General features: G+C 49.4%; 3 protein-coding genes and 1 pseudogene across 3 annotated transcripts; 3 read left to right on the top strand and 1 right to left on the bottom strand.

Annotated features, from left to right (window-relative positions):
• Positions 1-1,418: 1,418 nt before the first annotated feature.
• Positions 1,419-43,725, top strand: LOC136515918 (NADH--cytochrome b5 reductase 1-like; annotated as a pseudogene).
• Positions 43,726-100,521: 56,796 nt separating this feature from the next.
• Positions 100,522-105,880, top strand: LOC136518898 (type I inositol polyphosphate 5-phosphatase 10-like). The gene is made up of 12 exons (XM_066512594.1): positions 100,522-101,090; positions 101,525-101,608; positions 101,783-101,858; positions 102,256-102,315; positions 102,436-102,505; positions 102,582-102,686; positions 103,244-103,871; positions 103,953-104,146; positions 104,262-104,370; positions 104,504-104,652; positions 105,084-105,292; positions 105,437-105,880. Exons 2-11 carry the CDS (start codon positions 101,579-101,581, stop codon positions 105,289-105,291), a joined length of 1,629 nt encoding a protein of 542 aa, XP_066368691.1. The 5' UTR covers positions 100,522-101,090; positions 101,525-101,578; the 3' UTR covers position 105,292; positions 105,437-105,880.
• Positions 105,881-128,946: 23,066 nt separating this feature from the next.
• On the top strand, positions 128,947-132,932 carry LOC136518899 (probable prolyl 4-hydroxylase 4). The gene is made up of 7 exons (XM_066512595.1): positions 128,947-129,310; positions 129,430-129,487; positions 129,595-129,699; positions 131,011-131,068; positions 131,670-131,845; positions 132,007-132,064; positions 132,166-132,932. Exons 1-7 carry the CDS (start codon positions 129,135-129,137, stop codon positions 132,459-132,461), a joined length of 927 nt encoding a protein of 308 aa, XP_066368692.1. The 5' UTR covers positions 128,947-129,134; the 3' UTR covers positions 132,462-132,932.
• Positions 132,933-134,940: 2,008 nt separating this feature from the next.
• LOC136518483 (non-specific lipid transfer protein GPI-anchored 2-like) lies at positions 134,941-136,660 on the bottom strand. The gene is made up of 3 exons (XM_066512142.1): positions 136,149-136,660; positions 135,897-136,001; positions 134,941-135,318 (listed from the first exon to the last, which is right to left on the bottom strand). The coding sequence occupies exons 1-3, from the start codon at positions 136,546-136,548 to the stop codon at positions 135,188-135,190; spliced, it is 636 nt and encodes a 211-aa protein (XP_066368239.1). The 5' UTR covers positions 136,549-136,660; the 3' UTR covers positions 134,941-135,187.
• Positions 136,661-144,179: the final 7,519 nt, after the last annotated feature.

A 144,179-nucleotide genomic window follows, 5' to 3' on the forward strand; every position in this document is an offset into this window, starting at 1 on the left:
AATTGATCTATCCCCTTAGTGGGGTGCCCTACCCTTCCTTTTATAGACCAAGAGGGGAGCAGGGGTTACAGATGGGAGAAAGAGGAAAAAACCAAAGGTAGACAAGGCCCTTCGAAGGTGTTAGGTCTTCCTTTTCTCTTGAGCCTGCCCTACTGTCATGGCAGACCACGCTAGGGATAGCATGCTTTGCTGATCCTTATAGGGCTATGCTCTGGCTTCATTTTAGCGAGTGGTCATGTCCCATCCTCCACCGGTGGACGGTGCGGTGTGTCAGGGTGTCAAGCCCTGACTCTACGGGGAGTAGACGAGGAAGTGACTATTCACCTGTTACTATTGATGACGTGAGTTCTCTCTTGGACTATAGTGGTTGTCTTATGTCTATGTTAGTATTTGCGCCCGAGGGGTGATGGCGGCGCCTACAACACTAGTAGGACAAAAGTCGGCGCCACAACACTGTTCGGGCTCTATTAGGTCGATAAGGGCTTAAAGCGCCTGTCCCATCGTATCCTGATGGTACCTCCTACAGGCGTGTAGGGCATGGTCCTCGGTACTACGGTTGACTCGAATGTCCTGTTGTATCCTGTGCTCATCATTATGAAGGAGCAGGGTGCAGTCGTCGGGCAAGGTGGAGCCAACCGTTAGTCGTCGGGCGAGGCAAAGCCTACCCTCAGACGTCGGGTGAGGCGGAGCCAGCCCTCAGCCGTCGGGTGAGGCGGAGCTAGCCCTCAGCCGTCGGATGAGGCGGGGCCAATCTTCAGTCTTCTGGGCCAGAAGTGTAGTTACGTTCTTGTCTGTTTAGGAGCATCAACGTTTGATGGTTATTAGTTTTACCTCATTGGGTATCCCAGTATTAAGTCCCTGACAAAAACCTTTTGGAGTTCAATTAGAAGTTGATGAAGCTGAGGATCATAGCCACAAGATCCCACCTGTTACCTGGTTGTCCCAGGTAGGAAAGGATTGGGATAGCTTTCTCTACAAGCATGCACTCGAATGGCAACATCAAGCACTTCCAGTAGATGTGGAGGAGCACCTTGCTAGCTTTGAGGAAATGGTTGGAGAGACAGAAGAAAACAAGTGGTTCAGTTTGGCTCAGTTCAAGTCTGCCTGGCAGATGTAATGTTTGATGGGGTGTGTTTCTCTTTTGTGCTTGATGTTGAGGTGGGTACTTTGTTATTCTGGATGAATGTTGTAAACGTTTGTGGTCTTGGTTAATGCTAAGGCTGGGGCAAGGCCCTTAAACTCTAAAAGAAATAGCGGCGGCGGCGTGGGCTCGGTCGGGACTCGGGACAGAGAGAGAAAAAGAAAAAAGGCTACCGAGGCCGCGTCCAACGCCAGCCCAGTGGGACAGGCATCATTTGCAGCCGGGCCAGTACGTGTTGGCAGCGGGCCGGTTGACGAGACGGGAATGGCCGCAGCCCATGAGTCATACTGTCGGCCCAGCACCGTCTAATCAGGAAGCGAACCGGTTGTCCCGTGCCTACCCACACCTCTGCCGTGCACCTATCACTGTCTCCGCTCAGCGTCACCGGTCAGTCAGTCATCTCAGGCACCACCGGACCAGACCAAACCCCGCCCACGAATCTAAAGCCAAACCAACAATCCACGGGAGGGGAAGGGCAGGGGGCACAGAGTTCCTGCAAGGGCAGAGGCTAGGAGACCATGGTGGCCAGTCGCGGTCACCAGTCGCCTGCCGGCGCCGCCTACCTCTTCCTCCGCAGTAGGAAGCCTAGGGGTGAGCCCTTTGCCCTTCCCGTTATGAATAACCCATGCGTGTCCGGAACCCTTGCTATGGCTAGTCACTCGTCTCTCTCTCTCGTGTGGTCACTACTCATTAGTATGTATCTCTGGCTCTGAATCTTGTCGTGCTAGGTGTCCTGCTAAGCTCAAAGAATTCGTGATTGTGCTCTGGTCCATTGATTCATCTTTCTTTCATGCTAATTGGATTTAGTTGTGTTGATTGATGCCTCTGAAACACTAGTGTCAGTAAAACTACATGATTCCAAAGCTGAACATTCAGAGATAAGTTCCTTGCTAGGCCAAGGCCATCTAGTTGACATGCTTCTTTGGATTCTGAAACATTTGAGAACTGACCCTATTTATCCTTACAACCGTGGTTATTTTCTTGCTACTTGGTACTTTGTTTGTGTATATGCGTATACCGTTCTACTTATTTTAAGTGAGCTTAGTCTCATTTTTTCTTGTAGCTCATTTGTGTTGGTTGTGTTGTAATCTGTTCTATAGGCCGCCTGGACCCCAAGAACTTCAAGGAGTTTAAACTTGTTGAGAAGAGGCAACTGAGTCATAATGTTGCCAAGTTCAAGTTTGCGCTTCCAACACCTACTTCTGCATTGGGTCTTCCAATTGGACAACATATAAGCTGCAGGATTGGGCTCTTTGTTACCACTTTTGAAAGTGGGTTTCCAAGGTACAGCCGATAGTTTTGAATTTCCTTTAATCTTACTGTGTTTATCCCTAATTGTTCCCGAGGATAGGATGCTGCTGGCTGAGGAAGTGATCAAGCCTTATACTCCAACTACTCTGGACTCTGATCTTGGATCATTTGAGCTTGTTATAAAGGTAAATTTTCAATAAGAGGATCTTTTTTTTTCATTTCCTAATTATTCTGTCGGTGCAGAAAGTGACCAACAAGTAAATATTTATAGTTTTGCCGTGCGTTGTGATCGGAGGTGGCCTAGCACTCAATGACACAGGATTTATACTGGTTCAGAAAACGTGCCCTACGTCCAATTCGAGTCGGTTGGTGACTTTATTCTTGAGTCTAGGTGCTCGAAGTTTACAGTGGTTACAAACGAGAAGAAGAAAGATGGGGGTACAAGAGGTCAGTCGGAAGGGCCGAGAGTGACGGGAGCCCCGCTATGAGCTAAGTGTTCAAGCGTGTGCTTGTGGTTCGAACCTGGCAGTTCTGTGGTTGTAAACTAGTGAACTTGATCGATCCGAATGGATCTGACTGAGCTTAATGAATGCGGCAGAACCGCCTAATTTAATGCCTCACAAGAGTACTTGTCTTCTAGTAGACACTAAGCACTCAAGGGAAAACACTAAATTACTTGGTTCCATCGGGCACACCCTAGGGAAGAACTCGAAAATCCACATTTTTGCCATTAGGATCACAAATGAGAGAATAAAACTTACATCATTCGTAACCATTTCTTACATCACTTTTAATACAACATCAGGGTATAATATTTATTAATGTAATAGCGGAATGAAATCATGTTATCAGAGTTATAAACAATTTAATTGAACAACGGAATAGAAACAAGTGAATAGAGTTACAGCGGAATTAAACATCTATTAATGACATGATGAAGTATTGATATATAGACTACGACAACAGATTATGAAACTTTCATTTATAAAAGTATTTGGTGAGAGTTATAAATAACAACTATGATTGCAGCGTAAAGGAAATCCTCTCTAAGCCCACCAGGAGGAATCCACACACAAAGATCAGCTCAAGCCTCCACCTGTTACCTGCAACAGGGGGGATAAAACCCTGAGTACTCAATTGTACTCAGCAAGACTTACCTGACAGGAGAAAAGAAAAGACTCCAAAAATATACAAGGCTATCTAGCTTGTGGGTTTATTGCATTTGCAGGAAGCATTACTAAGTGTCGGGTTCATAAACCCAGGGTCCCCCGGGGACCGGCTTCCACGCCAGGGCTCGGCCTAGGAGGACAACCTTTTTTCCTCTAGACCAGCCCAAGAGTCTAAATTCAACAGACCGGAGCACTCGCTTCAGGCCCTGGCCATCTTCGGCCCATCTTTCTGATCAGAGCACTAGCTCAGGCTCAGGCCAACTCCGAACGGCCTCTCCGATCAGAGCGCTAGCGTCAGGCCCCAGCCACCTTCGCACGATCTCCACTCAGAAAACTTGACCCGAGGACTGCCTCCGACTCCGACCCCATGCCTCCGACCGGGGTTCATAGATAACCCAGCCCATCGCTATTCTCCGACTGGTGCGCTAGAGCCGACTAGGGCCATCCGACCGGGGACACCCGCTCGGATGGAACCAGAAGGCATACAAAGGAAGGCAAAACAAGGCTCACAAGTCAAACCATGGCACCAGGGACCATACCCTGTGACACAGTACTTTACAACTGCTCTACCACAAATAGTATTATAGGCGCCGGTCAAAAAACACCCGTACGGTGAGACCCCCATGTGCCTCTGGGCATCAATAGTATTATGGGTGCCGGAATTCACCATACCTGGTGAGTGTGGTAGGGCCATACCTCTAGTCGGCAAGACAACATTTTTGCAGGTACCGACGTCCTCCAATCCTGAAGAAAGCAGCTCAACCTCCCACATGTACCTGATATTTTGTAGTGACATCAACAGTATTGCGGGCGCTCACCATTATCCCATCCCCATCGGCGTGGGCAACAAGGCTTAGAAACGTCTGTACTCACTCTCCCTCTCACTTGTAAAGCCATCCCCTTCTTCTATAAAGGGGATGCGCTCCCTCCAAACACAGGTAGTTCACCCAAGTCGACCTCTTCAAGTTCAAGTTTAGGGTTGGACACTTCGTTCATAGCATAGCTCCTGTCGATCTCGGCCCTTCCGACCGGACTGACCGGACACCCCATCTCTCTCTCTCTCGTTTGTAACCCCACTATAGACTTCGAGCACCTAGGCTCAGGAATAAAGTCACCAACCGACCCACACTGGACGTAGGGCACGTTGCCTAAACCAGTATAAATCATGTGTCATTGAGTGCTAGGCCACATCCGATCACAACGTACAGCAAAACTACAAATATCTACTAGTTGGTCACTTTCTGTACCGACAGTTGGCGCCATCTGTGGGGAAGACGTTGTATGTTCAACACTTTTTTGGTAATCGGATGGCCCATTTCTCCACCACCCCCACCATGGCAGGTTCGGGCGATACGATTCGCTTCGGCTCGATGGAATTTCCCGCACTCTCGCCCACCGGGATGCGGGTTCCAACCGTCTTCGAGCCTTCCCTAGCCTTCTGCTTCGGAAGCCTAGACTTTGCCACTGACCGGCTCGGCGTACTCCACCTCCATGAGGAGACTCGTGACCCGACACCCGTCGAAGAGACATCCTCCATCGACTCCGGGACATGCGACTCCAACGGCTCGGCATCTGCGCTTCATTCTGAGCAAACTCTCAGCTCAAACCCCACTGTGAGTAATATACATGCTGTTATTTACTTACTACGTTCTATCTTCCGCCAAATACCTGGTGGGTTACCGTTGTCCCCATCGTAGCCGCCATACGGCCAGTCCCCCTATGGCCTCGTGTCTCCCACGGAGGCGTACGCCCGGGGGCTCCAGCGGATGCCGGCGCCGCCCCCTCTCACATTTGAACTCGTGGGGATGGCGGACTATGGTCCCAGCTGTCTCGACTTCATGGACGATGACATCGGGAGTGACGACTCCAGCATCAGCGACGTGGCACCAAGCCACCGTCCATCCCGTGAGTGCGCTATGACGGACGCTCTGGAATGGCCGCCAGGGGTAATGGAATCTGCATGAACTCACACCCCTCCAGGCCCTCATGCAGAGATCCTCGAGCCCACGTGTGAGCACAAGGAGGATCTTCAATGACAGTGGCCGCATCAGCCACCAACTACACCAGCGCGCTAGGCGCGCCACGCTACGCCCCGCACGCATAGACCGGCGAACGGCGCCCGGGGTCACGCTCGTCGGGTCCAGCGCAACACCCCGAATAGGGAAACTGATGCCTCGTAGTTCGCTCAGGCCAGCCAGAACATTGCCGCCGCGATAATGCTCCTGTGCAGGTTGTCCGAGCCAAACGACCCTCATGAACATGCGATCCACCGGAACCTCCGGGCACTAGTGGAGACCGCCGCCGTTCAATAAGCAGAGAGCTCCGTATTGCGACGCCGAGTCGCGACCTCGCTCTCCATCTGGGGAACAGAGATGCAACAGATGGGGCACTACGTCCTATCACCACCACAACCACCAAGTATGGCACAGGAAGCCGCAACGGCTCCTCGTCTTGACTTAACAACCACTCCGTGCCGACTGCCCGTCTACGCACGCCTCGGACCGAACCGAGGCACGCGCGGCATCGACCGAAGTCCCAGCCTTTATAGCCCGGGGCCACCAACCTTTGCCCAACACATCCAGCAAGCATCGTTCCCACCGCACTTCAACGGAGGCCACGGCAAAGGAAAGGCCAAGCGCCAGGATCAAAACGAGCGCCCCTCCACTCAGAGGGGAAAAAAGAATAGAAAGAATTGCTGCCAATCGGCCAACTCTGCGTTGGTCGCCATGGCTGACCATGCGGGGGTGCCGTCCCAGCAGGGCCCCTCTGGCCACTTCCACGAGCTCATGGAAAGCCCATCCACCAACCATAACTATCTCGTCAACCATCTCTACAAGGACTGCTAGCTCCTCAGGCGCCTGCTAAGGTAGGCTAGCATGCCAAGGAAAGAAAAAAGGCGAACAGGCTACAACCGAAGAAGGGGGCACAGCGGGCAAGGATCCAGACGACTAAAGGACGAAATGATCCGACCTAACGCCTATCGAATGAAGGACAGCAACGGTGACGATGCTCTCACCAAGCACCTTGGAACAGCTATGCCATTTTTTTCTTTTCTTAAGTTTCAGTCTTACCTTTGTTTACTTAGCAAACGCTCCTAGAAGAGCACCCCGAGCTGAACACCTTTTCGGCTCAGGGCGCTCGGGGGGCTCCACTAAGGGGCTCTACTACCCCTCTGTTTTGTTTTTATTTTGAGTACACTTTTACTTTCATATGGAGAAACTCCTTCCTACCCGAACAAAAGGGCAGTTCGTTCCTTTGATTTACCTTACGTAGCTTTGCTTTAAAACATTCCGACTGATCGCACCCCACCTTTCCCTACGGTTACGAGTAGCTGAGCCTTGCGGGCCATGCCTTGGGCTCACAAGGTTGCAGCCTATGGGACAAATGGGCAGGTACGAGAAAGAAACAAGTAAAAAACAAAATTAGGCTGAGGGAGAACTAAGGAACGAAAGGGAACAAGCTTCCCCGAACGGAGCAACTCCATTACAAAAACAAAAAACCGATTGCAGTCATTAAAACACACCACGAACGTCTTACACGGGGGCTCCCCCATGAACTTAAAACTTTTTATGTTTACGAATAACTTATATTCTACAAGCTATTAAACCGACCCCGCGGCATCTGCTGGCGGCGTGACCGATGAAGGCGTAGCTGCTCACCCCCTGGCGGCACGACGTTCGGCTCGACCGAGGCTGAGGTGACATTTCCCCCTGAACCAGGCTCCGGGCTATCCGCAGGCTCGGAAGCATTCTCTCCACGCATGCTTCGGGCCATGTCTTAACGACGAACGTCCATCACCCACTCGGCGGAGACTTGCTCTAACATCAACCATGCGTGCGGCAGCAAGCTCACCCCGATGGATTGGATGTCCACCATGCTCAGACCTTCAGCATACCCACTGTAGATAGTGTCGAAGTCTAGGTTCGGGTGGTGCGTCACCACTGAGGTCAGCACCCCCGACGCTCCATAAAACAGCCCACTCCTGACGAGGTCCTTGATCGCGTCCAGGACCTCCACTAGCTGGACCGCAGGCACGCTGGTACTTGGCGCCGACCCAAAGATTTCCGAGATGACGAGCTAGGCAACGTTGTGGATCTCGTCAAGATCCCCTTCGAGAGCACGTCGCTCTTCACGGGACTTGGCCAGCTCCTCAGCGTTCTAGCTGAAGCTCGCCTTGGACGTCTCCAGGTCTCGCTCCTGCGCCTTCACCTTTTCACCCAGCTCTAGAGGAAGGGCAACAAACTTAGAAACAGGCTGAGGGAAAATCAACACCATGAGAAAACAAAAGGGTATGCACCGATGCGAGAGGCCTCAAGGGTGGAGAAATCCTCTGCCTGCCGAGCCACCTGCTCGCGTAGCCGGGCACTTGCGTCTTCCATCCCCATCACCTGGCTCTAGAGCGCGAGCACTTCTTGATCTGCCTCCGACTGGGCCCTCTGCTCCACCTCCAGGGCCTTCTGTGCCCTCTCCAAGGCAGCCCGCTCCGGCTTAAGGGCTGCCAAGGCCTCTTGAAGCGTCGCCTCAGTATTGGCCAGGGACGTCCGTAGCCCCGCCTCAATCTCCTCATGGTGGGCCTTCGCTGCCTCGAGCCCTTGCTCGGGAGCAGTGCCCGCTCCTCCGCACGCTGCCCCTCCGCCCGCGCCGCGGCTACCTCGGTCGTCCAGACTTGGGACTCACGGCAAGCGGACTCCGCCCGGCTCTCTAGCTCGGCCATCCGGGCGTGTTCCATCCAGAGGAAGTATGACTTGCTGGACGACACCTTCCTTATTTCCTGTGAAGAACAAGCATGCTAAAAACAACCAACGAAAAGATTCAAAGGTCAAGGATAAGTACCAGAAACTCACCTCTGCGGCGAGCTGCAGGTCGACCTCAACCAGCTGCCGAGCAAACTGAGCCTACTTCCGGGCACTATCAAGCTTCGCGGATAGCTTGGTGAGTTCGGACACTGCGGCATGCCCTTGCCCCCCAAAAATGTCCTAGAGCTGGCGCACCCGGGAATCTCGGAGGACGAACCTCGCCTTCGACGGGTCCTCGGGGAAGGGCCACTCCAGGTCACCCTCCGATGAACCACCGGAGGGCATAGCCTCTGGTCGGACCACCACCAGCTCCCGCGGTGACACCACCGGTTCTGCCACGGTATCCGCCTCGTCGTCAGACAGGATTTCCACCACCATGTTCACATGGGACGCCGCCGGGCGTCCCAACTCCGTCCCGGCCACGCTTCCCTCCAGCGCCTTCGGCTTCGATGGTAAGGATAGGTCGTGCAGCCCTCCACCCGACGAGATAGGGAGTTCGCTCTCCCTCATCTCCTCCACTGCGACCGCCGAAGAAGGGGCCACGAGCGTCACCTCCTCCATCGGCACCGGGATCGCTGCCAACACCGACGCCGCCGCTGCCACCTTATCAGCAACCCCCCGGGGGGCAACACCCCCAGGAGGGGAGGCCTTGCTACCGCCACTCCGCTGCCACCTTTGCTTGTCGCCACACGCTGTAGTGTGGGCCTCCAAACCTCCTGCATGGGGGTCGAGGCGATGCTCAACCCCAGCATCCCCTGGCTGCTGACAAAAATCGCGGGTAAGCCACACTCCAAAAAGACTTGACCAGCAAGAATCAAAGAAGCAACTAAAGGAAACATACTGGGTGGCGAGTGGCACGACCCGGAAGGCAGACTCCGACGACCATGGACCTATGGGCCAAGGACTGCTCCTTGGCTACGACCCGCGCCCCCTCGCTTCGAACAGGGTCGAAGTCATCCCGACTGGCTCCTGCCTGGCCTGCGGGTCGCTGCGACCTCCGGCTTGGGACTCCCCGACCTGAGCAGCGGGCGGGGCGTCCTCCGACTGCAAGTCACGTATCGACCGGGTGCTAGTCTGCCCCTTAGACTGCCTGGATTGCTCGACTACAGCCACGATAGGCAAGGCCTCCTTCGACTACAAGTCCATCGTTGGCACCGGTTCCGTCGCCGCATGAGCGCCCGTCCGCTCCTCGGACCTCCCGGCTCGCTCAGCCACGCCCGCCATAGACGACGATGGGACTAACGCCGCCGCCATGGGGTGCGGTGACCGCGGCCACTTCACCGCTCGCTCACCAACGACGTTCGCACTTGCTTCATGCTTCCTCGACGCAGGAACCGCCGCACGCTGCGCGGCCTCCTGCTCACCACCAGCGGACGTCACCGCAGGGCCGCAACGCTCCACCGAGGTCACAATGACCTCCCGACTCTCCTCCTCATTGGAGAAGACCATGTCATCCAAATTCGTAGGAGGATCATCCAACGCGAGTTTCGACTCGACATTGCTCCTACATTCCCTGACCCTCATGTGCCGGATGACCTCCTTCTTCTTCTCTTCCTTTCGCCGAACCTCCTCAATTCTTTTCTTCTTCCGAGCGTCTGCCGCCTCCTTCTGAGCGGCTTGCTGGGCCTAGCCCTCCGGTCTCTTGGGAAGGTGCGGCCGGGACTTGTACTTTCTGAGCCCCTACGGAACGTACAACCCCCAATCGAGAAATATTAAAAGCAGAGAAAAATGTGGAGATTAGAGAAGGGAACAAACCAGGTGGGACACGATCGAAGAGTTGAAAGGTATGGGCCTCCCTTCGACCCTCTCCTTGGGCCTTAGTTGCAGCACCTGGCCAATGCGACTCCAGACCTCATCGTCCAGAAGATCCTCTAACGACGTACGGTCTGGGTCCGAAAGGCCATCGTACATCCACATCAGCCGCACCCTCTCCGCCAACGGCACGACCCGGTGGTGGTACAGGGTGTGAAACACCCGCACCCCATTGAGATCGCTCTTCACGAGCTTCCAGAGCTCTACCTCGATGACTCCCACCTTGTGCTTCTCCTTTTTGGCGTAGCCCCATGACCAACTTTCTTTTTTCTCCGGCCTCCTACCGGTGAACACCAGGAATGGCGCTGCCACCGGATTCCTGATGTAGAACCACTCCCCAAGCCACCCCCGATTGGAGTCGTAGGGGAGGTACCCAGGATACGAGTTTCCCATGCCTGGCTTCCTCTATAGGGCAAATCCTCCCACCGGCGTGATCTCAGCCGAGTCCCCCACTGTCAAGGCTCTTGGGGGGAAGAGCCACCGAAAGAAATCCATGTGCGGCTCCATCCCAAGAAAAGCCTCGCAGACAGTAACGTAACCGGTGAGGTGCAGCACCCTCGTCAGATTGAGATGCTGCAGCTCTAGGCCCCACTCGTTGAGAAGCCCATGTAGGAACCAGTGCGCAGGGTATCCCAAACCGTGCTCATGGAAGGTAAGGAATAAAACCACCTCGTTGGAACGAGGTTGCGGGAACTCCTCCTTTCTGGGGACCCTCCAGTGCGCCACCTCCTACGGCGGTAGAAACCCCTTCTGGATGAAGGCCTCCAACATCGACTTCCTCACGGTGGACGACTCCTAGTCTGATATCCTCACTCCGGATTGCAAAAAGAATCAGTAAGTTCTTCTTTTCTGCTCTCACCCTCTCCCTTCTCTTTCCTAGAGACCGCCACGGCTCTTAGGAACGCTCACGGCAAGAAAAGAAGGAGGGCGACAGAAGAAGAAGAACATGCAAAAGAATGGAGCAAAAACCTCTCCCTGCTCCTACTTAAAAGAAAAGGGACGGCGGTTAGGGAAGGGCACGCCAATCGGGGAAGGCAGAATGGCAGAGCGAGAATTTGTCTCTCTTTCCCATTTAATGCAAATGGGACGCCCCCTGACCAACGGGATGTGCCCAGCGTGATGAAACGGCTCCTGATCAGGCGGGATGTGACCGGGACATGGCCCACCACTACCGCTCGATCAACCACTACCGCGCGTCGGGCACGAAAACCGAAGCGCCACCGCACGCGGATGACTCCCCGTCTCCCTAGGCCAGACCTAGAGAGATCCAACAGTGAAATCCCCGCCGAAAGCGATCAACCAGCCTCCTAAGTCAATCGATTCACTCAGGATAAACACCTGAGATATAGGTCCTGGTCGGACTTTTCCGACTGAAGCTATCCGAACCCCGTCTCTCAGGTCACCAAGGTGAGCATGTGTTCATTAATACAAATAGTTCACACAAGGGCTAACCCACGATTGACAAGCGTAGGTCCTGGTCGGACGTCTCCGACTGGAGCTCTTCGAACCCCATCACTCTAGTCATCAAGGCTAGACCTAGAGAGATCCAACAGCGAGATCTCCACCAAGAGAGATCAACCGGCCTCTTGTGTCGATCGATTCACTCAGGATAAGCACCGGGACACAGGTAGGAAGCGAAGGGACACCCCATGTGGGCCACGTCGACTCCGTCACGAGCAACGAGCGTGGGTCCTGGTTAGACATTTCTGACTGAAGCTCTCCGAGCCCTGTCACTCAAAACTATCAAAGGTACACACTATAAAACCCCCTCTATTTCTTTATAACCATTTCATACATCCATACGCGCATTTCTTACCATACGCCTGAACCCCCCGGATGGTTAGGGCATGAACCACCTGAGGGCTTAGGAACTAAGCATCGCACATGCAGCGAAATGCATCAGAACGTTCCGTGATTGCGTCACGAAGCGGTGGTTGCCTCATTCAATATGAGCAACCAAAACAGAGCCAGGGGAGAAAACCGCAGATGAGCCCCGTGTGGCCCTCGCTCGGTCCGGCAGACTAGGTTATCTCAACCTTCTCGTTCGATCCTGAACCTCTCGCCAAGCCCATAGAATCTCCATTGAGGGGAGGCCAAAAAGCCACCTAGGTTGGTCTCCAGAACGACCTAGGCATCTGTCGGGTTATAGGTAAAGGAGTAGTGGAATGTCACAAGAGGGCTATGCCGACCCCGTCATAAACGACGGACCCAGATTTCACTCTATCACACCTGTTAACAACTCAACGAGCTAGTCTTCGAGCCCGAGCGATTGGGATAATCGATGAAACTCAGCCCCTCTGGTTGTGAGGAACCGAGGATGGGGTAAACGCACATAAACTCACATCGACCCCTATGAAGGCTCGACAGGGCTCGGGGGCTTAAAAACCAATGCCAGGGACCGTGACTCCCAAACTCATGTAACGGCTTTAGACAGTTTCACTACGCTCTAAAGAAACCCTAGGACCGCGACCCCAAACTCGCGTCGATAGGATCGGCGACATTCGGCTACGGCTCCTAGGACCGTGACTCCTAAACTCACGTAACGGCTTCCTAAACTAACTAATCTAACTCTCTCGATCCACGGCGCGCATCGACGCCTGGTTCCATTCGTGGCTCCGCCTCGCTCGATCCCACAGCGCGCATCGACGCCAAAGATCAGTGAGCTCTGTCGCATCCGAACTAAGCTGTCCCCATCCACGACACGCGCCGACACCATGGTCCGTTCACAAAATCCAACTCACCCGATCCCAAGGCGCACATCGACACCTAAGATCGGTGAGTTCTACTTTTTTTATCCTATCCTCCGCACCTCACCGCCTCGGCTACGCAATGACGCCTTGGTTAAAAACATGCATACACGCCTGCTAAGACAACACCCCCAGTGGGTTCGGCCCGAACCGCCTGGGGCTCGGGGGCTACACCCACAGGTGCGCTCGTGCATACCCACTGACAAAACAGAAAAACATCCCCCATTGACAAACTTAGAAACACCCCCCAGCCGATTCGGCATGAACCGCCCGGGGGCTCGAGGGCTACACCCGCGGGTGTGCTCGCGCGCACCCACCGGCAAGACAAAAATCCTCTGGACGACTCTATCCGAATCGCCCGGGGGCTCGGGGGCTCCTGTCGGGTTCATAAACCTAGGGTCCCCCGGGGACCGGCTTCCACGCCAGGGCTTGGCCTAGGAGGACGGCCTTTTTTCCTCTGTACCAGCCTGAGTGATGAGGACATCACTTCTTCAGAGGTACCCACTGATCCTCCAACCGTCATGCAAGGTCCAGTGACCCGGGCTCGGAAGCGACAACTCAATTCAGAGGTTAGCTCGTTCTTAAGTGATACTTTTAATACTTTTGAGAATAGACTACTACCTAATAATGTTATCTTTCTTAGGAACATTGGAGAGGGTCATGAAGGATTTAGAGGAAGTGGTGGAGGTGATGATGACCAGCAAGGACGTCCAACACATGCCGGAGGCCTAGTCCAACAAGAATTCGAGTCTGCCTCGGCCTTCATGACTAGTCTACCTTAAACTGGTCACCCAGGACGCATCCAGACTCTATTTTCAATGATCCACATATGGATGGAAAGCTAATTTGATAAGGAAGCCAATCCAAGTCGTTTCACATCAAAACCTCTTTGGAATCAATGGGAATCGTCAAAACAAATCCGTGTCTAGAATCTACCAGGGTGCTGCGACACCTTCTTTTAGTCTGTTGGATCGTGTATCATGTTTGGGCCTATTAGGGGGCGTGTCCAGGGTAGATGATGACCCTAAGACCTTTATAATCATACGCCACCATCGTCATTAGGTTTTGGGTTTTGCTTAGATTATTCTGTCAAGAACAGTTTCGCTGTTCATCGGTTTGTGAGACTCCAACTCGAGAGATTAATCATTCATCTGCAATTTGGTCGCTTTCTTTCTTGTTCTTGCTTGTGTTCTTCATTGCGCAGGTGAGGATTAGCCTTCTTGGTGAGGTCAACTAGATCCATGTCTTGGTTGATAACCTAAGGAGTTGTGGTGCTAAGATTACAGGGTTTGATCTTTCGATCTAAAGCCGGATCGGTGTGTCATTCTTCGCCACAACGATAGATACCTCTACCTGATGGAAGATCGGGATCTCCATTTCCATTAAGTGGTAATTAGAGCTAAGGTATACCATCAGGTTTTCTTTTATTCCCTAGTTTTGAGTGTTTCGCATTCATACCATAGTCCAGTGCCATACTCGTTTTTCCTATCCTAGAACCTTCCGCGCCATAGCCTTTGCATATTTCAGTTTTAGAGTCCATCGTGTTGAGTTTGTGTCCTGGTCGAGGTCTTGTTGCTGGTTAGGTCATGTTAGAGTCTAGTTCGTGTGTTTTCCCCCATCGTTTCCATCAAATCTTTGCTGTTGTGACCAGTTTTGCGCACATTGTTCCCATTTTGTCCTCTAATTTGGAGCCAATTCTTAAAACTGGTTTAGTTTTCGCATACGAACTCCGATTTCGACGTTCCATATATCAAAATCGATCAGAAAATTTTTTTGGATCCGTCCATCCCCTACTTTATCGGGGTTCAAAAATTTTAAATTGGTCAAAAAGTGGTCACAAGATCCTCTTTTCGTGGTCACAAGGTTTTTGTCGATTTTGAGCAAGTTTTCTGAAAATTTCACAGGCCACGTCTTTCACTTATTTCAGCTCATATTTTCTGTGGTTAATTCTTTTATGCTCCTAAGTAAAGGAAAAATATAAAAAAAAATAAAATAAAAAAGTCAAAATTTCCCAAAAAAAACAACGACAGCAAAAAAAAGAAAAAAGGAGAGGGGCAAAAGAGGAACAATATTTAGAGGAGTACATAGAGAAGACCAAAGTGAGCTGTGTTAGCGTGTGCTGTCTGGTTCCTTGTTTGTGTTGCTGTTTCCATCCACCATAATTGTTTTTCATACACCTATCACCTTGCTATCCACCATACTTTTGTCACACACCTGGTACTTAGAATATTTTAGACCAGCAACGAGAACAAGTACTTTGGACTATAATTCAATATTATTTTCTGTTACTGACTTGTGTGTCAGATATACATATTACTCTTTGTGTGCCTTCCAAGCTCCACAAACTCTTTAGATCAGTACAGACAAAGGGCCTTACAATCTCGGTACCACTGTCTCACAGGTATCACAAACCAGCCGCCGGTTACACCGCTCACTGCTTGTGGTGGTAAGAACTTTGTAAGAGCTTGGTAAGATGCTTTCATTTGCTGTGAAAAGTGACACCACTGCAACCACGTAGTCATTTGGTAGGGATAACTTTCACCTATTTGTTCCTATTTTTGTGTTTTCAAAGGCAGGAGGTGAACAGACTGGAGATAACAATCCTAAGGGTTTCAGCGAGTGTGTCAGCCAAGAGCAACTACAAACTATTGTAGAGGATGCCCAAAAAAGGATGAATGAGGCCATCAGGAAGGCCGTCACTGACGCACTCATTGAACTCAACATTGGCAATAGCATGGAGAGATTGGCCAAGCGAGTTTCCACGCTAACCGACAAGGTTACTGAGTTGGAAACCTTTATGGCGGGCAACAATGACGTCTCCGGTAGCAACACCGATGGTCAAGACACGGTGTATGATGCCAACGGGAACATGGGTCGAGCAGCCTTCTGACAAGAGAGATTACGACAACGTCTACGCTGCAACACGATAGGTATGGGTGGTGTCCACCACCACCACCGTCAAGGTAATAATCACCGTGTGCCCGAAGATCCTTATGCTAAGATTAAGTTCACAATACCATCTTTTTTGGGTCATTATGATGCTTGAGGGATATCTTGATTGGGAGATGACGGTAGAACAAAAGTTTAATGCCCACCTTGTACCTTGAGCAGCATAGAGTTAGACAAGCTACTAGTGAGTTTAAGGATTTTGCCATTATTTGGTGGAATGCGCTAGCTGCACAGAATGCTTTACCTAGGTATGTGGGAAGAACTTAAGGTAGCTATGCGTGATCATTTTGTTCCTCCTTCTTATCATAGAGACTTGCGTAAGAGATTGATGCGTTTAGAACAAGGAGATAAATCTGTACATGATTACTATGGTGAGCTCCAAAAGGGACTGATGCGCTTGTAGTATTGTGGAGGGAAACGAAGATGCCATTTGTTCGTTTTTATTCGGGTTTGAGGCAGTGAGATTCAGGACATTGTTGATTATAAAGAATTTAACACTATCAACCAGTTATTTTAGTTTGCTATGCTTGTAGAAAAGGAATTGTAGGGGCGTGAACAGCAGGGCAAGAGCAAGGTCAGCACCAGCACATACACGCCACGTTTGGCACCATCTTCGAGGCTAACCAAGCCAACCACTTTTCGGGTGCCTCCACTAGTGAGCAAGCGACCAGCAGCCTCTGGAGTTTCCGCTACACCTAAGGCACCTCCCACACGACCTTCATATTCAGGTAAAAATTCTTTGCAGGTGCCCACTAAGAGTTCCTCATCTGTTGCATCGACGGGACGCACTTTGGGTATTCAGTGCCACTGCTGCCATGGCATTGGCCATGTGCAGAAGGACTGCCCAAGTCAGTAGGCATATATTGCTACAGAAGATGGTTACATCAGCACCTCTGACATTGAGGATGAAGAAGACCAAGATGCAGATGAGGATGACGGCGAAGTCCTTGGTGACGAGGCCACGACGTCCTATAGGAGCATCATTGTACAGCGGGTGCTTAGCTCACAAGTCCAGCAACCTGAGAAGCTACAACACCATAACTTGTTCCAGATTTTCTTCGTCATCAGCGACCGTCGAGCACGTGTCATTATTGATGGAGGTAGTTGCAACAATTTGGTGAGTTTTGATTTGGTCAAGAAGCTTGGCTTGACCATATGCCCACACCCATGTCCATACCATATCCAGTGGCTAAATGATTCTGGTAAAGCAAAGATAACACAAACTTGCAGAGTTTCATTTTCCATTGGTTCTTATGCTGATTCTGTTGATTGTGATGTGGTACCTATGCAAGCTTGTTCACTCTTATTGGGTCATCCTTGGGAACATGATAATGATGCTACACACCATGGTAGAAGTAATAAATACACTTTTGTGCATAAAGGAAAGAAAATTACTTTGGTACCTTTGACCCCTACTCAAATTGTACAAGCTGATAGAGAACGCGCTGCTAGTTTGAATGATGTTCAATCTGAAAATCAGCAAGCTGCTAATTCTATTTTTCCCACCTAAAAAGGATAAGTCTACATCTATTTCTAAGCCTGAGGGGATTAAATTGAAGGGTGGTGTTATGCTTGCAATAAAATGTGACTTTGCTGAAATTTCTGATGATGATATTTGCTATGCTTTGGTATGCAAACGAGCTATGTTTTCGCTTGATGATATTATTAGCTCGGTACCTCCTGCTGTCACTAACCTTTTGCAGGAGTATGAGGACATTTTTCCAGCTGAGATACCCCTGGGGCTGCCACCTATGAGAGGAATAGAGTATCAAATTGATTTGATTCAGGGAGCAACCTTGCCCAACCGTGCTGCCTATCAAACCAATCCCGAGGAGACTAAGGAAATTCAGCAGCAAGTCCAAGACCTTTTGGACCGCGGGTATGTACGTGAAAGCCTTAGTCCTTGTGCTATTCCTATACTTTCGGTTCCTAAGAAAGATGGATCTTAGGCGTATGTGTGTTGATTGTAGAGCCATCAATAATATTACTATTTGGTATCGTCATCCTATTCCTAGGCTTGATGACATGCTTGATGAGTTGTGTGGTTCTATAATTTTCACTAAGATTGACTTGCGAAGTGGCTACCACCAGATTAGAATAAAACTTGAAGATGAATGGAAAACTACGTTTAAAACCAAATTCGGGTTGTATGAGTGGTTAGTTATGCCTTTTGGTTTGACAAATGCACATAGCACTTTCATGCGCTTAATGAATGAGGTTTTAAGAGTTTTTATTGGTCATTTTGTGGTAGTTTACTTTGATGATATATTGATTTATAACAAGTCTTTTGATGAACATATGGATCACTTACGTGCTGTTTTTAATGCTTTACGTGATGCACGTTTATTTGGTAACCTTGAGAAGTGCATCTTTTGCACGGATCGAGTTTCTTTTCTTGGCTATGTTGTAACTCCACAGGGAATTGAGGTGGACGAGATAAAAATTGAAGCCATAAAGAGCTGGCCGGTTCCCTAAACCGTCACACAGGTGAGGAGTTTTCTTGGTCTTGCAGGATTCTACCGCCGCTTCGTCAAACATTTTAGCACCATTGCTGCCCCGTTGCATGAGTTGACGAAGAAAGGAGTGGTGTTCCATTAGGATGTGATGCTAGTGGAGTCCTTTGACACTTTGAAAGACAAGCTTACACACGCACCATTGCTGCAACTTCCAAACTTTGGTAAGACTTTTGAGCTAGAATGTGATGCTAGTGGAGTTGGCATTGGAAGTGTTTTGATGCAAGATGGTAAACCCATTGCTTACTTTAGTAAAAAATTGCATGTCCCTGTTCTTAATTATTCCACGTATAATAAGGAATTGTATGCACTTGTTCATTCTTTAGAGACGTACCCGCTGATCCTCCAACCGTCATGCAAGGTCCAATGACCCGGGCTCGAAAGCGACAACTCAATTCAGAGGTTAGCTCGTTCGTAAGCGATACTTTTCATACTTTTGAGAATAGACTACTACCTAATGATGTTATATTGCTTAGGAACATTGGAGAGGGTCATAAAGGATTTAGAGGAAGTGGTGGAGGTGATGATGACCAGCAAGGACATCCAACACAAGCCGGAGGCCCAGTCCAAGAAGAATTCGAGTCTGCCTCGGCCTCCAGGACCAGTCTGCCTTAAACTGGTCACCCAGGACGCATCCGGACTCCGTTTTCAATGATCCACATATGGATGGAAAGCTAATTTGATAAGGAAGCCAATACATGTGGTTTCACATCAAAATATTTTCAGAATCAACAGGAACCGTCGAAACAAGTTTGCATCCAGAATCTGCCAGGGTGCTGCGACACCTTCTTTTGGTCCGTTGGACCGTGTATCATGTTTGGGCCCATTAGGGGGCGCGTCCAGGGTAGGCGATGACCCTAAGACTTTTATAATCATATGCCACTGCTGTCATTAGGTTTTGGGTTTTGCTTAGATTATTCTGTTAAGAACAGTTACGCCGTTCATCGGTTTGTGAGACCCCAACTTGAGAGACTAATCATTCATCTGCAATTTGGTTGCTTTCTTTCTTGTTCTTGCTTGTGTTCTTCATTACGTAGGCAGAGATTAGCCTTCTTGGCGAGGTCAACTAGATCCATGTCTTGGTTGATAACCAGAGGAGTTGTGGTGCTAAGATTGCAGGGTTCGATCTTTCGATTTGAAGCCGGATCGGTGTGTCATTCTCTGCCACAACGATAGATACCTCTACCTAATGGAAGATCAGGATCCCTATTTCCATTACCGAGAGTCTAAATTCAATAGACCGGAGCACTCACTTCAAGCCCTGGCCGCCTTCGGCCCATCTTTCTGACCGGAGCACTAGCTCTGGCTCAGGCTAGCTCCGAACGACCTCTCCGACCGGAGCGCTAGCGTCACGCCCCAGCCACCTTCGCACGGTCTCCACTCAAAAAACCTAACCCGAGGACTACCTCTGACTCCAACCCCGTGCCTTCGACCGGGGTTCATAGATAACCCTGCCCATCGCTATTCTCCGATTAGCGCGCCAGAGCCGACTGGGGCCATCCGACCGGGGACGCCCACTCAGATGGAACCAGAAGGCGTACAAAGGAAGGCAAAACGAGGCTCGCAAGTCAAACCACGGCACCAAGGACCATACCCTACGGCACAGTACTTTACAACCGTCCTACCATAAACAATATTGTAGGCACCGATCAAAAACACCCGTACGGTGAGACCCCCCATGTGCCTCTAGGCATCAATAATATTGTGGGCGCCGGAATTCACCATACCAGGTGAGTGTGGTAGGGCCATACCTCCAGTCGGCAAGACAACATTTTTGCAGGTACCGACGTCCTCCAATCCTAAAGAAAGCAGCTCAACCTCCCACATGTACCTGACATTTTGCAGTGACATCAATAGTATTGCGGGCACCCACCATTATCCCATCCCCATTGGTGTGGGCAACAAGGCTTAGAAACGTCAGTACTCACTCTCCCTCTGACTTGTAAAGCCATCCCCTTCTTCTATAAAAGGGGTTGCGCTCTCTCCAAACACAGGCAGTTCACCCAAGTCGACCTCTTCAAGTTCAAGTTTAGGGTTGGACACTTCGTTCATAGCATATCTCATGTCGATCTTGGCCCTTCCGACCAGACCGACCGGACATCCCATCTCTCTCTCTCGTTTGTAACCCCACTACAGACTTCGAGCACCTAGGCTCGGCAATAAAGTCACCGACCAACCCACACTGGACGTAGGGCACGTTGCCTGAACTAGTATAAATCCTGTGTCATTGAGTGCTAGGCCACCTCCGATCACAACGTACAGCAAAACTATAAATATTTACTAGTTGGTCACTTTCTGTACCGACATTAAGCGTGCATCCTTATGTTCAATTTTTATTAATAGCCGCATTGGTTCATTAACTAACCATTCTATGTAAGCACCTGTGCTACTTTCAAGTAGGTGGTAAGCAATTAGATTTCCTTTGTCCATCTTCAATCTTTCATCTTTTAGTTCTTACTACGATGCTAAACCATAGACAAGCCGTACCGGATCGCCCGGTGATTCACGAATCAATGCCCCCAGCTGGGTACCCCGAATACACACGCCCCACTTGTACCCTAGGCACAAGCAGGCCCAACCCATCACTCTCCTGTCCCGAGTGTCTAGGTCCCCGTCTAAACTAGGATTCCAAGCCCCCGCCCCTGTGTCTCGGACTCAGTACGGTGCAAGGACCTCCTCCACTAAAATAAAACCCTAACAGCCAGTCCAGAAAGAGCCGGATCCACGACAATAGAGCAACAAGTCTTCCAAGCACCCATACACAAGTATGTGCTTGGGATAATAAGTCCGTGACCTGCCTAGAGTCTTATGCAACGAACGGTCCTTAATCGACCAGACAGGGAAAGCAGTGTAACCAAGCCATGCCCCGCATCCACAACGACACAACCTCTTACACCCACCAATACCCAAACCATATCCCTGCCCGGTCACCATTTATCACTTCCACCATTTATATTTTCCAAGTGATAATAATACAGTAATATATTTCCTATCTCTCGCGAGTGACAAACAATCACTTGACTTCTACCGGAGTCCTGTAGCATAGCATTCTACACGATCCTGTCATACTAGTAAGACTCATAGGATAAAGATATATATGCAAGTGGGTTTCATTCAACTCCTTAAAACTTAATGCACAAATATAATTTAAACTGCAGAAAAGTAGGGGCTATGCACCGGGGCTTGCCTGGGTAAGATATATTAAAAAGTTAGTATCTGCATCTTCAGATCATCCACCATCAACTGGATAGAAAGCCCATCGCATCATCTCCTAGAGAGAAGTCCATTACACCATCTTCGGATTCCCAATCATCCTTCTATCGATCCATTGATCCATCATCATACCAATATGATATGCATGCAATGAAATGCAAAGATGCAATTAATCAACGACAGTCGAAACGCTTAGAAATCCGATCACGCCTCACAAGCTAACGAGATAGCTCTAACGCTGGTCTACGTATTCATGTTGTCAAACAAGACATTATTTTCCAACAATTGTTTTAGTTATACAAACCAAATGTGTTTCTATATTTCATTTATTTGATTTACTATATTCGAAATAAGACATCATTATCTACTTAGCAAACCAGTTATTCTAGAACCACAAAAATTACAGTGAGTACATAATATTGCTAGGAGCCTACTATAAAGATTTTAGATCCAACACTATTACCAATTTGCCCTAACAATTCCTACAAGTTTATATTTTTATAATGTTAAGTACCGTAAATTAATTATATAGCTTCCAAGAATATTATCGCACTATATGAACAAAATATACTAACATGCAGATCATGATTTTAGGAACCCAACAAAACTGGTTTCATAATTTTTGGACAACTATACAAATTTGTATTGATTGTACAAGTTCACTTTATAAACTAAATTAGAAATTGCTCCATAAATCGAAAAGGGCCGGTGCAACTAAATTGGCCCAGCCGCCAGAGCAGCCCAGGCGGGACGCGGCCTGCGTGGCCCAGGCGCTGGTAGTGGCGCGGATAGCCCACAGGCACAAGCGACCAGCGGCGCAAGGCAGCCCAGTGGCAGGCTGGACTAGGCGGGCAGGTGGCGTGGCGCAATTGCAAAATGGCCCTGTACTTAGCAAAAAGGACCCCATATAAAACTTGTGCTTGGACTTATACCCACGCCTCATCCTCAAAAACAGAGGCCGATGGGAAACACCGGCCAGCGGTGAACCTGTGCAGCGACGGGGGCGCTTCGGTGGCGAGGAGCAGGTGCGGTGGCGGCGTCAGAGCAGGTGGCCCAGCACGAACGGACCGGCGAGGCGCTGGCGTGCAAAACTGGGACGATGACTCCTGCGTGGTGAACCGAAAAGTGGGCGCGGCCATGGCGCTGTGGCACGACAACGTGGCTTGGGCACGCTGCGGCTGCAGGACCCATGCGACTAAGGAGCTTATGCGCGCAAACGAGGGGCAGGGCATGGTGGTGGAGCACGGGCGCCAACGCGTGGGGAAAGCAGAGGAGGGAGCGGCAGTGAGGTGCTGTGGCCGGATGAGCAGCGCATCGAGGGCGTCATGGCGGAGCGGCAAAGGGGCGTGGGTGCACTCGCTCGTGGGGACAGCCAGCACCGGTGGGGTGAGGGCTCGGCATAGAGTGGAGGTGGCGGACTGGAGCAGAGGCGCTAGTGGCGTGGGTGCGCCTACGCTTGTGATGGCCAGGCAGCGGCGTGGCTTGCGCCGTAACGCCGAAGCCAGCAGTGAAGGCGAGCTGGAGAAAAGTAGGGTTGGGTCGCGGCTCTCGCGCGGTGATGGTACGCAGCCATGATGGTGCTGCGGCCCAGTCCAGCGTGGGACCACGGTGATGCTAAAGGTTAGGGCGGCTGCTGGCGCACGACAACGGGACGAGTAGTGTGCGCTCGCGGGGAAGGAAGAAGGAGGGGCGGCTATGGCAGACTGGAGCCATGGCGGTGCGTTGTGGGATGCGGCTCGATAGCGTAGAGCCGAGGGCGCGGGCTCGCTCGGATGCGAGGAGGAGCTAGACATCGTGTGGGTCCACACGGCCCTGGCCAGTGCGGATGACGGCGAGGCGCAGGAGCAGGCGCTGAAGCGGGCGACGGGCAGCGTGGACAGCAGCGGACCAAGGAACCTGCGTACGCTCGCGACGGGAAAAGAAAAGCAACGGCGGGCGCTGCGATGCTTCGGAGCTAAGCTCTGGAAGGGTGAAAAGGGGAAGCAGAGACACACAGGGGCAGACGGTGACATCTCGACAAGATCATAATTTTGATGGGCAAGGGGGCAGTGGCTACTGGGCGTAGCGTGGGCTTTAGCTGCGCGACTGCGCGTGCATAGAAGGTGAAAGGACATGACAAGGGCAGCAGACAGCAAGGACGCGGGCAGGGCATGGGCTGCCGGGGCGTCCCTGTGCGCTGTGTGCCACAGTGAGTAGCATCATGTCACACCAGTACAACAAGTTCGTGTGCAGTGCAGGGAGAGGACAGATAGAGAGAGGAGAGAGTGCACAGGCAGGTGCACTACCCGGTACGAATATTGCTGATCAAGTTAGTAGGGATGGGGGAAAGACGACAATTCACAACGCAAAGTTGATGCTCAGAGCCGGATCCCATTTTCTCATCGATGACGTTGCCACATCGCTCACTGGAGCCATTAAATCGACATGTGCTTCTGTCGGTCGTAGCGTGTGTGTATATATATATATATACATATATATATATACATATATATATATATACGGTTTATTTGTAACGTGAAAATTCCAGCAAAGCGCGAATTTAAATTTGATTCAAAAGCTATATATATGTATATCGTTCTATTTATTAATGGATTCTATTTTTATTTATAAAAGTTACTTTTCATGCTTAATCTAATAGAACAAGCCATTCGCTATCGATTGGCCAGAATTGTCGTTCGACATTCCTGAACATCTTTACGCACTACGTAATTTAACTTGGACGTTGATTTGAGTCCACGAAACTAAGTCTCACAAGATTCGCTTATCGCCTCAAGTACGTTTTAAGTTAAAAACCTGAGAATTCGTTTTGAAAATTTTTCTTCGGCCTAAATCATGGTGCTAAACAAGTTCGTAACACCAGGGGTGTTACAACCAACCCCCCTTAAAAAGAATCTCATCCTGAGATTCGAAGCAAGAACCAGAAGGGGAAAACACGATTACATTTCGTAGATCACGGATTACACGAAAGATTACACGACTTCAAATACTAAACCACCCAAGGATCTAGGGATACATGGTTAAGAGCAACTTGGTACAACCGAGACCTACTCCAGAAGTCGAGATAGACGAGGACAATGGAGAAACAACAAGAAGATGATTATCCAAAACATGGCATAGCACCATATGGTCCAGAAATAGGACTCCCAGAACTCAAACATCGTGAACCCTAAGAACAACTAACCAAAGGGAACTTGAACTTCTGTGAATAACAAAACCCTTTCTTCTCCTCAGATTACACCATCACCTTAGACCGACGAGTCTAACTCCATGAGTGACGACTGGATCTCGTAGCTCTACTCTAAATGCGAGGGAATGGGATGAAGAAGAAGAAGAGCAAGGACCAAGGGTATTTATAGGGGTGAACAGAGGTGGGGAGCAACACACTAGAGGTGGGTGCAGCGGGGATGGGATACACAGGCGGTACGTGCTGTGGGGATAAGGTCGAAGACATGGTGCGCTTCCTACGTGAGCGACGGAGGGGGGGATAAAGGAGAGTAGAGGGGTCTGCTCGATGAGGCAGGCGTGCAGGCGACCGTGTCACCAAAAGAAGAAAGAAAAAGGAGAGAGAAGGGGGTCTAGTACGAGAGACAAGGCATGAGAGTCGAGAGCCGATCGGATGCTAAGGAAAAGAAAAAATGCACAATGCACAAGGACGGCGAGTGAGGCACGATGCTGCGGCCACACAAAAACGGGGTGCTAAGGGCCCGATACAGACAATGTTTGCAGGGCACGTAGCGAAATGACCCAGCATGCGTAGCGTGGTCAACTAAAAACAGGGCTTGGGACATGACGTCCACTCAGGCTTTTCAATTACTCCCGACTATCCAATGGTAATTTTCCTTTAGTACTCTTCTTTTTCTTTCCTTCACTCGACCACATCCGTCTTTCATGTAGACTGAGACCATGTCATACTTTCTTCCTCCAAAACCATCTCCTTTTTGTTTATTAGAGAGAACACTTCTGCATCAACCCGTTGTGGATTTCTCATTTGAACACCCGAATATTTCCAAGGAGAAAATTTTAAAACAAAATGGTACGGCGGTGTAACTTGGTACAGGTACTTGGTCGACAACCTCGATACCAGCGTGTGTCGAGCAGCGCCACATGTGGCAGCTGTTCCACAGGGAGCCCTCGGTTTCGTCGTGGCACCATAAGCTTTTAACCAAGCAACTACTACCAGCTTACACGCCACGAAGGCAGTGGGTTCATAGACCACTGAATAAGGGGAGTATTGTAAGGAAAAATTCAAACAACAAAGGTTCCCTTCACAACAAGGGACAAGGAATTCAAATCCAATGGTGGATTTGTTTTAAAGGGATTCAAATGTTCTGTTGGGACATCCACAATTAGTCGATATAGTGTCCAATGTTCTCCAATCACGACTGGTTTGCTGATATCTGAATGGCAACCTCTCTTGTAAAACACTTAACATCGCCCTTGAAAACCTTAAACACGTCTAACGGGACTTAAAATAGATGGATGTAATAAACATAGCAAAATAAGAAAATGCATGTTCCAATGATCTTATACGGGTACAACGTATAGACATTCAAGCTCCCATTCATGACATAGCATTCACCTACGGTCGGGCGATCTCAACACTACGAATGACAACAACAGCAAGAGTACACTACGAAGGACAGCGACGAAAAGCACTACTACTATGGGTACATCATCCCAAGGCAACTAATTTACATCTTCTTGTGGCAATGGCTGAGTGAGAGGAACCAAGGGCTCTTCTTCTAACACTTCCAAGGGTGGAGATGCTGGCGGTGCAGCAACACTAGTTCTCTGTGGCAGAACCACCCGAAATAGCACACTTACGGAGGTGCTCGTCTTCCACCAGACACTAAGCACCTCGAAAGCAAGCTACAGCGGGCGGTATCCATCGGGCACACCCCAAGGGAGAACCCGAAAGATCCACATTTTTCCCACGGATCCAATAATGAGAATGAGTTACAATACTTATCCATTTCATACATTAGAGTTTCTTAAAAGTACATTATTACAATACCAAATATCAGAGTGCGGAATGATAAACAGCAGAATTTAAAAATAACCATCTAGCGATAGGGACGAGGATCCATCTGAGCCCACCAGAAGAATCCTCCACACAAGGTACTTCTCATGCATCACCTACAACAGGGGTAAATAAACCCTGAGTACACAATGTACTCGCAAGACTTATCCGACTAGTGGGAATAATTTCTCGACTCCAAGGAATATGATAAGCTATATGGCTTGCTGGTTTTCTTTAGCAGAAAGCAATACTAATAGTGTGTCCTTATTTATGTATTATTATTATCAGCCGTATTAAGTTATCATCTAGCCAGTCTATATAAGCACATATTCTACTTTCAAGCAAGAGTTGAGCAATCAATTCCATTTCTTCTCCTTTCAACTTTTAGTTCTTACTATGGTGCTAAACCGCAGACAAGCCGTACCGGATTTCCTAGCGATTCGCGAATCAATGTGCCCAGCTGGGTGCCCCGAAGACACACGCCCCACTTGTACCCCAGGTACAAGCAGGACTAACCCATCACTCTCCTATCCTAGGTGTCCAGGTCCTCGTCCAAACTTGGACTCCAAGCCCCCACATCCTGAGTCTCGGACTCAGTGTGGTGCAAGGACCTCCACCACCTCCTCTTCCCATCAGTCGGTCCGGAAAGAGCCAGATCCGTGATAAGAGAGCAACAAGTCTTCCCTGCGCCCATACCCAAGTATGTGCTCGGGATAATAGATCTGTGACTTGCCTAGACCCATATGCAACGACCGGTCCTTAATTGACACAGATAGGGAAAAAGTGTAACCGAGCTATGCCCTATTGGTCGCAGGACACAACCCTTTACACCCACCAGAACCCAACCATATCCCTGCCTAGTCACCATTTACCTTTACCATTTTATCATGTGTGATCATATTTTATCACCTATTTGCGAGTAACGGCAAGTTACTCACGCTACCGATATCTTGAGCATAGCAGCTACTCGACCTGTACTAGTAGGACTCATAGGTAGATATATTTATGCATGTAGTTTCCATAAAATACCTGTAACATAAATGCACATCATAGATATATATCCAGTTATTATTCAAAGTAAGGGTTATGCACCGAGGCTTGCCTTCAGCGGGCACGGTGTCAGCAAAGTCAGTGACGGGCGGCTCCGGAACGTCCTCCTACACGAGGATCTCCTCCTCATACTCTTTGACAACTTCGTCGTACTCCTGCTCGCCGAAGGTCACGATCTCCAGTGGCGTGTTCTCTATATGCATGCAGTGATGATGATGCAATGCTTAGTAATACAACAACAACTCTTAAAATAAGAATACATCTACCAAGCTACTAAGCTAACTCTAATGACCAATACGCAAAGTTACCTATTATTCCCACTAAACATGTAAGAAACATTTCATGTATTATCTTAGCAACTAAAGGCATCCTTATTGTTAATATCAATTTACTATATAATAGAACAAGGTGCACTAGCTACCATGCATCACAAAAATTCATTCTCTAAATAACCATAATAATAACAAGCATATTGCAACAATTAGAGTAACCCTAAAGATACCACAGAACTGTATGAACTAAATACACTAGCAGGTAGATCATGAATTTAGGAATCTAACAAAATTTATTTCACAAAAAATAAATAAATTCAATTGAGCTCTAGAGTTGAACAAAATGATATTATTGGAGGAGGCTAATTAGCTTGATTAACCAACTGATCTATTCGCACCTTTGCGTGTTCTTGGAAATGGTAGAACACGAAGCAGTAAATTGGATGTGAGATGCTGGTTACTTGATTTGAGAGAAGTGAGTGATCAGCGGAGCGGAACAGCTCGGCGGCTCGGTGTGTCCTTTTAAAGGCAGGAGACACGGGGATGGAGAAGCAAACGGTTCAGTATCGAGCCTAGGTAGGCTAGAAGCACAAAATGAGTTGGCAGGGTTGACCTCTGGCCGTGCCGTGTGCGGTGGTGTGAACAGTGTTTTTCTACGGGCTACAACACCATAACCAGGGATCAACTACAGTGATGTACGGTGCACTGTTTTAGACTGTCGCTCACAAATTCTAAAGGCTAGATGTGTGTGTGCGTGCTGTACCTGCGACTGTGAGCTTGGACTTGGAGGAGGGGGGTTCATGTGTTGCTGGGTATTTATAGATACATGAGGTGAGCCGGTGAGTCAGCTTGGTGTGGCTACGTGTGGAAAATTCTGAGCAAATCCCACAGGATCGATCATGTGTTCATGTTTGGCATATGCTGTGGATGAGGATGACAACCAGGCCTACTGCCAGCGACTTAGATATACATGCATGTTCAAAGTCCATGGCAGATAGCAGAGAAGCAGCTGAAACTTGGAACGAGTCTTGTCTCCCACTTTATTTACTTGTATGTGTCCAGTTGCAACAGCCCAGAGAGATTCCTAGGGAGCTGTACGTATGTGAAAATTACAATAATGATAGAGATGCGAGGTGGAGTCATTGACGGTTGGATCCGAGTGCAGTGCACAAGACGTTGTGAGGCTGACCGTCGTCCCAAAAAAATGACCAAAGCTCCCGCTACAGCTGAAGACGTGCTCGACGAGCTTGACTATTTTTTCTGCATCCATGACGAGCTTGATGGCACCTACCATGCCGTCGGCGTGCACGATGGGGCCGTGGATGAACAGTGTTCCTGTAATGAACAGTGTTTTCTGCGCTGCTACAGTACTAATGCGCTGAAAATCTGTGCTGCTGCAGTGCTGACGTGAGGAAAGGGTGCGTGCACTGATAATTTAGCAAGATGATTAGCAAGCGAAGTAAAGACGGGGTAATTAGAACAACAAGAGATGACAGTAGCGCATCGCGAGATTGATGGAGATATAAATCTTGTCAAGTGGTATGCTAATAATTAGTGAATGACAATAATTTATCATTTGACTTTGTGGCTATGGAGCTCTCACGTGGAGAGAGATGACGCTGGAAGTACAACTTGGACTTCACGACGCTTGTTGGACAGTGATGACCTAGGTGGATCCTAGTGAATGTTATTTGGGTACATTAGTGGGGGTCAAGAATAATGGATGACACACAAATTTCTACGAGCTGCTGCGGTCGGTCATCTTCGTTTGCTGAAGAGCGCGTGCAACACGCTAGAGGCTGCTGCCTAACTCGCCATTCATGACACGGCGAAGTAATGACACTGTGGCGAAACATGCTAGTGAAGGGTACTGCAAACGTGCTACGCGGGCTTACTCTACGAGTGTGCTGAGGCGTGCTCCAGGGGATCAAGAAGGAGATGAAATAGCGAGAGATGGAGTTGGATCAGGATGATAATAGTCAGTTGAGTTGTGCTGGAGAGTATTTGGACAAGGAATAAATTAGAGCTCAATTCGAGAATTAGTGCAATAAAATTTAATTTATCATTTACCACATGCAATAATACATAAACATGATGCTCATGATATGGTTTAGTGTTTTGATTAAGGTGTAACACCAAGGGTGTTACATTCTCCTTCTTTCAGGTGGGTGGAAAGGGATCCCTTCCAAGATTGGGGCATCCGGCCTTTCAGCAGCCAACGTCCTCCGCTCAGCCTTGGTGACAAGATAGGCCACCCGTAGATGATGGACATGTCAATCTTCAGCCTCCTTCAGGGCTTCCTGCATGGCAGCCTCCTAGCTCTCAGCAGCTACAGCGCTGGCATGCGCTTTGGCGAGCTGCATCTGGTTGAAGATCTCGGCTTCACCGGCGCGCCGAAGGCACGCCCCTAGTTCCAAGGCTTGACGGTCGTACTACTCATCCATAGCGAGCAGGTACGTGGTCAAGTGCACCATGATGGGACTGTCCTCCTACACATCCCGCCCTTACAAAGCCTCCATGCGAGCCCTCCATGCCCGCTGGTTCTTGTCCAAAGGAGGAAAGAACCTCATGGGGATACGGGCAATGGGCTCTTCATAGATCTGGCAGAGGTACCACAAGGCTTTGTGGGCCACAACCTAGTAGGTGTTGACGAAGCGAAACCCGGTTGCGGTCACACTCCAAGCTTCAGTGATGTTGGGGAACTCTTCACTCTTTCGATGTAGACGGTAACCTCACACCGCTCGGTGCCATGCTCCTCATACTCACGGCCCTCATACTCGGGACGATCTTTGACTCCAAGCTTTTGCAGGGTGGCATGCATGATTCTAGGAAAACCCTCAACGTTCAGGCAGTAGGTACTGACCTAGGCTCCTGCCATCTCTGGCGGTGGTTGCAAGGAAGGCTAAGCGAAAAGCTAGCTGAAAGAAAAAGCTAAGCGAGCTAAAGTGCACCGAGTGGTGATACCAATGGCTAAGTCAGGCTCTGCTTATAAAGGCGGAACATTCAATGGTCCTGGCGTAGTTCACCAAGTTCCCGCGTGAGATTACTATGATGGATCCACCAAATTCCGCGTGTTCGAGGCGAGCGACGTTCGAGGCCATTACTGACTAGTACGACTGCAGGGCAAGGGTCCAACAAGAGCACAAAAAAGGGGTACGTGGAGACGTGGGTCAAGACCGATGTGAACCACGGGCGAACGTGAAATACGAAGCCACAGTGCAAACCTAACTTTGAATGCACCTCTAGATGGCGTATCTACCAGCAATATGAGCTCTACAATGCACAAATGGGATATGCATGAATGCACGTCCTATACGTCCTTTCACTGTTGCCAACATATAGGGCAACCGTTCTTAGATTTTTGGCACCTCGTTCTCTCCCTGTAGCTAGTCGATCCTATCAAACTATGCTCGAGTCAGTGTACCTATAGAAAACTTGATTAAGCCTACCTAAGTTAGCAAAGTGCCATCTATACTGCATACATAACCATAGTAATAGGCTACTTATATAACTTCGCGTACAAACATCCTAACTTTTTGCAACAATGGGTTGTCAAATTTTAGTTTAGAAAAGGTTTTCGAAGCCTTATTTCCTCATTTGCGCTCTGATACCACCTGTGGCAAAACCACCTAATTTAATGCCTCATAGGAGTGCTTGTCTTCCAGTAGACACTAAGCACTCCTGTGAGGCAATAAATTAGGCGGTTCTGCCATAATGAAATTCGATGAACTAATTCTTTTAGGAGAGAGCGGCAGAGTGCATCCCCTTTTATTGATGAAGGAGATGGCCTTACAAGTAAGAGGGAGAAAGTACGTATGCTTCTAAGCCTTGTTGCCCACGCCGGTGGGTACAGGATGATGGTAGGCGCCCACAACACTATTGGATGTCAGATGCATGTGGGAGGTTGTGTTGTTTTCCTTCGGGTATGGCAAATGTCGGCGCCTACCAGACTATTGATACCTGGAGGTTTGTAAGGGGTTTTACCATGTTCGCCTGGTACAGTAAAGGCCAGCGCCCACAACACTATCGGTTGGAGACGCGGGTCGGAGTTAGAAATAGTGCTGTTGGCCAGGCCTTCCTGTCGGAGAGGCCATTCAGAGGTGGGCTAGAGACCAAAGCGAGCGCTCCAGTCAGAGAGGTGGGCCAGAGGCGGAAAACGGACGCCATTCCTCCTTGGCTAGACCTTTCTGATCGGTGACTGGATCACCCTTCCGGCCTATAGTTTAGATACCTGGGCTAGCCGATGAGTTGCGCGTTGTATGCTTGGGCTAAGCCTTTGTTGAGAAGCCGGTCCGCGAGGGACCCTAGCTTTATGAACCCGATAGGAGCCCCTGAGCCCTCGAGCGATTCAGGTAGAATCATTTGGGGGATTTTTGTCTTGACTGTGGGTGCACGCGATGCGCACTCGTGGGTGTAGCTTTGAGCCCCCATGCGATTTGGGCAGAATCGTCTGGGGGGTTTTCGTGCTACCAGCGGGGAGAGGTTTTTGTTTCATCGGTGGGTGCGTGTGAGCGCACCTGCGGGTGTAGCCCCGAGGCCCCCGGGCAATTCAGGTAGAATCGTTTGGGGTGTTTGTCAGTGGGCGTGTGTGCATGTTTTTTTAGTCGACATGGAGTCGTCAACCAAGGCATCATTGCGTAGCCAAGACGTTTAGTTTTGGGATCAGGTGAGACGGAGCTCGTGGATCCTGACATCGGTGCGCACCGTCGGATCGGGTGAGACAGAGCTCGTGGATCCTGGCGTTGGTGCGTGCCTTGGGATTGGGCGAGGCAGTTAGTTTAGAGATCGGATGAGATGGAGCTCGTAGGTCCTAGCATCGGTGCATGCCATGGAATTGGGCGAGTCAGAGTCATGGATCCTGGCCTCGATGTAGCCCACGCAGCCGAGGCAGTTAGTTAGTTTAGGGATCGGGCGGGCCGAAGCCCACGGATCCTGATGGGGCGAGTTCGGGGTCACTGACCCTGGCCTCGGTGCAGCCTGCGTAGCCGAGGCAGTTAGTTAGTTTTAGGGATTGGACGAGCCAGAGCTCGTGGATCCTGATGGGGTGAGTTTGGGGTCACAGACCCAGGCATTTGGTGTGCAGTCGAGCCATAGACGAGGGATGGGGCAAGTTCGGGGTAGCAGACCCAGGCATTTGGTGTGCAGTCGAAGCATAGCCGATGGATGGGGCGAGTTCAGGGTCACAGACCCAGGTGTTTTGGTGTCTTGAGCCCCCAAGCCCTATTGGGCCTTGTTAGGGGTTGGTTTGAGTTATGTGTGTTACTCCATGCTCGGTTTCTCACAACCAGAGGGGCTAAGCTTTGTCGCTTGCCTGGATCGCTCGGGCTTGAGTGACGCGCTTGGTGAGCTAGCTAACGGGTATGATCGAGTGGAATCTGGGTCCGTCGTTCATGACAGGGTCAGCATAGCCCTCTTGTGACATTCCACCTGCAACCTGGCAGATGCCTAGGTCATTTCGGAGACCGACCCAGGTGGCCTACTGGCCTCCCCTCGATGGAGATTCTGTGGGCTTGGCGAGAGGTTTAGGATCAAATGAGAAGGTTGAGATGACCCTATCTACTTTGGGGTAGACTGGGCGAGGGCCGCACGGGGCTCATCTGTGTTGTCTCCCCTGACTCTGTTTGATGTGGGGTGGCCTTCGAACCTCGGTCGGTCGTTGCTCATGTTGAATGAGGCAACTGCCGCTTCGTGACGCAACCCGAAGCGTTGTGATGCATTTTGCTGCACGTGCGATGCTTTGTTCTCGAGCCCCTAGGAAGTTTAGGGCCTAAATCGTCTGGGGGCATAGGCGTATGGAATGAATGCACGTATGGATGTATGAAATGATTATAAGGAAATAACGGGGGTCGGTAGTGTTACCTTGATGACTCGAGTGACGAGGTTTGAAGAGCTCCAATCAGAAATGTCCGACCGAGACCCGTGCTCATTGTTTGTGATGGAGTCGACATGGCCTACATGGGGCGTCCCTTTGCTCCTTACCTGTCTCTCTATGTTATTCTGAGCTGTTCGATCGACTTAGAAAGCCTAATGGTCTCTCCTGGTGGAGATCCTGTTTTGGGTTTTTCCAAGTCCCACCTGGGGATGCGGAGAGCTACCTATGTGCGGTGCGCTTTGGTTCTTGTGCCCGACGTGTGGTAGTGGTGGGCCATACTCAGGCCATGTCCTATCTGATCAGGCGTCGTTCCGTCTAGCAGGGCACGTCCCATCATATCCCATCTACATTAAATGGGAAAGGGAGAGGGTTTTTGCTTCGTCATTTTGACTTTTCCCGATCGGCGCGCCTTCCCCAACTGTTGTGCCCTTTTCCTTAAGTAGGAGAAGGGAGAAGGTTTTCGCCCCGTTCCTTTGCCTATTCCCCATCTGCCGCCTCCTCTCATTTTCCTTCTTGCCGAGAGCGTCTTTAAGAGTCATGGCGGTTCCTAGGAAAGAAAAGGGGAGAGCAAGGGAGAGGACAAAACTCACAAATCCTTTTGTGAACCTATAGCAAAATGTCAGACTAGAGGTCATCCACTGTGAGGGAGTCGGTGCTGAAGGCCTTCGCCGTGAAGGGGTTTCTGTCGCCGAAGGAGGTGGCGCACTGGAGGGCTCCCAGGAGGGAGGAGTTCCCGTAACCTCGGCCTGGCAAGGTGGTTTCTTTTCTTGTCTTCCATGAGCGTGGGTTAGGATACCTCGCGCATTGGTTACTGCGCGGGCTCTTCAGCAAGTGGGGTCTAGAGCTACAGCACCTCAATCCGATGGGGGTGCTGCATATCATTGGCTTTGTCACCTTCTATGAGGCCTTCCTCGAGATAGAGCCGCACGCGGACTTCTTCCGGCGGCTTTTCTCTGGGTGAGCTTTGCCAGTGGGGAATCCGCCCGAGGTCACGCCAGTGGGGGGCTTCACCCTGTAGGGAAAATTGATCACGAGGGCTCGTATCCCACGTACATTTCCTACGACTCCAACCGAGGGTGGCATGGGGAGTGGTTTTGTATCAAGAACCTGGTGGAGGCACCGTTCCTGGCGTTCACCGGTGGGAGGCTAGAGAAGCGGGATAGTTGGTCATGGGGTCCTTCTCATCGGGAGAAGAAGAAGGTGGAGATCATCGAGGAGGAGCTCCAGAACTCATGCAGTGCGGCCTTGATGGGGCACGGGTGTTCCACACCCTCTACCGCCATTGGGTTGCTCCATTGGTGGAGAGGGCACAACTGATGTGGAGGTACGGCAGCCCGTCGGACCCTGATTGTGCGTCATCGGAGGAGCTACCGAATGATGAGGTCTGGAGTCACCTCGATCGGGTGCTGCAGCTAAGCCCAAAGAGAGGGTCGATGGAAAGCCCAGGCCTCTCAATGCCTCGGTGGTGTCCAAACTGGTACGCTCCTCTCACTTTACTCCGTGTTCTTTTTCCCTTTTGCCTTCCTGCTTTTTTATTTTGAATCGCCTATTTTGTAGGGACTTGATGCTTATAGGTCCCGTCTGCACCTTCCGAAGGGGCCAGAGGGCGCGGCCCGGCAAGCTACCCAGAAGGAGGCGGCGGATGCCAGGAAGAAGAAGAAAGCCGAGGTGGCTCGACGGAATTATAAGGAGGAGGAGATCGCCCAGTGCGTGATGGCGAGGAAAATAGGAGCGACGTCGAGTCCGAGCTTGAGTCAGAGGATCCCACAGAGGTGGATGACATGGTTTTTTCCAAGGAGGAGGAAACCCAGGAGGTCGTTGTGACCTAGGTAGAGCATCGCGACCCTACGGCGACGTCTGCTGGTGATGAGCAGGAGGCGGATAGGCGCGCCGAGGTTCCCGTGCTGAGGAAGCATGCTGCGAGCGCGGACGCCGTCGGCAAATGGGAGACGAAGTGAACACGGTCACCGCACCCCTCGGTGGCATTGCCAGTCTCGTCCTCACCTGCTGCGGGTGTGGCCGAGCAGGCCAGGCGGTCAGAGGAGCGAGCTTGCGCCCGTGCATCATCGGAACCAGTGCCAGCCCGTGACTCGCAGCGGGAGGATGCCCCGCCTGCTGCTTCGGTCAGCGCGTCCCAAGCCAAAGGTTGCGGTGACCCGCTGGCCGGGCAGGAGCCAGTTGGGACAACTCCGCCCCCGACTGAAGTGAGGGGGCACTGGTCATAGCCTGGGAGTGGTCCTCGCTCTATGGGCCCACCGGCGCCGGGTCTTGGCTTCAGAGTCGTGTCGGTTACCTCCCAGTATGTTTTTCTTTGTTTATTTTCAATCTTGCTGTTGAGTCTTCTCTCTTTTTTTGGAGTATGACTGACCTGTACTCTTTGTCAGTGGCTGGATGATGACGGGGTTGAGCATCGCCCCAACTCCCGTGCAGGATGTTTGGAGGCCCACCCTGCAGCGTGGCACGACGAGCGGCAGGGGGAATAGGGTGGTGGCGGCGAGCTCTTCCCTTCTGGGGGTGGTGCTCCCCAGGTCGCTTGCTAGTATAGTGGCTACGACAACGATAGTGCTGATGGCAATCCTGGTGGTGATGGCAAAGGCTTCGTCGGTGGTGACCCTCACGTCCCCTCCACCAGCTGCGGCGGAAGAGGAGAAGGAGACTGAGACCCCTGCCTCACTGAGCGGAGGGCTGCACGGCTCACCCTCGTGGTCAGAGCTAAAGGCGCCGAGGGGAGACGCGGCTAGAACAGAGTCAGAACGCTCGTCAGCGTCCCACGCAACTGAGGTGGTGGAGATCTCATTCGACGATGAAGCGGATGACGTGGTTGAGCTGTCGGTGTCGTCGCGGGAGTTGGCGATGGTTCGGTCAGAGGCTGGGCCCTTTGGTGGGCTGTCGGAGGGTGATCTAGAGTGGCCCTGCCCCAATGACCCACCAAAGGTGTGGTTTGTCCTTCGAGATTCCTAGGAGTGTCAGCTCTAGGACATCCTTGGGGGGAAAGGACTCGCCATGGAGTCCGATCTCACCAAGCTGTCGGTGAAGCTCGAGGACACCGAGGAGCGGGTTAAGTCCGCCAAGCGGTTGGTCAAGGTCGACCTGTAGCTCACCGCAGAGGTGAGTTTCCCGTGTTGGTCCTTGATCTCTTAGTCTCTTGTTGGTTGCCTCAGCATTGTTTTTTGTTTTCGTAGGGTCTGAAGGAGATGTCATCCCATAAGTCTCATTTCCTTTGGATGGAGCATGCCCAGATGGCCGAGCTTGAGCATCAGTTGGAGTCCACCCATCATGAGTCCTAGGACCGGGCGACCGAGGTGGCTGCGGTGCAGGCGAAGGAGCAGCGTGTGGTAGAGTGGGCAACTACCGCCGAGCGGGGGCTTGAGGCAGCGAAGGCCCACCAGATGGAGACCGAGGTGGGGCTGCGGAAGTCCCTGGCGGGCACTGAGGCGGCGCTCCAAAAATCCCTGGAGACCCTTGAGTCGTAGCGGAATGCCTTGGAGTCGGCGCGAAAGGCCCTAGAGTCAGAGCAAAAGGCCTGGTCGGAGGTAGACTAGGAAGTGCTCACGCTTCGAGGTCGGGTGATGGGGACAGAGGAGGTGAGTGCCCGGCTGCGCGAGCAGGTGGCTAGGCAGGTAGAGGAATTCTCCACCCTTGAGAACTTCCACCTCGGTACGTATCTTTTCTGTTTTTCGTCATGTTGGTTTCTTCCTTCAGCTTGTTTCTGAGCTTGTCGCCCTTCTTGCAGAGCTGGGCGGAAAGGTGAAGTCATTGGAGTGGGACCTAGAGACGGTCAAGGCAACTTTTGGCCTAGCATGTAGAGGCGCTGGCCAAGTCCCTTGAAGAGCGACGTACTCTCGAGGGGGAACTTGACCAGATCCGCAATGTTGCCCAGCTTGTCATCTCGGAGGTCTTTGGGTTGGCTGCCAAGTACCAGTGCACCCACCATCCAGCTGGTGGAGGTCCTAGATGAGGTCCGGGCCCTCTTCACACACTGGGCTGTTCTATGGAGCGTCAAGGGGTGTTTACTTCGGTGGTGACGTTCCATCCAAACCTGGACTTCACCACTATCTGCAGCGGGTATGTCGATGGCTTGAGCACGAAGGACATCCAATCACTCGGGGAGAGCTTGCTACTGCACGCAAGGTTGGTGGCAGAGCAAGTCTCTACGCAGTGGGTGATGGATGCCCGTCATGAGGACATGGCCAGAAGCGTGCGTCAGGGGGACGTCGCCCAGCCTGTGGATGGCATGGAGCCTAGGTTGGAAGTGGACATCGCCCCGCCTTCAACCGAGCCAAATGTCGTTCCACCGGAGAGTGAGCAGCCCACGCCTTCGTCGGTCGCACCAACAGCAGATGCCGTCGAGCCGCCCCAATAGCTTGCAAAGTATAAGTAGTTTAGTAGATGTAAAAAGTTTAAGTTTGTGGGGGAGCCTCCGTGTAAACGTTCTTGTGTACTCAATGACTACAATTGGTTTCGTTTTTTGTGATGGAGTCACTCCGTTTGGGGAAGCTTGTCCCTTTTGTTCCTTAGTTTTACCTTAGCATAATTTTGGTTTTTATTCTTTCTTTTTCGTACTTGCCTGTTCGTCCTGTAGGCTGCAACCTTAGAAGCTCGGGACGTGGCCTGCGAGGTTAGCTGTTCATAACCGTAGGTAGAGGCAGGGTGCGATCGGTCGGAATACTTTAAAGTAAAGCTACGTAAGACAATTTAAAGGAACGAACTACCCTTTTGTTCGGGTAGAAAGGAGTTTCATCATCTGATAGTAAATGAAAAAGAGAGGTAGTAGTGCACCCTCGTGGAGACCCTGAGTGATCCGAGCCAAAAAGTGTTCTGGTCGGGGTGCTCTTATAGGAGCAAACGCTAAGTAAACAATGGTAAGACTGAATTTTAGGGGAAGAAACAACATAACTGTTCCAAGCGTTGGTGAGAATGTCGTCGTTGTTGTCCTTTAGTCGGTAGGCGTCTGGTTGGATCACCTTGACCTTCAGTCGTCCGGATCCTTTCCTACTACGCCCCCTTTCTAGGCCGCTGCATCTTCGCCTTTTTCTTCCTTCGGCCCGCCAGCCTGTCGTAGAAGGCGCTTGAGGAGCTCGTAGTCCTTGTAGAGGTGTTTGATGGGGTAGGCGTGGTTGGTGCACGGGCTCTCCATGAGCTCGTGGAAGTGGCCCGGAAGGTCCTGCTGGGGCTGCTTGCCCATGTGATCAGTCGTGGCAACTAACGCAGAGTTGGTCGGTCGGCGGCGATCTTTTATGTTCTTTTTTCCCCTCTGTGTGGAGGGGCCCTCGTCCTGATCCTGGCGCTTTGCCTTGCCTTTGCCTCAGCCTCCGTTGGAGTGCTGCGGGAGCGGCGCTCGCTGGATGCGTTGGACAAAGGCCTGTGGTCCTGGGTCATCTAGGCTGGGACTTCGGTTGCTGCTGTGAGCGTCTTGGTTTGGCCCAAGCTGCTCATGTATAGGCGGTTAGTTCAGAGCAGTCGCCAAGTCAAGACGAGGCGGAGATGCGGCTTTCTATGCCACGCTTGGCGGCTGTAGCGGTGAGTGGGTGGAGCGATTCGTCTGGTGCGTCCCCACTCCCCTGGTGGGGAGAGAGGCCGCGAGTCATTGTCGCGATGTGGAGCTCTCCACCTATTGAACGGCGGCAATCTCCACTAGTGCCCAGTGGTTCCGGTGGATCGTCTGTTCCTGGGGGGTCGTTTGGCTCAGGAAGGCCGCGTAGAAGCATTGCCGCAGCGGCGATGTTCTGATTGGCCCGAGCGAACTATGGGGGATCGTTCCCCCTATCCATGGTGTTGCGCTAGACCCAACGGGCATGACCCCGGGCGTCGCTCTCCGGTTTATGTGCACGGAGCGTAGTGTGGGGCGTCGAGCGTGCCGGCGTAGTCGGCGGCTGGTTCAGCCGCTGTTGTCGTAGCTCCTCGCCGTGCTCCCGTGTGAGCGCGGGGGTCTTCGCCCGAGGGTCCGGAGGGGCGTGAGTCTATGAGGACTCTGCTTCCGCCGATGGCTGTCTCGGAGCGTCCGCCATAGCGCACTCCTTGGACGGACGGTGGCTAGGCGCTACGTCATCGATGCTAGAGCCGTCACTCTCAACATCGTCATCCATGAGGTCAAGGAAACAAGTGGGAGCATAGCTCGCCATCCCCACGAATTCGGACGTGAGAGGGGGCGGCGTCGACATCCTTCGGAGCCCCCGGGCATACGCATCCACGGGAGACACGAGGCCGTAGGGGAACCGGTCGCATGGCGGTCGCGGCGGGGGCAACTGGGTCCCTTCGGATAATTAGCGGAAAATAGAGAATAGTAAGTAAATAACAGTATGTGCATTACTCACAGCGGGGTTTGAACAGAGAGTTTGCTCGGAATGAAGCACAAATGCCTCGGCGTTGAAATCGTCGTGCATCCCGAAGCCGATGGAGGGTGCCCCTCCGATGGGTGCCGGAACAAGTGCCTCCTCGCGGAGGTGTAGTACGCCGAGCCGGTTGGCGATGAAGTCCAGGTTGCCAAAGAGGAAGGACTGGGACGGCTCAGAGACGGGTGGAACCCACGTCCCAACAGGTGGGAGTGCAGGAAACTCCAGTGAGCCAAAGCGAGTCGTATCGCTTGAGCCCACCATGGCGAAGGTGGCGGAAAAGTGGGCCATCCGATGACCAAAAAGTGTTGAACGTACAACGTCTTCCCCACGGACGGCAGCCAACTGTCAGGTGCAGAAAGTGACCAACAAGTAAATATTTGTAGTTTTGTCGTACAGTTGTGATCGGAGGTGGCCTAGCACTCAATGACACAGGGTTTATACTGGTTCAGGCAACGTGCCCTACGTCCAGTTCGAGTCGGTCGGTGACTTTATTCCTGAGCTCAGGTGCTCGAAGTTTGCAGTGGGGTTACAAACGAGAAGAAGAAAGATGGGGGTACAAGAGGTCTGGTCGGACTCCGGTCGGAAGGGCCCCGAGTGACGGGAGCCCCGCTATGAGCTAAGTGTTCAAGCGTGTGCTTGTGGTTCGAACCTGGCGGTTCTGTGGTTGTGAACTAGTGAACTTGATCGATCCGAATGAATCTGACTGAGCTTAATGAACTTGGATGAACTGATTCTTTTAGGGAGAGAGCGCATTTCCTTTTATAGATGAAGGGGATGGCCTTACAAGTGAGAGAGAGAAAGTACGTATGTTTCTAAGCCTTGTTGCCCACGCCGACGGGTACAAGATGATGGTAGGCGCCCACAACACTGTTGGATGTCAGATGCACGTGGGAGGTTGTGTTGTTTTCTTCGGGTATGGCAGACGTCGGCGACTGTCACACTGTTGATACCTGGAGGTTTGTAAGGGGTTTTACCATGTTCGCCTGGTACGGTAAAGGACGGCGCCCACAACACTGTCGATGCCCAAAGGCACGTGGGGGCCTTACCGTATGGGAGTTAATGGCGCCCACAATACTGTAGGGGAAAATGTCGGCGCCTACAACATTGCTTGGGCTCTGTTGTGCCAGGAAGGTTGCAGAGTACTGTTTCTGCAGGTGTACAGAGTATGGTCCCCAGTGTTGCAATTTGACTTGTGCGCCATGCCTTACTTTCTTCGTCTGTTTCCTGGTCCTTACAGAGCGGGCGTCCCCGGTCGGTTAGGCCTAGTCGGCTCTGATCGCGTCAGTCGGAGAAAAGCAGTGAGCATGGGTTTGGCGCATCCCCGGTCGGAGACGCGGGTCGGAGTCGGTAGTAGTGCTTTGGCTAGGCCTTCCGGTTGGAGAGGCCGTCCGGAGGTGAGCTGGAGACCTGAAGCGAGCGCTCCGGTCGGAGAGGTGGGCCGGAGACGGAAAACGGGCGCCATTCCTCCTCGGCCAGACCTTCCGGTCGGTGACTGGATCACCCTTCCACCCTGTCAGTTTAGATACCTGGGTCCGACCCACGAGCTGCGCGTTGTCTGCTTAGGCCGAGTCTTTGTTGGGAAGCCGGTCCGCGAGGGGACCCCGGGTTTACGAACCCGACTACATTCATCTTATCCTCAGTTGTGTTGTTATGCATCTTTGGTCATCAATGCAACTATTTGTGCACTGTTGTGATTGACCACTTATTTTTCTTTCTTTCCCATCATGAAGATGTATCTCCAAGGAAGAATGTCTCATCATTTCCGTGAGATGAAAGTTGGTGATTATCTGTCTGTGAAGGGACCTAAGGTATACCTGTATCACATTGTATTTGTACGTAGATTTTGCATGTTCCATGTCCGAACTAACACACTATACATGCTCAATTTGGTCCTTTCTCATGATACATATTTTGGTCTTGATTTTTGTTTTGTCTATAATACTGAGTTACTGAGTATTATTAGGCATCACACTTGTCATTCTGTGGTTGTACACAAAGATAAATAAAAATGGCCCAAATACCTTGTTACCTTCATTTTTGCTACATTGGAAAGAGGCGTTCATTTGTTTTGTGAGAGTGATAGCATTTATTTTAGCAAAGGCAACAAATGAACAAAATGGCAAAAAGATACCTAGAAGTTTTACATTTTGAATGAAGTTGAGAAGGCTAAAACAACATCTATTTTGAATCATAGGGTGTATTTTGTTAATGAAAATATAGATATGCTCAATATTGAAGTTAAATAAATGCTTCTCTAACCTAGGGCTGTTTCAAGTACCTACCTGGACAAGTGAGAGCATTTGGAATGATAGCCGGAGGATCAGGCATTACTCCAATGTTCCAAGTAATAAGACATGGTCCTAAGTTATCTATTGTGGCATAAAAGTTGAGATATTTTTTTAGTATTCAGCAGCGCTTTTTTTCTGTCTTACTATAGGTCACAGGGGCAATTCTTGAGAACCCAAAAGACAATACGAAAGTACACCTAATCTATGCAAATGTCGCATATGAGGATATTGTTCTGAAGGTATGCCTTTTATGCTGACAGACTCCATTGACTCTTTTTCGAGAACGCATCCGTTGACGCACGTTTCATTAAGAGGATAAGACTCCATCGACTCTTAGCCTGATAGCAGTTATATATCTGTATGTAGAATGGTCTGGTTCAATTGATGATGCCTATTTGGTGATACACAGTACACTGATATCATTACTCTCCATCTGTCTAGCTTATATTACGAATAGAAAACTAGTAGGGCTGGTTTCTCAGATATGGAAATAATCTGGTTTTTGCACATAATTTACGGATCATATCATGAAGAACAGAAACATGTCACAGAATACCAGGCAATTTGTAATTTGCTACTAGAATTCTATATATGCCCTCTTGCAAGAATTCCTCTATAAAACATGTGTAAGCAGCACTCTTTTGTCTAGAAATAATTATGGATTTGTTCCTCCACAGTAGAACTCGGAACTCTTGTCTACAGTTCTTGTATATAGACACCTGTTTGTTTGCTAAACTAAACCATCGCAATCGAAGGAAATTTTCTGTTTGACATGCATTTGTGCCACTGATTGGGCTATTATACAGTACAGTATCGTTTTTGTGCGCTTACATTTTGCTTGATGCAGGAAGAGCTTGACAGTATGGCCAAAAACTATATCCCGATCGTTTCAAGATCTACTATGTCTTGAATCAGGTTTATTTCTATTCTATGAATTAGTAGTTTGGCCAGTCACCTGTCATTAGTGGATACCCTATGTTTCGCTCGTCTGTGTCTTACTAAATAGGCATTGTTTCCGTGCAGCCTCCTGAAGTCTGGGACGGTGGTGTCGGGTTCGTGTCAAAGGAAATGATCCAGACTCATTGCCCAGCGCCTGCTGCTGACATCCAGGTAAGGTTTCCAGTTACTGAAAGCACTTGCTGGAACTTGGAAGCCATCAGTTTTGCTCGGTGAAGTCAGACACTAGGGGGGTTTCCGTTTTCAGGTATTGCGATGTGGCCCTCCTCCCATGAACAAAGCCATGGCTGCGCACCTGGACGATCTCGGCTACACGAAGGAGATGCAGTTCCAGTTCTGAGCATTCTCTCTACCAATACCAAAATAAACGGCGATGGAACAAGTTTCGTTGCCTCTTTGAGTAGACGAAGCCTGATCCTGTCGTCAAATAGCTCCAAACAGACGAAGTTTGCCGTTCAGAGCATCGTACCTGGATGAAAGGAGTACCGAGTACCTAACCTAATTTGTATTGGTGTCGGGACATTGTACCACGCCATTTTTCGTGTCGTCGCAATCGCTACTCCAGTGAAGACATGTTTTTTTTTTTTGTGGCATCGCCATTTTTGCCTCGTATCTGCAATGTTACCAGTGGTTACAGTGCACCCTCTCCCAACACAATCGTTTGTCACTCCGAGCCGGCACACCGGTGCCAACTTGTATCATTCTGACGCGTCATACAAATACAAAAACTGTGCATGTGCAGATGTGCTATCTCTGTTCTTGCAGAGCAATGGACGCGTGCGCATACATACGGCCATACGGGTAGGCTTGGTAGCAAACAGGTGAGCAGGTGGTGTGTTGGTTGCAGCTCCTGCCCTATGAGGCCGAAACACGAACAGCACAGCGATGTCAAGCCGCTCGTTTACACGCCAGGTGCAGGCCAGTGACACCAAGGCGTTCGTCGTCTTCTTCTGAGCTCCTGCTACAATGGTTCATGGCGTGTCCGTACATGTACGTGCGATTGCTTCGTGCTCAGGGGACAGCAGACAGGAGAGCGCGTGCGTTCTGCCTGCAAGGGCAGGGATGTGAACAACTGACAAAGACGATCGAACACACGGTCCGATAAGGACATGGGAAGTCGTCAAATCGAAAAGTTGTAACTAGAAAAATCTATGTTTTTTTTTCAAAAAAAAAAACTATGTTTTGCTTTTGTCGCAAGAGGGCTCCTGGGCCTGTGGGCCATGGCAAATTCCTTTGGTCGTGTGTTTTCGTTGGGAGGGGCACTGATTACTGAGCCTGGGCCATGTATAATAGTAGCTTAGCGGTTAAGCTTTCACTGATGTACTAGGCACCCATAATATTACCACCAAACGCACTCGAGTGAGTGTGCAATTTAGTGTAGGGACCAGAATTTTAAAGTTATATAAGGTGAAAAAGACGCATCGGTATGTTTTATTATGATTTTTTACTTAGCCTACAATTTGCTTCCAAAAGGTAAAAAATATATAATAAAACATGTAATAAGCTTCCAAAATGTCATTCTCCTTACGATTTTTCTTTTTTTTTTTGACATCACTATGTAATAAGCTTCCAAAAGGTCATTTTCCCTACAAAGTTGTAATAAGCTTCCAAAAGGTTAAAAAAAAGTTCTACCAGAATTTTAAAGTTGGGCAGCTCCAAAGTTGATTTTTAAGCTAGCTCTAAGCATTTATCTCATATTTTAATAGAAAGAGATATAAAAGTTAGTTCTTAATCAAGGGCTAAACTCTTGCACATATTTAAAGTTATGTGAGAGTGTCATGTGAAACTATCTATGTTAAAAATTATGTGCTGAAAGTTAGCATTATTGAAGAAGTTGGCTTGGAGCTAGTACCTAGCTCGAACCATTACGAGTGCCCTGAGGTGAGAAATACGCATCGGTTGATGTAAAAGATAGAGTTACAACTTTGACATCAACCATGCAATAAGCTTCCAAAAGGTCATTCTCCCTCCCTCTCAATCCGGTAGAAATTATGTACGAGTTTCCAAAACGGCTTTCCCCATGCATGAAGCAACAAGGAGTTTTTGTTTGCTTGTAATTTTGTAGAGAAGCCATATGGTGGACGATCACGCCTCCCATGGAAGATCGGGCTCACTGTCACCACCGTTTTTAAATGGGCATCATGCAATGCATGGCCCCCCACTAATCGGCCGAGTGGTCGTGGTCGTGGTCGTGGTCTCGCCTCTAATGATGGCAACGATGATGGCATCCTTTCAGCTAGCTCCGACCCTCGTACCCGAATCATATATTTCGCAGCTAGCTTGCGTTTGGACCATTGCGCTTCACACACAGATCTGCACTACGACCTAAATGCGCTACAACACCATATCCTGCGCATTCAATTTAATCATCATCGAGTAGGGAAGGCGTTTTCTTTTCTTTTCTTCTATCTTCTTTTTGTTTCCTCTTAAAAAGAACTTGAGTAACCATTCTAGTAACAACCACTTTTAGTGGCTGGCTCAGTGGAGAGACGTGCACACTCATTGTTGAAAATTTGTCTTTAAGGTCATATGTGTCACCGTTGTATACAAATGAGGTATATGTGTTTAAGGTCAATCTCAATGAAAAGTTTCATTTTCATTAAATGGGGAGTTTTAAAAGTAAGTTTAATGATATTTTTTTGCTGAGGAAGTAAGTTTGATGATACAACACTAAAGTTATAATCGATGATTGAGAAAAGGTTTTATTTAGATTAAACTACCCTTTCCACTTAGGGAGTGTTTGAATCTCTTCATTTTGGAGGAATTGGAATCTATTTAAAGGATTAGGCTATTTACCTTGGAATTTGAGATTTCACAACTTTTTCAAAGTTCACGTATAAGGCTATCTCAAATTCATAAGGTGGAAGATGAAAATTGATTCTATAGATCAACATTTTATGTTTCTACTTTACAACTTATAGCACGCTTTTCTACTCGCTTTCTGTCGGGTATCGATATTAGGGATACCCAAAGCAAGGAAGTTAGCGCCCACGCTGACTTTTCTGGATGGCTCGAGACGCATTAAAAGATCTCGCCCGACCCCAAGGCCGCGGGCTCCGTCTCGCCCGACCTCGAGGCCGCGGGCTCTGTCTCGCTCGACCTCGAGGCCACGGGCTCCGTCTCGTCCGACCCCAAGGACGCGGGTTCCGTCTCGCCCAAGGCCGCGAGCTCCGTCTCGCCGAACCTCGAGGCCGCGGGCTCCGTCTTGCCCGACCTCGAGGCCGCGGGCTCCGTCTCGCCCAACCCCTTGGGTGTGGGCTCCGTCTCGCCCGACCCCAAGGACGCGGTTTCCGTCTCGCCCAAGGTCGCGGGCTTCGTCTCGCCCGACCTCAAGGACGCGGGTTCCGTCTCGTCCGACGGGGACCCATACCGCCGCCAACCACTCCAGGTCCAAGCGTATGGACCTGGGTCAAAACTCTGACGCTAGGGAAGAGGCTGGCACGTCTCGATGTAATACATGGCCATGACGGGCCATACCTGGGGATTCACATCAAGAACAGTATCGGGCGTGCCGGTGCTGTTCTGCCTAATCCTCGTACGGACGCTGACAGGCACGTCAGTTTACCACGACGTCCGCTGGGACAGAGTGAAACGCCATGACCGGCAGATGACGCCTGCGCATTGCGCCAGTGATGAACAGGGCCACGACATAGAGCCATCCCTATTGACATCTACAGGATCGGCGGGACTAACATGAAGGAGAAGAAGGACCTGGCAACCCTGGAAGCCTTCTTCTCTCTCTCGTTCTTCTCCTTTTCCTCCTCTGTAAACCCGCGCTTTCCCTTCATCTATAAAAGGGGAAGCAGGGCGCCCCATGAAAGGGGGGATCTGGACACAAAAGCATGACACGAGCACACGGCTGAGCGACAAGCGGGCTCTCAACACCAGTTCACAACTTCCACCAGAGACTTGGGATCCTCTTCCTCTCTCGCCTGTTTGTAACCCCACTGCAAACCAAGTGCCGATAACACGAGCAGCAGCGAACTGGACGTAGGGACATTCTGTCCGAACCAGTATAAACCCTTGTGTCCTCCGAGCACACCATCCGAGCTAGACACGTAAATACAAATTTACTCGTCGGTGGTCCGAAAACACCGACAGTTGGCGCGCCAGGTAGGGGCTTTTTGGGCGTCTCGACGTCCACATTAGGCCTCGGATGGCTAGTCACGGCGTCAGCTGGGTCCCGGGCGCACACGTGCGCTTTGGGAACCTAGACTTCATCGTTACGACAGAGGGAGAGGTGGCGTAGGTTCGCACCACCGTCCAGCCTCTCCACTCTGCCGGCCTCGACGCGATCGCCGAGGTGCTTTAGGAGTTGCAGCTGCACGCACCGGTGGCCCGTGACCCCAGAAGCGATCAGCTCCTTGGCTTCGATTATGGGAGGCTAGAGCGCCAGCTCGGCGCCTTCCTAGGACCCCGACCATCTCGGGAGGACCTGTGTCGCCTCACCTTCTCGTTCGCCAACGTCATGATGCAGCTTGTCGAAGGAGAGCCGCTCTCCTCGGAATACCTCATTTGGAGCGCCCGATAGTGCTCCCATTTAGTCTACGTACGCCCTCATCCCCTACGAACGACGAGTTCATGGGAATGACCTTGTGGTGCAGCACACGCCCCCATCACCTATGAACGATGAGTTTGTGGGGATGATCGAATACGTCGTAGAATGTTTCCATGACCTTCTTGCAGGACAATCGGAGTCGCCCTCTGACTCTGACTATAGCAGGGGGAGCCATCACCCCTCGCGAGAATGTTTCATGGCAGGTACCCCTGAGGGATACATCAAAAGCATCCACAAGGGAGGGGCTACCCCAACAGACGACCTTGATGATGAGGTCGAGGGGGATGCAGGGGCCTCACCTCGCCTGCGGGTAGAGCAGCTGAGGGCGCGGAACCAAGAGCTCGAAGAAGCATGACTCCAGCTCGAGCAGGAATGCACGGAGCTCGAGGGAGAGTTTGAGCGCCACGGAGATGGTGGGCGTGTGCGCGCCATGGCCCACGACATGAACCAAAGGATCATCGAGGACGACGAAGCCCTCCCACACTTCACCCAGGCAAGCCAGAACATCGTTGTCGCGGTGGCCTTGCTCCGAGGGCTTTCGGAGCCCACTACACCCGAGGATCGTTGGGCCCATCGCGAAATTCGCATGCTACTCGAGCGTGCGGTGGCGTAGCAGGCCGAGAGCTCGTTGTCCTGACGACACGAGCTAAACGCCAGCCAACGTGCGCCCTTAGAGTGACCCGACAAGGATGTGTCTGTCCACCAAGCGCCGCGAGACGGTAGGCCGTGCGCCACGACCCTGGTGCATGAGCGTCGCGGCCTCCACCGTGACACTACAACACCCTCGATGCCCACAGGCGTGCCCGTGGCGATGAGAGGGAGGAGGCTAGCCATGGCTACCACCCTCGTCGTGGTGGACACTACGACAGCGATGAGGACCGAAGCCCGAGCCCCGACTTGCTGGGACCACAGGCCATTGGCCAACACATCCTCAACGCCGTCTTCTCACTGCGGTACTGACCACCGACCAACATCCTGAAATACTCTAGGGAAACAAACCCCAGACTGTGGCTCGAGGATTATCGGCTTGCTTGCCAAGCCAGTGGAGCGAACAGTGACAATTTCATTATCCGCAACCTTCCATTGTTCCAAAGTTAGGCGGACCTAAAAAGATCTTCGTGGGAAACTTACAGGGCACATACATGCGTCCTAGGAAGCCATGGGATCTCAAAAACTGCTGACAGAAGTCCAAGGAAACTCTTTATGGGTACATCTGGCGCTTCTCCCGGCAGTGAAACGAGATGCTCGACGTTGCCGATGCCGATGTCATAGGAGCTTTCCTGTCCAGGACCACCTGTGAGTCCCTGGTTCACAAGCTAGGACGTAAGGGCCCACGAACCACCAAGGAACTCCTCGACATCGCCACCAGCCACACCTCGAACAAGGAGGCGGCCAGGGCAATTTTTGACCGCCCCAAGGGCAAGGCAAAGCGGGACGAGGACGCCGGCGAAGGCGCCTCCAACAACCCAACAAGAAGAAGAACAAGCAGCGGTGTGAGGGCTCGCTCATGGCCACTGCCGACCGTAAGGGGGTCAGAAGCCCACCGAGGGTACCCCGAACCACTTTGAGAAGCTGCTCGAAGGGCCATGCCCGAACCATGCTTTCCTCATCAATCACCTATACAAGGATTGCGTCCTCATGAAGCGGTTCTTGTCTAGAGGCTCCAATAATAGGGAGCATAGGAAGGAGCCCAAGCCAGCCGTAGATGATGCCGAGGGGAAGGACGGCAGATTTTCGATGCTAGATGGCTGCCTCATGATCTTTGGAGGGTCGGCGGCCTATGACTCCAAGTGCCACCAAAAGCTTGTGCACCGCGAGGTCTATATGGCCGAGCAAGCCGTGCCTTCCTTCCTTCGATGGTCGGAGTCCGCCATAACCTTTGATCGGCCCGACCACCCGAAAAGTGTCCTACAACCGGGAAGATACCCGCTCGTGGTCGACTCGATCATCGGCGCAAAGTGGCTCACCAAGGTGCTGATGGATGGAGGCAGCGGCCTCAACAACATGTATGCTGAAATGCTCGACACCATGGGCATCGACCGATCGCGCATCCGGCCGACTGGGGCGCCTTTCCTCGGCATCGTGCCTGGAAAGCAGGCCGTGCCACTTGGGCAGATCGATCTGCCCTTTACCTTCAGGAATCTGACCAATTATAGGATAGAGACCCTTACCTTCGAGGTGGCCGGGTTCCACAGGACATACCATGCCATCCTAGGATGTCCATGCTACGCGAAGTTCATGGCCGTCTCCAACTATACCTATCTAAAGTTGAAGATGCTAGATCCATGAGGGGTCATCACCATCGGCACCTCCTTCCAGCGTGCCTACGAGTGCGAGGTCGAGTGCTGCAAACACGCCACGACAATTGTCGCCTCCAAAGAGCTTGCGGCCATGAGGGAGGAGGTCATCGAAGAAGCGCCCAACCCCAAGCGGTCACCTAGGTCTTTTGATCCTATAGAGGGCGCCAAGGAGGTCCTCATAGACCCCAGCGGCTCCAAGGGCAAAGTGGTGCGCAATAGCACCATTCTTTTCTCCAAATAGGAAAGCGCGCTCGCCGACTTCGTCCGTGCCAACAGAGACATCTTTGCATGGAGACCCTCGGACATGCCAGGCATTCTGAGAGAAGTCGCTAAGCACGCCTTGAAAATTAGGTCAGGCTCCAAGCAGGTGAAGCAGCGCCTACATCGCTTCGACGAGGAGAAACACAGAGCCATCGACGAGGAGATTGTGAAGCTTTTGGTGGCGGGGTTCATCATGGATGTATACCACCCTAAGTGGTTAGCCAATCCCGTTCTTGTACAAAAAAGAGTGGGAAATGGAGAATGTGTGTTGACTACATGGGTCTCAACAAAGCATGTCTAAAGGATCGGTTTCCTTTGCCATGCATAGACCAAGTAGTCGACTCGACCTCAGGGTGTGAAACCCTTTGCTTCCTTGATGTGTACTCTAGGTACCATCAAATGACGATGAAAGAGTCCAACCAGCTCACGACATCTTTCATCACCCCATTTGGATCGTTTTGCTACATCACAATGCTGTTCAGCCTGAAGAACGCGGGGGCTACTTACCAACGCTGCATGCTCAAGTGTTTCGGGGATCTCATCGGGCAGACCGTTGAGGCCTACATCGACGACATCATGGTCAAATCCAAATCGACTGACCAGGTCATAGCCGACCTAGAGCAGATCTTCACAAAACTCTGAGTGTCGGGTTCATAAACCTAGGGTCCCCAATGGGCCCACTTCCTAGTAAAAGCTCAGCCCAGCAGACGGCATTATAACAAATGCGAAACTCCTAGGCCGGCCTAGATACCTAACCATAGGTCAGAAGAGCGATCCAGTCTCCGACCGGAAGACCTAGCCAAGGAGGGGACAACACTTGCTTTTGACAACGACCCGCTTTTTCGATCAGGAATACACCGAACCTCTACCTATAGCTCTTCTCTGACTGGCGTGGTCGGAGCCAACTAGGAATGATCGACCTGGGACACCCGCTCGGTGAGGACCCAACAATCAGGTGGAGCAGATAAGACAAGGCGCTCAAGTCAACCGTAATACCGAGGACCGTACCCTACACACCTACAGGACAGTACCACCATGCCATGCCAGAAGGGTGCTTTTCAACCTTCTAGACATGTCAGAACATGAACAGTGTTATGGGCCCCAACATTTGTCCTATAGTATGATAGGCACTGACATTTGCCATACCAGAAGAACACGATGAAACCTGCCACATGCATCTAGGCGTCAACATTATTGTGGGCGCCGACAAACTATCTTATACCCGATGGCGTGGGCAACAAGACTAGGAAGCACACACTCTCTTTCTCTCTCTCTCTCTTAACTTGTAAGGCCATCACCTATAAAAGGGGATGCGCTCTCTCCTAAAAGGAGGACGGTCACTCTGACTCTCTCTCTCTCTCTCTGCTAAGCTTTAGACATTCTAAGCACTCGAACAGTCGCACAGCTCTAGAACTCTAAAGCTACATAGAGCATACGTTCCAGTACTTAGCGCATGTTGGAGCTCTTGTCACTCTTGGCCCTTCAGTTCAGAGCCCGATTGGACCTTTAACACCCCCTTCTTATTCCCACTCATTTGTAACCCCACAGCAAACTTCGAGCACCTGGGCTCAGGAATAAAGTCATCGACCGACTGAAAGTGGATGTAGGGCACATTGCCTGAACCAGTATAAACCCTATGTCATTGAGTGATAGGCCACATCCAATCATAACGTACGGCAAAACTACAAATATTTACTTATTGGTCACTTTTTGCACTGACAGTTGGCGACGTCCGTGGGGAGGACACTGTACGTTCATGCTTTTTGTCATCGGATGGCCCACCTTTCCACCATCTTTGTCATGATGGGCTCAAGTGATACGATTCGCTTTGGCTCGCTAGAGTTTCCCATGCTCCCACTTGTTGGGATGTGGGCTCCTCCCATCTTCGAAAGCCTGGACTTCATCGCTGACCAGCTCAGCATGCTTTGCCTTCACGAGGAGGCACTTGTCATGGCGCCCGTCGGAGGAGGAGCGCCCTCCGTCGACTCTGGGCCACCCGACGACTTCAATGACGAGACACCTGCGCTTCGCTCCGAGCCCACGCTGGGCTCAAACCCCACTGTGAGTAACATACATATTGTTCTTTACTCGCTATTTAATATCTTCCGCCGACTCTCTAAAGGGACCCCGTTATCCCCACCACAACCGCCATGTGACTGGTTCCCCTACGGCCTCACGTCCCTCACAGACACGTACGTGTAGGGCTCCGAAAGATGCTAACGCCACCCCCTCTCACATCCGAATTCATGGGGATGGTGGGCTATGCTCCCACCTCTTTCCACGACCTCGTGGAGGACGAGGTTGAAAGTGACGGCTCCAGCATCGGTGACGTCGTGGCACCTAGCCACCCTCTGTCCTGAGAGTGCGCTATGGCAGACACTCTGGGATAGCCATCGGTGGTAGCAAAGTCCCTATAGACTCACACCCCTCTAGACCCATTTGTGGAGGCCCTCGCTCGTGCGTAGGAGCACGGTGAAGAGTTGCGACAAAGGCGGCAGAGCCAACTACCACCTGCGCTGGCATGCTTGGCATAGCATGCTACGCCACGCGCGCATAACCCGATGAGCGGTGCCCGGGGTCGCGCCCGTTAGGTCCAGTGCAACATCATGGATGGAGGAAACGATCCCCCATAGTTCGCTTGGGCTGGGCAGACAATCGCCTCTGCGGCAATGCTTCTGCGCGGCCTTCTCGAGCCTGTCGACCCCTAGGAACAGGCGATCCATCAGAACCTCTGGGCGCTGGTGGAAACCACCGCCATTCAACAGGCAAAGAGCTCTGCATTGTGACACCAGCTCGGGGCCTCTTCCCCTACCAGAGGAATGGGGGTGCACCAGTCAAATCGCTCCATCCGCTCACCACTATAGTCGTTGAGCATGGAACAGGGGGACACAACTGAACCACAGCCTGACCCGGTGCCCGCTCCACACCGACACCTATGCATGAATGGCTCAGGCCAAACCATGACGATCGCAGCATCATCAACAATCGGTGTCAAGCCCGGCGTGATGATGACATCCATTAAGGGGCGGTAAGAGCAGGTGGCATGGGCCTCGGCCAGACCTTCAAGGGGAGCAGGGAAACACACCCCAGGCATGGTCGCTGACTAGATGACCAGAGTCCCAGCTCGGACGGCCCAGGACCACGGGCCTTTGGCCGTCGCATCCAGAAAGCTCCATTCCCATAGCGCTTCCGACCACCTACCAACATCACCAAATACACCGGGGAAATGAATTCCGGTATATGGCTAGAAGACTTTTGGCTCGTTTGCCGAGCCAGAGGAGTGGATGATGACCACTTCATCATTCAATACCTCCCCATCTGCATGGGGGAGCATGTTCGAGCATGGCTCAAATTCCTCCTACCTGACAACATCCGTGACTGGGCGGATCTCAAGAGGATCTTCATCAGGAATTTCAGGGGACGTATGTCCACCCTGAGAATTCCTAGGACCTCAAGAGCTGCTAGTAGGAGCCCGATGAGTCCCTGCAGGATTACATCCATAGGTTCTCAAAATTATGCAACTCCCTTCCTGATGTCATTAATACGGATGTCATCAGCGCGTTCCTCTCTGGGACAACCTATGAGTCCTTGATCCATAAGCTCGGCTATCTGAAGCCCTGTGCCACCCGCTACCTGCTCAACATCACCACAAACCACACCTCTGGTGAGGAGGCAGTCAGAGCAGTATTCAGTGGAGGCTAGGACAAGGGAAAGGCCAAGTGCGAGGACCAAGATGAGGGCCCCTCCACGCAAAGGGGCAAAAAGAACAAGAAGGATCGGCACCGATCGGCCAACCCCTCTTTGGTCGATGCGGTTGATCGTGCGGGCAAGCAGCCCCAGCAGGGTTGGCCTGACCACCTCGACAAGCTCATGGAGAGCCCATGCACCAACCATGCCTACCCCATCAAGCACCTCTACAAGGACTACGAACTCCTCAAGTGCTTTCTACGGTAGGCCAGTGTGCTGAAGGAAGGAAAGGGTAGGGAGGCAATAGCCAAGAAAGGAGGCACGGCAGGCGAGGATGATGACGGTTTTCCTGACCCCGAGGAATGCCTCATGATCTTTGGGGATCTGATGCCATCTACTCCAAGCGCCAGCACAAGGTGCGCTACAGAGAGGCATGCGTCGCTGAAACGGCCGTCCCCTCTTTCCTTAGTAGGTCAGAATCTCTCATCACTTTTGATCAGAGGGACCATCCTTCCCATGTCGCCAGACCGGGTCGCTACCCGCTCATCATCGACCCCATTGTCCAGAAGAAGCGCCTCACCAAGGTGCTGATGGATGGAGGTAGTGGCCTCAACATTCTCTACGTCGCCACCCTCGACCCCATGCGCATCCCCCTATCGGAGCTCCGCCCAGTAAGCTCTCCCTTCTATGGCATGATCCTGGGGACGCAGGCATACCCGCTTGGGCAGATCGACCTGCCCGTCATGTTTGGCGACCGAGCCAACTTCCGCTCGGAGGTCCTCACCTTCGAGGTTGTGGACTTCCCAGGGTCCTACCACGCCATCTTAGGGTGGCCATGCTATGCCAAGTTCATGGTGGTCCCAAACTACACCTACCACAAGTTGAAGATGCTGGGACCAAACGACATCATCACTGTGGGTAGCACCTTTTCGCATGCCTACACGTGCGACCGCGAGCATTACGAGCTCTCCACTGTAGTCATCAACTCAGCCGAGCTCCCTCAGCTCAGAAATTCGTCGACTCCAGCAGTCCTAGACTGCAACAAGCCAATCTCCTTGACTGCCTTCCACCCACTTGAGGAAACTAAGGTGGTGGGGATCGACCCCACCGACCCAACCAAGACAGTGCAGATTGGGGCCAAGCTCCCGGCCAAATAGGAATGCGAGCTTGCCGACTTTCTATGCGCTAATCATGATGTCTTCGCATGGAAACCTTCTGACATGCTAGGCATACCATGGGAGGTCGCCGAGCATGCATTATGCCTCGTCTTAGGCTCAAAGCCTGCCAAGCAATGCCTACATCGCTTTGACGATGAGAGGCGCAGGGCCAAAGGCGAGGATGTCGCCAAACTCCGAGTAGCGGGATTCATCAAGGAGGTATACCACTCTAATTGGCTAGCCAATCCTATTCTTGTTAAAAAGAAGACCAGGAAATGGAGAATGTGCATTGATTATACTAGCCTTAACAAAGCATGTCCAAAGGACTATTTTCCTTTGCCACGAATAGACCAAATAGTCGACTCCACCTCAAGATGTGAAATCCTCTCCTTTCTAGATGCCTACTCAGGCTATCACCAGATCATGATGAAAGAGTTTGACTAGCTCGCAACTTCATTCATCACCCTGTACGGTTCGTACTACTATGTAACCATGCCTTTCGATCTGAAGAATGCTGGCGCCACCTATCAATAGTGCATGCAGCAATGCTTCACTGACCAAATCGACCTGCTCGACCAACCTAATCAAGTCGAGTGGCCAAAACCAACAATCGCCATCTATGTAGATGACATAGTGGTCAAAACGGCTCAAGCTTGCGACCTAATCGCAAACTTGGCCGCAACGTTCGCAAACCTCCAAAGGTTCAACATCAAATTGAATCCCAAAAAATGTGTTTTCGAGGTTTTGAAGGGGAAGCTGCTTGGATACATCGTGGCCAAACATGGCATCAAGGCCAACCCTGAAAAAATCATGGCCATCTCCAACATGGGCCCTATATGCAACATCAAGGGCATACAGAGGCTCACCGGCTGTTTGGCCGCCCTGAGCTGATTCATCTCCTGGCTAGGCGAGCGGAGGATGCCTCTCTACAAACTTCTAAAAAAGACAGACATGTTCATCTGGATCAAGGAAGCACAACAGGCTTTGGAGAGCCTCAATGCATCACTGGCATCGGCCCCAATCCTCATCGCTCCCGAATGGGGAGAACCCCTCCTCCTCTATATCGTGGCAAGCAACCACGTCGTGAGCGCCGCCCTAGTCATTGAAAGGGAGGAGCCATGACACCACCTAAAGGTCCAACGACCCATATACTTCATTGGAGAGGTACTCACCAATGCTAAGGTTCAGTACCCCTAGGTGCAGAAACTTCTATACGCCGTGCTGATGGCGACCCAGAATCTCCTGCACTACTTCAACGACCACGAAGTCATGGTCATCACTTCATTCCTACTAGGAGACATCATCCACAACCATGACACTGTGGGATGGATCTCTAAGTGGGTGCTCAAGCTAATGGGCCACGACATTAGGTATATCCCTCACACCGCTATTAAGTCTCAGGCTCTCGTAGACTTTATCGCCGAATGGATGGAGGTCCAACTCCCGACCCTAGACGTCACCCACAAGTACTGGACGATGTACTTCAATGGGTCCATGATGGCGTCCAGCTCGGGGGCTAAAGTGGTTCTGATCTCCCCGGATGGGAGCAGGCTCCGCTACACGATCCACCTCCATTTTTTGGCCTCAAACAATGACATGGAATATGAGGCCCTAATCAATAGACTGCACATCGCCATTGAGCTCGACGCTACATGGTTGTACATCCGCGGTGACTTGGAATTGGTCGTCGACCAAGTCATGAAGGAATCCTCTTGAAAAAGCCCCCTCATGGTAGCATACTACCAAGAGGTGCGCATGCTCGAGGAAAAATTCTAGGGGATCGAACTACATCATGTCCCCTAAAAGGACAACGATGTCGCCGATTTTCTCACAAAACTGGCTGCCAAGCGGCTTTCGTCTCTAGATGGGGTCTTCATCAACGACCTTCACGAGCCATCTGCCCACATCCTGGAAGGTCCGATCCATACACACTCCGATGCCAATCTAGCACTCAAGGGCTCCGACCTTGGTGCCTCCATGACGACATCGCCCGTCGACATCACCGTGGTAGCACTCGATCAAGCTAACTAGAGATCACCACTACTCACCTACCTCCTTGAGGACATTCTCCCACCAAAAAGGACTAAAGCATGATGAATTGCTCGATGCGCCAAGACATTCGTCGCATTTGGTAACAAACTTTACAAGCAAATTCCATCAGGAGTACTCATGAAGTGCATCCCTACCGACCAAGGGAAACAACTCCTCCTTGAGGTCTATACTAGAATCTGTGGGCATCACGTGGCCCCGAGGTCGCTGGTCAGAAAAGCCTTTCATCAAGGTTTTTACTAGCCCACTGCGCTACGAGATGTAGAGGAGGTTGTCCATAGGTGTGAGGGATGCTAGTTCTACGCTCGGCAAACTCATTTGTCGGCGTAGGAGCTTCAAACCATCCCCATCACCTAGCCATTCATGGTCTGGGGCCTCGACATGGTCGGACCCCTCAAAAAGGGCCCAGGTGGCTTCACTCACCTACTCATAGCGGTGGACAAATTCACCATGTGGATAGAGGCCAAGCCCATCACCAACATTTGCTCGGAAGAGGCAGTCAAGTTCTTCCTTGACATCATCTATCATTTTGGTGTTCCTAACTATATCATCACTGACCAAGAAACTAACTTCACTAGGAAGAAGTTCCTAGACTTCTATGATGGATACGGCATCAGGATTGACTGGGCCTCGGTTGGACATCCACGTACTAATGGTTAGGTTGAACGAGCCAATGGCATGGTCCTCTAGGGACTTAAGCCATGAATCTTCGACCGACTCAATAGGTATGTCGGGCGATGGGTTATAGAGGTCCTAGCGACCCTCTAGGGCCTGAGAATGACCCCGAACCAATCCACAAGGTTCACATCTTTCTTCCTAGCCTACGGAGCTGAAGCAGTCTTGCCCTCCAACCTCGACCACGGTGCCCCAAGAGTGAAGGCCTTCGACCAAGACCGAGCTACGGAGGCTCAGCAGGACACGGTTGACCTACTCGAGGAGGCTCGTGAGATGACCATCATCCGCTCCGCTTGCTACCAGTAAACTCTCTGTAGGTACCATGAAAGAAAAATTAGAGGGAGGATCCTCAAGGTCAGAGACCTCATGCTCCGAAGAACCCAATCAACCAAGGGGAAACATAAACTCTCTCCACCATGGGAAGGACCCTATATGGTGACTGAGGTGATCTGACCAGGCACCTACCGACTGAAGGACAACAATGGCAATGTTCTCACCAACACATGGAACATCAAACAGTTACGTTGTTTCTTCCCTTAAAACTCGATCTTACCATTTTCTTTCATTCAAACGTTTGCTCCTACAAGCACCCTAGCCCGAACACTCTTGACCTGGGTCGCTATGGGGCTCCACGAGGGTGCGATATGACCCCTCTTTTTTTACTATCATAGAGTAATACTTTTCACCCAAATGAAAGGGTAGTCCATTCCTTTAATTACCCTATGTAACTTATGTTTTAAAATCCCGACCGATCACACCCCGCCATGACCGACGGTTATGAGCAGCTGAGCCTCGCGGGCCACACCCAGGTTCTTAAGGTTGTAGCCTATGGGTCAAATGGGTAGGTGCAAAAAAGAAAGGATAAAAAACAAAGCTATGCTAGGGTGAAAACAAAGACGGATGGGACAAGCTTCCCCTTATGAGTGATTCCATCACAAAACAAAATTGAAGTATTCATGAATGTAAAAAATTGTTCACACGGGGGCTTCCCCATGAACTTAACCTTTACATATACTAAATGCTTCTACTCTAAATTCTATTATTGCCGCCCTATGACATCGGCCGATGGCACGGTCGACAAGGATAAGGGCTGCTCACTTTCCGATGGGACGATGTTTGGCTCGATCGGAGGAGGGACGATGCTCGCTTTTGACCCGGTCTCCACTCCATCCATAGGCTAGATGACATCTTCCTCACACACACCTTCAGCCATGCTTGAATGGCAAGCCTCCATCACCCACTGCACAGAGACTTGCTCGGCCACCATCTATGCAAATGGCACCAAGCTCTCCCTAAGCGCATGCATCGCATCCACGCTCCAGCCGTTGATGTACCCTCTATAGATGGCAGTGAAGTCTAGGTCTAGGTGGTGCGTCGCCACTGAGGCTAGCACCCTCGATGTCCTATAGAACATGCCGTCAGAGATGAGCGCCCGAACTTCGTTCGGGACCTCCACCAGCTGGACGGCGGGCGTACTGGTGCTCGGCGCCGACCTGACCACCTCGGAAATGACCACCTGGGCGACGTTGCAAATCTAGTCGAGCTCCCCCTCGAGAGCATGTCGCTCTTTAAGGACTTGGCTAGCGCCTCCATGCTCCGACCAATCACCGTCTTGGTTGTCTCCAGCTCTCGCTCCAGAGAATCAATTTTTTCATCTAGTTCTGGAAAAAGGATGACAAGTTCAGAAGCAAAGGAAAGGAAAAACCAAGGCATCATCTAAAGGCAGAATAGATACATACCAAGGTGGGTGCTTTCAAGGATGGAGAGTCCTTCCTCTTGCTGGGTCACCTTCTTGAGCAGTCGAGCGTTCGACTCCTCCGCCCTAAGCACCTGCCCCCGGAGCATGAGCACTTCTTGATCAGCCTCCGACCAGGCCTTCTGCTCTGTCTCCAGATCCTCCAAGGACTTCTAAAGCGCCACCTTAGTCTCCACCAGGTGGACCTTCGCTGCGTCAAGTCCCCACTCGATAGCAGCCACCTGTTCCGTCGTGAGCAGTTCCACCGCCCGCGCTCCCGTCGCCTCAGCCGCCTGATCTTGGGACTCACGGTGGGTGGATTCCAGCTGGTGCTGAAGCTCGTCAACCCGCCATGACATCATGGCTTCCTGCCCCATCCGGCCATGTTCCTCCCAAAGGAAATGGTACTTGCGGATCGACATTGCCTCTAAATCCTGTAAAGTGAGAAGCAAACATACTGAAACAACCAATGAAAGACCAAGGAGTCAAGGACAAATGCAAAAAACATAGAAAGCTTACCTCTGTGACATGTGGTAGGTCAACTAAAACCGCTTGATGGATGAGCTCAACCCGCTCCAAGGCCTCCTTGAACCTCGCCTTGGTTTGGGCGAGATCGGACTCCATCGACAGTCCTCTCTCCTCAAGCAAGTGCTAGAGCCCCACCTCCTCCTCTTCATGAAGGATGAACCAAGCCTTCCTTGGGTCACCAGGGCAGGGCCACACTAGCTCGTGGGTCACCCCTGACCCACTGGAAGAACCAGCCATCGCAATATCGCGTGACGACCGGATCATCACCAACTCCTATGATGGCGGGATGGCTGGCGGCTCCACCCTAGTACCTGCCTTGCCAGAGCAGGGGATCTCCACTATCTCAACTCCATGGCTCACCGGTGGATGTTCTACCTCTGGTCTGGCCACGTCTCCTCCCAACCCCTCTAGCTCTGACCAGGAAGGCGAGCAGTGTGTTCCTCTGCCAGGCGAGGCAGGGAGCCTGGTTTCCCTCCTCTCTTCTACTGTAGCTATTGGGGGAGGGATCGCAAGGGTCACCTCTGACCCAACCTATGCCTTCACCACAGGGATCACTGCCATCATCGCCATTGTCGCTGCCGCCGTGCTCATGACTGGCTAGGAGGACGCAACCCCTAGGAGGGAAGGTCGCACCGCTGCCAACCTGCTTTCCCCGCTGCTTGTTGCGACTCGCTGTAGGCTAGGTCTCCACTCCTCCCACATAGGAAGTGGGGCGATGCCCAGTCGTGTCAGTCCCTGGCTATTGTCAAATAAGTATAGGTCAGTCACGCTCAAAGAACTCAACTATGAGATCAAAAAAGAACATAGTTGTATACCTAGACGAAAGCAGCAAGGCCCTGAAGCCCCGACCTACTGGCGACAAGCCCGCCAAACGAGGACCACTCATGGGTCATGACCCGTGCCCCCTCATATCAACTGAGGGAGGAGCTGAACCGGTGTAGGGTCGAGATGGCGGACTAGAGGGGGGTGAATAGTCCTTTCTAAAAATAATCATGTCGGCTAACCGAAACAAGTGCGGAAATAATACTATCGGTCAAGCCAAGACTACACCCCTCTATCTTTGTTCTCTAACACCTCGCTAAGATCCTAATTAAGCAACAAAGATGCCTGGCTAGCTAGAGCTCACCTAACCAATTCTAGGAGCAAGGTCACACAAACCTATGCCACTTGTACTTCAAGTAATGAGGGAGCTCCTACACATGCTAGTAAGCAAAAGCAAAGCCAACTAAGCTCACTAGCAATGCTCAATAACAAGGCAACCAATGCCAAATTAGAGAGCGCAAATACTTAGCTACACAAACTAAGCAATGTGACTAACAAGGTTACACAAACCAAATTAACCATGCAAGAGAGCTACTTCTATGCTAGACAAGCAAGAAGGTAACTAGTGAGCTACACAAGCTAACTAATTACAAGAGGAACTACATAAGCACAATGTATATAAAAGTAATCACAAGCTTGTGTAAAGGGATTGCAAACCAACGGGAAGAACAAGGTTGACACGGTGATTTTCTCCCGAGGTTCACGTGCTTGCCAACACGCTACGTCCCCGTTGTGTCGACCACTCACTTGGTGGTTCGGCGGCTAATTGGCATCACCCGCCAAGCCCGCACGTCGGGCACTGCAACAACCTACACCGAAAGTGAGGGTAGCTCAATGACATGCTTTACTAGAGTTGCTCTTCACGGCTCCCGCGGGGCGAGCACAATGCCCCTCACAAAGATCTTCTCCGGAGCACCGCACAAGCTTCTTGCGGGCTTCGACGGAGACCACCACCAAGCCATCTAGGAGGTGGCAACCTCCAAGAGTAACAAGCACCACCGGCTTGCAACTCGATCACCTAGTGCCACTCGATGCAACCTCACGATGCAATCGCACTAGAATCGCTCTCTCACACAATCGGATGATCACTCTCAAGCATATGTGAGATGGAGGGCTCCCAAGCACTCTAAAGCATGGACACAAAGTCTCCCAAGGTGCTCAACCCCTGCCATGGCCGAGACCACCTTCTATTTATAGCCCCATGGGCTAAACTAGCCGTTACCCCTTCACTGGGCAAATTTTGGGATGACCGGACGCTCCGGTCAGATCGACCGGACGCGCCCTGCCAGCGTTCGGTCGCTCTACGCCATCCACGTATCGCTATGCGTTCAACCAGATCTGCTTGATCTCAATGGTTAAGTTGTGACCGAACGCTGCATAGTGAATGACCGAACGCTGCACTGCCTGAGTTCGGTCATTTCCAGAGAGCTCCCTAAGCCTCTGTTTTGTAACCGGACATGTTCGGTCCACCATGACCGGACGCAGACCAGCGTTCGATCAGTTCTGTGCCTGCGCACCTAACTCCAGCGCCACCTATGTCACCATACATCAGCACTGACCGGACGCAGACCCTGAGTGTCTGATCACTCTTCGTGCCAGCGTCCGGTCACGAGACCGAGACCACGCGCTCACTGCTGCCACTGACCGGACATGTCGGTCCTACTGAGGCCAGCGTCCGATCAGTTCTACGAAACCCTATCTTTTCTGTGTAGGGCACCGGTGGAACCATCGAACTATTCACACACTACGGGTGGACACTCCACCGGTGGAGTTTTGAACCTTTCTCGCCTCTATTCCATCGCCAAGTTGATCCATATCAACTCCAACTTCATCTCCTTTATAAATGTGTCAACACCACCAAGTGTACACCACCATGTGTATGTGTGTTAGCATTTTCACAATCATTTTCCAAAGGATTAGCCACTCAACTTGCCAGGCCACTCAATCCTAGCGACGATGCAAAGTTAGATCACTCGAGTGGCACTAGATGACCGATATGCAAACAAGTTTGCCCCTCTTGATAGTACAGCCATCTATCCTAAACCCGGTCATCAACTTCTCTACACACTTTTGACCGGTGAAATGAAATGCCCTAGGTTATACCTTTGCCTTGCGCATTCCATTCCATCTCCTCCAATGTCGATGCAACACATGCACCAACACGATCAACAATGATATGATCCACTTCATGTCATCATGTGATCATATTGGTTCATTGATCTTGACTTCACTTGCTTTTTACCGTTGCCTTCGTCCATCGGCACCAAGTCTTACTTAAGCTTCACCGCCATATGGTCCATCGCTCCAAAGCCTCCAACTTGCCCTTCATGCTTGCAACCGGTCCATCAAGCCAAGTCATGTCTTGATCTTCTCCACCTTGATCACATGACTCAATGTCATGTCTCATTTGCAATGAGCACCTTCATCATCATATGTGTGAGCTTTGCAACATCTCCAAGCCATTTTCACCTTCATGGCATATGTTGCTCACACACATGTACCTATGGACTAATCACCTATGTATCTCATATAAACACAATTAGTCCACCTAGGTTGTCACTCAATTACCAAAACCACACAAGGACCTTTCACCTGGCCAATTCTCGATTGGCCCACGAATGGCCGCGACCACCGGCTCATGGCGCACCCACTAGAGCAACTAATGGGGCATCTCCCCGTTGTGGGTCATGCACACACGCTGACCCCGAAGATGCAGGGGTATGAGCATGCTCCTCTGACCGGCGGGCGTGCCTTGCCATGCTCAGAGCAAGGGGGTGCGGAACCAATGACGCCTCTGAAGGGCGCGGCGACCGTGCCTGCTTCGCCTCTCACTCGATGGTAGTGTCTTCGTTCATGGCGTGCTTTCTTGATGCGGGAACGTCGCTGCGCTTCTCTGTATCCCGCCCAGCACCGATAGACACGGTCGTAGGCTCACGACGCTCCACCGAGGTCACAACAATGCCCTTGTCTCCTTCATCCTTGGAGGTACTCGCATCGCCATCCATCTCCGTGGGCTCCTCCGACTCGAGCTCTGCCTCCACGTCGCTCCTACTTTCACCCGCTAGGACACACCAGCTGATCTCCTTCTCCTTCTCAGACCTCCTCTAGGCCTTCTCATCTCTATTCTTCTTTTTGGCAAGCGCTGACTCCTTCAAGGCAGCCTGCCGAGCTATGCCCTTCGGCCCCCTCAAAAGATACAGCCGGGATTTGTAACCCGCTAGTCCCTACGAAATGGACAAATTCGAAATCACAATAAAGGAGAGCAAAAGGGAAAAGGTCATGGAATAAGGAGAGGGAAGCATACCAGATTGGACAGCTTCACAGCATGAAGATGTCCAGTCTTTCCTTCAAGGGAATCTTTATCCCTTAGTTGTAGCACCCGGTCAAGTCAACTCCAGACTTCGTCCTTCGGCAACTCCTCCGGTGACGCGCGGTCAGGATCCGTTGGGCCGGAGTAGGCCCACATTGGCCACCTCCTCTCCGCCAGTGGGGTGACTCGATGGCGGAAGAAGGTGTGGAAGACCTACAGCCCATCAAGGCCATGCTGCACTAGCTTTTGAAGCTCCACCTCGATGACCTCTAGCTTGTTCTGCTGACTGGAGGGACCCTAGGACCAGCTCTCCTGCCTCTCTGGCCTTCTTCCAATGAATGATGGGAATGGCACCTCCACTGGGTTCCTGATGTGGAACCACTCGCCATGCCACCCTCAATTGGAGTCACAGAGGGAGTACACGGGGTAGGAGCCCGATGGCCTCGGCTTCTTCTACAAGGCGAAGCCCCCAACCGACATGGTTCTGGGTGGCTTCCCCTCAGACAAGGCTCACCCAGTGAAGATCCGCTGGAAGAGATCCACGTGCGGCTCCATCCTAAGGAAGGCCTCACAAACGGTGACAAAACTAGCAATGTGCAGCACCCCAGTCGGATTGAGGTGTTGTAGCTCTAGGCCCCACTTGTTGAGGAGCCCACGCAAGAACTAGTGTGTGGGATATCTAAGCCCATGCTCGTGGAAGGCGAGGAAGGAGACAACCTCGTCGGCCCATGGTCATAGAACAGCTTCCCCTAGCGTAGGAGCCCTCTAATGCGCCACCTCCTTCAGCGGGAGCAGCCCCTTCTCGGTGAAGGTGGCCAACACCTCCTTGTCTATGTTGGATGGCCTTCAGTTTGACATCATGCCCTAGATTCATGAATGAATCTGTGAATTTTCCTCTCCCTCACTTTACCCTCTCTCTCCCCTAGAAATCGCCATAGTGCACGAAGAGGCTTGGCAAAAAGGAAGGAGGAGAGGCAGCAATTGGAGAAAGGCGAAGGAATGGGACGAAAACCCTCTCTCATCCCCTATTTAATGCGGATAGGCATGTGGTGGGATGCATCCTGACTGATGGGATGTGCCCTACCCAACGAAACATCGCCCGGTTAAAACAAGAAGTGGCCTGGGTAGGGCCCACCACTACCACAACCTAGGCACAGGAAACAAGGTGCAGCCGCATGCAAACGACCCTCCGCCTTCCTAGGCAGGGTTTGGAAGGGCCCACCGATAGGATTTCCGTCGAGGAAAGACCAACGGGCTACCTGAGTTAATTGGATGGCTCAAGCAACTGCCAAGAGACAGGTAAGGAGCAGTGTGATGCCCCATGCAGGCTACGTCGACTCCATCACAAATGACGGACACAGATCCCATTCGAACATATCCAATAAGAGCTCCTCAAACCTACCACTCGAGTCATCAAGGTATCTTTACCAAACCTTACTACTTTATTTTATTTTCTAATGCATAATCATTCATTCATCGTTCCTCATACACGCATTCACACATTCATCCCATACATCCAAAGCATTGCATATGCAATTGATGCATTACAACGCTTCATGTTGCGTCACAAAGCGGTAGTCGCCTCATTCGACATGAGCGATGACTGATCGGGTTCAAAGGCTGGCCCACAAAGGGCTAAAGGCCACCTCACATCAAATAGAGTCAAGGGAGAAAGCACAGATGAGCCCTAGTGACCTTCGCTCGACCCGCTTCGAAGCGGACAGGGTCATCTCAACATTCTCATTTGATCCCAACTTCGAGCCATGCCCACAGAATCTCCATCGAGGGGAGGCTAGTGGGCCACCTGAGTCAGTCTTTGAAATGGCTTAGACATCTATCGGGAGGTGGGTTAAGGAGCAGTAGAATACCACATGAGGCCTATGCCGATCCCATTACAAATGACAGACCTGGATTCCACTCGGACATACCCGTTAGAGAGCTCATTGAGCGCATCACTCAAGCCATCAAGGCAAGCGACGTTAGCTCAGCCCCTTCAGTTGCAGAAACCACAGATGGGGTAGCACACGAAACTAAACCAACCCCTCAGCCATGCCTGGCACTTGGGTCCGCGCTCCGTCATGCTTGAACCCCTGACCACGCCCGATGTTTGGGTTGGCACCCGACGCCTGGGTCCGCGCTCCCAAAAACGATGGCTTAGAATGTTGGCAAGTCGAAAAATCCCCCAGGCGATTCTACCCGAATCTCTCAGGGGCTCAGGGGCTACACCCATCAGGTGCGCTCACGCGCACCCACTGGCAAGTCAAAAAATCCCCCCGGTGATTTCTAGGACCACCAAGGCCACACCCCTTGCTGGGTGCCGCCTCATCCGACTCCTAAAGGTTGGCTCCGCCTCGACTGACGTCTGAGGGTTGGCCCCACTTCACCCGATCCCTCGAACACAGTCCCTAACGGAAGCTCGCACCACCACCAACTAGTATGGGCCAAAAAGTACAACCCTAGGTCAAACTTTTGGCATCGTGCAGGGATCGGTCACGTCTTAGCATGACCTGTATCCGCTACATGACATTCCAAGGGACTCACATCGACCCATGGTGACAGACGCATGGTCACTATGCTGCCTACACCCTTTATGACCGCTGATCAGCATGCTGGTTCATCAGTCCAACACCTAGGTCCACACTCCATCGCGCCCGACCCCTCGGCCACGCCCAACGCATGGGTCCATGCTCTGTCGCGCCTGACAGTGACTTAGGATCTTCCACCCTTCTATAAATAGCCCCTTCATGACTTCATAGAAGTCCCAAAAGGGCTTGGGGGCTCCTGTCGGGTTCATAAACCTAGGGTCCCTGATGGGCCTGCTTCCCAGTAAAAGCTCGGCCCAACAGACGACATTACAACAAATGCGTGACTCCTGGGCTATCCCAAATACCTAACGACAGGCCAAAAGAGCGATCCAGTCTCTGATCGGAAGACCTAGCCAAGGAGGGGACAACACTCGCTTCCGACTCTGACCCGCTTTTCCGACCGGGAATACACCAAACCTCTGCCTACAGCTCTTCTCTGACCGGCGTGGTCGGAGCTGACTGGGAACGACTAACCAAGGGCTGATAAGGCAAGGTGCTTAAGTCAACCGTAATACCAAGGACCGTACCCTACACACCTATAGGACAGTACCATCAGGCCATGCCAAAAAGGTGCTTTGCAACCTTCTAAACATGTCAGAACATGAACAGTGTTGTGGGCGCCGACATTTGTCCTACAGTATGGTAGGCGCCAACATTTGCCATACCAGAAGAACACGATGGAGCCTGCCACATGCATCTAGGTGTCAATAGCATTATGGGCGCCGACAAATAGTCTTGTACCCGACAGCGTGGGCAACAAGACTAGGAAGCACACACACTCTCTTTGTCTCTCTCTCTCTTAACTTGTAAGGCCGTCCCCTTCACCTATAAAAGGGGATGCGCTCTCTCCTAAAAGGAGGATGGTCATTCTGGCTCTCTCTCTCTCTATTAAGCTTTAGACATTCTGAGCACTCGAACAACCCCATAGCTCTAGAACTCTAAAGCTACACAAAGCATACTTCTAGTACTTAGCGCACATTGGAGCTCTCGTCACTCTTGGCCTTTCGATTCAGAGCCCGATCGGACCTTTAACACCCCCTTCTTATTCCCACTCGTTTGTAACCCCATAGCAAACTTCAAGCACCTAGGCTCAGGAATAAAGTCACCGACCGAATAGAAGTGGACGTAGGGCACATTGCCTAAACCAGTATAAACCTTATGTCATTGAGTGCTAGGCCACATCCGATCACAACGTACGGCAAAACTACAAATATTTACTTATTGGTCACTTTTCGCACCGACACTGAGCAAATGGTATCAAACTCAACCCTGAGAAGTGCGTTTTCAGGGTCCCAAGGGGTATGCTACTGGGTTTTAGCATCTCCAAGCACGGCATCGAAACCAACCCGAAGAAGATCTCGGCCATCATGGGGATGGGCCTCATCTAGAACATAAAGGGGGTACAATGAGTTATAGGGTGCCTCACCATGCTCAGTCGCTTGATCTCACACCTCGATGAACAAGGTCTCCCCCTCTATCAGCTTCTGAAAAAGTCTGACCACTACGAATGGACGCCTGAGGCCCAGGAGGAACTTGACAAGGTCAAGTAGCTCCTGACGAAGGCCCTGATCCTAGTCCCCCCAACCGACGGGAAACCGCTTTTGCTCTATATTACGGCCACCACGCAAGTGGTCAGCGCTTCCCTGGTGGTAGAACAAGAAGAAGAGGGACACGCCCTCAAAGTGCAGCATCCCGTGTACTTCATTAGTGAGGTCTTGTCTAATTCTAAGACTCACTACCCCCAAATCTAGAAATTTTTGTATGCCGTTCTTATCACTGAGAGGAAGTTGCATCACTACTTCGAGTCACATTCAGTGACGGTCGTGACGTCCTTCCTTCTTGGTGAGGTCATCCAAACTGGGATGCCACAGGAAGAATCACGAAGTAGGCACTTGAGCTGATGGGTCAAGGCATTTCATATGCCCCTCAGACGGCTATCAAGTCCCAAGTGCTGGTTGATTTCATTGCAGAGTGGACCGAGATTCAAATGCTGCTAGCAGTCATCGACCAAGAATACTGGACGATGTACTTTGATGGATCGCTGATGAAGAAAGGCGCTGGCATGGGGTTGGTCTTTGTTTCACCCCTTAGGGTACGCATAAGGCACATGGTTTGCATCCATTTCCCCTCCTCCAACAATGTGGCCAAGTATAAGACACTCATCAACGGCTTGCGCATCGCCATCGAGTTGGGTATCCGATGGCTTGATGTCCGGGGTGACTCCTAGCTGGTCATCGACCAAGTCATGAAGGAATCAAGCTGCCACAACGCCAAGATGTCTGCATACTGCTGAGAAGTTCGCCAGCTAGAGGACAAGTTCGATGGTCTCGAGCCTAATCACATCTCGAGGCGTCTCAACAAGGCGGCCGACACAATGGCAAAAACGATGTCCAGCCGAGAGCTGGTGTCGACGGGCATCTTCGACAGCGATTAGTACAAGCCCTCGGTCTGCTACGAGGAGCCAAAATAGATCGGTCATGGGTTGCCTGCCCTAGGCTCAGGGGCTAACCAGCCGGTGGCTCCATCTAACCCCAAAGTCATGGAGCTTGATGAGGATCTAGCGACAGAGCCTGACCCTTTGGCTGACTAAAGGACACCTTACCTCGACTACCTCCTCTATGAGGCACTGCCGACAGACAAAACGGAGGCTCGGCGGCTCACGCGTCATGCAAAGTCCTTTGTCGTTATTGAGGGCGAGCTCTACAGGTGAAGCCACATCAGGATCCTACAGCGCTGCATCCCCATCAAACAAGGGAAGTAGTTGCTGAGTGATATCCACGGTGGGGTCTGCGGGCACCATGCCACACCTAGGACCCTGGTCAGAAACGCGTTCCAACAAGGCTTCTACTAGCCGACCGTAGTAGCTGACGCTGAACAGATTGTGCGCACCTATGAAGGGTGTCAATACTATGCTCAACAGACCCACCTGCCAGCCCAAGCACTCCAAATGATCCCCATCACATGGCCGTTTATGGTCTGGGAGCTCGATCAGGTCGGACCTCTCAAGAGGGCGCCGGGGGGCTATACGCACTTGCTTGTCGTCGTAGACAAGTTTACAAAGTGGAGAGAGGCTCGACCGATCTCCACAATCAAGTCCGAGTAAGCCGTGCTGTTCTTCCATGACATCGTCCATCGCTTTGGAGTCTCAAACTCTATTATCACGGACAACGGCATGCAGTTCACTGAGAAAAAGTTCCTCCGATTTTACGATGAATACCACATCCGCATTGATTGGGCCACCGTGGTGCACCCCCGCATGAACGGGCAGGTCGAGAGCGCGAACGACATGGTCCTACAAGGCCTCAAGCCTAGGAACTTCAACCGATTGAAAAAGTTTGGCAGACAATGGGTCACGGAGCTTCCCGTGGTGCTCTAGAGCCTGAGGACAACCCCCAGCCAGGCCACTGGCTACATGGCATTCTTCATGGTCTACGGTTTCGAGGCTATCCTCCTGACTGACCTCGATTATGTAATTAATTACTTCGACAATGCATCTACTACTTCACAAACAGTAGCTACTTGTTTTACTCATAACTGGAGTTCTAATTATCCAAATGCAGTGATCCTGGACTTTCTAGAAAGCTTATAAAATTACCTACAACTTTTTTATTAACTATTTTTACAGTAAACATCATTTTTATCATGCAACTTATCAAACTCCAGAATCTGTCCGGAATCCTTCTAATTTGCATTACAGAGTAACAATACTTCTACTTCATGTAATCATTCAAAGTTTGACAACACAAAGTCTACCAACAGTTTAAGCATACCAAATACATCCAAGAAAATATAATGGTGAAGCCCAAACTATTTCTTTATATGCCTTTATTATTTTATTTAGATACATAGGTTAAATAATAAATATATATCAAATGTGCATCATAAATTCTTAAAAATTTACAGTGCCTTACTAATGCTACCAAAAGACTACTGCAAAAGTTTCATGCCATTTTATACAGTAAAACATTCTATACAAAAAGGGCAAGACAAAAAGGCTTACAATAGCAAAAATAGAAAACCCTAGTGAAAAGTGTCAAGCAACAGATTTCCTATTTTTGTTAGCATCCATATACTACTAGGATAACATCCAACAAATTTCATGAATATTGGATTCCTAAATAATTTATGAAAATTCATACAAGGACTACCTATTTATAAAAGAAAAATCTATAACTACAAATCTGTGCATTCACTGATCCTCAAATTTTTACCAGAGCTCATACATGTCAAGAATAGCTTACCACAAAAATTTCATAATTTTTGGAGCACAGGAACTCTAGATATAAAATAAACAATTTTGCATGCATTCAAAAACACATTTCAAACTTCCATTTGAATCTTCCAAAATTTCTACTGTAAGTGTCAAGATCATATTTTTCCTAAATACTACATTTCCTAGGGAACACTACCAAATTTATTTCACCATTTTTGAAGCTACCAAATTGGAGATCTAAAAATTACAAAACACACCCAAATCTGGAATATTTAAACTAGCTTTATAATATAGAGTCACTGACAGCAGGGACCCATTGGTCAGTAGGGCCCGCCTGTCATCGACGCAAAACAGGGGACGGCGCTTGCTACGGCGCTGACGCGGCCAAAGCTCGTCGACGGCGAACTCACCGGCGGTGACATCATCACTAGGTGATCCCCGTGACCTAACGCGTCGATTGGACTACTTGGTGGGACCTCTCATCGGAGCTAGCGACTACGGCGGCGATCATGGCGGAGCGATGGCGCGGGACGACGGCGTTACACCGGTGGAAGCCACGGTGGCTCAACCTAGAGCTCGGACGAGCATAACTAAACTACGGTGAATCTGTCTCGCGCTCTATCGTGGCCTACAGTGGTCGGATTAGGTCCAACCACGGCGACGGAGGGTGGCGGCGGAGCTCCGGCGAGCTTGCGCGCGGTGTTGCGGCTTACCGAGCTCTATCAGCGGGCATTGGGGGAAGCAGTGGGTTGCTGGGGTGGCGGTGGTGCTGTTGTGGTGATGGAGAAGCGGCGAGGTCAGCCGGTGACTGGCAACAGCGATGGTGGGGAGCGACGCTGCTGCTTCAGCGCTGCGAACGGTGAAAGAGGAGCCGAGAAAGGAAAATGAAGGCGCGGACAGGAGCGGGCGGTAGCTGGGGTGATAACGGCCGGCTCTGATGCGTCGTGGCCTACGTGGTCAGGGCAACGGCAACGCGCGGCCATCACTGCCTCCATGCGGTGGCCCTGTCCTAGCGACGGTCGGCCACTGTGCCGAGCGATTCAGTGAGTCAGTCAATCCCGAAGCCAAGCCTGACAGCGAGTTTTCCATTTGAATTATGTCCCGATACAAAGCCATTCAGTGAATGATTCCAAAACAAAAGTTGTAGTCCTAAGTACCATCTACAATTCTTGTTTAATGAACTCGTGCTAATTCGCAACCAAGACTGAGTAAAATCATGACCAAGGTCGGCCTGTCAGTCGGTCAGTGAACAAGGACTTAGCAAATTTTGTTAAGTCTTGAAATGTTGATTTTACTGATTTTTGTGATCCCAATTCAAGCATGTTAGGAGCTAAATCAGTTAATGACCCAAAAATAAAAAGTTGTTCCTTATAGCAAATACTACAACTTTGCTTTAGTGACCACCTCCATGCAAGGTCTCTAACACCTAGTTCAAACTTGGTCAAACATGTCACATTTAAATGATGGTATGCTTCAAACTATGGCTTAATGACCTAATTACCCCTAAGCATGAATATCAAAGGTGTTCATAATGATACTCTAAACATGTTTAAGCAAATTGCAAGGTCATACAATCATTTCATGTATTAGTCACTCATAGAGCTATTTAGTGTAATCACATGAAACATGACTTAAGGGCTTGATTATGGGAAGTGACATTCATGAACCATGTTCCATTTGCTAACCTAAGTATTGCCAATATATATTTGTGACTCATATCAACCATCTACATGTAGACACTCATGATCATATGCATATACACATGGAGACATGAAATAATGAGAAAAGTTGCATATGTTCAAGGAAACATGCGATAACAAGCAAATGTTGCAGATGTTTTCAATCCAATGTTTCAATTGTAAATGCTTGTTTATGAATGCTTGATGCCCATGCTCATGTTATGCAAGTCAATTTATGCAAGGCTAACACCCGAGGTGTTACAGAAGTTAGCACCCACGCTGACTTCCTCGGAAGGCTCGAGATGTATTAAAAGGTCTCGCTCGACCCCAAGGCCATGGGCTCGGTCTCGCCTGACCCCAAGGACGCGGGTTCCATCTCACCCAAAGTCACGCCCTCCGTCTCGCCTGACCTCGAGGCCGTGGGCTCCGTCTTGCCTAACCTCAAGGCCGCGGGCTCTGTCTCGCCTGACCCCTTGGGTGCGGGCTCTGTCTCACCCGACCCCAAGGACGCAGTTTCCATCTCGCCCAAGGTCGCGGGCTGTGTCTCGCCCGACCTCGAGGACGAGAGTTCGGTCTCGTCCGACGGGGAGCTATACCGTCGCCAACCACTCTAGATCCAAGCGTATGGGCCTAGATCAAAACTCTGATGCTAGGGAAGAGGCTAGCACGTCTTGATGTAACCTATGGCCATGATGGACCATACCTGGGGATTCACATCAAGAATAGTGTTGGGCGTGCCGGTGCTGTTTTGCCTAATCCTCGTACAGACGCTGACAGGCGCGTCAGTTCAACATGACATCCGCCAGGATGGAGTGGAATGCCATGACTGGCAAATGACACCTGTTGATGCAAAAGTGGATCTGCAAACACAAAGGGCTAATACCCGAATCGATATCCAAAGCGTGCCAGTCGATTTGACCTGCTAATCGACAAGGATGAAGAAACGAACACTTTGGTCCTGACAACAGCGATACGCCCGGAAGTCACGGCCAAGAGGTGCTCACGCGGAACTCGAGAATCGCCGAAGATCGCACTGAAGCGATGCAGCTCGCCGAATCAATGAGAACTCGTAAAAAGAAAAAGTATGCAAATTGACGAAGTCGCCGAAAAGTAGATGCAAATAGGAGTAAAAGTTGGTTTTGATATTGATTGATATATATATTCTTACATTGCTCCTTACTCCATATTTATACCCTGATCTAAAGAGACACAACCAAACACAACTAGGACACCAATCCCATATCTAAGGAAACACGTGACTCTTACATAAATCATACTCTAACTAATATAAAAAAGGAAATCAACTTCTATCTATTTCCCTGTCCACCTCAATTACGATGGAAATCTCACCGTCCTCCTTCCCATCGGCATACTCCCTATTTCATCGGCAGTAGTCTTCAAGCCTTCCTTCATCGGCATATTTCCTGTTTCATCGGCAGTAGTCTTCAAATCTCCTCTCATCGGCATCGACAATAACACCTCTAACCTCATCGGCAACGCCCGAATCCAAACCAACCTTTCCATCGACCACCACCAGCTATCGGCAACTATCTTTACAAGCTGGCTTCCATCGGCCATCAAAGTACACAGTAACCTTCCCACCACCGATTAATCCACTCCGATCACCATCACGTACAAAAAACGGTGTCAACACATGCCCCCCAATTCCGGAATATAAAACCATTAATGTTCCGAAATTTACTCCAGATAACACTTGCCTTTACCCGATTATCATAACTCATTCTCCAAGCCAAAACTTGATTTGTTATCAAATCCAATCAAATCTAATCTTGATTCACGCATTTCAGTAAATATCGCACAATCGCCAACCACTCTTGCCTTGATTATGGTTAAGATACCGAAACAATAACCCATCAGCAAGATCTTAACATGATAATGCTGCCATTTTCAGAATTAAAATATCCTGTATCGATATCCCCTCTAAGTCATGATTACTTGTCATCAACTCATCTGTACAATCCCCTGATTATCGTGCGAACAGTTACCATATCCTTCTGAACCGTCTCGACCTATATGCGCGCGACATAGGAATAAGTCCAAAATACCCTTACTCCGGGCGGCTTATAAATAGATTCCTCCGGAACCCTCATTTTCTACCTTCAGCCTCCAATCCTTGGCATTTCTCTCTCCGGCGGCGACTCCGACGAACAACCACGCGACCCCAACCAAGAAGAACCCTTCTCCGGTGCTAACTTCAAGTTTCCTCAAGACCATGGCCATCAACTTCGACGTCCCCGCGGTTTGCTCCACTTCCATTACCCTTTACTTTGATCTTTTCGTAAATTCATTCAGTTGGCGATTTTCCCTTTCTTCTATTCTCTGGATTTTATAACCTTAGGAACTGCGCAACAAATTAATTATCCCAACCGATCAGCCGCACGTCCAATGCCTCGGACCAATGGGCAACCCAGATCCAACCGATCTGATCAATGCAGAGGTTAACAGAATCCCCTTTAGAGCCCAAAATTTCTCTCTGAATTTGTGGAAAGACACATTCCGATCTTGGCCCAAAACCACCAAGGGGTGGAAAGACTGGTACTTGAGAGTTAATAACTCGATGCAAGTATACTGGGCAGAACGAAGATTAGACCAATGTATCAGGCTCTCTATTGCCGATATGCAGAAAAATGAATCAATGATAATTGCAGCTGCTTATTTCTGGTCAGACACAACCAATACTTTTATGTTTGGACATGGCCCAGCTACTCCTACCCTTGCCGATGTCCACATGCTTACTGGCTTGGACATCTCAACTACCGACGAAGGCTCCATCTATGGTAGAAAGCCTGAATATAGAGTGAATACCCGTAACATCGGCGGTTGGACAGGATATATTCAAGAATACCAGAAAACCGGGACACCTAGCCAGAGGGAACATGCCACATTCCTGAATATGTGGTTAGAAAAATTTATCTTCTGTGGTCGATCAGTAGGACCAACCAACGCCTTCCTCCCTGCAGCTGAACTTCTAGCTAATGGCGCAAGGTTTCCTCTTGGCCGATACCTTCTGAGCTCCACTTATCATCTTCTTCACCAAGTGTCTCAGAAGCTTCTGCTTGGCGAACCCATCGGCAACCTGGGAGGCCCGTGGTGGTTCATCAACATGTGGCTGAATGCCCATATGCACAAACGTTTGCAATGGGACTTTTTTACTCAACAATTCCCACGAGAAATTCCTGAAGATTATGTGCTCGGAGATGATGAATCGGCAACACGCTCACCCCTCAATTTTGGTGAAGCCATAATCGTCCTCCCTGGAACAGAAGCCAACGAAGACCAAATCGGCAGATTCTTTCAAAGCTTCTATAATGGTCTTTCTCGTGATCATAGGGCCTGGGTACCTTATATCGACGAAGAAAACAGATTCCCCCTTCTTTTCAACTTAGCCGATGACACTCTGAATCAAGATAATGAGCTTATGATGGCTATTATCACTCCCAGGGCAATTCCAGTAAACACATTCGGCAGCGGGAAAAACACCAACATTACATATGAATTTTACAACCCATCGGCAGTATCCCGCCAATTGGCTTTTGGGCAACTGCCAATCAAACTCTGCTTTGCCGATGTGATCAAACCCAGGGAAACAATCACCTGCGGAACAGACTGGAACAAGGTAGTACAACTTTCTCCTGATGCCGATACCACAGATGTCGATATATCCACCTGGACACCAATATCTTTCATCACCGAGTCATACAAGCAATGGTGGCGAGAGTGGAAAGAGCAACTGTTCGCGACTTCTGTTCACACATATCGGCACATGATCGATTCTGAATATGCAATCCCTGACGACGCGGTAAGTTTCCTTGAACTCCCTTCTGCTTTTCCTTTCATTTATCAGTAACTGATTCCCTTGTAACAGGTTAACAACCCAGCACCATCGGTGAGTAAAAGTGGGAAACCCTTCAACCTCCGGCCTGTTTCCCCAACATCGCCAATCGGCTACAACGCTCCCACCTTAGCCGCTTTGACCCGCCAGAAGATTCTTACTAAGACCATCACTTCTAAGTCCAAATTGGCTACATCCAGGGCTACCCCATCGGCCGCTGCTACAACCTTGGTCAAAGCCTTTAAGGTAACAACCTTGTTTATTTTCACTTATGCCGATCACAAACTATATTAACCTTAATCATCAGGGGGTAAGAGCTGCTACGGGATCGTCATCGGCAATTCCGCCGATATCAAGCACCACTCCTTCAGAGGTAGCTTCTTGACTCTACATTTTATCTGTTAAATATCATATCTTACACTTGTTTTGCAGCAACAATTGGGTACATCGGCAAACGTACCAGATGCCCAAGCTTCACAATCAGGTGTCGATGCCCCCCAGCCAATCGTTGCCGATGTCCAAGCAAAGCGCAAAGCTTCAACAGATACTGAAGCACAGCCAAAACGACAAAGGTCTATGCCGATCCCTACATCTGCCCCAATATCATCGGTCATCATACCTCAAGAACCCACCACCGATGAAGTCACAGAGGATATCCCATCGGCAAGCTCAGCCGATCCACACGACATACCCCAGGTTGCTTCCTCCAGTCAAGCACAGGAAATTGCCTTGAAACAGGTAAACCGATTAACCTATCTGATTTTACAATACTCATACCTACCCCTGATTGATCTCCTTGTCTCTCTTTCAGGAACAAGATTCTCCGAACAGCCTATTTTCCTTTGCCATTGACATTTCTGACGACGATGGAGAGGAAACAAGTTCTTCCCTTGCATTGGGAACAATATCGGCAGAGACTAAATCCAAGTTGGAAACCCTCCTGAACTTGCTACAGCAAAGTACCGCCCAACTGGTAGATGACTCGGACCCCGCAAAGGCAATTTTCAAAGCAATTCGTGGCCAGGTCCCTGCCGATGTTGAAGAAATACTCTTCCCAGCAGCTCATTTAGAAAGCCGTCAACTGCAATATCAACGGGCTGCTCAGCGCATTGCCGATAGAGCAGCTCAAGCTCAACTTAAAGGAGAGATGCTACAACTGAAACAAATCGCTGATGAGAAGCACAAGGGCATCGTCAACTTGCAGACTTCGGGTGCTGCACTTAAGCAGAAAATCTTGGATCTATCGGCAAGGAAGGCAGCTCTATTGGCTGAATTGAAAGAAATCGATGCAGCCTTAACTCATGCTCAACAAGAAGAAAGCCAGCTACCCAACGCCGTCAAAGCCCTTCAGCAAGAAAGAGATATCCAAGCTCGCAAAGCTTTAGCCATGAAGAAGAAACTCAAGCCTGTGGAGGGTGCTGCCGATGACGATATCAAAGAAATGGAAGAAGCCGACCAGATTCGCCTGCGTGCGATATTAGCTATCCAATCTTTGCTGAACGTGTAGTCTTATTTATTGTATCGGCACTTTATAAGACATTGATACTCTTGCATAATTCCAGCCGATAGTACTGTTATCGGCACTTATACTCTTATGCATCTGTCCAGATACTAGGGTAATATTTCTTTAAATATTTTCCATTTAACGCTCTGGGAAACACAACCCCTTCGAGGGTTTCTAAAATATATGCATTACCAGGAATAGACTGATTTATCCGATATGGACCTTCCCAATTAGGAGACCACTTTCCAAACTTTGAACTTTTAGTCCCAATCGGTAAAATCAATTTCCAGACCAGATCTCCATCGGCAAACTCTTTTACTTTCACCTTCTTGTCATACCATCTAGCTACTCTTTTCTTATTTTCTTCAATACTAACTAAAGCCCTTAACCGATGACCCGCCACATCTTCCAACTCATCTTTCATAAGAGTATTATACTCATCGGCTGTCAGCTGATTTTGAGAACGTATTCGTCTAGAGCCAACCTTAATTTCCCAAGGCAACACTGCATCGTGTCCATATACTAACTGATAAGGCGTTACTTTGGTTGCACCATGGCATGACATCCGATATGACCACAAGGCTTCATTTAATACTGTATGCCACCTCCTAGGATTTTCTTCAATTTTGCGCTTAATGAGTTTGATGATCCCTTTGTTAGAAGCCTCAGCTTGACCATTAGCTTGAGCATAATATGGAGAAGAATTTAAAATTTTAATTCCCATACCCACAGCAAACTCATCAAATTCTCCTGATGTAAACATAGTGCCCTGATCGGTAGTGATAGTCTGAGGAATACCAAATCGGTAAACAATATGCTCTTTCACAAAATCAATCATATTGACCGATGTCACCTTTTTTAAAGGAATTGCCTCAACCCACTTTGTAAAATAATCGGTAGCAACCAGGATAAATTTATGTCCCTTACTCGATGGCGGATAAATCTGACCAATGAGATCAATAGCCCATCCCCGGAACGGCCATGGTTTGATTATAGGATTCATAGCCGACGCAGGCGCTCTTTGAATATTACCAAACCTTTGACACCCCTGGCATCCCTTAAAATATTTAAAACAATCTTCAAGAATAGTCGGCCAATAGTACCCATTCCTTCTGATCATCCATTTCATCTTGAAAGCCGATTGATGTGCCCCACATACTCCTTCATGAATTTCACCCATCAAGCTTTTCGATTCATCATTGTTAACACATCTGAGTAAAACTCCATCTATAGTTCGATAATATAATTCATCATCGAGGAGCACATATTTGGTAGCTTGGAACCTTATACGTCTCTCAACCTTTCTACCTGGATCCTTTAAATAATCGACAATCTCTTTCCTCCAGTCATCGGTATCAACTGCCGATGTTAGCACTTCCTGAATAGGCTGATACCCTGAAGCATGCTGAGCTAGTCGATTAGCTTCCTCATTATGCAATCGAGAGATATGTTCAAGACGAAAATCTCTAAATCCTTTCAATAATTGCAAACACCTTTCATAATACGAAATCAAGGCTTCACTTCGGCATTCATAACTTCCAGCCAATTGATTTATAACTAGCATAGAATCACCAAAGATTTCCACAACATCGGCACGTATCTCCTTCAGCAATTCTAACCCTTTTATCAAGGCTTGATATTCAGCTTGATTGTTTGTTGCTGTAGCAACAATCGGCAATGAAAACTCATACTTCTTCCCTTGAGGTGAAATTAACACAATGCCGATACCTGCTCCTTCACCACATGTGGATCCATCGAAGAAAAGTGTCCAGGGAGCAATCCCCAGAGAATCCACCGTGTTACAATGCTGAGTGACAAAATCAGCCATCACTTGCCCTTTAACTGCCTTAGTTGATTTGTAGCGTAGTTCAAATTCTGATAATGCTAAAATCCACTTGCCGATTCTACCACTTAATATCGGCATCGACAACATATACTTGACCACATCGTCTTTGCATATGACCGTACATTCGGCAGATAACAAATAATGCCTTAATTTGATACAAGAAAAGTATAAGCACAGACACAATTTCTCGATAGCCGAATACCTTGTCTCAGCATCCACTAATCTTCTGCTCAAATAATAAATAACACGTTCTTTCCCTTCAAATTCTTGAATAAGAGCTGAACCGATAACTGCATCATCAGCTGACAAATATAACCTGAAAGGCTTCCCATGTTGAGGTGGAACTAGCACTGGAGGATTTGATAAATATTTCTTAATTTCATCAAGGGCTAATTGCTGTTCAACTCCCCATACAAATTCCTGATCAGCTTTCAATCTAAGTAATGGGCTGAAAGCCTTGATCTTACCCGACAGATTAGATATGAATCTTCTAATGAAATTAATCTTACCGATCAAAGATTGTAATTCAGTCTTATTGGCAGGAGCAATCACCTTGTTAATTGCATCAATAGACTTCCTACTGATTTCAATGCCCCGCTGATGCACCATAAAACCCAAGAATTGTCCTGCCGATACACCGAATGCACATTTATTAGGATTCATCTTCAATCCATGCTTCCTTGTGCACTCTAGTATCTTTCGCAGATCGGCTAAATGTGCTGTGATATCTCCAGACTTAATTACTACATCATCAATGTAGATCTCCACTAATGTGCCGATGTACTCATGAAAAATAAAGTTCATAGCCCTTTGATAAGTAGCACCGGCATTTTTCAAACCAAACGTCATGACTATCCACTCGAACAACCCCACATGTCCTGGACATCTGAAAGCAGTCTTGGGAATATCCTCCTCAGCCATGAATATTTGATTGTAACCTGCATTACCATCCATGAAGCTAATAATTTGATGTCCAGCCGCAGCATCAATCAACAAATCAGCAATCGGCATTGGATAACCATCCATTGGTGTGGCTTTGTTGAGATTCCTGAAATCAATACAAACACGAAGTTTTCCATTTTTCTTATAAACAGGAACCACATTAGAGATCCACTCTGCGTATCGACATTGCCGAATAAACTTTGCTTCAATTAATTTAGTTATTTCGGCCTTAATGTCAGGAAGTACATTAGGGTTGCATCGGCGCGCTGGCTGCTGATGTGGCCGAAATCCAGATTTGATAGGTAACCGATGTTCAACTATCGATCGGTCTAATCCAGGCATCTCAGTATAATCCCAAGCAAAACAATCTTTATATTCTTTTAATAAATCTGTTACTCGCTGCTTACACTTGGAATCTAACTTAGCACTAATAAAAGTAGGTCTTGACCTATTACCATCACCAATATCTACTTCTACTAAATCATCTGCCGATGTGAACCCTTGACCTAATTTCCCATCATCGGCAAACCTATCCATTAAAACTCCTCTTCAGAACCGACTGCTTGGATCGGTGGAATTTCATAATCAGCAACTCTAAGGAACTCTTTTTCCCAAGCTTCTCCTGATATGCATTTAGTTCGCTCATAAGTATCTGATTCTGCCGATGCGATGATATAAGAAGAATCACCAGGGACGATCTCAATCTTATCCCCAATCCACTGTACGAGGCATTGATGCATTGTAGAAGGAACACAACAATTAGCATGAATCCAATCCCTCCCTAGAAGGAGATTATATGCACCCTTGCCGTTGATAACAAAGAACGTCGTTGGCAAGGTTTTGCTGCCGATGGTCAATTCCACGCACACTGCCCCTTTAGCCGGTGACACATTGCCTTCAAAATCTTTCAACATCATATCGGTTTTGGTCAAGTCTTGATCCCCCTTACCAAGTTTCCGATACATCACATAAGGCATAATATTAATCGCAGCCCCTCCATCAATAAGTACCTTAGACACAGGCTGCCCATCAACTCTGCCCTTCACAAATAAAGCCTTAAGATGCTGTCTTTCGTCATCGGTAGGTTTCTCAAAAACGGCCATCATTGGATCTAGTGTTAACTGAGCTACTTGATCAGAGAGAACAACTTCTTCCTCATTATCAGATAGTGCCAAAAACTCCATCGGCAACATGAATACCATATTAACATCTGCCGATGGACCCTTATTTTTGTGTTTTACCTGCCACTGCTGATGACCAGGCTTTTCATTGGAGGAATTTTCCTCCTGGTATAAATCCTCCTGACGCTCACGTTGCATCCTCCTCCTCTGCGTCTTTGTCAGACCCTCTGGGCACCATCGAGGAAACTTGGTTTTCCAAACCGGCTGATAACAAGTCCTAGTTAGTTCTACGCGACGTATATTAGGGTCCCTGTAGAATATCTCCTCATCGGGAACTCTTGCGTTTGCCATCTCCTCAAGCTCCTCTTGATTCCTTGGAAAATATCCAGCACGTTTACCAAGCCTCTCATGTACACTAAGTCTGCCCCCCAGCCGATCATGCACTGATGCTCTGCCTCTGATCGGTTCGTTGATAGACAAACCCTGATTACCACGTTGAAACATCCTTTCTGAACAATTGACTCCGTAATAACCATTACACTCAGGGCAATTTTCAACAGTTGGCAATTTTATACCTTCTTCCCAGCAATGGATGAAGAACGGACATCTCCAATGATCTTTATGTCGATTCCACTCTTCCTGACGTCTCATTTCTTGCTGTTGCCGATATCGGTCATTACGTTGACGCCAACCCTCCTGCTGCCTTCGATGAGTAATCACAATGCCAGGTCGAGGAGGTTTTTTGGAACTACTGCTTTCCCCTAGCAAACCCTTACTCTTTGCATCATCGGTAGTTATCCGATGTTGGGGGTCTACTGACGCGTTTTTCTCAGCAGCTTCTGATGTCAATACCTTGGTCTTTCCTTTGGCATCCAACATATTTGCTGGAAAAGGGTGTTGATCAATTTTCATCGGCTTCTGGGTCTTGGAAGTACCAAACTTAATTCTCCCAGATTCAATAGCCGATTGTAACTGTTGCCTGAATACCTTGCACTCATTTGTACTGTGTGAAGTTGCATTGTGCCATTTGCAGTACAAAATCTTCTTCAACTCTTCTGCCGATGGAATCACGTGATTAGGTGACAGCTTAATTTGACCCTCTTGAAGCAGAAGATCAAATATTTTATCGGCCTTGGTGATATCAAAGGTAAACTTTTCTGGCTCTTTTTGACCAAAGGGACATGATATCGGCTTTTTATTCTTAACCCACTCAGCTAAGCCGATAACTGGTTCTTCATCAGAGTCAGAATCTCCTACCTCTTCAACAAATGATACCTTTTTACTCCAGTTCTTTTTAGGTTCAAAAACCCTAGTGTCCTGATCAGAGATCCTTTGCACAAGATGACTGAGACTTTCAAACTCCTGAGAAGCATATCTGTCCTTAATATGTGGCAATAACCCCTGGAAAGCCAAATCGGCAAGCTGCCGATCATCCAGCACCAGGCTGTAGCACTTATTTTTTACATCTCGTAGCCTTTGTACAAAGCTTTCTACCGATTCATCATTACGCTGTCTCAATTTTACTAAATCGGTAAGCTTCTTTTCATGGATTCCAGCAAAGAAGTACTTATGGAATTGTTTTTCTAGATCAACCCAAGTAATAATAGAATTTGGTGGTAATGAAATGAACCATGTAAATGCTGATCCAGACAAAGATGATGAAAATAATCGAACTCTTAATTCATCTCTGTTAGCTGCCTCTCCACATTGAATAATGAAGCGATTGACATGTTCCATTGTTGATGTATCATCTTGCCCAGAGAATTTAGTGAAATCCGGTACCTTGTACCGATTTGGGAGAGGAATTAAATCGTATGCAGGAGGGTACGGAGTCCGATAAGAATACGTATTGACCTTGGGCTTTATCCCAAACTGATCCTTCATAATTTCTGCTATCTTATCAGCCCAAAAAGCATCAGCTTCCTGCTGACGAACTGGTTGAACTTCTACCGGAGGTACCTGCTGACATCCCTCCACATATCTTTGTGGCCCACGATCTCCAGCAATCGGCATATTTGCCGTTACTTGTGGTCCATTAGCCTGTTGGAAAGGATTCATCGGCTGAGCTGCCGATGCTTGATTCTGGAAACCAGCTTGCATATGACCTTGTTGAATCCCTGCCACCTGCTGATTTCGCTGAACTGTATGTTGAACAGGTAACTGTCCTGACCAATCATTATTAGAACTCATCGGTACAAAACTTACCGATGGCTGGTAATTTGCCGATATCGTTGGATAATTATAACTGGTTTGAGGCATGAACTGAACCCCAGTTTGACTCATAGCAGGGGCTTTCTGCTGCATCGGCAGTAAGCTCGCCGATGGACTTGAATTGAATGTTTGAACCATAGGCATCTGGAAACCTCCTGGAGTTGGTTGCACAGAAGTAGTTGCGGCATATTGAGGCACTTGAGCCATCGGCGAAACGGCCGATGATAAAGGCGCTCTTCCTGCTGCATCAAATACTTGAGGTAATCTAGGATTGAAAGCAGATGACTCTGGAGGCATGCCATATCCCCACCAATTAGTAGGAATCTGGTTATTCTGAGACACAGGGCCTGACATAGCTGATGCCGATAGATCTGTATTAAGCTGAACTCGCCCTCCTGGTAACACCTGATCTGATTGTATCGGTGTAGATTGTATATTAGGTGAGCCTGCCAATACTGGAGGGGAAGTAACTTCTGTACCCGCAACGGCCGAAGGAACCGATGGAGTTTTTACAGATGCTGGCTCTGGTTGATGATAGGCAGGCCCAACGTAATGTGGTGCCGCTTGTCCTTCTTTGAGAGTTCGAACCACAGCATTATGAACAGTATTGGACAACACACTGGAATGATTAATCAAAGCATGATTTACTGCAGAATTAACCATCTCTTGAAGTTTACCAGGATTGGAATCAAAGGTAACCTGCCGAGGTAACGGCAAATCTTGCTTCTGGATGACTTGTCCACTCTTGTTCAAGCTAAACGATCTCAGACAAAGCTGCTTGTATTCTTCTACAGCCTTTTCCATAGCTTGCCTCTGTTCTTCCTTGAGATCTTCTTCTGATACTGCGATGATGTTCCCTGGATCGATCTCGGAATTGAACATATTGATTGATTGGTCCCACCTGGGCGTGCCAAAAGATGTGTTGATGCAAAAGTGGATCTGCAAACACAAAGGGCTAATACCCGAATCGATATCCAAAGCGTGCCAGTCGATTTGACCTGCTAATCGACAAGGATGAAGAAACGAACACTTTGGTCCTGACAACAGCGATACGCCCGGAAGTCACGGCCAAGAGGTGCTCACGCGGAACTCGAGAATCGCCGAAGATCGCACTGAAGCGATGCAGCTCGCCGAATCAATGAGAACTCGTAAAAAGAAAAAGTATGCAAATTGACGAAGTCGCCGAAAAGTAGATGCAAATAGGAGTAAAAGTTGGTTTTGATATTGATTGATATATATTCTTACATTGCTCCTTACTCCATATTTATACCCTGATCTAAAGAGACACAACCAAACACAACTAGGACACCAATCCCATATCTAAGGAAACACGTGACTCTTACATAAATCATACTCTAACTAATATAAAAAAGGAAATCAACTTCTATCTATTTCCCTGTCCACCTCAATTACGATGGAAATCTCACCGTCCTCCTTCCCATCGGCATACTCCCTATTTCATCGGCAGTAGTCTTCAAGCCTTCCTTCATCGGCATATTTCCTGTTTCATCGGCAGTAGTCTTCAAATCTCCTCTCATCGGCATCGACAATAACACCTCTAACCTCATCGGCAACGCCCGAATCCAAACCAACCTTTCCATCGACCACCACCAGCTATCGGCAACTATCTTTACAAGCTGGCTTCCATCGGCCATCAAAGTACACAGTAACCTTCCCACCACCGATTAATCCACTCCGATCACCATCACGTACAAAAAACGGTGTCAACAACACCTGTGCATGGCGCCAGTGATAAATAGGGCCACGACATGGAGCCATCCCTGTTGACATCTATAGGATCAACAGGACCCGCATGAAGGAGAAGAAGGACCCGGCAACCCTGGAAGCCTTCTTCTCTCTCTCGTTCTTCTCCTTTTCCTCCTCTATAAACCCATGCTTTCCATTCGCCTATAAAAGGGGAAGCAAGGTGCCCCATGAAAGGGGGGATCTAGACACAAAAGCATGACACAAGCACACGGCTGAGCGGCAAGCGAGCTCTCAGCACCCGTTCACACCTTCCACCAAAGACTTGGGATCCTTTCCCTCTCTCGCCTGTTTGTAGCCCCTACTACAAACAAGTGCCGGTAATGCGAGCAGCAGTGAACTGGACATAGGGACGTTTTGTCCGAGCCAGTATAAACCCTTGTGTCATCCAAGCATACCATCCAAGCCAGACGCGCAAATACAAATTTACTCGTCGGTGGTCCGAAAACACCGATACTTTCCTATAGTAGAAATGCAAGATATAAGCATCTCTCCCTCAAGGCTAATAATAGTATACAAATATATTCCTTATACAACCATATTAGTTTAATTAATGTCTCTAAATTATAATTTATTAGAATGAATTTAATTCCAAGGATTCAAACAGGGCTTATATTAAACAATCGTCCAATCACGTGTCACACATATATTAAATGCCATGACTAGCATCTAAAATAGCAAAATGAAAATAATGCATAAAAAAGATTATTTAGTTCATCCAATGATTCTAGATGATGCGGCACTTTGAAAGCAACGTATTCCCTCTGTCCTAAAGTACTTGACATTTAAGCATTCAAATTTTGTTCTAAAATAGTTGTCATTCTCACTTCACAATGCACATTTCTCTCCTCTCAATGTATCTTTTTTTCTTTTCCAATACATTTCTATCTCTACTCTTTTAGGAGTATTTTGGTTTTTTGCCTCCTGTATTGGTGTCGACATAGAATTTCGTCCCGTGCCGAGGACACATGCAGCAAGCCAGAAGGGTCCGCTCGATGGAGCAGATCCGCCTAGCTTCAGCACAGGGGTGGTCGATCCTGCGCAATCCTCCCGAGGCATGCCAGTCAATTTGACCCTGCAATTGATAAGGAGAGAAAGTTCATCAGTAATTAAGGGTGAAACTTGCCGGTGTTGCCAGATAGTTCCGAAAGTACGGCTGTGAGAGCCGATATAGAAGGAAATTGGCTAAATAGCTGATCCCAGTATATTCATGAGAATAAGTCAGTTAAAGCTTATGGGGTTGTGTAAGAAGAATCGGTTATCATTCAGAATAAATATCATTTAAGCAAACAATAATCAATGACAATAAGATATTGATGATGGTCGGTTTATACTGAACCAATGATTACAAGTAACCAAACTCCTGTTTATGTAAAGAAACAATTCAACACCACTCAACCATCTAATAAAGATAAATCTAATGAACATGTTAGATCTCATCTATCGCTATGACCAGTGGGGCATGAGGCAGAATCATGCAGGCCGTAAAAACAACAATAGACTCGACGACCCTAACTCATTACTAATATCAGTGGGGCATGAGGTAGAATCATGCAGGCTGTAATACAATAACAAGATAATAGGGCTAACACATCTTTCAACTTATCTCTACTTCAACGATCTCGTGATGTGAACTGTTTGTGAAAGCATTCGATATCGGCTAAATAGCCGATTCAGGCATAGCGCATAGTTAAGGTCATGCCTTCTCAGGAATGGATCTATCAACTAACGATCCCCACTCCACAGTGCTAATAGTGGGGTGAGAGGCAGAATCCGATAGGCCGTGATAACGGGCCATGGAACGGTTCTCGCTAACAAATAGATCTACTCAAGATCAAACATGCCTTAACCGCACACTATGCATGATTAAGATTGATATAAAACAGCCAATAAAAACACAACTCATCGTTTAAGATATAGATTGGATCAGTTTAAGATTAGCAAACGATGGGTTAAATAAGATATAAGGCCTATCCAGATTAATCTCAATCGGGCAGAGTGATATTGTTGTAATTAGATAAACAATGAAAGAAATAAGCAATATCGGTAACTTAATGAATCTACCAAAGACTGCCATTCAAAGGTAGAGCCGATAACTTGACCTCGATCTAGTTCAAGCAGTGGGGTGTGAGGCAGAATCACACAAGCCATACTTGAACTAGGCAAGAGTCGATAACTAGCATATACCAGAGTCACAGTGGGGGTCGACCGAATCGATGCAGCCATACGAACAGAGGTATAGACCGTGACAGTACTTACAGACAAGCAGTGGAGGTCAACCAGATCGATGCAGCCGTACTCGCTGAAGAATTCGCCAAGATCTACTCTACTCCTACTCCTAAGGGGTGGCCAGAGCTAAAAAAGTAATTGACTTATATTTGATTGATTGATTGTTTTTACAATAGACGGGGTTTGGTATTTATACCCAGAGTCTAGACATGAATCCTACTCGAGCACGATTTGTTACAATCTTTGGTATGAAAGAAATATTCCTATCTTAAGATAACTTGGACTCTAATCTTTCCCCTTTTGTAGAGTCCGATATGTATCCTTTTGACAGCCAGTCATATCCCATCATCGTCATCTGTTGACGTCATTTGGAAAGAATCGATCCAGTGTCACATTCGATCCTAGCAGATATCAACCTTTACTCCATCGACTCCTTGATTGGCATAATTCTGAAGCCTGCGAGTTCCCGCACTCTTCTCCCAAATTTTGGTGTAAACACATGCCCCCCAATTTTGGGATAAAATGATTTTATCCCGAAATTCCAGTTCACTGGTTTACCACGCCGCAACTACACTATCCGAGATATACGCGTGACTCCTGACTCCCTGGCCCGAGTTCTATATAACATCCCAACAGTATCTTTTGCAATCCACATGACATGTTTGCTTTCTCCTTCCTGAACCAACTCCAACAGTCCGACGCCGTCATCGCCAAGGCCTCAAACCCTAGCAAATCCGCCGTTCCCTCGAGCCATCTTTCAAGCTACCTTTGTCGGATCCGAACCTGCTCCGATCGTAATGGCGACCAACGACCACGTTCCTGAGGTATGTTTCCAAATTTCCACTCTCCAAGTGCCGGCCGTTACCCTGTATTCCTTCTCCTCTTGAACTTACTTTATTCGATTTCTAGGAAATGAGGAACGAGATCTTGATTTCATCAGCTGTTGTCCCTAATGCTTATTTCCTCGGGCCTATGGGTGATCCTGATCCATCCGATTTTATCCGCCAAGAAACCAACCAGATCCCCTTTAAACAGTCGGTAGTAGATTCATCTTCCTAGGAACAAAACTCCCTTCAGAAACTGGCCCAAAGCGCCTAAGGGATGGAGAAATTGGTTTTGCAGGGTATCCGCGAAAAAGGGCGGAGACTGGGAGCTTTATGATCTGAACCAGTGCTTAACACTTTCATTGTCTGAGATGGAGAGGAATGATTCACTCTTGATCTCTGCTTCTTATTTCTGGTCTAATGCTCTGAATGCTTTTGTTTTTGGCCACGGCCCAATGACCATTACCCTGGCCGATGTGTATATGTTGACCGGCCTTAGAATCACTGGACCAGTACAACCTTATGAGTACTTGGGTGCCGGCTCCAAAAGATTGGCCAAGATAGCAGACTGCACCGGATGGGCAAGTTACATTCTGAATCATGTTGAAGACGAATCATCTGTCAGCGATCGTGAATACGTGGCCTTTCTGAATATGTGGTTGGAGAAATTCATCTTTTGTGGGTCGTCTTGTGGTCTGACTTACAATCACAAACTTATGGCAGAGCACCTGAGCATTAGGCAAGGGTATCCCTCTCGGAAAATATCTGCTAGGAGCTGCCTATCATCTGATGTACCAGGTGGCTGCCCAATTACTGAAGAATGAACCAATGCAGGCTATCAGCGGCCCTTGGTGGCTGATACAGTTGTGGCTCAATTTGTACATGCACAAGATTGTAAGGCCTGAATCTCAGAGACTTGAGCTTTCCTTCCTCTACTTTTGATGAAGAATATAGAGGCGAAGGAGGAAGAACTCGACAGTGTACGAGCTATGGTGAAGGCTGCATCGGCCATAACCATTGACTTCGATGTTGGCCACCTCTTCAAAAAGTTTTACAGAGGGTTTGATGTGGCCGTCCTAACTTGGCTACCATATAATGAGGATGATGAATTGACTTTTCCATTCACATTCCGATTTGAATCCGGCTGTTCAGACGAGACTGGCGGCTGCGATCTTCAATTCCTTCATCAAGCCCTAGTGTTCTCCTAGTCGAATTTCATCATGGTCGTGGCAAGATGATTAAGGTTCCTCCATCCCAGGCAATCCTCCAACTTATGAGTTTTACAACCCTTCTTTTGTGGCCCGCCAGTTTGGTCTCGGTCAACTTTCCTCCTTGCCTGTTCTTTAAGAACATTCTGAAGCTGAGAGAAGATATCAGCGATGTGCTGGAAGCTTCCAGAGTCTTTCGATTGGGATCAGACCTTCCTTCCTTCTCCTTGCATGACTGGGTCAGGGTCAGCTTTTCTTCCAGTCTCTTTGATTCCTGGTGGCAAGATTGGCGTTCCCATCTCTTTTGTGGATCAGTCCACCCTTTGTGCATAGCTCTAGGATAGGGAATTCGCTTCTGATAGTGAGGTAACCTATCATTCCCTTTTTAGAGAGATCATTTTGGTGAATTCTCTTGCCAATTGCTCTAAAATGACCCTTTCAGGACATCGAATTTGATCCTCCAAGCCTGGATAGGAGAGGGCGTTCTATAGATTACCAGCCGCCATGTCTAGTTTCAAGGATGGGATCAACTGCACCTTCCCTGAAACAATTGATGAGAACCCATGCTGCTCCCACGATCATGACATGTCAATCCCCAAAGCGCAAGGCGGTTCTAGGGGCAACCCAGAAAACTACCACTGGGAAAAGACTTCGTAGAACAAGACCATCAGCTGCTCAGGTAAACAGTTCATCTTCTTCTCAAAAATGAGATTCAATTACTGATTTCGTTCTTTCTCAGCTATCGAGCATTACGTCCCAACCTGCCCTGGGTGCGGAACTGCTTGTCTCAGGCGTTCGACTCAGCACTAGCTGAACCTCCATCGGCTGATCTACGAAAGGAGCCGATCTCGATTGAAACAACCGATACTTCCATAACAGCAGAAAACATGAGTTTTATCCTTGACATTCAACTTCCTGATTTACTCAGTTTTCCATTCTTTATTCGATTATTCGTCATGCCAGATACTCTCTGAGGAAACACCTATGCAAGAACAGGAACCTGGCAGTTCACCTACCAACAACGATCTCGCTGATGCTGGGAACAACTCTGTTGTTGATACCCATACTACCGATTCTCTGATTCGGCATACACTTGATGGTGAGGAAACTATATGCTTTGTCCATTTCTCTGCAGCGAGCATAAATTAAAATCCTTCTGATGTTGCAGATACCGACATTGAGATTTCTGAGCCGATTCAACCAGATATTACTGGTGTATCGTCAGCTACTCCCCTTCTTCTGATAGAGGCTACTACAGAGAAGGTACTGTACCTTTTCACCATTCATTCTGCGATAAGCCGATTCAAATCTCTTAATCAAGACTTCCCCTATCTATAGGCACTCGATCCTCCGGCCCAGAGTTGTTCTTTCAATCTTGAGGAGTATTTTGATGAAGACGAAATCAGATCATCAGCCACTTCCTCTGCTGAATCTTTGTCAGAGGAGACTAGAAATCGGCTGAAAGATATACTGCCCATATTTGAGAAGAACATAGCCGATTTGGTCCAAGACACTGAATCAATACAGAAAGTCTTCTTGACCATTAAGGGTGATCCATCTCCTAGCTCTCTCCAAGGTCTTGTCGTATTTGCCCATTTTCGAAGATCAGGCCTTGAAGGCGAAAACTGATCCAAAGGAACTTGTCCAATCGTGAAGCCTTGCTGGCCAGAAGGGACTCCAACAGGCAAGAAGTTAAAGAGCTGACGCAGTCGATCGATGCTTTGAAGAATTCTTCCCTCAGGGACCGATCCAGAGTTATCCCAACTGGAAGTCAAGCGTGCAGAACTTGAGAGAGAGCTAAACAATGTGAAGGCTGCCATAGATCATCGCAAGTCCATTCTGGTCCAAATACCCGATGTCATCAGACAGAAGAAGCAGGAACTGTTGGCCAAGGTAAAAGAGAGCAGAACCATCCATGGTAGCCTTGAGAACGCTTCTGGAACAGCCAAAGAATACGAGCACAAGGTTGCAGAAGCTAATGCTATTCGACTTGCAATTTTAAAAGTCATTCAGGATATTCTAGGCATGTAATTTGTAGGTTAACATACATGCCTTGTGTACGATAACCATACTTGTCTCATTGGATTTTCTCTTTTTGGCTGAAGAGCCGATTGAAAATAGCTGACTTCAGATTTGCGACCCAATTGATCCTGAAAACATGGCTTAAGAGAGCCCCTTGATCTTCTGCCTTCAATCGCCCAACGTTGTGTTTCTTTGGTATTAGCGAAGTGACGCTCCGTCTTCTATTAATGGCGATTACCCTTTGCACTTTCCTGAGGCATCCACCTCTTTGCTTCGCGGCTTCAAATACCGGCCGAGGGCTCTAGCCTCGAACACATCTATACTGGCAACCGCTCCTGTTCCTTTGCATCTCTCCGCCTTCAAGCCCCTGTAGCAGTTCCCTCCCCTTCCTATAGATCCAATTGATTCCATGGCCGGCGAGGATAACCGCTGGCAAGTGTGCGGCGGGGGAGACCCTGGAGGAGAACATGCCTATGAGCCAGGCCCTCCGACGCATGAGGTGAGATTGACGTCTTCTGCTTATGGTGATAGTCATAACTTTCTATTCATAGGGATGAACTTTTGTTTCTAGGTTTGTTGTGAACGACAGACTTCGTCCTCTTCCTAGGGCTGGCGAACCCTTCGATGCTTGCGTCTTCCGCGCTAGCTTCATCGTCGGATTCCTCCGATTCATATAATGGCGATGATGCCCGGCACTTCCTCCGGGAGTGGAGGGCGGCCCAGAACCGCTACTCCAAGGCGACCCGAGAGAACGGTCAGCTCGAGATTCATCTCGGGGCTTCTCAGGCCGCTCTTCATGCGGCCGAGGAGGAGGCCAGCGCTGTTTGAGCGTGGTTGGTCGAGTCTGACGCCATGGTGATAGGTAAGATGGGCTTCAGGGATATCTTTATTCTGATTTCAACAGTCTTTATCTTGATAGTTCCCCCGTTTCTGTGATCATCATCCTTAATGATGCAGTTGGAGTCTCTCCAACTTGCGGCAAACGTGGCTGTGGAGGCCGTCAATGCCTACGGCTCCCTCATCAATGCTCGCCTTCACGATGTTCCGGCTCGCGTTCAGGAGGTCGCCCTCCACAGCGTTCGTCATGGCGCGGCGGTGGCGCTGACCACGGCGCAAGTTCAGACCGGGCACGAGCTCCATGCCATGGAAACCAGTTTCCCAATGGGCGATGGCCCTGTAGAACATGAAGACTTGCTCGAAGAGTTTGTCATGGCAGCGGAGGCCATAGTGGACATCACATCCACCCAAGATGTGGTGAACAAGGTCTTCGATTAGTTTGTATTTAGGATAAACCAATGAATGAAGACTCTTGTTCTTTCATGATCGTGCCTCAATGCAATGCCTTCGTGTATGACTGCTGAATCTTTGTGTTTTTTTGCTCTATAGGCGATACATATCGTATCGGCTTTCATTATCTTTGAAGATGTTTACTTTTTGAACTAGAGGCGATACCCTCCTGGTATCGGCTATTAGAGCCAAGAATGAATCGGCTACCAAGTGTTGATCAGACACTAGGATAACATCCCGCATAACTTTCAATATAAAAGGTCAGACGAGTAATCAACCCAGGTCAAGCGTCCTATTAAGCGAAACAGAACTTCTCTTAAGAAATCCATTAACTCTGAATCGCACTTACACTTTAACTCAGCCTTCACATACGTCGGCCTAAACCCATCTCCAAGACTTAATACTCATTTTCCTTTGATCCAACGGCCGACTGTGAAGCTATGACTTTTCTACTAAAACAAACTCTCAGAGCCGATCGCTTGCATCGGCTTGTTGGCTTTCATTGCTGATTTTAATGAAGCCTCCTTCCCATGTCTTGCCAGAGAAACATTCGAAATCTCCCAGTTCCCAAAAGACTAGATCGGCTTGTTGCGATGCTTACAGACTCATCAGCACAAACCAGTTCAACATCATCTCCATGCCATTGAATCAAACACTGATGCATGGTCGACGGTATGCAGCAATTCGCATGAATCCAATCACGACCGAGGAGTAAACTGTATGATCCTTTCCCATCAATGACAAAGAACGTGGTGGGCAGAGTCTTGCTTCCAATTGTTAGTTCGACGTTTATTGCCCCCCGGGTCTTAGACTGTGTTACCTCCGAAGTCTCTGAGCATCATGTCAGTTTCCAACAGATCTTCTGGTCCTTTGCCAAGCTTACGAAAAGTAGTATAAGGCATAAGATTGACAGATGCACCTCCGTCCACCAACATCTTGCTCATCGGCTTCCCATCAACAAAACCTTTCATGTATAAATGCCTTAAGTGCCGATGCTTGACTGGTCTGTCAAATATCGCTTGCTGCACGACTATCAACTTGACAACCATCTCTTCATACTCCGATTCATCGAAATCTGAATAAACTTCTTGATTTGCCAGAGCTCTGAACTCTGATGGTAATAGAAAAGACATTTTGATATTAGCCGATGGTTGCCTCTCATCAGCTATCTGCTTGGTATGCCATATTTGAGTTTTACCTGGGGTGCCTGAGCCTGTTCTAACTCTTTATTCCTTAGGCGCTGCACCCTTCTCTTCTGGCTTCTTGTCAATCCTCCGGGGCACCATTGGCCTTCCTACCAGATATGCTTCCTTTGGTTGCTTCCTTCTTCATGATCAGCCTAGTCTTGGTCAATAATTCTTTTTCCTAGCCGATCATGAATATTTTTATTTTTTAAGCACTGATCCATGTCATTATGATGATATGCATCCTGGGCATGGATAGACCGGCGGTTGATCTAAGATTGCCTAAACTCCCAATATTGATTGCTGCATTCTAGACAGTCATGTCTAGTAGGCAACTTCAAACCTTCATTCCAGTAGTATCTGAAGAAAGGACAATTCCAGTGCGATTCGGCTTGTTTCCTTTCATACCTTTCTTCTTCTAGTTGACGCTGGTATTTTCGATCCTCTAACCATCGCTGATAATCCTTTTCTTTCTGCCGCTGCCACTTATTCAACAAGATTCAAGATGCGACCCATGGCTTTGATGTCTCTTCTTTCGATGTCTTCCCCTGCTCGTATCGGCTCTTTTGTTCGGCACGATGTTTTCTCATCTCTCTGTATTCATCGGCCGATATTCACATCTTGGGATCAACTGTTCCAGCTTCTCTTGATTTGGCCGATGTTAGAACCTTAGTTTTTCCTCTAATAGCCCGACATCAACCATATTTTGATCCCCTGGGAAAGGATTATCATCAACTTTCATCTTCCGAGGTGTATCAAACTTGAGCCTCCCTTGCTGAATAGCTCTCTATATATGCTGCCTGAAGATTCTGCATTCATTAGTGGAATGAGAAGTAGCGTTATGGAATTTGCAGAACTTCTTGTTCTTCAACTGATCAGGGGGCAACATGACATGACCATCGGGCAACTTGATCTGCCCCTTCTCAAGCAAGAAATCGAAGAGCTTGTCCGATTTGGTAACATCAAAGTCATAACTCTCCTCAACTCCTCTTCCCCAAGGATTTGGACACCATCACTGTCTTCTTGCCCCTAATTCCATTCAGCTGTAGCAACAACCTCTTCTTCTTCATCTTCATAGCCGTCATCGACTGAATATGGATCGTAAGCTTCAGCCACTGAGGTACTCTTCTAGAATCGGGTATCTCTTACGTATGCTCTGGAATTGGCTATTAAGTGCTGCCACTCGTTGAGCCAATTGACCCAAGTTGTCAAATTCCTATCCTAGCAGTTTCTCTTTCCACATCGGCAGCATTCCTTGGACGGCTAAAGCAGCTAACTTGATCATCAGCCAAGCTCAACTGAGAAGCACAGATTCTTAGTCTCTCGGAATCTCTGAAGAAACTCAGTGCCCGATTCATTAGTCCTCTGTCTCATGGTTGTCAAATCGGTTATCTTCTTTTCTCCAGTCCCAGTGTAAAAATATGTATGAAACTTCTTCTCCAGGTCAGCCCAATTGGCAATGGAGTTGACTGGTAGTGACGAGAACCAAGTGAAGGCTGGCCCTAACAGGGATAAGGAGAAGAAACGAACTCGATGAGCATCCTCAACCGATGCTTCGCCCAATTGTGTAAGATATCGACTGACATGTTCTATTGTGCTTGTACTGTCTTGACCAGTGAACTTGGTGAACTCTGGGAGCCTGTAATTTGTAGGAAGAGCGACCAAATCATACCACTCTAGATATGGGCGTTTGTATGAAAAGGTCAGCCCTTTTGGCTTCAGACCGAACTAATTTTTCATCATCTCGGTCACCTTCAGCAACAACTCGTCAGCTTGTGGATTTGGATTCCTCGGTACTTGCTGACCTATCTGTGGATTGAAATCCCGCGTGCCCTGATATCCTGGATTTGGCATCATGTGGAGAGTGTTATAATCTGTGCCATAGTGATATCCTTGTGGAATCTCAATCTGCTGGGTCTTCTGCTGGCTTGCTGCTTGAAGTCTCTGATTATAGACATAAGGATCTATATCTCTATGGATCCTTTGAATCGAATGGTGCTATTTTTTGAGCCGACGATGGTATGTGGCCTGATGTGCCAAAATTGATCATCTGGTTCTGACTTTTCCCCGCCGGCTGTTGCACATGCTGTATTGACGGTCCAGGATTGTACTGTATCTGATTCGTAGTAGTACCTAGAGTTTGTTCAGATGAACCTTGAAGTGCCTAGACTTCACCATTACCAGCTGGTGCTGCTTCTTGATGGCTGGTGCCGACTTGATTAGTCCCTTGGGTCAACGGATCTAGAATGTTGTAACAAGTCGATCCAACCTGACTAACTAGAATTCCATGAATCGCCTCTTTCATGGCATTGTGAAATGCGTCAACGAAAGCTTCATTGTGGCTTGATAGGGCATCACGAACAGATTTGTCTATGGCTTCCGCAAAGAAATGTCCTGTCTTCAGCTTCAACTGTATATGTCTGTCCGTGTAGTAGAACTCTCGGTAGTGGAAATTTCCGAATAACTTGTACTGTCATGTGTTTTGGTGTAGGACAACAAACACTTCTTCTAAATTCTTCCATAGCTTTGTTGATGGTATCCCTATCTTCATCAAGTAGGTCTTCATAATGTACCATAAGGATGTCGTCGTTGTTATGAACCACCATGACGATTGTGGTGTCCCACCGAGCGTGCCAGAAACATGTGTCGACACAGAATTTCGTCCCGTGCCGAGGACACACGTAGCAAGCCGGAAGGGTTCGCTCGATGGAGCATATCCGCCTAGCTTTCAGCACAGGGGTGGTCGATCCTGCGCAATCCTCCTGAGGCGTGCCAGTCAATTTGACCCTGCAATTGATAAGGAGAGAAAGTTCATCAGTAATTAAGGGCGGAACTTGCCGGTGTTGCCAGATAGTTCTGAAAGTACGGCTGTGAGAGCCGATATAGAAGGAAATCGGCTAAATAGCCGATCCCAGTATATTCATGAGAATAAGTCAGTTAAAGCTTATGGGGTTGTGTAAGAAGAATCGAGTTATCATTCAGAATAAATATCATTTAAGCAAACATTAATCAATGGCAATAAGATATCGATGATGGTCGGTTTATACTGAGCCAATGATTACAAGTAACCGAACTCCTGTTTATGTAAAGAAACAATTCAACACCACTCAACCATCTAATAAAGATAAATCTAATGAACATGTTAGATCTCATCTATCGCTATGACCAGTGGGGCATGAGGCAGAATCATGCAGGCCGTAGAAACAACAATAGACTCGAATGACCCTAACTCATTACTAATATCAGTGGGGCATGAGGCAGAATCATGCAGGTCGTAATACAATAACAAGATCATGGGGCTAACACATCTTTCAACTTATCTCTACTTCAACTGATCTCGTGATGTGAACTGTTCGTGAAAGCATTCGATATCGGCTAAACAGCCGATTCAGGCATAGCGCACAGTTAAGGTCATGCCTTCTCAGGAACGGATCTATCAACTAACGATCCCCACTCCACGGTGCTAACAGTGGGGTGAGAGGCAGAATCCCACAGGCCGTGATAACGGGCCATGGAACGGTTCTCGCTAACCAATAGATCTACTCAAGATCGAACATGCCTTAACCACATACTATGCACGATTAAGATTGATATAAAACAGCCAATAAAAACATAACTCATCGTTTAAGATGTAGATTAGATCAGTTTAAGATTAGTAAACGATGGATTAAATAAGATATAAGGCCGATCCAGATCAATCTCAATCGGGCAGAGTGATATTGCTGTAATTAGATAAACAATGAAAGCAATAAGCAATATCGGTAACTTAATGAATCTACCAAAGACTGTCATTCAAAGGTAGAGCCGATAACTTGACCTCGATCTAGTTCAAGCAGTGGGGTGTGAGGCAGAATCACACAGGCCATACTTGAACTAGGCAAGAGTCGATAACTAGCCTATACCAGAGTCGCAGTGGGGGTCGACCGGATCGATGCAGCCATACGAACAGAGGTATAACCATGACGGTACTTACAGACAAGCAGTGGAGGTCGACCGGATCGATGCAGCCGTACTCGCTGAAGAACTCGCCGAGATCTACTCTACTCCTACTCCTAAGGGGTGGCCTGGAGCCGAAAAAAGTAATTGACTTGTATTTGATTGATTGATTGTTTCTACAATAGCCGGGGTTTGGTATTTATACCCGGAGTCTAGACATGAATCCTACTCGAGCACGATTTGTTACAATCTTTGGTATGAAAGAAATATTCCTATCTTAAGATAACTTGGACTCTAATCTTTCCCCTTTTGTAGAGTCCGATATGTATCCTTTTGACGCCTAGTCATATCCCATCATCGTCATCTGCTGATGTCATTTGGAAAGAATCGATCCAGTGTCACATTCGATCCAGCAGATATCAACATTTACTCCATCGACTCCTTGATTGGCATAATTCTGGAAGCCTGCGAGTTCCCGCGCTCTTCTCCCAAATTTTGGTGTAAACAATTAGTTTCCGTGAAAGAGTCTAAAACGTCAACTATTAGGGCGTAAGAAATGGGAATACAAATTGCTAGCTAGAAACATATTTTATTCATTGTTGAAGAGAGAGTGTCAAAAAATGAAAGCGTTAGCGAGCTCTCAAGCGGCTAGCACGTACAATCTCTAATATTATCTGTGTCACTGCTCTCCCCTCCTTTCTGCTACCCTTTCATGATACTTCAGATTTTTTTTTCGTATTTTATTTGGTTTGAGCCGGCGATTTGTAAAGTTCGTTGGGGACGTCCTTATGAGACGGAGGGGGGAAAGCTCTCCAATAAACATTAGTCTAAAGGCAAAGTCAACGTTTACCTCGCTTGTTCAAATAATTCTAGCGGTATAACATGTGCCGTATATTCTATGCCCCCTCATTGCCAAAACGGTCATTTTTAACCCTACCTGCTCTACCTAACAACGTACAGGCCCTGTTGGATGGTCTAAAACTTGACTATAACTGACTTAAAAAAATACTATTTGAACTGAATTGTTGTGAAGGAAAAACATTATTTCAACTGAAAAAAACAAGCTAAATAAATCGAATATAGGGTAAGTCGAACGAACCTTAGTATTTTTCAGAACGTGGTCTCTCAATGTTCCAGAGGTCACGAGTAGTAATATAGAACAAGATGCTGGTACCAACTACTAATAAGTACTCTCTCCATCTTAAATTGTAAGACGTTTGACTTTTTTGATCTCAAATTTGATCGCTCGTCTTATTCAAAAATTTTGTGCAAACATAGTGAAATTTAAGTCACTCTTGAAGAACTTTTATTAATAAACAAAGCCACGACGAAAGAAGTGATATTTTGCACAAATTTTTGAATAAGACGAGTAGTCAAACTTATTGTCAAAAAAGTCAAACGTCTTACGGGATGGATTGAGTAAATATCATCCTTCCGATAAAATTCTGATAAATATACTTTCTATTTTTTAGCACTATTTCAACCGTATTTTTCAGCATAAGCTAAATTCCAAAGAAAAGAAGAGGGTCACTGTTTTGGATAAGCGTGGAGATTATTCCTAACTACATGGAGGCATGCAGCAGAGCAGCAGTGGTAGTATAAAGCACGCAAGGACAGGGTTGACCCATGGCGCCTGTCCTGGCGACCTCACCTCCGCAGACGGCAGACCGTCCCAACCGTCTCCGCTCCCCTCGCGCCAAACCCAATCCGGCGAGCCGCACGTGCGCCGCTCAAGTTCTCCTCCTCCCATCCCACTCCTCTCCTTTCCTATCTTCCCCACGGTCGGGTCAACCACCCCCACCCGCTGGAAACCGTGCTCGCGCGCGCCAGTAAACAATTGCCGGATCCCCCCACCAAAGAAATGCCGTGGAACCGCGCCGGCCCACGCCCCGCTGTACAGTTGTCGCGCCCGGCCGAGGGCCGAGTAGTTTAATCCTCGAGGGAGGAGGGGGACGGGGGCCGCCCCGGATGGCCGTGTCCTCGTCGCCTTCCTGCAGACCCACTCCCGGGTTTGAGGCGTCCCTCTCCCTCCTCCTCCTCCGCCGCCGCTCTTTCCGGTTGCGTTTGGGAGAAATGGTTGCGGAGTTGGTGGATTCTCATTCTCCGCTGCGGTTTTAGGAGGATTCCGGGGCTCTCGAGTCTCGGCCGGGGGAAGAGGAGCTCGGAGGTTCTGCCGGGCGAACGGAATTGGCGCTGGAGCTCCTGTTTGGTGGTGGTGGGTTTCTGGCTTTCTCTGCTGCTAGGAAATCTGTAGTTTCACGATGTTCTTCTCTTGCGTTTCTCGCACCTTATGTATGGTGTGTGCTGAGTTCTTCTAAATCCCAGGATGGTTGGACTTTGAAGGGACCATTCTTCGTTGAGGAACTTGTGGAAATAATGCTTGATTTTTCATGTCAAAAATTGCATTTTTTTGGGGGGTTAAGTTTTCGGTGTGTTTTCTGCTCTCTGTTGTTTGTAATCGAACAGTGGAGGAACTTGGTTCCAAATAACGGTGTGGATCCGGCTTAGTTTTCGTACTTGCTTGAAAAAAAAATGGAGGTTTCGTACAACTGTTCCCTTTTTTATATTTCCTGTCAGAATTCCAATTCTATGTTTCTTTTCTTTGATGATCTATTAGCATGTTCTCATTCTATTAAATTATGTGTTCAGAGTTGGATTTTGGGGGGGGAAAAGCTTCCATCGTTCTTCTGCTTTCACAAGGGGATGTCTTTTTCTGATGACGGAAAGATGAAGGTACGAATTGCTGTGCCTATTGTTTCACTTTTGTTCATATCATGGTCATATTGTTTCTGAACTTTCTATCCTTGTTCCTCTTCCCTCTGTTTTTCTAACTAAATCTTGATTGCATTTGCATAGTTGCAATTAAATGGAGCATTTCACGTAAAAGTGTTCTGCTTTGTACTATAGGGCTGTCAGCCAAACCTTTTTCGGACAAAGGATAAGAAAGTCGCCAAGAGGACAGACCGTGCAGGCTGCTCCACAGGTTAGTTCATCTTCTTTCTGTCAGAAAACTGTATCAGCACTCAATGCTGAGTAGTACGGTAATAAATGGAAAATATATATCTTAGTAACCTATTGTCAAATTTCATCCCATCAAAAGGAGTAATGGCTGAAGCTGAAGTCAGTTGGCAACCACACAGATATTGTCGATTGAACCTATGTTGACTTTGCAGAACTGTGGATAACTATGCTGTTTGTACAAATGTTGAAATGAAACGAAGAGATCAAACTGAATTCAAATATGTTCGTATAGTACTGCACTTGATATCTTCATTCTAGAAGTTCAACATTTTATACAAACTGGATGCGGTGCAACTTTGCTAGTTTATCCTGATAATATAGTACTAACCAACTGTCCCGTGTTCTCTTGTATATTGTAGCTAAGTGTGGATCAAGCAACTCAAAGTCACCATCTTCATCCCCCTTCCGGAAACTTTCAGGTTGATTTTCTATCTGCCAATTTTGCTCATGAGCTAACTCCACTGACAGTACAGAACTACAGATTTAATTTGACTTTCTTTTTTTTTGTGTGTGTGTTTTTTTGGACTAAATGAGAGCAGAAGTTAGGAGCATACGTCTCAGCCATTTTCTAAGTCACTCTTCAAATGCTACTAAATATGAACATGTTAGGTAAGAGAATTAATGTTGCATGTTCAGTTATACATGAAAAACAGAACAGCTCCTTATTCTTTAGTTCCTTGTTTAGGATATTTGTCTCCACATGGAATGTTGGAGGAAAAGCGCCTACTGCCGAGTTGAAACTGGATGACTTTCTTCCTGCTGATGACAATTCAGATATTTATGTTTTAGGGTAACCAGTCTCGTCACTACTCTGAACCTTATCCATGTCAATGTTGTCAATTGTGGTGCTAACATTATCTCAGAAAAATGTGTAATACCCCATATGTTCTGTTCCTTATTTTGTACTTGTGTTTAGTATTCAGTGTAGTCGATCCAGGTGCCCCCCCACCCCCAACTTAAAAAAATATTCAGTGTAGCCAAGATTTTCTTGATTTCTTATCTACCTTGGTCTATTTGACTGCAATTGACATTCTTGTGTTTATTTGTGCTTTCCAAATGAGGCTTTAACTTCCCTTCATGTTTTTTCTGAACATGGAGAATTAGGTCATTTTTTTAACGAACGAGTCACTGTATTGAGAAGGTGAAACAGTCCGATTACAAACCCATGGAGAATATGTCCTCTTTTAATATATGCTTGGCATAATCATGCCAGTGATTTTCAAAGAAAAACATAACCATGGAGAATATAAAAACAAAGGAAAACTAATAAGGATCGGAATTTATTTGTATTTCATAAGTTAATGGAATATGCCATCCTATTACTTATTTTATTTGATCTTTTAACAGTTTTCAGGAAATTGTGCCTCTTAATGCTGGTAATGTCCTTGTGATAGAAGATAACGAACCAGCTGCAAGATGGCTTGCTCTTATAAATCGTGCGCTAAATCAACCAGTTGACACTGATGCTGATATATTTCAGCACAGACCATCTCCCTCCCTGGATTCAACCTCATCCCAGTCAACACCAGGCCTTGATGGTCCGTTCTCCAACCGTTCAAGAACAGCCAGTGGTTCTATAATCTTCCAAAAGTCCTTGAAATCCATCAGGAAATCTTACATGCCATCCCAGAGAAAACAGCTCAAATTCTGCAATTGCCCAGTGGAAATGGCCAAGAAATCCTACAAAGATGCTTGCTTTCGATGCCCACGGCCACAAGCATATGCCAATGAAATGGACTCTTCAGAAGAGGATGAATTGGAAGACAAATTGAATGATATATTTGGCCTTAATGATGATGGTGTTACTTCGTCTGCTTCTGCCTCCAGGGACCAGCTAAAGTATAACCTCATATCTTGCAAACAAATGGTTGGTATTTTTGTCACAGTCTGGGCAAAGAAAGATCTAGTGCAGCATATAGGACATTTGAGAACGTCCTGTGTTGGTCGTGGAATAATGGGATATCTTGGAAACAAGGTAAGAGGCAAAAGAAATTATCTGAAAGCATTTTCTAGACTGTAGCAGATCCCTTAAGTGATACAATTCTTGTTGATGCAGGGATGTATATCAGTAAGCATGACACTGTACCAGACAAGCTTTTGTTTCATCTGCAGCCATTTGGCTTCAGGTGAGAAGGAAGGCGATGAATTGAGGCGGAATTTAGATGTGTTAGAGATTCTAAGGCTCACACAATTTCGAAGGATTTGCAGAAGAGCTGGGCGAAGAATCCCTGAGAAAATTCTTGACCATGAGTAAGAAATTTTGCCCACAAATGCTTTAAGTTTTTCTTACTGCCTACTTTAAAAAAAAAGGTTTTTTGTTTTTCTTACTGCCTACTGTTTTTTTATTCACATGATCTTTTTTCAGGCGGGTAATATGGTTAGGAGACCTGAACTACCGAATTTCCTTGAGCTATGAAGATACCAAAAAACTTCTGACTGAAAATAACTGGGATGCCCTTTTTGAAAAGGATCAGGTGAACTCCTCAAAATAAAGCTTTTCTTTTCTAGAAGGAAGACTAGTTATAGTATAAGAAACCAGTCCGGTTTTTATTTTATATCATGGTGAAATGATATTAGAATTCACTGACATTTTACACATTTTCTCAGCTCAATATTCAGCGTGCGTCTGGAAGTGTGTTCAAGGGGTGGAGTGAGGAGAAGATATATTTTGCTCCCACATACAAGTACTCTTGCAACTCAGATTCTTATGCTGGAGAGACTGCCACATCAAAGAAAAAGAGGAGAACCCCAGCCTGGTATGTAGTACTATGTTTGAGATGGTTTCAGAAAGTTCAGATCTCATATTTTTACACTTGTCGGTGGCTATGAAGTATCCTAGAGTCCACAAACCTCTTTGCAACCCGAAAACCTTGGCATTTCCCCTTTCTGTACCACAAGAACCATCTTTCGAGATGAGTTAAATCAGATTTGGATAGTAATCTAGTTGTAAGTGTGGATAACATAAAAGAGGAATCATTCTCATGTGCAGTAAATAAAAAAAAATCAAGCTGATTCACATATTCTGTGTTCATGAATTACACTTCCCAAAAATTGAGTACACAGTTGGCTGCATGTGTCACTACCGCCTTTTTCATGCCAACTATGGGTATAATGTGGTACTTGTTCAATCAACTGTTCCATGAAATACATAATACTAGTTAATGACCGGTTTGTTGCAAATATTCAGGTGTGATAGAATACTATGGCATGGAGATGGTATTGCACAGTTATCGTACTTCCGGGGGGAATCTCAATTCTCTGACCATCGTCCTGTTTGTGGAACATTTATTGTTGAGGCTGAAAGGCTAGATGGCAAATCAAAGCGGCGCTCATCAAATACTAACATTAGAATCGGTGCTGAAGAGCTGTTACCGACAAGCGACAAGCATAACTAAGGTATGTCTTCAGTCTTCTTGATATTGCATTAATCTCTGCAGGCACTGCAGCAATTTACATGTCTTTAAGCAGAGCACAAAACACTGCACTAGACTAGTAAAGCATACTCTATGGCTAACTACTATTATGGATATGACACTGCAGGTGCTGGGGCCTAAATCACCGATCAAAACTAGGTTTTTGTGTGACTCAGGAACACAACACTGCAGAACCTTCGCAAGGACGCCTAGGTATCTGTTCCTCAGGGAAATTTTCTGTGACCAAAGAAGTATGATTAGAGATCATATGATTATTATTATGTTGTTGTTGTTGTACAACATGTAATTGCATACAGTTTCGAAAGGAGTAGCTAGTCATTAGTTTATATATATATAGTATACCTGTAAAATTTCCTCACAAGGTTGTTTTGGTTCATTTCCGTACTTCTTTCTTTTGTGTACTTTTCCAAGTTCAACAGAGTAACCAAAGGATTTTTTTCCTTTCTTTTCTGTACTGTACTAAGTTTGTATTTTGACCTTTGTTTGTAGGGTCAAATTTTGAGTTTGTCTAAAACAGAGTCTTACTGGAAGGAGACATTATTTTCAGTGTACAATATATCATTTATTCCATATCTTGATTTTTAGATGGTTTAACTACTGTGAATGGAGATATCATTTTGTCTGTGTTTATATCTTGCTTTCAAAAATCTTTTTGATCAAATAATCGAGCAAATCAGAGTAGACTGCAGAGGCAAGCGTTTACATTACAGAGTGAGGGAGGGGGGAGAGATTACATGCTAAACAGATTACACCACTCCTTGGTTACATGACATAAGTTATGGGGAAGCCTGCAGGCCCATGAAGTTGTCGCGTCTTTGCCGCTCCTAGCAGACTTGGTTGCAGTTTCCAGAACACAACATCGTTGCGGTGTTTCCAGAGTTCCCAGCAACACAAGAGGAGAAAGGTCAGGGCTGTATTTGCAGGGATGTGTGGAGGAAGCGAAGACGACTGAAGCTCTCTGACTGAGGCAATTTGGGTGCCATCGCCGCACACATGCTTCCAGAATTTCCTGGCAACCAGACATTGGAAGATAATGTGGTCGGCGTCTTCAATTGCTTCATGGCACAGGTCACAGTTGCCGTCGTCAACAATGGACTTTCGCATAAGACTTGCCTTGCATTCGGATGCGGTTTTGAATCAGGAGCCATCCTAAGAACTTGACCCTGGGTGGTGCATAGCATACCTGCGCCAAACAAAAGTATGCAAGTCCGATCCCTCTCTCGTGCGGACTGAGGTTCTGTAAACATGCTCCGCCAGGATTTTGTTACATCTTCAAAGCAGCAAAATCTTTGGTCAGGAGATCGTCAAGTTCCATTGTAGCTGCAGCCTGCAGCAAGCTCAGCGCTGGCTACTTTGGATAGACGGGGAATGCAGTGTGCTTCGGAGGCCACACCACACCGCATGACAGACCTGACACAGATATCTGCATCTCGGGCGTGACTAAAAAGAGCTGGACAGGTAGATGATACGGTCTTTACTCTAACCATTTATCAAACCAAAACGATGTGGATGCACAGCCTGAGAGCAAGGTTACTTAGTTATAAATTAAATCATAAGAACTAAATTAGACAATAATTATTCTTTTTTTTTGTCTACATAAAGTTATTATTATTATTATTTGTTAGATTGATCTCTAATCTCAAACTGGACCCAACGGTCCAGTTGGGCCTTTGATCCGTGCCTTGATTGGGGACGCCCAGCGCACTATGGCTGGAGGGCTCCTGTCACACTACGCTATATATAGAGGTGGAGGCCGGCGGCTCTGAGTACGAGGTTTACCGTGAGCCGAGCTCCCCACCGAAACCTAAACCCTAATCCCGATCAGAGAGGGGCGCAGCCAGTGACGCGAAGCCACCAGCCACGCCGCACCGCTCCACCGACGTCGACGACTTCATCGCCCTCTTCTCCGAACATCGCTGCCTGTGCGCAGACTTTATCGACGAACGAGATGGCGGCTTCTGGACCATCTCCCTCTGCGATGTCAGATTCGACACGTTCTTCTTCTATTTCTCTCTCTCTACCCTCGATATCGCATTCACGGTAAAGAGAACCCTCTAGACCTAACCCAAGATGATCTTTTTGATCTCAACAATGGTACCAGAGCCAGATCTTCTAGGGCTTTTAGATCTAGATCGGGTGAACGAAAAACACAGTGAAATCGAATCCCTAACCCTAGTTTTGATCCGAAATTTCTAACCCTAACCGGGTAAAAGAAAATGAAAAGAGACCGGGGAGGTGGCGGGCGTCACTCAACTGCCGGTCATCACCGCCACCGCGCGGGGAAAGGTGTCGCCCCGCCGTCTTCGCCGACGCGCGGCAAGAAAAGAACAGAGCCAAGGAAAGGAGTAAGAAGAGGGACTTGGCTTCAAGAAGAACCCGAATCCGAACTCAAACCCACGAAGAACTCGATGGGGAAGATGAACAGTGACTCCAGTGAGTCAAACCCTAATCCTAATCCCCAATTGCAAGACCCAGATCCAGAAGGGGAAGAAGAAAGGGAAGGGCAGAGGCCTACCTCGTCGCTGCCGACACCGCCGTCGCGCAGGATGAACAGGCGCGCTGCCGCTAGGGCACGGCCCTCACGGGCGCGGTAGGGCACCGCCGCCAGGCCGCTCGACGGTGGCGCGCTCACCCGTTGGGGAGCGCGCGCGCCGGCGAGGGGGCCGGCGATGGCGCCATGGCCGTTCGCTCTCTGCACTACGGGGCTAAGAGAGGAAGAGAGGGAGACGAATGATTAGGGTTTGGGGGCTCGGCGCCGTTGCCGGTTTTTTGTTCCAGCGAATACCACACGGAGCCATCGGATGAGATCCAACGGCCAGCATCGCTTGGGCCGCTTTCAGCCCAGGCGGGGAAGGACATTCCCGGCCTAGGCCCAGGTTGCGACCTAGGCACGGGGGAGCGGGCGCTCGTCGCGCTGCTGCTGCGGACTGGGCCGTGGCTGGGCCGCGCGCTGCTGCTATGGACCGGGCCGCTTTTGCTGTTTTGGGCCGAAGACGGTAACAGTTTGAGCCATTTCCTTTTTCTTTTCCTTTTCCAGTAAAAATTTTATTTCCTGGAAAATGAATAAATGACTCAAAGAAAATAGTTTATTCTCCTGTTATTTTGAACCAACGTAATATTTAATTGGAGAAAAAGAGATTTTGACATGATTATGATATTATTATTTTCTGACCAACATTGTTAATAACAATATCGTAATTTTAATGATTTTATGTATTATTTTTATTTCTGCCCAACGGTGTATAAACAGTTGTATGTTTTAATTTTGACCAACGTTGGAATCAAGGCATGCAATTGTTGTTATTATTTATATTCTCACTCTATATGAATTGTGTTTTCAGACAGATACAACTTGATGGGTTGTATCAAAGAGATCTCCACTCTTAAAGGTGACAACTACATGGAGTGGAAGAAAAAGATTGACCTGGCCTTCATCTTGGCTGAGGTGGACTGGGTAGTTACCTCACCGTGTCCCACTAAGCCAGTGGCACCGATGAGGGAGACAAATGAGGCTGATGCCGCTTGGGCAACTAGAGAGAGGGATTTTGCATCCCAAAAGATGTCCTATGACCTTGAGCATAGGAAGTGGGTCACTGCCAACAAGAAATGTTTGGTTGTGATAGAGAACACGATTGAGCCTGCAATTGTGGACTCAATCCCAGAGTGTGACACGGTCACCGAGTACCTCGATGGAATAAAGAGTCAGTTCACTGGCTCTTCAAAGACATATGCTACCCAGCTGATAAAGCAGCTGGTGACAGAGAGGTACTCTGGAAATGGTGGCATAAGAGAGCACATACTAAGGATGTGCAATTTGGTATCCAAGCTAAAACCAATGGATCTGACTCTCAAGGAAGAGTTCCTTATCCATCTGATTTTTGCTTCCTTGCCAAAGGAATTTGACACTTTTGTCGTTAACTACAACATACAGCCTGAGAAGTGGGACTTAGAGAGGCTCATGGCTATGTGTGTGCAAGAGGAGGAGAGAATGAAAGCTGACAATGGTGGCACTATCAATTATGTGAAAGACAACAAAAAAAAGAATAATAATTCTAACTCCTCAAAGTCAAAGGGAAAGGGTCACATGCTGCATCAGCCTTAGCAGAATAAGTTCACAGTAGAGAAAGACCAGTGTCTCTATTGTAAGAAGACGATACAATATAAGAAAGATTGTCCCGATTACTTAAAGATGGTCATGATAAAGAAAGGTGAGAACATTATTACGTTCATAAATGAATCCCTGTATGTACAATATTCGAAATCTATTTGGTGGATTGACTTAGGTGCAACTGTTCATGTTGCTAATTCCTTACATGGATTTCGTTCGACGAGGACTACGCAAAGAAGAGAAAGACACGTTAAAGTTACAAATAGAGTCCGAGCAGATGTTGAAGCCGTTGGCGATCTTTCTCTAGAGCTTGCTGATGGCTTCACACTTTTACTTAGAGATGTACTTTATGTTCCCTCTTTACAGAGAAACTTGATTAGTGTTTCATGCTTGGACAATGATGGATATGATTGCCATTTTGGAAATGGCAAATGTAAGATAACATTTAATAATGCATGTGTTGGTCTTGCTATCTTACAAAATGAGCTTTATTTTGTTATCACTATGTGATGATGTGAATGTTCTATGCGATGATGGGAACATTGCATGCGATGATGAGAATGTATCCTCGCCTGAGGATGTAAACAGAAAATGAAAGAGAGCTCACGATGCGTCGTCGAAATTATGGCACTATCGTTTGGCCATATTTCAAGGGAGATAATAGAAAGACTAGTTAAGAATGATATTCTTCCTCCATTAGAGTTCTCAGATTTAGAACAATGCAGAGAATGCATAAAAGGAAAGTATGTGAAAAAATTAAGATGCCAAACGAAACGTAGGAATTTTACAGATTATTCACACAGACATATGTGGTCCGTTTCCTGTAAAGAGTGTGGATGGTTATGATTCATTCATAACATTCATAGATGATTACTCCCGTTATGGCTACATTTATCCAATCAAAGAAAGAATAGAAGCATTGGATAAATTTAAGATATTTAAGGCAGAAGTTGAAAACCAACACAATTTAAAGATTAAGATAGTCAGGTCCGACCGTGGAGGGTGTACTACGGTCGACATACCCCATATGGCCAAGTTCCTAGACCTTTTGCAAGGTTCTTATAGGAGAATGGCATAGTAGCCCAGTATTCTACACCGGGTGAACCTCAGCAGAATAGAGTAGCTGAAAGACGCAATCGTACCCTGATGGATATTGTCGGGTACCATAAAATGGGGTACCCCGAGCGTACACCAAAAGAATCACTTAAACCCCATTAAAAACAAAGCCAAAGGGTAAGCCATTTGTTAAAACCCAGCCTCGTCGAAGCCCACCGGCTCTCCACCTCGCTCCTGGTCTCGCACGGGAGGTCTCAGCGGCCTGCCAAATCTCCGCCTCACGCGAGGACTCGCACAGGGGGCCTCGACGGGGAACCGATTCTCCATCTCGCCTGAGGCCCCGCGCGTAAAGCCTCGGACAAGATGTCGATTCTTCGTCTCGCTCGAAGCGGCTCGGCAACAACCCGTCACTTCCGCCTTGACCAGTCTCCCCGACAGCGCGTCGTGTCCCATTAATGCGCCAACTACTCCCGCAATATCAGCCGAACGACGGCCCGACACCGCAGAGCGGCCGACGAGACGGGAAGTCGCATCAACGCCATACCGTCCCGGATAGGGCGTGGCGGGGATTACCGGCCACTGTGCTTCGGTGCTGTGCCCACGATCAACGCCTGCGCTACACTATACCACCTAACCCCCGCCCCAGAGACAACGCGGCATGGGGAGTCTAGTCCGGGTCATCATAGCCTCGGAATCAGCGTATGAGATCAACTGTTCCCTTCGAGCCTCGGCAATCTACATCAGGGTCTCGGCAATCTCGGGATTCACGTCTGCCGAGACCCCCACGATGGCTCGGCCTCAGCACCAACCGAGCCTCGGCTTCTCACGCAGTCAACACACAGTGACCAGCACGCCGACCGCCACGCCCGCTTCAAGGTAACACTAGAGCTCCCACGACGCACAGGATCGGATGTGACCAGCGTGTCGCCCCAGTACTTCAAGGACGAGACCACTTCGTCACCCACGCCGCCACAGTAACAGGCTACAGGGCTCGGACATGCCACCTCTATTCGCACGACGCCGTGTAGCTATCGCATGTGTCACCCTTGTCCCCCCCTTCAACTATAAAAGGGAGGGATCAAGGTCGTTTCTAGAGAGGAGACGAACGATTAGGCCTATGCCCACGCAATGAACTCACGCACAGACGAACGCTCGAGCTTCCCCGCTGTCTGAGATCAACATTTCAAGCAATCCATGCCATTCCACGTAGAGACCTTGGATTAGCTCCCTCTCTCGTCCTGCTTGTAACCCCCTACTATGAATATTTCGGTGCAAGGAATACAAGATCGATCTCTCAAACTGGACATAGGGTGCTCATTACCCGAACCAGTATAAGCCTTGTGTCTCTTTGCATCACCATCCAGGATTGGGAACATGCAGTACAAATTTACTAGTTGGTTGAGGGCCCGCCGGTCCGAAACACTGATAGTTGGCGCGCCAGGTAGGGGCCTCTGCGTGTCAGCTTCGTCATCCCAATAAGTTTCGGATGGCAGACCCCGTACGACCACTGCGTCTCGGCACGGTGGTCTGGTTTGGGAGCCTAGAGTTCATGTCTCTAGGGCACGAGTACGACATGGTACTCCTCACACCCCGAGCCCCGCCTGTCGACGACGACGTCACGCACCCACAGCCTAGGCGCAGGCGGCGCCCGGGCGGCCGCTCTCATCGCGCTCGCCAGGCACGACGCGAGTGGGGCCACGCCAACACCACACGAACCCAGGATGACACGCCGCACTCCGCCGGTATCCCATGCCCAGCTGTTGGCACAAGGTCCCTGGTTGGGGACCTGTCTGGCCTAAGCCTGGATAAGGGAAAGACGCCGGTAGCGTGCGGCAATGCCCCATCACCAAGCTCTGCCTCGCCACCTCCTAAGGAGTCAGCTTCGACGAAGCGGAACCCGGCGATGGCACCATCTCTGTACCCCATTCAGGTTAAGAAATGCCACCGCCTCCTATGCTTATGCCTACGCTTCCATTCACGCGGAGCCCTCAGGACACCACCAACGTTTCGCCCTTGACTTCGGCACCGTGACTTCGACTCACTCCCACGCCGACTCCTCGGAGGAGGACGAGGCGTGGGCCGAAGCGGATTACTCCAGGCTTCGTGACCCTGAAGCCATGCGCCGCTTCCTGGCCATGAGTGACTATTGCTTTGGCTACTCTGACTCTAACGATGAAGGTACTTATGATCCCACTCATGAGTGCTTCCACGTCGGACTTGGGATGCCAAGCACGGGCGATGAGGATGAGGGGACAGGCAACCGTACTCTGCTTCATCAGGGAACGGGCGATGCCACGCCCTCACGCATTGTCCCACCGGCAGCGTGGAACGAGAACCTTGCCCTCGGACAACTTCGACGCCCGGACCTGGAGCAGCTCCGTGAGCTTCAGGCCAAGGTCGAGCAAGATTGACTCCTTCTGCAACAGCTCCGAAACACCTCGAGCAGGAGCAGCAGGGCTGTGGTGACGGCGGAGGAGCCCTGGCGGTGGGCTCACGACGTGCCACCACCACATCAACAACAACGAAGGGGCGATCATCCCCCAATCTTCAATCGCGCTAGCCAGAATGTCGCGGCTGCTGGTGATGCTAGTGCGCGCGATGCCCGAGCCCTCTACCACGGAGGGGCGACGGGTTCGCGGCGAGCTTCCGGGATCTCCTCGAGACCTCCTGCGGTGCAACAGGCCGAGAGTTCCGCCTCCCGGCGGCGTGGAGCCGCCTTGGACCTTCCCCTCGGCACCGCATCGGTAGGATAGGGAGGCCTCGGTTTCATCCGGAGCCCGCTCGGGCACCGACAATCAATAGGGTCCCCTCGGTCCACGACCGCCTCGACTAACCTGACGCGAGGCGCAGGCGACCACGAGGTGGTCGCCTACGACTGGCGCCACGACAGTGAGGGGCCCTCCGGGGCTACCATCCGTATCGGGGCGGCCGCTACGATAGTGAGGAGGACCAGCAGTCCCTCTCCTGAGCACGCTTGGCCGCGAGTTTTTAGCAGAGCCATCCGCGTTGCTCATTTCCGGCCCAGTTTCAGGCAACCGCCAACCTCGCGAAGTACAAGCGGCGAGACCAACCCCAGCTTTGGCTTGCTGATTACAGCCTGGCTTGTCAGCTAGGCAGGCGCGGACGATGACCTGCTCATCATCCACAATCCTCCCCTTGCTCTTGTCAGACTCAGCACGAGCCTGGCTCAGAACACCTTCCTCCCTCACAGATCCACTGACTGGCGCGACTTGGTTAGGGTCTTCGTCGGAACTTTCCAGGGCACATACGTGCGCCCTGGAAACTCCTGGGACCTTAAGAGCTGTCGCTAGAAACCAGAACAAGTCTCTCCGAGACTTCATCCGGTGCTTCTCCAAACAGTGCACCGAGTTGCCCAGCGTCGACGACTCAGAAATCGTCCAGGCTTTCCTCTCCGGCACCACCTACCGAGATTTGGTCCGAGAGTTAGGCCAGAACGTGCCGCGCTCAGCTGCCGTGCTCCTCGACATCGCCACCAACTTTGCCTCGGGTGAAGAGGCAGTTGGAGCCATCTTCCCCGACAACGACAGCCAAGGGGAAAGCGGAGGGACGAGGCCACCGAGGCCTCGGCTCCCCGCCTTCCCTAGGAAAAAGAAAAAGGGTCGCTAGGGGAAGCAGGAGATCCTCGAGGCTGATCTAGTCACGGCCGCGGAGCGCAAGAATCCCCGAGGCCCTAGGGGCCCTGGGCTCTTTGACGACATGCTGAAGAAGCCCTGCCCTTATCACCAGGGCCCGGTGAGGCACGCCCTCGAGGATTGCACCATGCTCGGCGTTATTACGCCAAGCTCGGGCTCCCCGACGACGATGCCAAGAAGAGGGGCGCCAGCGACTGGGACGACGACAAGGACGAAGGGTTCCCCGAGGTGCACAACGCCTTCATGATCTTTGGTGGACCCTCGGCATGCCTTACTGGCGCGCCAGCGAAAGAGGGAACGCCGAGAGGTCTTCTCGGTTAAGGTGGCCACTCCCGGTACCTCGACTGGTCTCGGGAAGCGATCACCTTTGGTCGGGATGACCACCCCGACCATGTCCCGAATCCCGGGCAGTACCCACTTGTCGTCGACCCGATCATCAGCAACACCCGACTCACCAAGGTGTTGATGGACGGAGGCAGCGGCCTCAACATCCTCTACGCCAACACCCTAGAGCTCCTGAGAATCGACCGGTCGCTGGCTCCGGGGTGACGCCGCACCTTTCCACGGCATCGTGCCGGGGAAACGCACGTGACCCCTCGGGCGCATCGACCTTTCCGTTTGCTTTGGCACCCCCTCCAACTACCGCAAGGAGGTCCTTACCTTCGAGGTGGTTGGGTTCAAAGGAACCTACCATGCCGTCCTAGGGCGGCCGTGCTACGCCAAGTTCATGGTGGTCCCCAACTACACCTACCTCAAGCTCAAGATGTCGGGTCCCAACGGCGTCATCACGATTGAGTCCACGTACGAACATGCATACGACTACGATGTCGAGTGCATTGAGTACGCCGAGGCTCTTCGTGGAGGCCGAGACCCTCATCGTCGACCTTGATCGACTCGGCAGCCACCTGCCCGAGCCCAAGCATCGAGCCAGGACTTTCGAGCCCGTGGAGGCCGTCAAACTCATCCCAGTCGACCCTACGTGCCCCGACGACCGAGCACTGAGGATCAGCGCCACTCTCGACATCAAATAGGAAGCCGTGCTCGTCGACTTTCTCCGTGCGAATGCCTGATATGTTCGCGTGGAGTCCCTCGGACATGCCAGGGCATACCGAGGGAGGTCACCGAGCACTGCCTTGGACATCCGGGCCGGCTCTAGGCCGGTGAAGCAGCGCCTATGCCGATTCGACGAGGAAAAACACAGGACCATTGGCGAGGAGTTGCAGAAGCTCTTGGCGGCCAGATTCATCAAGGAAGTATCCCATCCAGAGTGGTTAGCTAACCCTGTGTTAGTCAAGAAGAAAAATGGGAAGTGGAGGATGTGTGTAGATTACACCGGTTTGAATAAAGCCTGTCCAAAAGTCCCCTTCCCATTACCTCGAATCGATCAAATCGTTGACTCCACTATGGGATGCGAGACTCTGTCTTTCCTTGATGCGTACTCCGGTTACCATCAAATCAAGATGAAAGAGTCCGACCAGCTCGCGACTTCTTTTATCACACCGTTCGGCATGTACTGCTATGTGACTATGCCTTTCGGCCTCAGAAACGTAGGAGCCACATACCAGCGGTGCATGACCCAGGTCTTTGGCGAGCACATTGGGTGAACCGTCGAAGGCCTATGTGGACGACATCGTGGTCAAGTCTAGAAAGGCCGGGGATCTCATCGATGACCTGGAGATAGCCTTCAAATGCCTCAGAGAGAAGGGCATCAAGCTCAACCCCGAGAAGTGTGTGTTCGGGGTTCCCCGAGGCATGCTCTTAGGGTTCATAGTCTCAGAACGCTGGCATCGAGGCCAACCCTGGAGAAGGTCTCGGCCGTAACCAGCATGGGACCAATCCGAGACCTCAAGGGAGTGCAGAGGGTCATGGGATGCCTTGCGGCCCTGAGCCGCTTCATCTCGCGCCTTGGCGAAAAGGGCTTGCCTCTGTACCGCCTCTTGAGAAAATCCGAACGCTTTTCTTGGACCCCCGAGGCCGAAGAAGCCCTCGCCAAGCTCAAGGCACTGCTCACCAGTCCTCCCATCCTAGGTACCGCCAGCCAGGATGAGGCCCTCTTACTCTACGTCGCCTGCAACGACCCAAGTGGTCAGCGCGGCCGTGGTAGTGGAGAGGCAGGAAGAGGGGCACACTTTACCCATCCAACGACCTGTCTACTTCGTCAGCGAAGTGCTCTCCGAGACCAAAACACGCTACCCCCACATCCAGAAGCTGATCTACGTCATAGTCTTGGCTCGGCTGCAAGCTGCGTCACTACTTCGAGTCCCACCCAGTGACCATGGTATCGTCTTTCCCCTTGGGAGAGATAATCCATAACCGAGAGGCCTCAGGGTAGGATAGCCAAGTGGGCCGTCGAGCTTATGGGGGAAGCCTTGACTTTTGCGCCTCGGAAAGCGATTAAGTCTCAGGTCTTGGCTGATTTTGTGGCTGAGTGGACCGACACCCAACTGCCACCTGCTCAAATTCAGACGGAGTGCTGGACCATGTACTTCGATGGATCCCTGATGAAGACCGGGGCAGGCGCGGGTCTGCTCTTCATCTCGCCCCTCGGAGTACTACATGCGCTACATGGTTCGGCTCCACTTCGCCGCCTCTAACAACGTGGCCGAGTACGAAAGCCCTCGTCAATGGCTTACAAATCGCCATCGAACTTAGGGGTACGGCGTCTCGACGTCCGAGGCGACTCGTAGCTCAGTCGTTGATCAAGTCATGAAGGAGTCAAACTACCTCGACCCCAAAATGGAGGCATACTGCAAGTTGGTACGTCACCTAGAAGACAAGTTTGACGGTCTCGAACTCAACCACATCACGCAGAAATACAACGAGGCCGCAGACGAATTGGCAAAGATGGCATCGGCACAGGCTCCGGTCCCCCCAAACATCTTCGCCAGAGACCTCACAAGCCTTCCATCGACTATGCCTCGGCAGCGGAGGAGAGCCCACCGGCCGAACCAACCGTAGGCCTCGACGCCCCCTCTGCCGCCGAGACTCCTCCGGCCGAGCTCGAGGTCATGGAAGTCAACACAGAGACTCCCCAGACCGACCAGGACATGGACTGGCGAGTCCCATTCCTTGATTGGCTCGCTCGAGGGGAGCTTCCTAGTGACCGAACCAAAGCCCGATGGCTTGCGCGACAAGCCAAAACTTACATCCTCTGCAATGGCGAGTTGTATAAGCGAAGTCCAACTGGCATCCTCCAACAATGCATCACCACCGAGGTAGGCCAGGCCCTACTTGGGGACTTGCACGCAGGGGCCTACGGGCACCATGCGGCGCCTCGGACGCTCGTCGGAAACGCCTTCCGCCAAGGGTTCTACTGGCCGACGGCTGGTTGCTGACGCCACCAAGTTAGTACGCTCCTGCGAAGGATGCCAGTACTACGCGCGGACAGATGCACCTCCTGGCCCAGGCCCTCCAAACCATCCCCATTACATGGCCGTTTGCCATGTGGGGGCTCGACATGGTCGGGCCTCTACAGAAGGCCCCCGGGGGCTACACCCATCTACTGGTAGCAATCGATAAGTTCTCCAAATGGATCGAGGCTCGCCGATCAATCAAATCAAATCCCAGCAAGCGGTGCTATTCTTCACTAACATCATCCACAGGTTCAGGGTTCTGAACACCATCATCACCGACAACGGAACACAGTTCACTGGCCAAAAATTCCTGACATTCTACGACGACCACCACATCCGTGTGGCCTGGTCGGCCGTAGGACACCCAAGGACAAATGGCCAAGTAGAACGTGCCAATGGCATGATCCTACAAGGCCTCAAGCCAAGAATTTACAACCGGTTGAAAAAGTTTGGCAAGAAATGGCTTGGCGAACTCCCGTCGGTCATCTGGAGCCTGAGGAACACTCCAAGCTGAGCCATGGGGTTCACACCTTTCTTCCTGGTCTATGGAGCTGAGGCCGTCCTCCCCACTGACTTGGAATATGGTTCCCCGAGGCTACAGGCCTACAACGAGCAAAGCAACCGCACCACCCGAGAAGACGCCCTCAACCAACTGGAGGAAGCTAGAGACATGGCGCTACTACATTCGGCCAAGTACCAGCAAGCCCTATGGCGCTATCCGGCCCGGCGCATTCGAAGCCAAGACCTGAAGGTAGGTGACCTAGTATTAAGGCTAAGGCAGAGCAACAAGGGCCCGCCACAAGCTGACCACGCCATGGGAAGGACCATACATCGTCGCCCAAGTGCTGAAGCCCGAGACCTACAAGCTAGCCAACGAGAAGGGCGCAATTCTCAACAACGCTTGGAACATAGAACAGCTACTGTCGCTTTTACCCTTAAATTTCCAAGCATTGTATACATTGTTTCTCGGAATACAATTAAGAAGCGCTCTTCAGTTGTTTTAATTCCTCGAGAAACCTCTCCAGCCCCATCACGGGCCTCGGCAGTACGATAACATCACAAGGGAGACACGGCTCTGCTTCTGTAGAACCGAGCCTCCCTCGGGGGCTAGATGGGGGATTCCCCCCTAAGTCCCACGCACCATTTTTAGTCAGTTTTTCGAAAAAAATTCCTACGCCAAACTCTCTAGCACGCTCTGATGAATCGGTTGTAAAAAACCCAAGGACCGAAAAGTCTGTTCCTAGGGACAGAAGGCCGGTAGAGTCGCGAGACGGCCTATGCCCCCGGGCTACGGCACTCCCTCACCACCTTTCGCCCAAGGGACGGCTTAGGTTCCGAGGAGGTTTTTTGCAAAAGAAATCTGATCAGAGACAACACAGGGCAGAGGCTCGGAAATACAAGAAAAACGATTAAGAAACACGAGTACTTTAAAAAAGGCCTCGATGGCCACAAGCGTTTCAATACAAAGTTAATCCCTATTCTATTTACATGGCCTCTTGGGCCCAGGTCAAGGCTCAGGGCCTCCAGCATCGGCAGACGGCGGGGGAGGGACCACCTCCTCTTCGAACAGCTTGGCCAGCGCCGTGCTGAGGCCCTCAGCCACCTCTATCAGCTTTGCGACCGCCTCATCGGCCTCCTCGTCATCGTCGGGCAGGACGTAGCCATCACTGATGGCCTGAAGGTCAACGCTAATGTAGTGCGAAGCGATGATGGCCAGCGCACGCTTGACGCCCGTATGCAGCGCCTCTCAGAGTCGCTCGCCCACTTGGCCGCTCAATGCAATCAGGCGGCTCCTGAGAGAGCTTCCTGACTGGACCCCCTCGACTTCCAGGGCCTCGCAGGCAGTACGGGCAGCGCTCTTTAGCGCATCGTGCTCCCCAATCTTGGTTTCAAGCACCGCCTGCACTGCGGTGGAGGCCTCGACTGCCTGGGTGACCTCCCTCTCCAGCTCTACGCCAAATGCAATGGAACAAGGTTGAGCGCAAAGGAGTACAAGCCAGAACATGGGCAGAAGTCTACGGAACTCACCCTCGGCCTTCTGCCCCCAGCGTCGGGGCTCGACCTGAGAGGCCTCGGCTTTCTCCTTCCAACGCTGGGCCTCGACCCGAGACGCCTCGGCCTTCTCCTTCAGGCGCTGGGCCTCGAACCTGAGTAGCCTTGGCCGCCCTTGGAGGCCTCTCTCCCCAGCTCTGCGTTACACCAGGGAGTTAGGGAGCAAACACAAGAAAAGCGAATAAAATGAGGGCAATAGGACTCACCCTCGGCCTTTCCCCTCCAGACCACGGCCTCGGTCCGGGAGGCCTCAGCCACCATAAGGGCCTCATCCAAGGCGCCTTTCGTCAGCTGGTGCGCACTCTGCTCCACCCCTAGCTGCCCAGCAAGGACTTTGCCCGAGGCCGTGGCTTCTCCAGCCCGGGACCTGAAGGCGTCCCACTCACCGGCCACGCGGGTTAGCTCCTCCTCCAACTCCTTGACCCGCGCCGCCAGAGGGGCGACCTGCTCCTGGGCCGTGGCTGCCTCGACCTTTGCATCGACATAATGAAGGCGGAGGTCCTCCACCTCCGTGCTCCACGCCGCCAGAAGTTCGTTGGCACCGGCGAGCAGGCCCTTCTGCTGCTGGAGCTGATCCTAGACATCCCTCTCCCACCAGAGAAAGACCGACTTCCTGAGGGACCGGGTCTCGAGCTCCTGGGTAAGCAGAACAGGGGTCATTCACTACAAGAAAACTCAGAAAAAGACAACACCGCATGAGAAAAGAAAGCGCGAACCTAGGCGACTCCGGGCAGATCATCGGCCACCACAGACAGCGCCGTCTGTAGTGACCGCTCCGCTAGCTGGCGGTATTACTCAAAGGTGTCCCAGTGCCTGCCCTCGGCCATGTCCTCAAGGGCGAACAGAGGCTCCCCCTCAGGGTCATCCCGGCTCTGCCATAGGACACGTGGGTGATCCCACCCATAGGGCTTGGGTCGTACCCGTATGAGGGCCGAGCTTCCCTCACCTGGGGTCGGAACCGGCTGCTCCATGGTGCTGGCCACCTCGGTGTCGACCACCTCCAGCACCCAGGAAGTATCGTCGGAGGAGATTGGATGGACCTCCACCTTCTGAGCGCCCTCCCACGACGACGACGGGCCTTGAACCAAGGGTGCCACCGAGGCCTCCGCCGCCTTCATCTCCACTTCTGGGGCCGACGGCCTCGCCGCGATCACATCGGCCTCGGTGGTCCCGGGGGCTCCGGCCTCCGCCATCGTGGCCTCGGTGGTCGCGGGGGCTCCGGCGCCCGCCGCTACGGCCTCGGCGGTCCTGGGCGCCCCGGCCTCCATCGCCTTGGCCTCGGAGACCCTGGGGGCCTCAACCTCTATGGCCTCGGCAACTGAGGGCACCTCGCCCTCATCTGGCTCACGGGCCTCGCCCTCGCGGGGCGGAGGCGCCCCCTCCCCCGTCTGTGTCGAGGCCACCTCGGCAGCCCCTCCTTGGGTGGCCGGCTCCTTCGGGTCAGCCCTCGCCGACGCCGCGCCACGTTGTAGGCGGCTTGCGCCTCACCACCAGTGGGCGGTGGAGCCGGGGTTCACCTTGAGCTTTGAGGGGCGCCAAGGTAGGCACCTCCGCAGGTCGCTTCCGGCTAAGACAAAACACTTACAGGGTCAGCACAAGACAAAAGAACAAACGGAAAACGCTGCGGCTCCACCAAAAATACGCTTACCTCGAGCGGGGCTGCAACCGCTTCGGCACGGCGACCCTAGTCTGCAAAGGCGGTCCCAGGCGCCGGCTGGTCCTCGGTCCTCTGCGGGGGCAGTTGCGTCGCCCCCCGCACACCACCCACTCCACCGCTGCCGCCGAGCCCACCGGGCTGATGGCACGCTTGCCCAACGCCCGCTCCTCGGGCGTGTCGGTCTCGGGCCCGAGGCGGGCAATCGCCGACCCCGGGGCGGCTCCCCCTCCTCCTCTTGGGAGCACGGGGCTGCTTGCCGATGCCTCGGGCACCGTCTCCTCAATGTCGGGGAGATGGTCTAAGAGACCCCGCCCTATCTCGCCCTCGTCATCTCCGTCCGAGGCATCTGTCGATAGTGATGGCGACGGGGACTCCTCCAACAGGAGACCGTCCTTCCTTTGCTGCCGATGGCGCTTATCCAGTTCCTTGCGCGCCAGGATCTTCTTCGTGTGCTTCACCACCTTGGCGTCCTTCCGCCTTTTCTGCGCCTCGGCGTGCGCTCGGTTAGCCGCCCGCCGCCTTGCGTCCTCGAGAACGGGCGGCGGGGAGGCTCGCACGTCCCTCATCCCCTGCAGGAATGGCGAACACAGATAAGGGAACAAGAAACAATGAGAAACGGGGATGCCTTGGGGGTTGCAGCGGCACGTGACTTACCAGCGAGAGGAACCCCCGCGACAGGCACATCATGAAGGGGGTCAGGCTACTGCCCCTCAGCTTCGCCTCCACCGTCTCCCCCACCCGGCGAAGAATTTCCTCGTCGGAAAGGGCAGAGGCAGACATCCGGATGCCCTCAATTGCCTTATCCGGCCTCATCTCAAACAGGCGCCGCCGCCGAGTCATCAGCGGCAGCACCCTCCGGTGGTGGAAGGTGGCCACGACCACGGCCGCAGTAAGGCCACGGCCCCGCAGCCTCTCCAGCCCCTCCAGGAGCGGCTGCAGCTTGGGATGATCCTCCCTCGGAACGCCATACTTCCACCTCTCCAGGCAGCTCCCCACGATCCACCCGGTGTAGGGGGGAAGTCTACCGTCGTCGTTGCGAAGAAAGAACCAGCTCGCGTACCATCGGCGATTGGTTGACGAAAGCTGGGCTAGGATGTAGAGGTGCTGACGGTCCTGGCGCACTTGGAGAGTGCAGCCGCTGGCCCTCACCGCCTTCCTCATGCCCGATGTACCCGTCGGCTTGGTGGTATGCCCCGCCTGGAAGAGGTGGAGCCACAGCTCCCAATGGGGGGCAATCCCCAGATACCCCTCGCAGACAGCAACGAAGATGGCCACCTGCGCGATGGAATTGGGGTTGAAAGTTGTGGAGCTCCACGCCGTAGTAGTGCGGGAAGCGCCCGCATGAACCGGTCCTCCAGAAGGCCGAGGCTGCGCTCATGAAAAGACACGAAGCTCATGAGTAACGTCATGAGGTCCTCAGCTCTGGCTCGCCCGACGGAGCGATCCACTCTGGCCTGTTGGGGTCAGTAACCGGACGAAGAAGCCCGCCGTCGACGAGCGACTGAAGCATCTCCACGGTGACATCGGATGGACCCCAAGGGTCCACCTTGATGACAACAATGTCACCGGCCATGAGTGCGGTGGAGGGTTCGACTACAGGCGATGAGTCTCTCTCTCTCTCTCTTTCCGCCTCGCCTCTCTCCCTTCTTCCTCCTAGGGCTCTCTGCTCTAGCGACGGCTCAAAGACGGCAAGGCTATTGCGGGCAAGGTAAGGAGGGGAGGGGCAAGGCTCGTTGCGTATTTATGCAGGATGAAGGCGAAATGGACGAGCGACGAAATCGGGGAAGTTTCCCTCAGATCCAGCGCGGTTAATCCCGATCCGATTTTACCGCCCACGTGCCCACCTTTTCCTCATTAATTGCGGGAACAGTTACGTCCCATCCATTGACGCCACATCACGCCCGACCGCTGCGGCAACAGGCGTCGTTCTGCCTCCCCGAGAAAATCACCTCAAAAGGTGCGCCAGCCATTGTCGAGCCGATGGGGGAGACATTCCCCCCACCCTGTTCCTTTCAGATGAAGGAACTGGGCGCCGAGCCCATTACGGTCCAGGGGTTCGAAGGCTGGGCCCCTAAGGGTTTCGACAGCTGCCCCAGGGCAACAGAGTCAGGGATGACCACGGGCGAGCCCACACGGGGCCGAGGCCCAAGCAAGCGAAACGCTTGGGACGCCCTAAGTCGTGTCCAAGACCGGCAGGGAGGTCTCCGAATGGGATCCCACCGTAGGGAGGCACTGAGCCACTGGGGCCCAGCGAACGGCCTCGGCACCCACTAGAGAAACCCTCTGGTACTCTTGGAGTGTGTCTCTGGACCACTAGCCGACCCCTAGCAAACGGGGCACGGGCCTCCACTCGGACTCACCCGATAACAGCTCACCAGAAATGCCACCGCTCGCGCCCATCGAGGGTAGCTTGGCATATTCCACCCCTCCTTCCGAACGAAAAGGAAGCGTGAGGGTCGTATGAAAAGCCAGGGGAACCCCTGATGGCCCTCTTGCTCCGTGCAGAGGCTACGGGGCTCCTCCTGTAACCTTGCCGAGACCCAGCGACCTAGGCTCGCATTAGAGGGGGCTCGGCAAAACACCCCTCCTTCCAAACGAAAAGGACATGCGAGGGTCGATTCAAAAAGTCAGGGGAACTCCTGACGGTCCTCTCGCTCCGTGTAGAGGCTAGGGAGCTCTTCCTACAGATATGTCGAGACCCCATGACCCAGGCTCGCACCCGAGGGGGGCTCGGCAAACAAACCCTCACGCACGAGGGGCGTACAAAAAGCCAGGGGAACTCCTGATCGCCCTCTTGCTTCGTGCAGAGGCTCGGGGGCTCTCCCTACAATTTTGCCGAGACCAAGCGACCCAGGCTTGCACACGAGTGGGCTCGGCAAAAAACCCCTCTGTCCAAACGAAAAGGATGTGCGAGGGTCGAACAAAAAAGTCGGGGGGACCCCTAACCGCCCTCTCGCTCCATGCAGAGGCTCGGGGGCTCCTCCTGCACCCAAGACAAAGACAAGCGACCCAAGCCCGCACTTGAAAATTCGAGAAAACGCGACAAAGGGCATCGAGCCCGTTACGGTCTAGGGGTTCGAAGGCTGGGCCCCTAAGGGTTTCGACAGCTACCCTAGGGCAATAGAGTCAGGGACGACTATGGGTGAGCCTGTACGGGGCCAAGGCCCGAGCGAGCAAAACGCTTGGGATGCCCTAAGTCGTGTCCGAGACCGGCAGGGAGGTCTCCGAATGGGATCCCACCGTAGGGAGGCACCGAGCCACCGGGGCCCAGCGAACGGCCTCGGCACCCACTAGAGAAACCCTCTGGTACTCTTGGAGTGCGTCTCTGGACCACTAGCAGACCCCTAGCGAATGGGGCACGGGCCTCCACTTGGACTCACCCGATAACAGCTCACCGAAAATGCCACCGCTCGCGCCCATCGAGGGTAGCTTGGCATATTCCACCCCTCCTTCCAAGCGAAAAGGAGACGCGAGGGTCGCACAAAAAGTCAGGAGGACTACTGATCGCCCTCTCGCTCCGTGAAGAGGCACGGGGGTTCTTCCTGCGATCTTGCCGAGACCCCGTGACCCGAACTCACACTTGTGGGCTCGGCAAATACGATAGCGTCCCTCGGGCAACGTGAGAAAAAGACCCTAGAGGAATGAATCTATTCCCCCAGGGCCTCGGGGGCTACACCCGGCGGGTGCGCTCGTGCGCACCCACCGAGGCCTCGAAATATGAAACACTATTCTGCCAGGAGCTACCACAAGTCAAACCTCAAGAAGAGCACTCACTCTCTCCCTGAGGCTCGAGGGCTACTGTTGGGTACCATAAAATGGGGTACCCCCGAGCGTAACACCAAAGAATCACTTAAACCCCATCAAAAACAAAGCCAAAGGGTAAGCCATTTGTTAAAACCCGGCCTCGTCGAAGCCCACCGGCTCTCCGCCTCGCTCCTGGTCTTGCACGGAGGTCTCAGCGGCCTGCCAAATCTCCGCCTCACTCGAGGCCTCGCACAGGGGCCTCGACAGGGAACCGATTCTCTGTCTCGCCCGAGGCCCCGTGCGTAAAGCCTCGGACAAGATGTCGATTCTCCGTCCTCGCTCGAAGCCGGCTCGGCAACAATCCGTTGCTTCCGCCTCGACAGTCTCCCCGATAGCGCGTCGCGTCCCATTAATGCGCCAACTACTCCCGCGATATCAGCCGAACAATGGCCCGACACCGCGGAGCGGCCGACGAGACAGGAAGTCGCGTAACGCCATACCGTCCCGGATAGGGCGTGGCGGGGATTACCGACCACTGTGCTCCGGTGCTATGCCCACGATCAGCGCCTGCGCTACACTATACCACCTAACCCCCGCCCTAGAGACAACGCGGCATGGGGAGTCTAGTCCGGGTCATCATAGCCTCGGAATTAGCGTACGAGATCAACTGTTCCCTCCGAGCCTCGGCAATCTACATCAGGGTCTCGGCAATCTCGGGATTCATATCTGCCGAGACCCCCACGATGGCTCGGCCTCGGCACCAACCGAGCCTCGGCTTCTCACGCAGTCAACACACAGTGACCAGCACACCGACCGCCACGCCCGCTTCAAGGTAACACTGGAGCTCCCACGACGCATAGGATCGGATATGACCAGCGCATCGCCCTAGTACTTCAAGGACGAGACCACTCCGTCGCCCACGCCGCCACAGTAACAGGCTACAGGGCTCAGACATACCACCTCCGTTCGCATGACGCCATGTAGCTATCGCATGTGTCACCCTTGTCCCCCCCTTCAACTATAAAAGGGAGGGATTAGGGCCGTTTCTAGAGAGGAGATGAACGATTAGGCCTATGCCCACGCAACGAACTCACGCATAGACGAACGCTCGAGCTTCCCCGCTGTCTAAGATCAACATTTCAAGCAATCCACGCCATTCCATGTAGAGACCTAGGATTAGCTCCCTCTCTCGTCCTGCTTGTAACCCCCTACTACGAACATTTCGGTGCAAGGAATACAAGATCGATCTCTCAAACTGGACGTAGGGTGCTAGAACCCCCTACTACGAACATTCCAGAGCAATCCTAGAATAGAACATTGGAAATTAGTAAAGAAAGTCTTGCGTTATTTGCAAGGAACGAAAAGCCTCATGATGACATATAGAAGATCAGATTCACTCCATATAGTGGGATATTCAGATTCTGATTATGCAGGAGATGATAGAAAATCCACGTCTGGATATGTATTCACTCTTACAGGGGGAGCTATTTCATGGAAAAGCTCAAAGCAAACCATCACTACATCATCCACAATGTATGTCGAGTTTGTAGCGTGTTATGAAGCAACGGGGCAGGTGAACTGGCTAAAGAAGTTCATACCCGGTTTGAAGGTGGTTGACGACATCTATAGACCACTTAAGTTATACTGTGATAATAATCCAGTAGTACATTATGCTCACAACAATAAGTCAAGTGGTGCTGCCAAACATATTGACATAAAGTATTATGTTGTGAAAGATAAAGTCCAGGATCATGTCATAAGTCTTGAGCATATAAGTACCAAAAAGATGCTCGCAGATCCGCTTACAAAAGGCTTACCACCCAACATGTTCAGAGAACATGTAGTCGGCATGGGTTTAAGAAAAAACCTATAATTCCTGGACAAAAGAAGGCCCAAAGTTAAGTATCTATTTCAGAACAAAGTGTTGTGTTGTAGTTGTTAAATCTATCGGCAATTGACCGTGACGATGAAGCATGCTCTATGCGCTAATCTGTAATGGAATGAACAAAAGTAAATGATATGAAATTGAAATATGGTAGGAGATCAAAGGGGAGATTGTTAGATTGATCTCTAATCCCAAACTGGACCCAACGACCCAGTTGGGCCTTTGATCCGTGTCCTGATCGGGGGCGCTCAGCCCACTATGGCTGGAGGGCCCCTATCACACTGCGCTATATATAGAGGTGGGGGCTGACGGCTCTGAGTACGAGGTTTACCGTGAGCCGAGCTCCCCACCGAAACCTAAACCCTAATCCTAATCAGAGAGGGGCGCAGCCAGTGACAAGAAGCCACCAGCCACGCCGCCCCACTCCACCGACGTCGACCGCCCTCTTCCTCGAACGTCGCTGCTTGTGCGTAGACTTCACCGACGAACGAGATGGTGGCTTCTAGACCATCTCCCTCTACGGTGTCAGATTCGACATGTTCTTCTTCTATTCCTCTCTCTCTCTACCCTCGATATCGCATTCACAGTAAAGAGAACCCGCTAGACCTAACCCTAAATGATTTTTTCGATCTCAACATTATTATGTGGTATTATATATTATATTTTCTTTTCTGTTAGTTTTTGATAATGCTACAAAACATATGTCTGGAATCTTAAAAAAAATTGGATGCTCAGCTCTGCACTCGCTCTAGCACAGCGACCGGCCCAACAAACCCATCTACGCTCTCTCATCTATCTACTACATCTATACTGCGACAATCGATAGAAATCCCCAACTCCTCGCTTCGCTCGTTGCAGCTCACCGCGCCGCCCGCCCGCCCTAAGCTGCCTCACTGCAGCACCCCATCTCGTGTCTAGCCGCGACACGTCTACCGCCATGCCGTGCTCCATTCCCCGTCGCACCCACTCCGCCTCGTCGCGTCGTGCCCCGTCCCTCGCTGTGTTGAGGTGTTGTCAACGTCGCCGTGAGGTCGTGGCCGCTGTCGACGCCAGCGCCGCCGCGATGCTCGACCTCAGCTCATGACATCACGAGATCCAGAGTGGCCAGACTCGGAGCGGGCTTCTCCGGCTACACCTCGCACTCCCTTCCTTACTCGGATGTTGCAAGCGCGTGTTGCAAACGTATGTTTCAAGTATTTTAGGTGTTTCATATGCATGTTGCAAGTGTTTCATGTGGATATTGCAAAAGTAGATCATGATGTTGTATATGTTGCAATGATTACACACATATGTTGCAAGCGTCTGTTCTAAATGTTTCAGTTGTTTCAGACGGATGTTGCACGTGTTTTATCTGGGTGTCGCATATGTTTCATATTTATGTTGCAAGTGTTTCATCCGGATATTGCGTATGTTTTCACGCATATGCTGCAAGTATTTTGTCTAGATGTTGTATATGTTTTGTAATGGCTACACATGTGGTTCCCTCGTGTTTTAGACGTATGTCGTAAGTGTTTCAACTATTTTCAGACGTATGTTGTAAATATTTTCTCTAGATATTGCAAAAGTAGATATGGTGATGCACGTGTTGTAGTGGACCCCATCTGCAGCAGCTGCCTGTGCAGCTGGGCCCGTCTGCATGCGCCTGGGTGTGGAGGGGGCGCGACCAGCCAGTGCGGAAACCGTATGAGCGCAGATCGAAATAGTGCGGGCATGGGACACAGAACGACACGGGGCCCCACGTGAAGCAAGCGTACACGCGCAGGCATTCGGACGCAAGCCCCGTCCAAAGGTATGGACGCTAGTCTTTTCGGTTAGTTTTTATTATTATTATGTGTTATCATACCTCACGTTCTTTTCTAAACTGTTGTATAGGCTCTCATATCCCGCTCTTCTTTCTCTTCTTCTCTTTTTCGCATCAGAAAAAATACTGGCTAGGCTGCTCAGTTGCTAACTACGGTTAGAATTTTTTACGAAATATTTTTTTTTTATTTTAAATAAAAAACGAATTAATTAATAATCCATTCCAAGCAAAGGCGGAGAGGCTGTAATAAAGAGTGTTAAAGACTCTCGGTTCCTTCCGTCGCGCGCTGGCCGTTCGATCGACGGGGCGCGCATTTGAGCGGCGGGGGTCTCTGTCTCCCTACCCGTGGAACGTGGCGACCACTCGCCGCCGCTGTGCCTGTGCTAGCGTCACCGCGCGCCCAGCTCTTCCCCCCTCTTCTTCCGGGACAAGCGATCTCCCCTCCCCTCCCCTTTCCCTTCCCCGTGGGCGAGAGATTTTTTTTTCTCTGTTGCAATGAAGAGTTCTCCATGGGCGGGGGCCCGCCCTCCTGCCGTCGTGCAGCTCCTCCTCTTCCTCGCCTACCTCGTCGGCCGCGGCGGCGCTTCCGGGGGAGGCGGCAAGGGCAGCTCGGTGTACCCGGCGGCCGTCGTCTACCCGCATCACTCCCGCCAGATCTCCTGGAAACCCAGGTAGGGAACCCTCATCACCGTTCCATCGCTCGGTGGTTCTGCCTGTATGCCATCTCGATTTCATCGAAAACAAAATGAGATGTGTCTGACTGGCGATCCATGGTGCTTGTACGGCCCAGGGTGTTCCTGTACCAGCACTTCCTCAGCGACGACGAGGCCAACCACCTCATCTCCCTCGTCAGTGCCACTCTCCCGCCCCCAATCCCACAGAACGCTTGTCTTCGCTTCTCGATAATGCCCAGGCTCGACTGAATTTTGGGATTTCCTCGCTTTCATCTCTTCAGGCGAGAGCAGAGCTCAAGAGGTCGGCGGTCGCTGATAATATGTCCGGCAAGAGCACGCTCAGCGACGTCCGCACCAGCTCCGGCACCTTCCTCAGGAAAGGCCAGGTTAGGCCCTTCTTACTTTCACTGTTTGGTTAGACTGTCTCTGCTAAACAAAACCCTTTTCCCGGGCTTGCATAGCAATCGTACATGCAAACATTGTTTTATAAAGGATATGCCATAGATATTGCACAATGGAATTGCATCATCCCCAACAAGAGGCATCTCACTAGTTCGAGCATCCAAATTACCCTTGGAACGTTGGAATGCATACCTTTTCAATGAATGTGTTTGCCTGTTGCTCGTCCTAACTAGCGGATATAGTTGCTTTGTGTTCAAATCAGGCTACAGCCCATTTTAGCCTGTTGGCCATGGTGAGTACTTGAATCAACTTTATCGGTGTACAAGATATTCCTGAAGAGGCCAAGAGGGGCAAGCAAAAATCAGAAAATGCTGTTGTGATTGAATGAACTAGAAGAATACCCCGCGCGTTGCCACGGGACTTTCTTAGTAGAAATATTTTTTTTATATATAACATTACTATATGGTACCCTACTATACATATATATGAGATTGGCTTGCATATTATTTCATTGCATCGGATTTTGTAAAAATGGGTAACCTAATGGAAGAAAAGCCAATAGAATATTAGATCCCATTATAGATGAATAGGATGATAAAACAAATATCATATGTAAATAGCTTATGTTGATAGATTAAATATTAATAGTATTATGCATAATAGAGATGATATGAACAACTTTTACAATTAATAAGGGATGACATGGATAGCTTGCATGAAAGGGTTTGTAAGTGGGGCACTTAGTGGGGAATGATGTGGACACTTTGCATGAAGAAATAAAACATCTAGCGGGGTTTGGCTTTATAGGAGTATATAGATGAGAATCGGGAATTCTGAAATATTATATAAAGCTTTCCGATACTGCCATTTAGCCCTATGACCCGAATTCCCCTATGGCCCAAATTTATAATTCTGATTGCTGGAACTGCTACTTTGAATCAGAGTTCCCCCTCCCTTTAGGATTACGAGTTCGTACCTCTGTGTATTTATGTTTCATCGCATAGGCAGGGAAGAAAATAGTCTTCTGATCGATCTGGTCTATTAGTGAATGCCGAGCATCTCCTTGGCATGCATATTAGAATGAAAGATGGGATTTGACTGTATCTTTATGGGAATTTTTCATGTTCTTCCGTCTAAATAGAAGGGTTGGGACGATCTGCTACTGATAAACATTTTGTATTTTCTTACATCTGGTGACTAATAGTACCTAGTGTCTGAGTACAGTACAGTCAGCTGTTGAGGCATTTCTCTTGTTCGCATGGTTCTTACTTGAACAATGTTGCTCAAATTTGTAGGATCCAATTGTTGAGGGTATAGAGGACAAAATTGCTGCATGGACATTCCTTCCAAAAGGTTGTGGTTCTCATTGAGGCATTAACACTGTACTTTTATATTCTTGCATTTTGGAGGCACAAAAATCCTAATACTAGTGCTTGGCAGATTATTCTCACCATTGTTTTTCCTTTTGTTGATTTATATCTAGTGCTTGACAAGTTACATGATAAGAATACTAGCTCACAGTTTCCAGAACTCTTTGTTAAGAGCCATGACCATGCATGTATTAGAATCATGCCTTTAATATAGTAGTAGTCTCTAGAAATTCATGTCACACTCCCTTTCTCTGACACTAATGCACGCAATCTGATGTCAATCAGTTGGCTGTATGCTTAATTCAATTGGGGAGTCAAATCTAGTATGTCACACAACCTAAAGAAGCCAGACATGTCCCTTCCCTTAGCGCTGAGCTATATGACCTAATTTTGAGGCTTAGTTTGTCCAAGATTTTTCTAGCATCTATTCAAATGTTAGGCCGTCGAAAACTCTGATTTGATAATAGGGTGATTGTTTTAACACATTTATGTAGTTACCCTTCTGTTTCGTTGGACCTGCCAGAACAATGAAAAATTCGTATCGCTATTAATTTTTTTTCTTATGGGTGTTCTATTCTAATCAGAGAATGGTGAAGATATCCAAGTCCTAAGATATAAGCATGGGGAGAAGTATGAACCGCACTATGATTACTTCACTGACAATGTTAACACTGTTCGGGGTGGTCATCGCTATGCTACTGTTCTTTTGTACTTAACTGATGTAGCAGAAGGAGGGGAAACAGTTTTCCCCTTGGCTGAGGTAAATTTTCTTCTATTTTCAGTGACATTTTAGTGTTTAAGAAGATGGTAGAGAGTGGTTAAGAATTTCTTTTGCTTTTCTGGCTACATGTGTCTATCATGTCCATTTCCTATTTTATTTTGGGCTCATATTAAATAATGATCTACATGAATTCTTAAAAGGAACTCGATGATGCTAAAGATGCAACCTTCTCAGAATGTGCTCAGAAAGGCATTGCAGGTATTGCATTTTATCCAGAGTGCCTCTTGGTGTTCCTTATTCTTGTTTTCTTTGTATGCCATCTGACATATTTCTCAATTGGCCTGAAACTTCTTCCTCAGTGAAACCACGAAAAGGAGACGCCCTCCTTTTCTTCAACCTTAAGCCAGATGGCACCACCGATTCAGTGAGCCTCCATGGTGGTTGCTCAGTCATAAAGGGTGAGAAATGGTCAGCTACGAAGTGGATTCGTGTGGCCTCGTTTGATAAGGTCCATCACCCACAAGGCAGCTGCACTGACGAGAATGAGAGCTGCACGAAATGGGCGGCCCTAGGGGAGTGCATAAAGAACCCAGAGTACATGGTGGGAACCGCAGCATTGCCCGGTTACTGTCGGAGGAGCTGCAATGTGTGCTAGGGTCAGGATGTGAGAGGACAACGGCCTGTTGGAACCATTGATCTTGACACAGGAACAGGTTACACCAAGTTGTTTTGCAAGGGTTTGGCCTGGATTCTGCTGGTTTTTGTTGCTCCCTGCTCCTGATTAGATATTGGTTTTTTGGTTACCACGGTAATCAGGCAGGAGCTTGGAAGAGTACTCTTTGTTACTGCATACCACTTGTATCCATAATCCGCAGTCTGTTCTAGATCTCCTGTATCTCACATAAAAGAAATATGTGATAGGTTATGCTGGATGGAGATGCATTTAGAACAAGCCCTAGTATTTTATTTATTGATTTATTAGATTGCTTGGTTCTGCTAGCTCATAATTTGTACCAGAATCTTAAAAAGTTCTTGATTTGTTGTCATTTGTAACCTTTGTCGATATATGGTGAATATTTTTGAAAATCCTACGAAATCAACAGATCTCTCCGATCCTACAACTTAAGCATTCGTGTGCTTTGCTTATGGTATGCAATTGGTATCCTAGGCTCCCAGCGAACTAATGAGGAACTGTGATATGGCTACAGCCAAAGCCATTGACGTCAAGCACAATAGCATGCCACTGAGCTACTTTGGTGGTGCGGCCAGCGACGAGCAAGAAAGTGGTGGTGGCATCACTTGTTCTTGGAGGTAAGAGGTGGTTTTCATCGCGAATTCTGCATCACTTTGTTCTGAGCAATCCTGTATTACCAATTTGCAATTTACTCTCCCTGACCGAAAACGCGCAAAATAAATGATTATGGCCAACTGACAGAATTGTTTTTTCTTCGGACGGAACCAAATGACAGAAAGTCAGTGGATCTGTGATCAGGATAGCTCGATCAGTCTCACGTTCAGGTCTTCAGGATGGTCAGACACTGGACTGCCTTGGTTCAAGGGACGGAATTCAATTGAATGCCCAAAAATTCTGGCACAAAATCAAAGATATAATATATGTGTTAGATATATTTACACATCAAGCCTCTCTCTCCTTGTTAAAACAGGCTTCTATCAGTATCATCCCATTTTCTTCTGTTTCATACCCTAATAAATCTCGTGCAATGTCCATCCAGCGATAACCCGAGCAGTTGAAAGCTCCAATCTGTCACCTCCTCGTTCCATCATTAGTCATGGCCAAAAGTGCAGCCACAACCATGGAAGATGTGGATGTGGCTGGCATAGCACATACTCCCGTCCTATAAAAAAAAGAGTATGGAATTTGTGCGGATCAGTTTTTTTTTTAAATTTAACAAGGTTTGTAGAAAAATATTAACAACATTTGTATTTTCAAATAAGTTTATTATAAAACTATATTCAACGATCTATCTAGTGATGCTAATTATATACTAAAAATATTAATGTTTTCTATATATTTGGTTAAAGTTAAAAATATTTGACTTTTCATAAAGTAAGAATGATAATTTTTATAGGAGGGAGTGGTAGGAAACAAGGAGATAGTCTTTTTATTGGTTCAAAGAAACTGTTGAATGGTAGATTTAGTGGTGAATGGTTGCTTCTATTTTTTTTTTCTCTGAAAAAATGATTCAAATTTTATTTTATTTTATTGTAATGTAGTAGAACATAGAGTACATTGTTTAGAACCTGTTATTGATCGACCACATGGATCTCGTGAAAAAAATGAATACTCGTGGACGGTAGCACTTTGGAGTTCTCAGGTCGAAGTTTGAACATACATGTTTTGAGTTTTGACTCTGCTCCCGTTACCGTCAACATGTGCAGGTTCTTATGTACAGTATGATCAACGGATCCACGGCCGGTCCCCATGCTACGCGTTCGACTTGGGGCACAACAGGCCGTGGAGTTGGAGTGCGGTGAGGACGGCATCATCAGTTTTTTTCTTCTTCTTCTGAATGTGTCTGAAGCCGTAAAGGAGGGTCAGAAAGTTACAACTGACTCATCTGGCATTCTGGCCATCTCATGAATTCTCCTCTTTCATTTCCCCTCTCAGTTCAGCCCACCCAAGTACCCAACCCAACCGAATCCCGGCCACAGCTGCACAAAATCTTTTTAATTGGGCGCTCCTTGCCGTTGCAGTTCTGGCCACAACTGCCTCTGCCTGGCCTGGCGATCGCAGCGGAACTGCCGGAAAGGCTCTGCCGCCGAGGCGCCGAGCTCAGTGGCGTCACATGGGATGGCCATGCCCATGCATGGGAGCGCCGCCCAACAAAGCGGCGGTTGGGGAATTCAATTCAGTGGACGACGGGTCATCAACGCAACGGACTGACGTGCTCGTTTCGTCCATCCACTCGCCTCGCTGAATTCAATGCAGGCGACGCCGCACCGCGAGCTGCAGTGCGCTGGCCTCACCCCTCACGTCGGCGGCGTTGCTCGATCTGCAACTGCATGGGAAGATGCGATGCGACCGCCGCTGGAATTCAGTGATGTGCTCGGCCGAACTCGTGAAGATATGCGTACGTACCCAATCACATGGAAGGCGTGAATGGAAGGAACAGTGCGCGTGAACAGGATCACTCAACTGAGCGAGCGAGGGAATCCAAATCCAGGGAGTAATATGTCACACTACACGTGAATGCATGGGACCAGGAATCTCATCTCGGCTGGCAAGAAACAAGGCTAAAGCCCAGCCCACGGTATACGTACGTACAACAGAGATCGAGCGGCAACGTAGAATAGAACATGATAAAAAGCATGTACGCAATGTCTGTCCTGGTTGGCAATGTGGAGACGAAGGTCATCGATCTAGAGCATCCCGCTGACGGCGGCGGCGGCCAGCGGCAGCATGGCGAGGGTGACGAGGTGGCTGCCGACGGCGGAGGAGCGCCGCGCCGCGGTGCTGGTCGACGACGGCGGTGAGGCCAGCGGCGATGTTCCTGCAGAATAATGCACATGCATGTGTGGGCTCATTATTATTAGGATTTAGGAAGCAGGCAGGAGATTTAGGCCATGTTCGAATGAACTTATCAGCCGTACTGTTTTAACGAAATAATAGTATTTTTCTCTCATAACAAATCAGCATCAGTATTAGCATCGGCCGGCCGTTTTTTACGTCCAGCCGAACAGGGCCTTAGTTTTGTGATGGTCATTAAATACGTGACAAGTACATGAGCCTAGCTAACAACAAACTGTACGGCGCGTCAAACCTACAGACGGTAGATCGTGCACAACAAGCACAAGAGCAATGTACTGCTAATTCGATCAATGAGTTTTGATGAGAACATTTTTCACGGCACGAATCGAACCGATCAAGTTGTAGGAGTACATTTAATTAGCTAGGATGGAGCATTATTCGTTCCTTTCAATTCATATTTTCATCTCCTGCTAAAATTTATATGCTCAAACAGCTAGGGTAACAACTAACTATGCCGTGATTTTGGGCAGCTTGCATCTACTCCCTCCTACACAGACACAGTATTTTAATAATAATAACCACACAAGATGATGTGCTTACCTGGGAACTGTGGGCCCTCCCCGGAGGGAGAGATGCCTGACATGGGCGAGGGCGACCCTGACATAGGCGCTGCAGCTGGGCCCACGCGGACGTCATACCCTAAGGCTGCAATTTTGCATCAAGTAGTAACCCACAATTATTAGCGCGCGAATTTATATTACACTACCAAAAAAAACAACACGTACGACGATTGTGCAGTGCAGGTGCAGCAGAGTGCAGAGACTGACGGGGTGACTCACGACACGAACTCACCTGTGCAGGTGGAGACGGGCGGGGTGGCGACGCGGCAGATCCCGGGGAGCGCGAGCGCGCGGGCGTTGTCGACGGCGATGCCGTAGGAGTCGGCGGCGCCGGAGAGGAGCTCGCAGAGGCAGACCGGGTTGGAGTCCACGAGGCCCGCCAGCTCCGGGCAGCACGGCGTGTCGGGCCGCCGCGCCGTGCTCCCCTTGGTCACGTACGTCAGGCAGTCCGACATGTTGAGCAGCGAGTTCATGCACGCCGAGTCCATCCCGCCGCCCGCGGGCCCCGGCGCCGCCGCCGGCGACGGCACCGGCTGCGCGCTCGCCGACGACGGCAGCAGCAGGAGGAGCGCTAGCATCGACGCCGCCGCCACCGCAGCCCACGGCCGCCGCGTCGTCGTGGCGACCACCATGGCTAGCTGTGTGCGGTGTGCCTGCGTGAGCGAGAGGTAGCTAGCTAGGTTTGGGCAGCCGGCTTGGGAGATGGCGGCCGATGAGCACTTGTGTGCACTGTGCAGTGCAGGGGATGGATCGGATGGATCAATAAAAAAAGATGGTAACGCCAGCGGTCCTCAGCGTATATGCTCTAACTTTTTTTTTTCCTTCGTACTACTAGCGCGTTTGAGCTCTAACGTCGTTAAACTGTAGGTTTGAAAAGTCAAAAATACATTTAAGTTTAAATATGTCATTATTTTTTTAAGCATCTTAACGACTTTAAATGAAAAAACTCAAAACTAAAAAGTTGTAGATCTCATCGAGATCTATAATTTTTATATAAAAATTATTTTTATTTAATTCCGTAAAAAAATATGATTTGATATTATTAATATATCTTAGAAAAATCATATTTTTTTCGTAATTAAATAAAAATAATTTTTATATCAAAATTATAGATCTCGACGAGATCTTCAACTTTCTAGTTTTGGGTTTTTTCATTTAAAGTCGTTAAGATGCTAAAAAAATTAATAACATATTTAGATTTAAGAGTATTTTTGACTTTTCACACATCCAGTTTGACGGCGTTAGAGCCTAAACTGACGGTAATGACATGGAGGAAAAAAAAAAAAAAAAAAGAAAGTTGAAACAGTAACGCTAAACTTTTCCAGAGATTTACATGACATTACGATCTTTTTTTTTAACAGCACACAAGAAATTTCCCCATCAATAAATTCGGAGGTGTCCGAGCGATGAGCGTGGTTTATATATACACAAGGCCAAGGCAGCCGTGTATCCTGTAGCGTACGTAGCGGTGCACGCCGCGCGCGCGCTCCGTGTGTATGCGTTCCTGGCCGTTCCGATCGATCCGACGGGCACAAGCCCCTGGAGTGGACAGAGCTGCGGCCAGCAAGGCAGCAACAGCCGCCGTGCTCGCCCCGCCCGCCGGACGACGAGAGGTGTGGCTGGCTGTGATTCAACGGCGATCGCGATGCTAGCTTCGGTTGCGCCCAGATCGAGAGCGGAATTAATTGGGATGGTTAGTTTCTTGGTGGCGCGTACCGGCCGCGTGTATTGCGGCGGAGCTGTACGTGTACGGGCCAGTTTAGTTCCACCCCATTTTGTAAATTTTTTCAAGATTCTTCGTCACATCGAATCTTTAGATGCATGCATGAAGTATTAAATATAAATAAAAAATAAAATTAATTACACAGTTTAGACGAAATCCACGAGACGAATCTTTTAAGCCTAATTAGACTATGATTGGACACTATTTGTCAAATAACAACGAAAATGCTACAGTAGCATTTTGCCAAAAATTTTGGCATCCAAACAAGCCCTACGTGTCGGGGGGGCCTTAAAATAGCTGTCTGTTTGAGCTCGTGGCTGGCACTCTGGCAGGTAGGCGCCAGGTTGTGCCGAATGCCATTGCCGATATATCGATCCATGATGTACTCCATCGTGCGTGCGGGGCCACTCCGCCGTTAGTGACGGGCTGACGGCAGCAGGAGCACCGTTTAGAACGAACGAACGATTCGCGGCAATCGACTGGCCATCATCAATCAATGGAACGCAGCGATTCCGGCTGATTTCCTTGTTCACGTCTCGGCGGCGGCATGGCGTGCAATGGCGGAATGGCACGGATTGCGTGTGACCCCGCTCACACCGTCGTCGTCGTCGTCGTTATGGCCACGGGCGCCCGCGCGCGCGCTGATCTTCCTAACAACTGGCAGGCTAACGTAGTAGCAACATGCATCGTCTGGAGGCCGTCGGGAACCCCTGGCCTGGCGGGACTGCCCTTTGGAAGGCACGTATACGTACAGCCGTACAGGTCACTCCACTGTATATATGGCTGTATGCGTGCGCGCGGAATCGGCGAGACGCCCATGCCGCTGCCGCCTAACCGGCCGGCCGGTGACGCGTGTTGTGCCCAAGGTGGAAGGTGCGTGCCACGGTTTAGGGGTGGATCGGACAGTGAATAAAGTTTATTGATGTTAGATGTCGTAGTCGTAGGAGTGTTCGGATACTAATAAAAAAAATAAATTATGAAATCCGTAAGTAATCTGTGTGATGAATTTACTAAGCTTAATTAATTCATCATTAGCACATGTTCACGGTAGCACCACATTATCAAATCATGGACTAATTAGGCTTAAAAATTTGTCTCGCAAAACAGTCTCAAGCTGTGCATTTAGTTGCGTAATTAGTCTATATTTATTACTTCATGCATGTGTCTGATGACGCTTAATTAGGTCACACACTCGATAAGAAGCTAGATCGCTCGATGTAAGGTCTAGCCGATTTTTAGATCGGCCGACGTCTAGGGGATAACCACACCTGGACATTGTGTCTCGAGCGATGAGCGTGATACGCAAGACACGTTGCCGGAGGAGCCTCGCCGAGAGCGCGATACGCAAAACACACTGACGAGGTCTTCTGAGACCCGAAACCCCACACGCCGGGGAGGGACCCTGTCGGGGTGTGCGGTGGCTAGGGGTTGCCCAAGCCGGCCTGACCGCTCTAGAGCGTCGTCGTCGTCGATCCTCCAGCCATGCAGCATCGATGAAGAACGAGGAGAAGAGGTAGAGAGGAAGGGAGGATAAAAAGAGGTAGTAGATTGATTTGTTGTGTTTTTTTGTGTCGATTGGATAGATGGGAACTCAATCGGCCATGATCCTCTCATATATATAGATGGGTGGTCTTATCCTAGTAGGAAACCTCTCCAAGACTTATTTTTCAAGTTTCCCACGGGCTTGGAAGAGTTAGGATCGAGTTTGGACTCTCCCTGATTCGGACTGTGAAAATCAAAAGTTCTGACAGGGGGTCAGAAGTTCTGATTTTCGCGCAAACCTAGTACCTCCAGGCAAGCATCAGAAGTTCTGATAGGGGGTCAGAAGTTTTGATCTTCGCACAATGGACAATTTTGATTGTCAACATATGCCCCCCTGTTTTTAGGTGAATGATGCATAAACCTGAAAACACCTATCAAACACAAAACCAAACAGCGACAATACCCATCTCATCGGCTGCTCAGTGGCTAAGGACGATGTATACATCAGCCATTTTTGTTCTAAGAGCGATATATGTATCAACCATTGTTTGGAGAGCACTTAGGTTTCTTGCCAAACACTTAGAAAATACTTTTTCAAGTACCTTCCGTTGAATGCTCTGTTGAGACGTCCACCTTTCAATGTCTCTAGCAAATAAGAATTATCGAATATCACTTTGATCACTTTGTAAGGACCTTCCCAATTTGGTGACCACTTACCAAACTGATTGCTCTTCGATCCAATTGGTAGTATGATTTTTCATACTAATTCTTCCACTTGGAAGGATTTGCTCTTGACTTTCTTGTTGTATGCTTTGGCAACTCGAGCTTTATTTTTCTCTATTTCCTTGAGAGCTTTTAATCTCACATCAGTCACCTCATCGATGTTATCTATCATCAAATCATGATACAAATTCACCTCGACAAGCAACACGGCCTCTTGACCATATACTAATTCAAAAGGAGTAACTTTTGTAGCACCATGCCTTGAAATGAGATGTGCCCATAGAGCCTCAGACAAAACTTCATGCCACCTCATTGGATTCTCCTCAATCTTCTTTTTGATGAGCTTGATCAAAGTCTTATTACTAGACTCAGCTTGGCCATTCGTTTGAGCATAGTATGGAGATGAATTGAGCAACTTGATCTTATATAATTCGACAAATTCCCTCACCTCTTTGGACACAAACGATGTCCCTTAGTCTGTAGTTAATGTTTGAGGGATGCCGAATCTATGAATAATATATTCAATGATAAACTCAATTACCTCCTTGTGTGTCATATTCTTCAAATGAACTGCCTCGGTCCACTTAGTAAAGTAACCCATAGCAACTAACACAAATCGGTGTCCCTTCGAAGATGGGGGATGTATTTGGCCAATGAAGTTTAGCCCCCAACCACGAAAAGGCCATGGTTTAATGATAGGATGAAGCATACCAGCAGGTACAAGCTAGACATTCCCAAACCTTTGGCACTCCTCATAACCTTTGTAGTAACGAAAACAATCGGCTATCATATTAGGCCAATAGAAACCAGCTCTACGCAATAACCACTTTATCTTCGGGATCGATTGATGCGTACCACAAATACCTTTATGGACTTCTCCCATAGCCACTCTTGCCTGATCAGATCCTAAACACTTAAGCATGAAGAACCGGTGGTGTTGATGGAGAATTCTTGAGAAGCATGATTAACTTAATTTATAATCGGCTTCTAAATTTTGTCATGCATATGTCGGTCGTGGTCTAATGCCAAACCCAACGCCAATTTGCTCATATGGGTTGGCCGACGTAATCCCCTGTCTAAACAAAATTTACACTATATGATGATATGGAGCCGATCATCAATTGGCTCTAGAGAAACAGGAACAAAGCCTCCTCTAATGACTCAAAACCAGCAAGGTCTCTCCCTAACAAGCAAATCATATCATCATGCCCCCAAGCAAAGGGGCATCGGCCATGGTATAAGCCAATGAGTCTGCATGGACAATCTCAACTTCATTATTCACCCACTGAATGAAGAACCGATGCAAGCTAGAAGGCACACATTGATTGCTATGAATCCATTCGCGCCCAAGAATCAAACTATAGTTCCCTTGCATTTCTGCAATGAAGAAGGCGGTGGCCAATGTTTTGCTCCTGATAGTAAGTTTCATCAAGGCAAATCCCTTGGCCAAAATAGAATTCCCTCCAACACCTTTGACCGTCCTCTTGGTCTTAATCAGCTCCTCATTAGATCCGCCAAGCTTCTTATAAAGTGGATATGGCATTAGATTTATTGTGGCTCCGTTATGCACCAATATGTTGTTGACTACATTGCCATGAATGAAGCCCTTCACATGTAGTGGCTTGAGGTGATTCACATGGTCTACTGGCTTCTAGAAAATAGCTTGACCACCTCTAGAAAGCTTCTCAACACCGATGGGGACCAGATCAACAACAGCGAGAATCGAATCAACTGGAGATACCCTAGAGGCACCCAAGCCTAAGAAAGTTGGCTCAGCAGACTCTGAAGCTGGCTTAGCCGACTGGGGGTTAGCCAGGGCAGCATGTACAGGGGGAGTCGGCTCAGCCGACTCAGGAGTCAACTGAGCCAACTGGGAAGTCAGCCCAGCTGACTTTGAGCAGGCAGCTGGTTCTTTCTTGCTTGATTGAGGGAAAATTGGGTCCTTGTTGAAGATTTCTTTCCCCATCTTTGTTAGCCCTTCTTCCTTAAGCTTCTTGCAACGAGCACACTGGAGTTTGCACTTTTGTGTTCTCGACAAACCTAAAGGGCACCATGTCGATTGGAAGTTCTCAAGAGCCGATGTGCTAATACGGGCTTCATGATTATTAACTGTAAGGAAAATGGACCATAGGCCCATTTACTTTAGATTTTGGTGTTTGATGACCAACACAACTAAATTGGACTAATGAATTTGCAAGTGATTGTTTTGTAGTTCAATTGGATGCAAGATGTGACTTGGACAAAGGTGACATGGTGATCTGATGATCAACACCTCAAAGAAGACCTTAGGAGCACAAGAGAAGACCTAAGATATCAAGCAAAGTTTAAGCATAAAGATAGGAACTAAGCCGCACGTAAGATTACGAAGAAACGAGCTCACAAAGGTGACCAGACGCTGGACCGGACGCTGGAGAAAAGCGACCGGACACTCCGATCAGGAGGCTCAGCAATAGCAGCAGCGACCGGACGCTGGACCGAACGCTAGTGGCAAACCGACCGGACGTAGGACAGCAGCGTCTGATCGAGTATAGAGAGGTTCCAGAGCGGCGAATTTGCGACCGGACGTGTCCGGTGGCATGTGACCAAACGCTGGCAGCGTCCGATCAGTGGATCGCGGCTCCAACAGTCGAGACGACCGGATGCATCCGGTCAGGACATGATCAGCGTCCGGTCAGTAGCAGAAAAGTGGGATTTCATCCCTAACGGCTACTTTCTTAGTGGGGCTTATAAATACAACCCCCAACCGGCCAAATGAGATGTGTTGAGCTAAGGAAATATATCAAGGGTGTTGATACAACATTTTAGTGATCTCCACTTGCATAGTGCTTAGTGTTGTATTAGGTAATTAGCATAGGTGCTTTGCGAAGTGCTTAGGTTGATTAGACCACCACTTATGCGCTTGCTCTAGGTTTAGGCCTAGTGTTTAGTGAGGTTTGCATACCTCTTACCACTCGGTGCTTGCGCGTACCATTGTTGTACATCGAAGGGGCTTGTAGTCTTGTGAGATCACACCGAATGGACCGTGACGCCTAAGAGGGGGGGTGAATTAGGCAACTTAAAATCCTTACTCTTGAACTATGGCCTCTTTTTCTAACCCTAGCAAAACCTATGTAATAGATAAGCTATCTTGATGTGCAACTATGGTTTTGCTAGTGTGTTGCTATCTCTACCGCAAACGTAGAAAAGTAATCAATATAAATGCGGAAGCTAAAGAGCAAGGTAGAGATATGCAAACTCCCGTCGATGACTCTGGTATATTTACCGAGGTATCGAGAAGCGCGCAAGCTTCCCCCTAGTCCTCGTTGGAGCCCCTCGCAAGGAATCCCTCGCAAGGGCCAAGCTTCCGGTCGAGTGACTCCGTGGATAGCCTCGGGCCTTCCCCACGCACAAGTGGGTCTCCGATGTGCCTCACGGCAAGCCTCTCCCGGATGCTCCCCGTCATCTTCACTATCAAGCTTCCGGCCGAAACGCCACGGGCCTTGTTCCCTCTGGTACACGGTGGCGACCACACCACAACCGCGGTTGGTGTGATCTCGCAAGACTTCAAGCCCCTCCGATGTACAACACTTGTGCTTACAAGCACGGGGTGGCAAGAGGTATGCAAACCTCACTAAACACTAGGCAAACACCTAGAGCAAGCGCATAAGCGGTGGTCTAATCAACCTAAGCACTTCGCAAAGCACTTATGCTAATCACCTAATAAAACACTAAGCACTATGCATGTGGAGATCACTAAAATGGTGTATCAACACCCTTGGTATGTTTCCTCAGTTCCACACAGCTCAAATGGCCGGTTGGGGGTTGTATTTATAAGCCCCACTGAGAAAGTAGCCATTGGGGATGAAATCCCGCGAAGCTGCTACTGACTGGACGCTGAATCGTCCTGACCGGATGCGTCCGGTCGTCCCGATCGTTGTAGCCGCAAACCACCGATCGGACGCTGCCAGCATCCGGTCGCCTGCCACCGGACGCGTCCGGTCGCAGTTTCGCGCGCCTGGAACCTCTCTATACTTGATCAGACGCTGATGCCCTGCGTCCGGTCGGTTGCCGCCAGCGTCCGGTCCAGCGTCCGGTCGCCTCTACAAGCTCGTTTCTTTGTGATCTTGCGTACGACTTGGTTCCAATCTTCATGCTTGGACTTGGCTTGATCTTTTGGGTCTTCTCTTGTGCTTCAAAGGTCTTGCTTGAGGTGTTGATCATCGAATCATCACGTTGCCTTCGTCCAAGTTATGTTTTGCACCCTATTAAACTACAATACAAACACTTGCAAATTCATTAGTCCAATTTGGTTGTGTTGGACATCAAACACCAAAATCCAAAGTAAATGGGCCAAGG

The sequence above is a fragment of the Miscanthus floridulus genome, chromosome 17, assembly GCF_019320115.1.
Source record: "Miscanthus floridulus cultivar M001 chromosome 17, ASM1932011v1, whole genome shotgun sequence".
In the NCBI taxonomy this organism is placed as follows: domain Eukaryota; kingdom Viridiplantae; phylum Streptophyta; class Magnoliopsida; order Poales; family Poaceae; genus Miscanthus; species Miscanthus floridulus.

Coding starts and splice junctions, on each gene's coding strand:
- LOC136518898 (XM_066512594.1), top strand. CDS start 101,579: ATGTCTTTTTCTGATGACGGAAAGATGAAG. Junction 102,316..102,435: donor CCCCTTCCGGAAACTTTCAG/GTTGATTTTCTA, acceptor AAATGAGAGCAG/AAGTTAGGAGCATACGTCTC. Junction 102,506..102,581: donor ACTAAATATGAACATGTTAG/GTAAGAGAATTA, acceptor TTCCTTGTTTAG/GATATTTGTCTCCACATGGA.
- LOC136518899 (XM_066512595.1), top strand. CDS start 129,135: ATGAAGAGTTCTCCATGGGCGGGGGCCCGCCCTCCTGCCGTCGTGCAG. Junction 129,488..129,594: donor CCAACCACCTCATCTCCCTC/GTCAGTGCCACT, acceptor TCATCTCTTCAG/GCGAGAGCAGAGCTCAAGAG. Junction 129,700..131,010: donor CCTTCCTCAGGAAAGGCCAG/GTTAGGCCCTTC, acceptor TCAAATTTGTAG/GATCCAATTGTTGAGGGTAT.
- LOC136518483 (XM_066512142.1), bottom strand. CDS start 136,548: ATGGTGGTCGCCACGACGACGCGGCGGCCGTGGGCTGCGGTGGCGGCG. Junction 136,002..136,148: donor GCCCGTCTCCACCTGCACAG/GTGAGTTCGTGT, acceptor GCAAAATTGCAG/CCTTAGGGTATGACGTCCGC. Junction 135,319..135,896: donor GGAGGGCCCACAGTTCCCAG/GTAAGCACATCA, acceptor ATTATTCTGCAG/GAACATCGCCGCTGGCCTCA.